Raw genomic sequence first — 128,976 nt, 5'->3', positions numbered from 1 at the left:
GCCTAAATTCAAAATTCAATATCGATTATTTTGAAAACGGATTATTTAACCGACTTTAAATTTTGTAGGCTTGTTCCACAAGTGAAATGCCTTAGAAAGCACCCTGTTTTATTTAAATCCATCTATAACTTTCTAGAAACGCGCAAAAATACGAAAACACCTTTCTGTGACAAAAACCAAATTTCGCGAAATAAATGTTTTTAACCCAAGACTGATCTCAAATTAGCTTCAGCTACATCAAAAAACATCAGTAACTCAAAGTTAGAGTAATTAATAATCATTAATTCATTGAAAACCTCAAAAATTCTAAATTCGGCCGCCTAAATTCAAAATTCAATATCGATTATTTTGAAAGCGGATTATTTAACCGACTTTAAATTTTGTAGGCTTGTTCCACAAGTGAAATGCCTTAGAAAGCACCCTGTTTTATCAAAATCTATCCATAACTTTCTAGAAACGCGCAAAAATACGAAAACACCCTTCTGTGACAAAAACCAAATTTCGCGAAATAAATTTTTTTAACCCAAGACTGATCTCAAATTAGCTTCAGCTACATCAAAAAACATCAGTAACTCAAAGTTAGAGTAATTAATAATCATTAATTCATTGAAAACCTCAAAAATTCAAAATTCGGCCGCCTAAATTCAAAATTCAATATCGATTATTTTGAAAACGGATTATTTAACCAACTTTAAATTTTGTAGGCTTGTTCCACAAGTGAAATGCCTTAGAAAGCACCCTATTTTATCAAAATCTATCCATAACTTTCTAGAAACGCGCAAAAATACGAAAACACCCTTCTGTGACAAAAACCAAATTTCGCGAAATAAATTTTTTAAACTCAATACTGATCACAAACAACCTTCGGCGAGACTAACAGAGGTCACCAATTTAATATTTGTATAAAAAATCCCGTGGTTATAATTTTTTTTCAGTCGAATGCGTAAAATGATGCTTTTGGCACCGCAATTTAGTTAGCGGCGTTTGAGCATATGAAACCTCTGGTACACGCGTTTAATCTGCAGTATCCTTTCGGACACATATCACAGCATATATATAACAAGCTTTAACCAGTACGTATTCACGAGAGTGTGAAAATGTTTTGCAATTTCGAAATTAGGCGTGGGTTTTGTTAAAAGCGGTCTGTATATGAACAACGCGTTATACCCAGCTCGCATTCATCTGCCGACTACTCACTAGTCTCTACCACAAAAGCCGGATTCAAACGTTTTATAACAGAGATATTAATAACTAAAAAAAAATATATATATATATATATTATTTTTATTTCAAACCCATGTTCACTATGTCTGAAAAAAATCACAATCTGAGCCTGAGTCTGTCTGTGAAAATATTTTAAACGATATCACGCTTTCCTTTCCCCTTTCTTCCTTCCAGATGAGCTTTCATGCTCGAATTAAAAACGCGCTTTAATATAAATATATAAATATTTATTTGTCGGCAAAATTTATTGACGTAAGCGGGAATTAAATGGGATTTAAATAACTTTAGCTTTAGATTTTTATTAAAAGGGATACGAGCCCAGGCAACTGGAACGTCAGAAAAGGGTTCAAGATTTTTCATCAGAACCCAAATGGTGGCGGGAAATTTGGGCTGGGTTTTGAATTTTTTATCAATATGAGAAAAGAGGGGGAGGCGAAGGAATTTTTTAAAAATTATTTTAAAGTGAGTATCGATTTTTGAAGAGCAAAAAAGCGAACTAAGTGTAGGTTCAGTGAAAAAAAAGGTCTGGCCGCAGCACCTCCCCTCGATTCGACGACACAATAACCCCAAACTACCAAGAAATTCACCCTGCAATCATATTATACCAAGTCAAACGTTCTCAAGAGCTGACAATGGGGAAGGCGTTTCTGAGGACAATAAAAAATATATATATTCAATTCAATTGCATTCCTGTTTTATCTCCTGCTAGCAGGCTCGATATAGAGCCTGAGAAGATTTTTGATCTTTACTACCTTTCAAATCGACAGAAATTGTTTTATAGATTTCCAAGATATTAAATTGGCCTAATTTATTTTTCTAGATTTTCAAAATTATTTTTAAAACTATAAATTTTTTGGAAATATGATTTTTGTCAGGTATAAAATTTCATTAGGACTTTTTTTGTGAAACTCAAGACTGGGGATTAGATTTTGATGGTCAGTTCAAGTCTAGTTATTGGATCGGAAAGGGAAAATTCGAAGGAAAATTGCGTTGGAAAAATTTCAGGTAAATTTTAACAAAAGACTTATTTGACAGATTTTAAAATTCTGTGGTTTGTTCAAACCATTTTTGACTACTTCGGAACCCTTTGTATGGCTTCCTTATGGATTCTTAATTCATATTTCGCGCGCTTTCTACTCAAGGCATCGAAATCTACTTCTGAAGCAATTTTCAGCCTCCTAGACTAATAATTAAATTTTGTAGGTCGATTTTTGTGGCCGAAATCAGGGTTCAAGTTTTTAAAAAAAAAAAAAAAGTGAAAATTTTCTGGACTGAAAATACAAAAGCGTGCGTTAGACTAAAGTTAAATGCGCCGACAGTATTTTATTTTGATTTCTGCGGCATTGTGTCAACCCAATGGCTATCAATAGCCACCGGTCGAGTCTTTAGTACCTGCCGTGCTATTGACTAAATTTAACAGATTCTTGAACAAATTACTCGATGAATGCTCTTATTTAGTGACCGGATGACCCCTGAAATGAAATTTAAGTAAACTAAAATAGGAAATATAGGACAAGGCAGGATTCCTCTTAATAAAGAACTGGCATTATGGTGTAAGAGGAATTATATTATTCATAGACTGCCAAAAAGTTAGTTGGGTCTTGGGGAGTGCATCAGCAGTTGATGTAGATGTTGTCGGAGATGGAGATAGAGATAGAGATGTTTAAGTGAGACAAGGGGATATGGCATATGCCCAAGAGGATGACACTTTTGGGGTGGATTATAATCGGAGATCTGTTATCTTTGTATTAAAGCACGCGGCGCACCGTGTCTCACACGTGTGTATCGCCCTTTCTCGCACTTGCTCCAGGTTACTGTCCCCTCCTACATCACAGTGTGATAATAGAGATGTCAGTGTGTCGTGAATTTGACGAGCCAACTTGCCAAGTCCGCAACTAATCCCCAGCTTCACTGTCTCTTATTTCTCATTTACTGATTTGCGGGTTTATTTTATAACAACATTTGTCATTTTATATTTTGTCATATAGTTATCAATGTCATTGTTATTTTAAACTGGTTGGAAAATAACTTTTTTAATATATATATTTTTAAATTGAATTTTATTTCACATTGATATTTATCATTAACTATCACAGATATGAAAAAAATGTACTGATAATTTTTTATTTGAAATTTTATCCTCTACAAATTCATTTATATACATTTTTATCGTATCTTCAATACTTTAGCCGCAATCAGCATTTAGAGTACTCTTATTGAAAAATAGACAAAAATAATTTTCCCGCCAAAATTTTTTATTTTGAATTCAAAATACCGCCCAAAATACTACAGATACGACAAAAATGTATCAATACTTTTTTGTTCAAAATTCAATTCTCTATAAATTTGCTTTGTACATTTTTGTCGTATCTTCAATACTTTAGCCGCAATTAGCATTTAAAGTATTCTTATTGAAAAATAGACACAAATAATTTTCCCGCCAAAATTTTTTATTTTGAATTCAAAATACCGCCCAAAATACTATACATACGACAAAAATGTATTAATACTTTTTTGTTCAAAATTCAATTCTCTATAAATTTGCTTAATACATTTTTGTCGTATCTTCAATACTTTAGCCACAATCTGCATTTGAAGTACTTGTAAGAAAAAAAAATTCCTCCCATGAAAATTTTTTATTTCAAATTCAAAATTCTGCCGCAACTATCACAGATACAAAAAAAATGTATCAATACAAAACTGTCAGAAATTTAATTTCCTACAAATTTACTGTCATACATTTTTATCATATCTTCAATACTTCAGCCACAATTTCAAGTTAAAGTACTCAAGATCCTAAATATACAAATTTGTACGAATGTACGAATGTACGGATTGTTCATAACTCGAAAACTAATTACCCGATTTTAAAATTTCTTCTTTCAGTGTCAAGTACTAATCAGCCCTAGTAGCCTATAAAATTTTCAAACCAATTTGCAAAGTAGTTTCGAAGTTATGCGCAAAAATAAATCCGTACAGAAAATTTAAAAAAAAATCTTAGCCATCGCGCTCGAAGTTATCGTCATTTATCGTATCAGTTTATTTACAGCACCCTATTATAACATATACATATACTAGAAATACAAGTACAACACACTTTAGTGATATCTGTACTCAGCTGTACGCTCCCATATCCACGATAACATTCACACCGTGATTATTATTCAGCATTAGTCAATGCAGGACGTACGGACGGACGATTTTCACCCACTCGCCCACGTTCCAAAGTCAATGGCATCCAACCCTACCCTACCTAGACTAAAAATTTATATTTCGACAAGGTCTTTCATACTTGGGAACATGATTATCAGATAATGACTACATTATGTATAATAGTCTCTAAAAAACCCATTTCGTAAAGACTCCGAACGAGGGCTTACTTTTAAAAGCACACGTCAAGATTCTTATCTATCTTAAATACTTTGGTCACGTGGCTTTGATTTTTATTTCGCAGGAAATTCGATGACGGATATTAGTTATATTTTATTATAGTTTTTATTTACTGGCATTTTAACTCGAAAATTAAAAAATTGTTACAAAATACAGAAATGATTGGATTTTATTTTTTAAAATTTTATAGGCTTGTGGGTACTCATTTCACGTGGAATCGTGTGTAGAATAATGATACACTAATGATTTTTTCGAAAAAAATTTTTTTATTTCAAAAATTAAAAATTTTTTAAAAATGAGTAGATAGATACATTTTTAGTTTTTTCAAAATTTTTTAGTCATGTGGGTACTCATTTTACCTGAAATCATGCCCAGAATGCCAATCTACCCTTCATTCACTAAAAAAAAATAATTTTTATTAAAAAAAGAAAAATTTTCAAAAAATGACATTTGAATTTTTTTGAAAATTTTATTGGCATGTGGGTACTCTTTCTACCCGAAATTCTGCCCAGAATGCCAATCTACCCTTCATTCACTAAAACAAAAAATTTTTATAAAAAAATAAAAATTTTCAAAAAATGACATTTGAATTTTTTTGAAAATTTTATTGGCATGTGGGTACTCTTTCTACCCGAAATTCTGTCCAGAATGTCAATCTACCCTTCATTCACTAAAAAAAACAATTTTTATAAAAAAATAAAAATTTTCAAAAAATGACATTTGAATTTTTTTGAAAATTTTATTGGCATGTGGGTACTCATTCAACGTGGAATCAAGCACAGAAACACAATCACCCAACCACCCCCCCGAAAAATTTCAATTTCAAAATCACAAATATAAAAATCCCTTAAATGAATTTAAAAAAATCAGGCAATAAAATAAAAAAAAACCTCAAAAAATAAATATCTCTCAATAAAAATTAAAGAAATAGTTAACACACTAAAAAGTAATTGCCCGTACTTACGAATCAATAATTTCTCCAGCAATAAGTTCCTTAACAAAAGATCTTGCCCCCAGGGGTCTGGTACTTAGTGGGGCGCCATAAGATGCTAGATACCGTGAGGAGTGTCACCAGGGGTCCCTCTTAATTATAAAGCTTATGAATAATAATTGTCGTGTAGTTGCACCAACATTGTGCCCGAATGTTTTGCTGTTACGCCCTAGTCTCTGTCGCACGCTCCAGGTTACCCTTTTCTCTCGTGTTTACAGCTCACAGTGTGACCCGCCATTACCAGTAGCATTTTATACTCTATCTTAAATATTTCCTTTATAAAATCACCGAAGCCCAGAATGAGAACGAGAACGAGAACAAGAACGAGAATCAGACTGAGACTTAATCGCAAATCACAAGTCGTTAAAAAATTGCTACACTTTTACGCTCGGTAAGGGCTAATGAGAATATTCCCACGTAAGGAGCAAACTGGAGGTCAAAAGGGTACGACATGTCACTGACATATTGACTAAATTTATTGGAAATTAATTTATAAATTAATTCGAGTCTGAATCCACATGACGCTTTTACTATTTACAGAAATTTGATATTTTTGAGGATTTGTATGAATCGAGGGTTTTATAGATTTCGGGAAATACTAGGGGTCAATTTTATTTAAATGTGATTTCTAAACGTCAATTAAACCACGGGGTTCTGAAGCAATTTTGGGGTAAAAGGGAACTTAGAAGTAAATATTTAAAGGAAAAAAAAAAAATAAATAAAAATTTTAATTTTGAGAATTTTGAATTTGGTTTTTTATACTCGGAGGTGGGGGGGGGGAATTTGAATGGAAATTTTTTGGGTGCTGACTAATAATTTTTAGGATAAAAAATGAGAAAAATGAATTTTTTAAAAAATTTTGAAAAAATATATTTTTGGTTTTTGAAAATTTACTTGGGTTGTGGGTACTCATTTTACGTGAAATCGCACACAGAACACTGATCTAGTATTCAGTAGCCAAAAAAAAAATTATTTTTTTTGAAAAATGAAAAAATTACCAGCATTGAATTTTTAATAAAATATTTGCAAGTTTAGATAAAAATTATGGGAATTCAAGCTGAGTGTAAATATTAAAAACATTTAAAAAAAAAAAGTCCGCAGAAAAAATAGTTTAAAAACAAGTATTTTGAGGGCGAGAGAATTTATTGGTAAACTTTGGTAGCTTGTTAGAGGGTTTACGTGCGCTGGGATAAGAAATATCCGCGATCTCGCGTTCTTTGTCTGCGTTACACACGATTGCGTGGCATACCTAGGTTACATACAATCTCTACCCAGCACATAGACCCCCACCCACCCACACTTTCCACAACACACACATATATCTAACGCTAACGTCTAGTTTTTTATTTCAAAAGCATTTTATACAATTTTTCTCATACAAATTCCTCTACAATATTATCGTCTGTGACTTTTTTTATTTTTTTGTTTAAAATGCTTTTTTATTTATTTTACGGAGGATGAGTTCTCACATGACTGGGAATATTTTTAGAGATAAATTCAATTTTTTTTTTTTTTAAATCAATCATGGTAATTTTTTGGTAATTTAAAAAATATAATTTTTATGAGGAAATGAAGTGTGGGTCAGTGTTTTGTGTTCGATTTCACGAAAAATGAGTACCCACAAGCCTGGAAAATTTTCAAAAAAAAAATTCAAATTTAAAATTTTTTTTTTTTGGAAGTTTAAATTTTTTCTGTTTTATCAATTTTTATCCGTCAAATTGATAGCCTAGTACTTGTCTTTGATAAATTTCTACTCAAACAAGTCCCTATTTAACTAAAAAAAGAAATAAAGAGTTTAAATTTGCTCTACTGGAAATTTCGAATTTTTTTTTCCAAAATATTTTTTTTTCATCTAATCAACTACTGGTTCTTGTTCTCCACTCGATTCCCTGTAAAAAGAGTACCCACAAGCCTAGTAAATTTTCAAAACCAAAATTTGAATTTTCTTAAATATTCAAAAATTTTAAAATTTTAATTTTTATTATAAAATCCAGGACTGCTCATATTTGTGTTTAAAATGAATAGTAAATTTTCGCGCTACGAAAAAAGTCTTGTAAGCAGGAACTTTTTTTTTATTTGAAAAAAAAAAAAAAAAAAAAAAAAAAAGTAGATATTAAATAATATAAAATATATCATAAGAATCATAAGAGAAAGTTTTAAATTTATCGTAATACTTTTATGAAATAATGTTAGTGCCGGATATTAAAGCGGACACTGTAGCTGGCGACGCGCCATCTACATTTCTCTAAACTTGAACACTTAATTCTTAGACTCGCACTCTTACACTTGTGTTATATTCTGACACTCCTTAACTTACTTACAACGAGAGTTTAACCGTAACTCAAACAATAATCTAACTCGGGACATATATATCTACATACGTAATCGTAACAAACTTATATTATCTTAACCAAATTTAAATCGCCATAAAAAAAATTCATTTTAATTTCATTCCCTCGGTAAGATTCTTTTTACTCATCACTCTTTCATACATTTATCCCATTACTTTTTTTAATTATACTAGTACTCATTCCATTGAGAATGAGTTATAAATCTCACAATTTAATTTTTTAAAAAAACTCAAAAATGGTAATTTGAATTTTTTTTTTTTCGAAATTTTATAGTCATGTGGGTACTCGTTTTACTGGAAATCAATAGCAGAACTTGAAACCATCAAAAAAATTAAAAAAAAAAAATTTTTTATAAAAATTTGGTTTTTACAAAATTTGAAATTTTTAGTTTTTAAGAATATAGTCATGCTGGTATTTATTTTACTCGAAACTACGAGTAGAACAAAAATATAAGGTTAGTTAAATCCAAAAAACTGAATTTTCGAAAATAAAAAAAAAGTCATTTAAAAATTTTGAAAAATTTTACCCGTCATGTGGGTACTCGTTTTACTGGAAATCAATAGCAGAATTTGAAACCATCAAAAAAATTAGAAAAAAAAATTTTTATAAAAATTTGGTTTTTATAAATTTTGAAATTTTTAGTTTTTAAAAATATAGTCATGCTGGTATTTATTTTACTCGAAACTACGAGTAGAACAAAAATATAAGGTTAGTTAAATCCAAAAAACTGAATTTTCGAAAATAAAAAAAAAGTCATTAAAAAATTTTGAAAAATTTTACCCGTCATGTGGGTACTCGTTTTACTGGAAATCAATAGCAGAATTTGAAACCATCAAAAAAATTAGAAAAAAAAATTTTTATAAAAATTTGGTTTTTATAAATTTTGAAATTTTTAGTTTTTAAAAATATAGTCATGCTGGTATTTATTTTACTCGAAACTACGAGCAGAACAAAAATATAAGGTTAGTTAAATCCAAAAAACTGAATTTTCGAAAATAAAAAAAAAAGTCATTAAAAAATTTTGAAAAATTTTACCCGTCATGTGGGTACTCATTCTACTGGAAATCACACCCAGAACATCATGACCCCATCAATACTCAAAAAAATTTGAAAATCAGTTGACCCTACCAGTGAAACCTCAAAACCCCTGCTTTCTAAATTATCTGTAGAATTTTTTTAGACGGCGATCATGACCAAAATTTTCGGCGTCCGTTGCATCTTTGGAACCTCCGAGGTATCATACGTCTTTAGAAAGAACACTAGCACTCAGATATAAAAGAAAAAAATTTTTTTTCGCAACACCGAGCCCTGAGTCTAAATTTCCCATAAATTTTCTATAGATTTTTTTACCCGGTTCAAAGATATCATGACAAAAAAAGTAAATCCACACACTGCCGGATGTCTTTTCAAAAATAGTCATAGTGTCTCAGGACCTCAAGACATGATTTTCGAAAATCGCACCGAAACCAATAACTTCTTTTTTCAAAAATTTAAAATTTCCATCATAAAAAAAAATTCACCATAAAAATCAGGTAGTCCCCAAAAATCTTAAAATAAATTTTCTTACCAACCATCGTCACATTCGTTTCGTCCCCATTACCACGCGCAGGTCCTAGATTTTCAAATTCCTACTTTGCCGCCTTTTGAAGATGGCGCCACATTCCGCGCGCCTTTCTCTTGATCCCATTGAATTTTAACAGTTATTATTATTTATCCCAAGCATTATTATTATTATTATTGTTGTTAAGTTACTCAGTCTCAGCCTCTGGACCAGAGATGCTGTAACGTCGCGCCTCTATTGTTAAAAATCGTCAGACGTAAACTAAACCGATCTTCTCCATATCGATCGTCTGTAAACCCAGATCTTAATTTGCATTTTAAAAAATAGTTTTTACATTTAAATTTAAAATGTTTACAATAATTAATAATATAAATTATCATAATTATTATTATTATTGTTATTATTCAAGTGCAGTGTGTGTCTAGATCGGTAAGTTACAAATTTTCATACAAAAATCCTCAAATAAATTTTTTTTTCCCATATCTCAAAATTACCGTAAGTGAAAAATTTAAAAAAAAATTTTTATAAAAAAAAAAAAAAATTTTTTTTGAGCTGTCGGGTCATCGACCTAGATTCGAAAAGCTGACAGGTTTTTAAAATTGAAACTTAAAAAAAAATCGGCAGAATGTAGTTTTGAAAATCAGCTGAAAAATTTGACAATTTTTTTGGGAATATTTTTGTTGTAAATAAATATAAAAAAAAAATTTATTTGTTTATCTGCCGAATTGTGAAGATGGAAATTGTATGAGGATGAATTTCCATGGTTAAGAATTGTAGAGAGGGTACGGTACGGAGTGAAAGTATTTTGTGTGTGTGTGGATTCTGGATGTATATATACAGTATAGAAAGATGGGATTTTGTTTGGGGGCCGTGGAATGCAGTGACCGCGGCTGTGTATACTTGAGTATCTTTAACTGTTAACTATACCTTAACTTACAATCAGGATTTATGCATACATATATATGTATATATATATATATATATTTAGTTATTTTATGTGGATAATTTTTTTAAACTATGGATTCTAAATGTCGCCGATAGGCAGCTGGTATTTAATAACAGACATTTTTTTTTAATTTTAGACATTTTTTTTTGAGTTCGCAGAGTGATTTTTACGCAAAATGAGCGATTGGGCCTGAAAATAGGCAATGGGTCTGAAAATGGGCCTGATAGTGTAGTAGGCAATATTTTTTGGAAGGTAGAAAATTTTTTAGAAAAAAAATTGTCTGGAAAATCGGATGTTGCTGATAAATAGGCAGTGGGCCTGAAAATAGGCAGTGGGTCTGAAAATGGGCCTGTTGGTGTAGTAGACAGTATTTTTTGGAAAATATACAATTTTTAACCTGGAAGAAAAAAAAAGTGTCTGGAAAATTGGGCATTGTAGTAAAAATGGGCCATTGGTACTTAAAAATAGGCATTGAGTCTGAAAATGGGCCTGTTAGTGTAGTAGACAGTATTTTTTTGAAAAATATACCATTTTTAACCTGGCAGAAAACAAATTGTCTGGAAAATTGGGCATTCTAGTAAAAATGGGCCATTGGTACTGAAAAATAGGCAGTGGGCATGAAAATAGGAATTGGGTCTGAAAATGGGCCTGTTAGTGTAGTAGGCAGTATTTGTTGGAAAATGTACAATTTTTAACCTGGTAGAAAAAAAAATATCTGGAAAATTGGGCATTTTAGTAAAAATAGGCAATTAGTACTGAAAAATAGACATTGGGCCAGAAAATAGGCTTGTTATTGTAATAGGCAGTATTTTTTAGGATGTATACAATTTTTAAGCTAAAGAAATAAAAATTTGTTTGAAAAATTGGGTATTCTAGTACAAAATAGGCAATTACTACTAAAAAATATGCATTGGGTCTTTAAATAGGCAGTTGATCCTGAAAAATAGGCAGTGGGTCTGATAGTGTAGTAAGCAGTATTTTGAAAAATAATAAAATTATGGGTTGACAGAAAAAACAACGACGTGCCTAAAAAATAGGCACTCAGCCTAAAAATAGGCAACTGGAACTAATCAATAAGCCCAGGCTGTCGAAATAGGAGTTCAGGTATAAAATATAGGCATTGAACTTAAAAATTGCACTAGATACCGCACAGTAGTCATTAAACTTAAAAATAGGCAAATGGGTCTGATACAGGCATTCTGCTCTATAATAGGCATCTGAAAATAGGCAACTGACATCAATAAATAGGCATTCAGGATAATAGCCTAGTCTTAAGATGGATAATACATACTTGTGATCAGATAGTGGAATTTTATTATACAAATAAGGCATCCGGCCGAAAAATAGGCATCAGGCCTGAAAAATAGGCACTAGGCTTTGAAAAATAGGGAATCAGGTTAAAAATAGGTTTTTTTAGGAAATAATAAATTTTCCCTTTTATAATTAATTTAACTTAAAAATAAGTAGTTATACCTGAAGCAAAATAGGCAATTTTTCTAAATTAGGCACTAGGCTTCAAAAAATAGGCATTTTGCCTAAAAATGCTTCATTATACTCAAAATACTCGTCAATTCTCAACAACAACGATTACGTCACCGAAATTTTAGTCGGAAAATAAAAAAATAGGAATCGCGCCTAAAATAGGCATAGAAATTCAGTAAAAAAAGCCTGTAACTTGAATTTTTTTTTCAAAAATTATCAAAAACACTTTTTAGGGCTCCTTTATGCTGATCTATAGAAAAACGTGAAATAATTGCATTTATAAAAAAAATTTCAACATATTTAGGAAAAAAGTCCAAACAAAAAATATTCAAATTTAATAATTAAAAGTTGCGAAAAATAAAATAAAGAATTTGCTGAAACAATTGATAGAAAGCATGAGTTTTTTTTTTCCTCACACTAATTACTCACGACAATTAATGTCATGTCTCGGTTGTTCGTTAATGACCTTCGAGAACGTGAAAGTGCAATAACTTTCCATATATATTGTTCATATATGTGAAATGTTAATCAAACTTTCATCATTAATTATTATTAATTGTTAAAATTTATTTATTTTTTTTTTTTTTACTTTGCAGGCAAGATGGAGCCGCATGGTTACACCGAGTTCATAAACTCACGTCTCTCGCCACAAAAAATTCAGGTGGCGTCTCCCGATCACTTGGCCGTTATCTCGGATTCGGGTCACGAGATCTTAAGACCTAAACCACGAAGGTATTTGTCACTTATTTTTGTGGTAGGTTATTATTAAATTCATTTCTTGTAACTCATCAAGGCTCAGATTTTATTTAAATTTTAAATCTTTCAAAAATTCAAAAAATAAAATTCCATAAATTTTTAAAGAAAAAAATTTTTTTTTATTCTGAATAATGCGGAATAGAATTTCAGCAGAGATAAAAAGTAAAAATAGTTTAGATAAAAACAGAAAGTCGTCCCTGACCTACTGCACGATTCATCCAAACCGGAAGTGTGCTTATAAAAGCCGCGAATGGATAATAAATTATAATTAATTAAACAAAAAAAAATGGCTGTTATTGTCCTTAGAAATATCTCATTGCATGAGCAAGCTAATTCTCGCTTTAAATAATCACTCTCATGCATAAAAATCTCACAATTATATTTTCTATTACTTTTCTCACAACTTTCTTATATTATTTTGTTTATAAATTTTTATTTCTCATAAATAAACTACGGAGCTGGGGTGTCACGAAAAATTTAAAAGAAAAATTGTCACGGTCTGTTGTAGGGGTTCTTTTAAAACTGCAATGAAATGTATTCAAGCCTCCTTATATATGTATTCATATATATTTTATATATATATATTTTTTTTTAAAAGCAAATTTACCATTTTCATCCGATTTTTGTTCGATATCTCGACTTGGGTCGGTTTTAGACACAAAGTTGTAAGGACCTTTTTTGTAAAGAATTTAATGAGCTACAAAAATGTTTCTTATCATTTTTGTCATATCTGTGATATTTTAGCCGTAATCTTCGTTTGAAATAAATTCACAATTTTTCCATGTGACGATTTCGATTTTTTATTTTTAAAAATTCATAACTCGTAAACTACTGGGTCTAGGTAAAAATTCATAAGGACCTTTTTTATAGGAAATTTTCTAAGCTACAAGATCGGTAATAAATACTTTTGCCATATCTTTGATAGTTTCCTAGATATTTGAATTTAAAGTAAAATATCTAAAATACTTCAGATTTATTTCCCATAATTTTAGTCTCCGCAATTTTAAAAATTTCCTGGAGCCTCAAATACTAGGTCTGGATAAAAATTTATAAGGGCCTTTCTTGTAGGAAATTTTCTAAGCTACAAGATCGGTAATAATTACTTTTGCCATATCTTTGATAGTTTCCTAGATATTTGAATTTAAAGTAAAATATCTAAAATACCTCAGATTTATTTCCCATAATTTTAGTCTCCGCAATTTTTAAAATTTCCTGGAGCCTTAAATACTAGGTCTGGATAAAAATTCATAAGGACCTTTCTTGTAGAAAATTTCCTAAGCTACAAGATCGGTAATGAACACTTTTGCCATATCTTTGATAGTTTTCTAGATATTTGAATTTAAAGTAAAATATCTAAAATACCTCAGATTTATTTCCCATAATTTTAGTCTCCGCAATTTTAAAAATTTACTGGAGCCTCAAATACTAGGTCTGGATAAAAATTCATAAGGACCTTTCTTGTAGGAAATTTTCTAAGCTACAAGATCGGTAATAGATACTTTTGCCGTATCTTTGATAGTTTCCTAGATATTTGACCAGAAACATAAAAAAGTATTTTCCCACGAATCGGCGGATAAAGGCGGAGTAATTTAATTTGATAAAACTGTTAGACTGATAATATGACAAAAGATAATGACTCTCATAAAGTAAAAAAATATAAAACAACAATCCACAATCCACTGGCAAGTATATGTATCAAAGAACCGAGGTAACCATTTCCTGCCCCCACCTTGAAAGGAAGTCGTTTCACCTGGTACAGCGGAAACCACCGACACGCCAGTTCAGTCACATGTTTACTCTTACAGTGAACGCATCATTGCTACTGTACCGATAAGATCAAATATTACTACCAATACTGATAACGATCTGACATGAAAAGTCGTAAAAAAAATGTTGGAACGTATTAACAAAAATTGTTTATCGGACTGCAAGTGCGGGCTCTGCAGAGAACTCAAGAGTTCGGATCTGCCGGAAATCTCGAAGGCCTTCAGACCAATGGACAGCACAAATTTTATTTTACGCCGGGCTCTGCCCTTTGTTAAACGGGTGCCTTCAAAGGAGTGGCAGGAAGCGACAAAGTTTGATGACTACGAGAGCATGTCGACTTTGGAGGACAAAACAAAACTACGCAGTCCCAGTTCCAGTCCTGGTACCGATCCAGGCAGAGGTTTGACATCTAGCTCGAGGTGTTGTTCGATGAACGAAATAAAAATGGACTTTAAAATAAAACCGACACGTCCAGCTCCACCTAGACCCGGCTCAGATGTGACTGATAATAAAGTTGTGATTTATTGTGGTGACGATGAGAGACAGATCAGCAGGAGTCAGTCCTGCTGGTCGTTGAGGGAAGATAGTAATTGTGGGGAAGAGACACGGGAAATTGTCGTTCGCGTTACTCCGAGCAGGGAAGATGTTCTGAAGATCGAAGAAGATGAAACGAAGATCGAAGACTACTGGTCACTGCCCGGTGACACTACGGGTTTCAAGGCTGACTGGAGTTTCGTTCAACAGTGGAGGTTGCGAGGGTAATTTTTGGTGTTTATGAGTAGAGTAGCACGAGCTGAGTTGTTTGAGTACCCACATGACAAGGTTTAGGTGGTTAGAATTTTTAGTGTGCCTGAGACACTTACAGGGGGTTCCAAGTTTTGAGTTGGGTTTTTTGGGATTTTCTTGAGGTTTTCTGAGTTGAGGGGAAGATTCTAAGGTGTTTGAGTACCCACATGACTAGGTTCTGAGTCAGAATTTTTCAAGTTTGAAGAGAGTAAATAGAATTTTCAAAATTTTTGAAAATTATTTTTTTTTGTAGTTTGTAGTGGTAGATTAGCACGAGCTGAGTTGTTTGAGTACCCACATGACCAGGCTTGGGCCGTTAGAATTTTGAGTGTGCATGAGACACTTGCAGGGGGATCCAACTTTAAAGCTGGGTTTTTTTGAGGTGTTTTGAGTTGAGGGTAAGATTCCAAGGTGTTTGAGTACCCACATGACTAGGTTTTAAGTGATTTGAATTTTTAAAGTCTGAGGAGAGTAAATAGAATTTTCAAAATTTTTGAAAATTATTTTTTTTGTAGTTTATTTTGATAGATTAGCACGAGCTGAGTTATTCGAGTACCCACATCACTAGGTTCTGATCACAAAAACCTAAAAAATGACCAAAACAACTAATAGGTATCCAACTTTTTAGACCCAGCGGCGCTAAAGATGTCTACTGTCCCCCCTATGGAAAAGACAGCCCAGAGTCACCACGAGCTGAGCTAGACGTTCACCCTCACCAGCATCATCATCTGAGCATAAATGAGCTCCAGGTATTTACCACTTTTCTAACTCTCCAACCAGGAACTGACCAATTATCTTTCAGAGAAGACCAGAGTGCGCGGGAAGCTCGTCTGACGAGAACCGGTCTTCAGGTCACGCAAGCATGTCCGACACCGGAGGGCACAGCAGCAGCTCTCCGCCCCACCGACACAGGAGCAACAGCCCCCAGCAGCTGAACTCGGTCCCAGAGGACGACAGATTTTCAGCTTCAGTGACCCAGAGGAATGGACGGAACCGTGGGCAGAGTCGTAACCGGCACCGAGCAACTCCCGCCAAAGTGAGTTCCCTCATCCGGGGGCAGTTGCAATAAATATTACATGTTACAATGATTACATTTGATTACAGTTACAAGTGCCCTGGTCTGGTTCCGGGCTAGAGGACATAAAACTAGCAATCCAACAGCTGACAATGCGTTCCCACACATCGACCTCCACTTACTCATCACTCAGCGGGTCTGAGAGCTCGGAACCCGCCGTCAGACGGTTGATGCGTCACTCGAGCCTGGAGACCATCAACACCAACGTCACCAGCGCCGACGAATTCGTCTGGGTGGACTCCCACAACCGGCTGGTGGAGCTTCAGCACCTGCCCTGGACACACCACGACGTTCTCAGGGTACTACAGAATGGGCGAACCCGTGAGCACATGGACCAGGTCTCCATGGAAACGATTCCGCGGCTGAGTTACCTGCTGCAACGAGCCCTGGTCCGGGTGGGCAGGGAAATTCAACGGCTATCACGGACCTTAGGCCTCTGCAGCAAACACGAGGTCTACAGCGCACTGAAGATCGTCTTCTGCCCAGCACTGGCTGACTCCTGCACCAAAGCCTGTTTAAGGGCAGCTGCCATGTGCGCGGTGTCTGGAGATCAGCTGAAGCAGTCCAAGTCCTCGAGGTCTGGACTGCAGCTGCCCGTGGGTCGGTTCCTGCGCTGGATGTCGGATGTCAAGCTGGGCAGAATGATCCATGAGTATGCAGCAATTTACCTGACGGCGGGGATGGAAAATCTTCTGGAAGAAATTCTGCTGCAGTGTCTGCCCACCGACGCGCATGTCACGCTCACGGCGACGATGCTCGAGCATGCGATCGCCAACAATGGTGACCTCTGGGGTCTGCTGCAGCCGTACGCGCACCTGAACGCGGGCAGAATAGCCTCGGGGGCATTGGCGATGCCCCGATGGGCCAGTGTCAGTTCCTTGAACTCCTCGAACTCCTCAAGAGGCAGTAAGGATGCGTTGGGAGCAAACTTGGAACCCTCGCTGCTCACTACCTGCGTAGGCTCGATGACGGAGTTACTGGACCTGGTTGCTAAGGTCGCGCACGCTGGGAAATGTCCAGTACCGCTGACCAACAAGGCCCTGAATGCTCTGTTCTACTACATGAGATGTTCACAGCTGGAACATGGGGAGCGAAGTTCAGGAATCCAGGAACTGGCCTACGAACGAGCATACGTGGTTCTGCCCCCGTTGATTGAGTGGCTGAGGGTCTCAACTGCCCATGCTGAGTATCGTCACGGCTACGTCGTGGACCATGACGACATCAGTCAAGCTGCGAGGCTGCTACTTCCAGGTGTCGACTGCCCAGTGAGACCCATTTGCTTCGAAGAAGTGACCTTGAGTCGGCGGGCAGACGACAACGAGTACGTGCGCCGATTAACTCTGGACATGGCCTTCAAGATGCTGACCAGTGGTCGCATTGAGTTGATCAGCCAGGCGCTGCCCCTTCTGCCCGCGGCGAAAATCAATACAGTAAACGACTGCGGGTTTACTGCCCTCATGCTCGCGTGCATTGTCAACAATGAGATCGCGGTGACTGCCCTCTTGGACGCTGGGGCAGACCCAAATGTCGAAAGTCCAGTCCCGGTCAATTCAGTCCCAATAAAAGGGGCCTGTCCATCCAGACGACTGTCCAGTCCCATGTCAGTTAAAAGTATGTCATATCTGCCCACGTCCAGTCCCAGTTCCCAGAACACGAGTGGGCAGTTGGTTAACCAGAGCTTCAATGCTGAGACCCAGCACTGGACTGCCCTCACATACACGGCCATCTTAGGACACTGCAACATCGCAAGGATTTTGTTGGAACGAGGGGCAGCCGTTGAAGGTGGTGCCAAAATTAGTGAGGACAAGTGCACAGTTACGCCCCTGCAAGCTGCGACTGCGACGGGCAGCCATGAAATGGTCGCACTGTTACTGGCCCATGGGGCCCAGCCTTTTCTGTCCACGATTATGAAGGACAGCTTCAGCTACTCTGGTGCTGCCCAACGTGGATGCTACAGTGCGATCTCTGTGGCGACTGCCCATGGACAGCGGGGGTGTCTGCACCAGTTGCTGTCCCACCCACTGAATTTTTCTGCTAAGCGAGATGAAAAAGAGGTTCTGTCGCTAGAGGAGATTCTGGCAGAAGGAAATCCGGGTGTGCCTGCCCAGATGGACAAGAGGGGGTTCAAGGACAAAGAGCCGGTTTTTAATAAGGCCCAGAACAAGGCGCTGCAGGAAGCGATGTACCATAGTGCGGAGAGCAACCATCTGGACATTACCATGGAGCTGAGGGGTTTGGGGGTCAGTTGGAGCCTCCATTGCTGGATGCACAGTCTGGCGACTGCCCATGAGATGAGAATCGAACCGGTCATTGACCAGCTGCTGCAAGATTTTCTCCAGGTCTGCCCAGATGATTATTCGAATCAGTTTGTCCAGGAGTGCTTGCCACTGCTGTTCAATATTTTTAGATACAACAAGGTACTTCCCATTGAATTACTTAGTGCTCCATGGGTTCTGATTGGTTATTGATGATTTTTCTTGCAGAAGGAGGGAACTACTTTACTGCTAGCGGATATTTTTTGCAACTGCTTCGGCTGGGAGCCGATAAAACCGATTAGAGACACCACGCTGCCCAGTGGGTCACGAATCGACCCCAAGTTTGTCAACAACCCTGAGCTGAGTGATGTACAATTTCGTGTAGAGGGCAGAGTTTTCTATGGACACAAAATTGTTCTCATCACATCCTCGCCGAGGTTCAGGAACATGCTCAGTTCTAAGTTGTGTGAGGGAAATCCGCCGATTGTCCAGATCAATGATATAAGATATCATATTTTTCAGGTAAATTTTGTTTTGGAAATATGGGCTTGTGGGTACTCATTTTACAGGAAATTTCATGCTCTATACCCTCCTGGAATCAAATTTTCATTATCTTAATTTTTTTTCGCAAAATTACTAAATTTCATTTCCAGCGTTTTTGACCAAAAATCTTTTTTTTTCAAACATATGGTTGTGGGTACTCATTTTGCGCAGAATTACCTCCTCTATACTCTCTCGCGACCCGATTCCAAGTATCTTTACTCCAAGACTCGAAATTTCAAAATTTAATATCCTACAGTTTTGACTAAAAATAATTGATCTCAAAATATATCGATGTGGGTACTCGTTTAACTCGGAATTAAATTTCCTATTCAGTAAAGCAATAAAATATTTGTTTAACCACAGATGGTAATGGAATTTCTGTACCACGGAGGTTGCGCAAGCCTCGAAGTAAATCAGAGCGATGTCTTAGAGTTGATGGCTGCCGCAAATTTCTTCCAATTAGACGGATTATTGCGCTACTGCGAAGCTCAATGTTCATCGATAATTGACCTCGACAACATCGTCTCCATGTATATTCACGCAAAAGTAAAAAAAAAAAAATCTCTTAGCCAATTTAGAAAATCTATTGCCCTCAAAAATAAATGTAATATTTTTTTTTTCAGGTTTACAACGCAAACCAACTGCTTGAATACTGCCAAGGATTCATATTACAAAATATGGTAGCACTGATGACTTATGACGACTCTGTAAAACGTTTACTATTCGCTAAAAAATTACCAAATCACGATGTACTTGCCGGTTTACTTACGACTTTACAATTGCGAATTAAATCACGTAAACAATATAAAAATTAATTAAAGACTTGAGACTTATAAATAACCAATTTATTTAATTAATTTTATTAATCTAATGTTTTATATAAATATATATATATATATATATATATATATATATATATATTAAATATTTATATTTTGTAAATAATTTATACATAAATAAATTTTTTATCCACAATAACAATTAAATTAGAATTTTTCCCGAGAAAAAATTCCTTCCTGGTCATATATACTCAGATAAGATTCATATGTAGTCAGATATTTCCATATATGCTCATGTATGTCGATATATGAGCATATATGCCGATCTATAAAAAAGTATGACAATAATTTAACTGATTCACAATACATATAAGGTCATATGTGGTCATGTTTATTTATATATTCTTATATGAAATCATATATGCTCAGATATGGTCATATATGATGATATATACCAATATATGAAAAAGTATGACATTCATTTAACTGATTTATGGTTTATATATGATCATGTATATTTATATATGATCATATATGGTCATGTATATTGATATGTGATCATATAGAGTTATATATGCTCAGATATGGTCATATATGGTGATATATACCAATATATGATAAAGTATGACATTCATTTAACGGATTCACGATTCATATAAGGTCATATATGGTCATATTTATTGGTATATGATTATATAAGATCATATATGTTTAGATAAATCCACATATGTTCAAATATGTCGATATATGAAAAAGTATGGCACTCATCTACTTAATTTACGGTTCATATAAGATCATATATGATCACATAGTCATATATACTCATATGACTCCATATATGGCGATATATGCTGATATATGAAACCGAATGACAGTTTACTGATTCACGATCAATATAAGATCATATATAGTCATATTTAATAATATATCATCATATAGTCGTATATGATCATATTTAGGCATATGTGATCATATAGAGACATAAATGTCCATATTTGCAGTATGACTTTTTTTAATAATTTACTATTTATGTAAGGTTATAAATATATCCTCATATACAGTCATATGTTACTCATATTAATATATCATATTTATGAGGAAAAAAAATATTTTTGAACTATATCGATGTGGGTACTCATTCAACGCAGAATTTGAACTTCTAGACTATCCTATAAATTAAATTATTATTAATCTCTTCGGTTGATCAAAAAAAGAAAAAATAGTTACCAGAGATCATAAAAAAAATTTTTATTATTAATGAATTTATTTTTAATAATATTAATAATAATAATAGTAATAATAATAATAATAATTACATGTGACTTTGGATACAATTCATTCAATAATAATAATATTAATAATAATAATAATTAGTTAATAAATATTTACATAAAAATTTCTAATAATTTTCGCAACATTTGGAATGACGAAGTAAATTAACATATTTTTAGTTTTGTACAGAAAAAAAAAAATCTAATTAAATTTATACAATTATTTTTACCAAGGTCCTTAAAATTACATATAATTATTATAGTCTTTAAAAAATTACGTAGTTAATAGTATATATTTTTTTAGTATAAGAGTTGTTGTTAATCATGATTTTTATAAATAATAATAGTGATGATATAAAAGTTAATAGTATTATTATAATAACTGATTAAAATTTGCTAACTATATTTTGTGACTAGAACGACAATTAAAATAATAACAACAACTAAAGCTAGTAAAAGTAAGAAAAATAATTTTTTACGATATTTATTTTGATAACCACTTGCTCGGGATAATTCTTGGGCACCCATTCCGACGTTTCCGTAAACATTTTCTATACTATTTTCTATTGTATCTAAAAAAAAAAAAAAAAAAAAATTTAATATATCGAATTTATAAGCCGATATATCGAAGTTAATAATTGATATATCGAAGTTAAAAATTGATATAAGATATTGATCTAGTAATTTTAAAAAATTTATAAATCAAAATTACAATTCGATATATCGATATTAAATTTTAATACAGTCGAGTCTCGTTATGAGTCCGCTCGTTATGAGTCCATGAACCAGGATTTCCACGGAAGACCTTTCCCCTCCACAACGTGAAAAAAAAATTAATTTCAGAGTCTCGATATGAGTCCGTATATTCATGAAAAGAAATTAAGAGTTTATTTTAAATATTAGTCCTATTTACATATAAGAAACATAACACTCAAGTCAAACGGACTCATAACGAGATACTGGAAACAATAACGTACACACTCACACGCTTAAAAAGTAGGGGAAGTTCAACTCACGACTGTCGCCTGCGCTGACAGAGTGGGGGTACACAAATTCTTAGAATTATATTCCCCTACACCCCTTTATGCGGGTTCATAACGAGACTCGACTGTATATCGAAGTTTAAGATCGAGATATCGAAGTAATTTATCGAATTATAAATATGATAAATCGATATATCGAATTAAATATCGATATATCGAAATTTAATATCAATATATCGTATTGAACATCGATATATCGCAATTTAATATCAACATATCGAATTGAACATCGATATAACGAAATTTAATATCAATATATCGAATTAGACATCGATATATCGAATTGAACATCGATATATCGAATTGAATATCGATATATAAAAATCTAAGTTCGATATATCGAACTAAAATCGATGTACCGAAGATATAAAAATATTTTTAAAAAATTACCAATTGAACCTCCTTGTTGATTAACTAAAGCACCTAATTCTCGCATTATTTGATTAACATCTAATATATCACCTTCTAATTTATGTAGCAAATCTTCACGTTCTAATAACATTCCCTCTTCAAATTCTAAAACACTATAATTACAAAAAATACGAAATTGATTAATTGATAATTAATAATTAATAATTAATTTAAAAATTAAAATTAAATATTTACCTTTGTTCCTGACGTTTTAATGAATCTTGCAGAGCCCATTCTTTTTGCTCCTCTATATCTTCATCACTTTCGAAATTATAATTATCAAAATCAATATAATTTATTACATGTCTTTTCATTAATTGTAGAACAGTCTAAAAATATAATAAAATAAAATGTCAAATAGTTGTTTATTTAATTTTTAATTTTAACTTCGATATATCGATTCTTAAATTTCGATATATCGAACTCGATTCCAATATTTCGATTGTAAAAATCGATATATCGATTGTAAATTTAATATATCGAACAAAACTTCACATATCGATCTGACAGTTCAATAGATCGATTCTACATTCGATATATCGAACTCGACTCCAATATTTCGATTGTAAAAAATCGATATATCGATTGTAAATTTATTATATCGAACATAACTTCACATATCGGTCTCACAGTTCAATACATCGATTCTACATTCGATATATCGACTATGATTTCGATATATCGGACCCGACTCCGATATTTCGATTGTCAAAGTCAATATATCGACTTTTCATTCAACATATCAATCATAAACTTTCCATATCGATCTCACAGATCGATATATCGACAACTAGTTCGATATATCGAAAAAAAAATCGATATATCGAAAAAAAATCGATTTTTTTTTTAATTTTTCCCAGAAAAATTTCTATATAAACAAAAAAATAACCTGTTGCATATCCGAATATCTCCTCAGGGCGTCTTTGAAGTCAGTCGTCAGTTTCTCAATCTGCAACTTCTGTTCCTTGTCACCTCTTTTCATCAGCACCGCGATCCTCGCAATGTCTCGACTCGTTTGGGTGACAATATTGTTCGTTGTTCTCTGTGTCGCTTGCCTACATGGATTTCCATACTCATAAATATCTCAAACAAAAATAAACAACAATAATAATAATAATAACTACAACACTCACACTTTATCACGTAATTCCAAGCTGTCTCTCTTGGTGCCAATGTGTTTAGCAGCTCGCTCCATGTCTCTCCAGCTTGCATTTATCGCATAAATATGACTCGTTATATTTTCGCTTAAATTGTACAATTCTGTAGGACTGAAACCGACGTCCGGGACCGTCCGCTGGTCCGTTGACCCATAGTTGTGTCCCATGTAAGCCATACTGATGAAATAAACTAAACAAACAAACAAATAAATAAATAAATATTAAAATTAACAAAAAATTATTTGTTACAAAAAATTCCACCCCATATTAATTCCTTCTCTCCTTGACAAAATTAACCCGCCTTGTTAAATTTATTCTAGAACTTTCTATCTTCATTAAATTCTGCATTCCCCGAGTACCCACAACCCCACGTTTATAATTTTTTTTTTCTTTTTTCAAAATTTTGAAAATATTTTTTTTTTTTTTTAGTAAAATAATTTAATTAAAATAATAAATAAATGTAATAAATTTACGTACGTTAATTTATACACATAAGATTAAAAAAATGTGGAAATTTATAATTCAAAAATTTTAATTAAAATTGAGTGTCTGACAGCCCGAGTAATTTTGAAAAATGAAAAATCTCAATGAAAACTAATAATTTGCCTAAAATCACGTCCGGAATCACCACCACCAAATTCAAATTATGTACAAATATTTTATAATAATTTAAAATTTTTTTAAATTCCCGCGAAATTTTAAAAAATCATCCGCAGGTTTATAAAAAAATTTTTGAATTTTTATAATTTAAAAAAGTGATAATTTATCTATAACTTTTACCAAATGTTAGTTTCTCAGTCACCCGAGTTTGGGCTGCCGGTTTCCGGAGTCAACTGAGCGTTTAAATTTCCCGCGTTAAATTTAAAATTTAAATAATCAAAAGAGCGATATATTTGGTTTTAAAAATTCGTAATTAATTTTTCAGGTGTTTTGAAATTTTTTGACAGTTAATTAACATAAATAATTATAAATTTATAATAATAATAATAATAATAATAATTAGTTTGTGTTGTGACTTTAGTAGGAACTAGTGCAGGAAGTCTCCGCGAGTGTCCGACAGATTGCGAAGGCCTTCACAAACAACAACCATCGACCGTAAGTAACATTAAGTGATAATAATTATTTTAAATCGTTAAATATTAAATAATTATTTTAAAATATAACTAATTAATATTTATTTTTATTATTTTAATAAAATAACGAGTGTTAGTGCGGGTGAATTTTTAAATTTTAGCCTTTTTATTTTTAATACAAACATTTTTTTTGTCAAGTGGAATTTTCTGGAGCCCGTGAGTTGTCGTGTACTCGTTTATTGTACTAACATGCGTCATGTCCCATCTTCCATCTTTTATTCTTCATTACCATTTTTTTTTTTTTTCGTTTTTTACTCTGAAATTTAATATTTTATTTAATTATTTAAAATAATTTATTTTTTAATTCAAATAATAATTTTAGAAAAACTTTTCTTTGTGATTTTTTGTATTTTAATTGTAATTATTTTTACCCTTGGAAATATTTTTTAACCCACGCGATTACATTTTGACGTTTGATCATTTTTATCTCATTTTAGTAAATCCTTTGTCATATATTTATTTATTTTGCTTTTATTTATTTTCTTATTGTTATTTTTATTTTTTTAATTTAACAAAAAAAAATTTTTCTATTTATTTTTATAATTTTTTTTTTATTTTTTTAAAATTAAAAATTTTTGACTATGAGTAATTTTTATAAATAATTATATAGTAATTTTTACGAATATTTATTTATGAGGAATTTTTAATAATTCGATTTGTGAGGAATTTATATTTTTTAGGAATTTATAATTTTAATTATGAGGAATTTTTAATAATTTATGAACTATGAGTATTTTTTTATGAATATTAACTTATGAGGAATTTTTATAAATTTTGTTGTGACTAATTTTGAAAAATATTTACTTATGAGGAATTTTAAAAAATGTTTTTAATGAGTAATTTTAATAAATATTTGCTTATGACGAATTTTTACAATTTTTTTTGTGAGTAATTTTAATAAATATTTACATGTGAGGAATTTTTATCAATTTCTTTGTGAGAAATTTGTAATTTTATGAAGTTTGTAATTTTAATTATGAGAAATTTTTAATAATTTTTAAATTATGAGTAATTTTTATAAATATTTACATATGAGGAATTTTTACGAGTAATTTTTCTAAATATTTACTTATGAGGAATTTTTAAAAATTCATTTTGTGAAGAATTTGAAATTTTTATTATGAGAAATTTGGAATAATTTATTAACTTATGAGGAATTTTTATGAGTAATTTTAATAAATATTTTTTTATGAGGAATTTTTATAAAATTTTTTGTGAGTAATTTTCATTTCTTAAGGATTAAAAATTTTAATTATGAGAAACTTTTAATAATTTTTTTAATTATGGGTAATTTTATTAAGTATAAAATTATGAGTAATTTTAAGAATTGTTTCATTCATGAGAAATTTTAATAAATTTTTATTTATGAATTATTTAATACGATTTTTTTTTTTATTTTTTAATTATAAATAAATTTCTGTACTTAATAATAAGTAATTTCATTAAACATTTTAATTATCGCAAATTTTTATATTTAACAATAATGAGTTATTTATATTTTTCATTATCTATGAGTCATTTAAAATATATCATTTCTCATATTTTTAATATTTATTTCCTTATAAAAAAATTATTAAAAGCATTAAAAAAATAAAAAAAAAAAACAAGGAATTTATTTTAAAAACCAGTTAAAAAATTCCACATAAATTTCAGTTTAAAAATTTAATTAAATTAATAAACAAAGTTTTGACGTTTATATACTTTAGTATAATCTCTTTGTCTGTCATTGATTTTTAATTAAAAACATATCAGTTTATTTGGGTACTAAATACTAATTAATTTGATATTTTTTTTTTCTTATGATAAAATATTTTATGAGGTTAGATAAAGATTTTAATTAGTTGCTAATTAATTATTGATATCAAGTAAATTTTTTATTTTAATCAATTAAAAAATTATGAAAATTTTTACTCCGAAACTGAAAAAAAAATTTTATTTATCATAAAATAAAATCATTAAAAATACTCAGATAATAATTTTTTTTTTTTTGTAAAATATCATTATGATAAATTTTGATTTAATTAATTATCAAGAATTTATATAAATTTTCTTATGGGGAATTTTAATAAATCTGTATTAACAAAAAATTTGAATTAAGAGTTTTATAAATAAAATATTTATGGGGAATTTTGATAAATTTTTATTCATCGAAAATTTCAATTATGAACATTTTTGTGGGAAATTTTAATAAATTTTCATTTTTGAAAAATTTGAATTATGATCATTTTTATGGGGAATTTTAATTAATTGTATTTTTGGAAAATTTGAATTATAAGTATTTTAATGGGGAATTTTAATGAATTTTTATTCGTGAAAAATTTGAATCATGAGAATTTTATGAGGAATTTTAATAAATTTTTATTTTTGAAAAATTCGAGTTATGAGAATTTTTATGGGGAATTTTAATGAATTTTTATTCGTGGAAAATTTTAATTATGAGAATTTTATAAGGAATTTTAATAAATTTTTATTTTTGAAAAATTCGAGTTATAAGAATTTTTATGGGGAATTTTAATGAATTTTTATTTGTGGAAAATTTAAATTATGAGAATTTTATAAGGAATTTTAATAAATTTTTATTTTTGAAAAATTCGAGTTATAAGAATTTTTATGGGGAATTTTAATGAATTTTTATTCGTGGAAAATTTAAATTATGATAATTTTATGGGGAATTTTAATAAATTATTATTCATGAAAAATTTGAATTATGGGAACTTTATGGGGAATTTTGATAAATTTTTATTTATAAGAAATTCAATAAAATTTTTTTAAATTTTACTCGTAAGAAACCTTGAAATACGTCCATCCACATATATATACATATATAATATATATATTTATATATTCAAGGATTGATGTCTGAAGAATGACGTGTAAAGTATTAGAGTTCAGGGCAAACCACAAAAAAAAATAAATAATAAATACCACATTCTCTTTATTCATCTCAATAAAAAAACATAAATAAAAAAATAATTTTCCAGAAAAAAAAAAAAAAAATAATAATAAAAAATGATAGGAGATAAAAATAATGCTGAGAAAAAAGTGAGTAAAGGAGTGAAATAACCGACTCGGTAGGTTGTGCGTCGTACGGTTAAGCAGGATACGAGTGTTGTCGGTTATCCGCGTGCATGTGAGCCAGACTCGCGGGCGCTTGAAGAGTGTGTGCTCCGTAAGTAGTCAGCATAAGCATCAGCAGCAGCCGCAGCCAAAGCATTGTCAGGGTGAACGCCGTCGCGAGTTCATTGACCGTCTGACCATGAGCCGCGCCCCGTGTAAACATTTAACCCTTTGTTATTATTTTTTATTTATTTAAATTTGCCGCGTACGCGGGTCATTGTACTGAGATTTAAATTTTTAAATTTTATTAATAAAAAATATATAAATAAATATAAATTTTTTTTTAGCTACCAACAAGAACTTTAAGTGTGCTGCGATTTATCATTGAAGGCGTTAACACCCACGCAACAACGGACAACCCCACAGGACCGGGGGGTGCTTCTCGTGTCTCGGGAGGAAGGTCAGGGCTCGTTCAAAAAAAATAAAAAAAATACCTTGACTTTAAGACATTTCAAAACTAACAAATAATATACATAAATTAAAAAAAAAAATAAAAAAAAAAAACAAAAATAGAGATATAAGATAAGAAAAAAAAAAATAAAATATTAAGAGATCGGCAGTAGAGTGTAAGAGTGAGACTAAAAAGTTCGATGCCTTCCAGGGACGATAATCGCTCCCTATCCACTGAGCGACGCTGGATCCCTCCTTCAACTGTTAGACGCGATGCTTTCACCCCAGAAAACAGAAATGATTTCATCTTCCGCAAGGTGCGGGGTATCCTTAACAAGCTCACACCTGAAAAATTCGGCAAGCTGAGCAGCGATCTGCTCAAAATCGAACTTAATTCTGATGTTATTCTCAAAGGTGTCATTATACTGGTGAGCAAACGCTTTATTTTATATTTTACCTGATATCGATATATATCGAATTTTTTAAAATCGATATATCGAATTTTTTAAAATCGATATATCGATTTTTTATTTCGATATTTCACTTCAACTTTGAATTTTTATTTTTGTTGTTTTGGTTCGATATATCGAACTGTTAAAATCCATTATCAATTAGATTCGATACATCGATTAGATTTGATAGATCGATTATTACTGTAATTTTTATATTAAACTCGTCTTTTAAATTTTTCAATTTTTTCGTTCGATATATCGAACTTTGAATATCGATTATCGATCAGACTCGATATATCGATTTTTTATTTCAATTTTTATATTAAACTCTCCATCACAATTTCTGATTCTTTAAATTTTTCCGTTCGATATATCGAACTTTAAATATCGATTATCGATTCTATTCGATATATCGATTGAGTAAACTAACTTTAAAATTAATTTTTTTTTGTTTACTAAAAATTTTAAAACTTTAAAAAATCGATATATCGAATTTGAAATATCGATATCTCGATTAACTTGAAAATATCGATTTTCAAAAAATCGATATTTAATCAAAATACATAATTTTTAAAAAAATAAAAACCAATTTTTTAGATCTTTGATAAAGCCCTCGATGAGCCGAAATACAGTTCTATGTATGCACAGCTGTGCAAGCGTTTATCCGACGAAGCGCCAAATTTCGAGTCACCAAAACCAACAGTCGACGGTCAGAAAGCTCAAAGTACCTTCCGTATTTTACTTCTCAACAAGTGCAAAGCCGAGTTCGAGAATCGGTCAAAAGCCAACGAGGCCTTCGAGAACCAAGATGACCTCATTCCCGAGGAGGAGGAGCGCCGGCAAATGGCCAAGCGTAAAATGCTCGGCAACATCAAATTTATCGGCGAGCTCGGCAAACTCGAGATCGTCTCCGAGTCAATCCTCCATCGTTGTATCCAGCAGCTTCTCGTCGAGAAACGTCGCCGTGGACCCCGGGGGGACGCTGCCGAGGACATCGAGTGTCTGTGCCAGATCATGCGCACTTGCGGTCGAATCCTTGATTCCGACAAAGGCCAGTGTCTCATGGAGCAGTACTTCAAACGTATGATGTCACTTGCTGAAAACAGTGACCTCCCACTGCGCATACGTTTTATGTTACGCGACGTAATCGAGTTACGTCGCGACGGTTGGGTCCCACGGAAGGCGACCTCAACCGAGGGCCCGATGCCCATCAACCAGATACGCAGCAACGACGACGATCTTCTGACCTCCCAACAGGCCTCCCTCCAGCGCAACCTACAGTCCCAGTACAACAACCACCATCACCATCGCAACAACCGCGACGACTCGCGAATCGGCAACGACTTTCTCAGAAAAATCGCCCGACCCGGAATGGTCGACATGGACATCGTCGGGTCCATACCTCTCACTCAGAGCTTCGGTATCTCAAACTCTTTCGCTGGGCCCAACGGGTTCTCGGGCGTCCCGCAACCTGGCGCTCCAGGTCAAGGTGGCGCCAACGTCGGATACGGCCGACGCCCACCCGGTAACTACTTTCCCAACCAACGACAGACTTATCCAAACAAACAGCAACACGCAGCCGCTAATTCCTTCAACAACAACGCGAACAAAGAGCAGTCTCTCAGATTCAACAAGAACAAGATGCTCATTGGCCATCCGGAAGAAGTATCACTGCGTCCTAGCACGACATCTATGCTCTTTAAGCAGACTACCATAAAACCTCTGCCAATAACCAACGATCTGTTTCCCGCACGTACAGAAGCGCCACTGTTGCGAGCCACTACTCTCAAAACTCCGCCATTGATGCACAAGGACGCGGCCCCGATTGTAATTAAGCAGGGCCCGTTGGACAAGAGGGAGAAGGCCAGGGACCGCAAGGACAAGGGTCCCACCAAAGAGGAAATTGTCAAGAAGGTCAATGCGATGATGGATGATTTGAAAAATGTTGATGATGTCAACTTGGGCGACGCCATGGCCCAGTTCAAGGACCTCAAGATTCCTGAGCGATTCATTCGCAACGCGATCGCGACCATCTACGGGAACACGCTGGAGAGGGGGGACTCGGAGAGAGAGTTTGCGGTTAAGTTTGTTGCTGAGCTGAGAAAAGAGGGCGTTGTTCAAGCGGGGCACACTATGGATGGCTGGAAGGAACTGGTGGCGGGAATTGCTGACAAGGAGAGCACGGTACCTTGTGTTGCGAGTCATGTTGCTAGTATCACGGGCAAGGCCATTGTCAATAATCTTATGATGCTCCATGACTTGGCTGTGGTAACGGAAAATGGCGCCCACCATCCGCTATTTTTGCTTACCTTGCAGCAGCTACACAAGACACAGGGAAAGGCAGTGCTGACACAGATATTTAACGACAGCAAGGTTAATTTGATGAGCCAGCTGCCGGAGGCGGAGAAGACCAAGGAAAGATTGGGAACTATTCTTGAGGACAGAGAACTCACTTTTCTGTATCCGTTGCTGAGGATCCAGGGAGATATGAGCAGGCAATTGGAGAGCGATCCTAGTCCAAATGCATTTTATAAATGGATTAAAGATAAATTACATCCGGCGCATCATGCTGATCCTGGTTTTATTAATGCTTTGATGACTGTTTTACTGCAATATATTACACGAGTAAGTAAAAAAAAAAAAAAAAAAAAAAAAAAAAACGATATATCGATTTTATAGTGATCGATATATCGAACTTGATTATCGATTTATTTTTAAAAAATTGATACATCGAATTTCCAATAATCGATATATCGAACTCGATTATCGATTTATTTTTAATAAATTGATATATCGAAATTCCAATAATCGATATATCGAAAAGTTGGTATGTCGATTTTTTTATTAATCGATTTATCGAACTTGATTATCGATTAATTCAAAAAAATTGATATATTGACTGTATAAATATCGATATATCGAATTTTTGTATAGATCGATATATCGAACTTGATTATCGATTAGTTTAAACAAATTCGATATATCGATCATTATATAATCAATATATTAATTTTTTTTTAATTAATCGATATTCAAGTTCGATATATCCATTTTTTATTCATCGATATATCGAACTCGATTATCGATTTATTTTTAAAAAATCGATATATCGAATTTCTAATAATCGATATATCGAAAAATTGGTACGTCGATTTTTTTATCAATCGATTTATCGAACTTGATTATCGATTAATTCAAAAAAATTGATATATTGACTGTATAAATATCGATATATCGAATTTTTGTATAGATCGATATATCGAACTTGATTATCGATTAGTTTAAACAAATTCGATATATCGATCATTATATAATCAATATATTAATTTTTTTTAATTATCGATATTCAAGTTCGATATATCCATTTTTTTATTCATCAATATATCGAACTCGATTATCGATTTATTTTTAAAAAATCGATATATCGAATTTCTAATAATCGATATATCGAAAAATTGGTACGTCGATTTTTTTATCAATCGATATATCGAACTTGATTATCGATTAATTTAAACAAATTCGATATATCGATCATTATATAATCGATATATTAATTTTTTTTAATTAATCGATATTCAAGTTCAATATATCCATTTTTTTATTCATCGATATATCGAACTCGATTATCGATTTATTTTTAAAAAATCGATATATCGAATTTCTAATAATCGATATATCGAAAAGTTGGTACGTCGATTTTTTTATTAATCAATTTATCGAACTTTCGATTATTGATATATATGAAAAAATCGATACCTCGATCACTGAAAAATGTGAAATCGATATATTTAAAAAAAAAATTTTTTTTTTGTTTAGGAAACAACATTAGCGCCTGGTATCGATACAACAGTCGTACCAGATAAAACTCTACAAGAAAAAGAACGTGGATTATTACAAAAATATACACGTGTACTCGAGTCATTTTTAGTAACAATCGATGCACAAGTAACAGCCGTACATTCACTTCAAGTATTTTGTCTTTCGCATAACTTCCCGAAGGGCATGTTGCTCAGATGGTTCGTTGCGCTTTACGAGCTGTCAATTATCGACGAAGAGGCTTTTATTAAGTGGAAAGAAGATGTCACTGACGCTTATCCTGGCAAAGGACGTGCATTATTCCAAGTAATTATTATTATTTTTATCTATCAGAGGAATAAATCAAATGGCTTCGAATTTTATTCAAATTATGCTCGAAGACCTTCATTAGTTAGTTAGTAGTAATTACAGTTGTAAATTCTCATTCTTTTTAAATATATCAAACTTGATATATCGAGTTCTTAATGATCGATTTTTTAAAAATCGATTTATTAAACTTTGATTTATCGAATTATTAGAAATCAATATTTTTTAAAAATCGATTAATATCGAATTTTCAATAATCGATATTTTTTAAGAATCGATATATCGAAATTTCGATAATCGATATTATAAAAAATCGATTAGTAAAAATTTCAATAATCGATAGTTGACAAAAATCGATATATCGAACTTTTAATAATCGATATATCGAAATTTAGATGATCGATATTAGAAAAAATCGATTATTAAAAATTTAAACAATCGATATATCGAACTTTTAATAATCGATATATCGAAACTTAGATGATCGATATTAGAAAAAATCGGTTATCAAAAATTTCGACAATCGATATTATCCAAAAATCGATATATCGAACTTGTAATAATCGATATTTGACGAAAATCGTTATATCGAACTTTTAATAATCGATATTTGAAAAAATCGATATTTTAAAACTTTTAATAATCGATGTATTAAACTTTCAATAATCGATATTTGAAAAAATTGATATATCGAAATTTCGATAATCGATATTAAAAAAATCGATTTACTAGGAAAAAAAATTGTCTATATTTAAAAAATAAACTAATAAAAATTTTAAATGAATTTTCAGGTAAATAGCTGGTTAACTTGGCTAGAACAAGCGACCTCTGAGGAAGAAGAAGATGAAGGTGACAATTAAGAAGCCTAACCATCAATTAAATAAATTAATTAAATTAACAACAACAACAACAATTACCGAAGTAATGAATGCTGGTACATTTAAATTTTTTCATACCAGAAATAATAAATGAAAGAAAAAAAAAAGAAAAAAAAACAAACAAGCAATCGTCGTTTTTTTTTTTTTTTATTGGAATCGAGGCAGTGTTTTTTTTTTTTTTTTAACGTGTCGGACATAAGAGTATCGATTGAATCAAATAATAAAAACGATAAACGGATTTAACACAAAAAATAAAAAAAAATAGAGAAAAGTGCATGCCAAAAGTCCAGCAATTTCTTTTTTTAGATCAATTAATTATCGTTTTCTTTCTCTTTCTCTTTCTTTATTTTTTTTTTTTTTTTTTTTTTTAAGTAGCGCAATTGAAGAAAAATTTGTTTGTAATTTTAATTTGTAAACAATTAGTTGTCTTTAATTAATTGATTAATTAATTAATTATTGATTATTATGATTATAATTATTTTTTGTGTCTAGTATTTTGTCTTTTTTTTTTGTACGTCAATTTATTTGTCAATTAATTGAAACAATTAATTAATTTATTAATTAATTGTTTTTGTTAATTTTAGTAACTGTTAATTCTGTGTATCTTTTACAAAAAAAATTATATATATAAAAAAAAAGTTAAAAAAAAATAGCAAAATATTCAATAAAAACAAAAAAAAATTAATAAACAAAAAAAATGAAGCGTAAAAAAAATAATTAAATAAAAAATCGAACAATCGTAAAATAAAAAAAATAGTCAAGTAATTCAATAAAAAGAATTTTAGTTTGATATATCGATTACTAAGTTCGATAAATCGATTTTATAAATAAATCGATTATTAAACTTTCGATATATCGATTGTTAAAAGTTTGATAAATCGAACTTGGTATCGATTTTTTAAAATCTATTATTTAATTTCGATATATCGAACTATGAGTTTCGATGTATCGATATTTTTTTTATAAATATCGATTATTTGATTTAAATTCCGTGATTTTTTAATAGATCGTTTATTAGGTACTTCATATCTCGAAACGTAAATAATCGATTCCTCGTTTTTCTTTATCGACTGTTTTTAAGTCGAAGTATCGATTAATAAAAAGTCAATGTATCGAAACTTCATAATTTCGATATATTGATATCTCGAATTTTAGAACTTCGATATATTGATATCTCGAATTTTAAAACTTCGATATATCAATATCTCGAAGTTTCAATTTTCAATATATCGATCTATAAAACTTTAGAGTTTCGACATCTCGAAATTTCAAAATTTCGATGCATCGAATTTTAAAACTTCGATATATCGATATCTCGAACTTTTAATTTTCAATATATCAATGTCTAAAACTTCAAAGTATCGATATCTCGAAGTTTCAAAATTTCGATTTAACGATATCTCGAATTTTACAACTTCGATATATCGATGTCTCGAATTTAAAACTTCGATATATTGATATCTCAAACTTACAATATATCGATTTAAAAATTTCAAAGTTTCGATATCTCGAAACTTTAAAATTTCTATATATCGATATCTCGAATTTAGAAACTTCGATGTATCGATATCTCGAACTTTAAATTTTCAATATATCGATCTATAAAACTTATAAGTTTCGATATCTCGAAACTTAACGATTTCGATATATCGATTCAAACTCGATTTTTTTTTTAATTTAAAAATTTTTTTTTCTCTTCACTAAAATAATTAAAATTAATAATTAACAATTAAATAATAACATTAATATTAATAATAATAAAACTGGTGTAATTTATTATAAAAAAAAAAAAAAAGCAAACAATTGTAATTTTAACTTTTAATTTATCTTAATTAGTATAATTATTAATATTAATCACCCAATCAATCAACTATAAAAAAAAATCAATAATAATTATTAATTAATAATAACAATAACAACAAAATCATATCCTTTTTCATTCTTCCCTTTGATTTGTATTCATCAGTCTCCCACTCATTAATCAACAAAAAAAAAATTTATTTGTCGGACTGTCAGCCCGGCGCTCAATTGTAAAAATAACAAATGATCATTAACTAGTGCAATAATTATTCATTTATTTCTCTATGACATTGATTATCATTAATTTAAATTTTTTAATCGACAGTTTAATTATGTATATAATTTATTTTTATTTAATTTAATTTTTTTTTTGTTAAATGCCGGGCTGGGGAGTTTAAAAAAAAAAAAAAAATAGTTTAATTTAATAAAAAAAATCGTATAGAAACTCAAAGACTTTGTATCCAAACAAAAAAAAATAAACATAAATAAAACGAAAACAAATTATTCTTTTTTTTAAAATTGTAGGAATTTATAAATGTTGTAGTTAAAAAAAAATAAAAAACAGTTTAGGTTTAGACCTGAATTAGGAGTAATTATTATTTAATATTTTAATTATAAGTTCTGCGATTTGTTTTATTTAAATTTACTTACGATTTATTTGTTTGAGAAAAATGATGTATGAATGTCAAGGTATTTTTTTTTTAATTGAATAAAAATAAATTTAAGTTACGAAATCGGTTTTTTTTTATTTTAATCCTTTCCTGGTGTTCAGTAGACAATTTGGAGTAGAATGAGTACCCACATCGATATGTTTGAAAAACAAATTTTTTTAGAGATTATACGAGGTGCGATGCCAGTCTTACTCACTATCGTAAGTATGTAATTGAAATTTGACTTCAGGGATGTGTAGAGCTTTGAATTCTGAGTTAAATGAGTACCCACAACCCATAGTTTAAAAATAGAAGTTTTTTTTCAAAAACGCATGAGGTGCAATGAAGGTCATATTCGCTACCGGAAGTGCGTAATCAAAATTTGACTTCAGGGTTGTATAGAGCTTTGAATTCTGAGTTAAATGAGTACCCACAACCCATAGTTTTAAAAATTAATTTTTTTCTCAAAAACACTGGAGATTAAAATTTGTCCTTACTGATGAAAAAATAAAAATAATTAAATTTTGACTTCAGGAAGTTGTAGACAATGAAATTTCCTCTCAAATAAGTACCCACAACCCTATGTTTCAAAAAACATTTTTTTAATCAAAAACGCTGGAGATTAAAATTTGTCCTTACTAATAAAAAAAGAAAAATAATCAAATTTTGACCTCAGGAAGTTGTAGACAATGAAATTTCCTCTCAAATAAGTACCCACAACCCTATGTTTCAAAAAACATTTTTTTTATCAAAAACGCTGGAAATTAAAATTTGTTCTTACTAATAAAAAAAATAAAAATAATTAAATTTTGACTTCAGGAAATTGTAGACAATGAAATTTCCTCTCAAATGAGTACCCACAACCCAGTAGTCAAAAAATAAATTTCCCATGTCCACCTTACCCCAAAACGAAATTTAAAAAAATTAACCTGCTGTCAAAAATACATAAAAAATGATCTTATCAGTGATGAAATAAATAATATTCATTTATTTATTCAATTTTTAATATCTGTAACATCGAGGACAATTATAACATAATTATTTATATATAATTAATAATAATAATAGTAATCATAATTATAATGATAATCATAAATTCATATATTTATATAATTAAATTTCTTTTTTTTTTTTTTTTTCATATTTATGACCGGATCCACTCAGCTCAATAAATCTACAGTAACACTGGAAGGTACATACAATTTAATTACTTGCATTACATGTTGTCGTTATCAATGATAAGTGATATATATTTATATATATATATAATATATATATGTATAGTTAGTAATCTCTCCCCTACGCCTATTTAGTGCAGCTCCAGAATCTAAAAGTCTAGTCTAAATTATAATCTAGCACGCGGTCACTCACTCGCGTGCTCGTCCTCAGTCGCGCGAAAAATTCAAACACTCGCGTTAAAAAAAAAAAAAAATTAATATTCTATATACTTAGATCGATTATATATGTGGTATTATACTAGTACGTGTACATTATATGGAGTACTGTTATTATTATGATTATTATTTTATGTACATTATAAACGCACTAGAGTAATCGATTAAATTTAAATTTAAATTTGAATTTAAAATGAAATAAATTTTGGAGAGGAACGAACGAGCTTTAGATAATTTAAGTCAATTCGTAAAGCTAGAGATCAAATTGTTTTTTATGCTGGTTTAGTTTTTATTTTGGAAGGAGAAAATGCCAGTTACGATTTAGAGCTAGTGAGCTGGAGTAATTACTGGTGATAAAGGTCGAGTATGACTTCGTTTTATTTTATTTTAAATAAATTTTTTTTAAAAATGTTCATTAGCAGCTCCAATGTAATAAACATTTTTAATTTTATTTATTTAATTTAAAAATTTTTGGTTCGATATATCGATTTTTTTAAAGTTCGATATATCGATTTTCTGAAGTTCGATATATCGATTTGTAAAGTTCGATAATTGATTTTTTGAGTCTGATAGTTTTTTTTTCATTTGATGTATCGAAACTTGACGTTCGATTAAACGATTATTGTAACTTCGATATATCGATTTTAATTGTTCGATATATCGATATTTAAAGTTCGATAATTTTTTTTATATACTGATAAAAGTTTTTTTTCAATTGAGATATCGAAACCTCGAGTTCGATTAATCGATTATTTTAACTTCGATATATCGATTTTAGTAGTTCGATATATCGATTTTTTAGAGTTCGATAATTGATTTTATTTACTGATAAAAGTTAATTTTTTAGGTGAGATATAGAAACTTCGAGTTCGATTAATCATTTATTTTAACTTCGATATATCGACTTTAGTAGTTCGATTGATCGATTATTTAACTTTCGATGTATTGATTTTTCAAACATAATTGTAAAAAATCTTCATTTAATGTCAGATATTAGTATTAATACTACGATATATCGACCTTATAACTTCGATATATCGATTTTAAAAGTCCGATATATCGATTTTAAAATTTCGATATATCGACTTTTTATTTTTTCTCAATTATCTTGATGATTATCATTAAAAAAAATCGATATGCAGTTCGATATATCGATCTCAAAACTTCGATATATCGATCTCGAAATTTCGATATATCGAATTTTTAATTTTTATTATCAATTATTTTCAATATTATCACTAAAAAATAATCGATTTTTAAATTTCGATATATCGATCTTCAAATTTCGATACCAATTTATTTGAATCTCGCTCTGTACTCAAAATTCAATGGAATGTACAATGCAAATTATCATATCTTTTTTTTTCAATCCGTCATTAATATTTATTTTAATCAATTTTATTAATTTACATTAACATGACATAATGAACTAATTAATCATGAAAAATTAATTACTGGCCTCCGTAATTAATTTTATCAATTAATTATTATTTAAAATAAATTATATTCATTTTAAAATAATAATAATAATAACAATAATCAAATTCATTATGTCAAGCCTCTCAAATTGACTTAATACTATCATACATTCATTAATTATTAATCATTAATTAAAATTAAAATTAAAAAAAAAAAAATTAATTTCTAATAATTTTTTTTTTCTTCACATTTAGAGAATTTATAAATTTCTATTAATTAAATTTACATGTAATACAATTATTATTTTATTTTAATTGTGCTAAACATATTAATTAATTAATTAATTAATTAATCAATCAATTAATTAATTAAAAAAAAAAAAAAAGAATTTTTTTACAGTGGCCTGATTTGTGACAAAATATTTTTTAATTTTAAAATTAAAAAAAAAAAAAAAAAAAAAATTAATAATAATGATAAATAAAATTAATGCCGCCTGTTTAAATAGTAATTAAAAAAATATCTACAGAGGAATTATAAATTTACAATCGGTAATTATTTTTAAATTATTAATTATTGTAATTCGATCACTGGAAATAATATCGGATATGAGCGACGGTATCAGCGTCGAAAACTTTTTTTTTTTACTTAATTATTATTGTTTTTTTTTTTTTTAATTTTTTTTTTTGAGATGTAGACCAGGCGGCAGTAAGCGGATGTGAATAATTACTGTGATCCTCCTTTTGTGAAGAGATAGATAGCGACGATGAGACCGTAGAGACCGAGTACCTCGGCGAAGATGAGGATAAGGATCATACCGACGAAGAGACGCGGCTGCTGGGCAGTTCCTCTTACTCCTGCGTCACCAACTATTCCGATAGCGAAACCGGCAGCTAGACCGGCAAATCCTACTGCTAGACCAGCACCCAAGTGAATGAAACCTCTGTGATAATTTGAAAAAAATTTTTTTTTTTAAAATGAGAATTTTTGTTTTTATTTTTATGTTTAATGAAAAATTTCAAATTTCATTTTTTATAAAAAATTCATAATCGATTCTGTGAAGTCGATTTAAAAAATCGATTCTGTGAAATCGATTTAAAAAATCGATTCTGTAAAATCGATTTTTATAAAAATTTTAAAAATCGATATTAAAAAATTTAATTTTAATAATCGATTTTTTTAAAATCGATTTTCTAGATAAATTTTAAAAATCGATTATTGTAATCGACTATAATCAAAAAATGTATCAATCGATTTTAATCGACTGTTTAAATCGATTATAATCGATATTTAAAATTTCTAATAATCGACTCTATAAATCGACTTTTTTTAAAAATCGATAAAATCGATCTTTAAATCGATTTCATTAATCGACTTTTAAAATCGATGTTGAGATAATTTATAATCGATACTGAAAAATTTACTTCGATTGATTTTTTATAATCGATTTTGAAAAATTGATTTTTTTAAATCGATTCTTTAAATCAATCTTAAAAATCGATTACTGTAATCGACTAAAAAAAAAGGTATCAAATGATTTTAATCGACTTTTTATATCGATTTTAATAGATAGTTAAAATCGATATTTTAAATTTGTAATAATCGATTCTATAAATCGATTTTTTGTAAGAATCAATAAAATCGATTTTCCAAATCGATATTGTTAATGTATAAACCCGATTATTAATCGATTTTTTAAATCGACTACTAATCGATTTCTCGAATCTAAAAAAAAAAAATTTTTAAATCGATTTTTAAATCGACTACTAATCGATTTCTTGAATCGTTAAAAAAAAATTTTTTAAATCGATTTTTAAATCGACTACTAATCGATTTCTCGAATCGTTAAAAAAAAATTTTTTAAATCGATTTTTAAATCGACTACTAATCGATTTCTCGAATCGTTAAAAAAAAATTTTTTAAATCGATTTTTAAATCGACTAATCAAATCGATTATTTAAATCAATTCTTCACTTAATTAAAAAAGAAAAAAAACCATAAATCGATTTATGTCACAGATCGATTTAAATAAATTTTTTACTTGAATTCCCATTTTAAAAATTACCCATAAATTTTTAAAAAAATTAATTCATTAAATTTTTTTTTTCTCAATGAATCGACAGTCGAACCTGACCTTCTCCAAATTAATCGATTTCTAATCAATTTATTTATTTTTTCTTATAAAAAGAACTACTTACTGATACAATGAGTAACCAGAAGGTTCCTTCAATTGACCAGCGATCAATACAGCGACGACCAAACCATAAATTGCAATAATACCAGCCATAACAACTGGAATTATCGATTTCATTATCAATTCTGGTCTCATCACAGACATCGCTGCGATTCCCGTTCCAGCCTTCGCGGTTCCATACGCCGCTCCCAGCGCTAAAATAATTAAAATAATTATTGGTATTAATTAATGGGGATAAGATTTTTGCTTCAATTTCGAATGTTTGATATTATGGCGAAAATATTGATCGTACAAAAAAAGTTTTCAAACAAAAGTTGTAAGAAATTTAGTTTTGAAGAAAAAATGTCTCTTATGATTTTTTTATAGGATCAATATTTTTACTGTAATTTGAAAATTAAGATTCATAATGAATGATTCAAATTTTTGGAAATTATGAAAATGTTAATTTTGAAATTATGGTGAAAATACTGGTCGTACAAAAAAAGTTTTCAAACAAAAGTTGTAAGAAATTTAGTTTTGAAGAAAAAATGTCTCTTATGATTTTTTTATAGGATCAATATTTTTACTGTAATTTGAAAATTAAGATTCATAATGAATGATTCAAATTTTTGGAAATTATGAAAATGTTAATTTTAAAATTATGGTAAAAATACTGGTCGTACAAAAAAAGTTTTCAAACAAAAGTTGTAGGAAATTTAGTTTTGAAGAAAAAATGTCTCTTATAATTTTTTGTAGGATCAATATTTTCACTGTAATTTAAAAATTAAGATTCATAATGAAAATTCAAATTTTTATTAATTATGAAAATCTTAATTTTGAAATTACGGTTCAAATATTGGTCATATAAAAAAATCATAAGAGACATTTTTCCTTCAAAATTTAATTTCCTACAACTTTTGCTTGAAAAATTTTTTCATACGACCAGTATTTTCCCTGTAATTTCAAAATTAACATTTTCATAATTTCCAAAAATTTGAATTATTAATTATGAATCTTAATTTTGAAATTACTGTGAAAATACTGGTCGTACAAAAAAATTTTTCAAACAAAAGTTGTAGGAAATATAATTTTCTACAATAAATGTTTCTTACGACTTTTTCCTACGACCAATATTTTCGCCTTGATTACAAAATTAACATTCATAATATATTCAAATTTTTAGCTACAAAAATCTTAATTTTGAAATTGCAGTAAAAATTAAAAATAAATAATTAATAATTAACAATAAATAAAAAAAAAAACTTAGTTTATAACCCAGCCCATAAGTCACATGAGTCTCACGTTGAAAGTCACATGATCATTCATGGGGGCGTGGCACACTTTTATTATTTAACCAAAAATATTTTCAAAATTTTCATATTTCCCATTTACATTTTTTCCATTCTTACTCATTAATTTTTTCACTTTCCAAAATTTTCATCCCTTATTTTTTCCTCCCACATAAAAAACAAAAAAATATAAATATATCTACATACATATATATTCTCCATTTTTTTTTCTTTCAAAATTCCTTTTTATTTTTCTTGCAAAAAAAAAATCTAAATTTTCCAATTCAAATTATTGATTAATTTTTCGTCACTTGCGCGCCGCGAATTACAAATTTACCCGTCAATCGATTTCCCAAATTCTCCCCCCATTTTTCTCCCCAAAAAAAAAATTACACAAAATTCCTCATCACCGTTTACTCAAAATCAAAACCAATTAAAAAAAAATTCAACTCGAAAAAATTAAAAATTCAAATTTTATCATGTCCAAAAAAAATCGACAACAAAATGGCGGCGGACGCCACTAAAAAAATCAATTATTTAAATCCCCAACAAAAAAATAAAATTTTCATAATAATAAATAAATAAATATATAAAAAATATATATAAAAATCTTACAGGAAAATATAATGGCGGATGCAGCGCCCATTACACCGAAAAATGGTCCGTAGATCGGATGGTCTTCTGGAAGTACTGAGGGTGTGCTCATTTTGAATATATTTTTAAAAAACCACAAATAAAACTAAAAAAAAATATATATTTATATATAATTAATGAATTATAAATATATGAAATTTATAATTATGAATATATATATGTATATAAATTTACAGGTTGTCGTAACACGTAACAATCACACCCACGATGTCGTCACTAAACTAGACAAGACAAGACAGACCTGGTCCTGATGTACGTTAACGTAGTGACGGTAAGTGTAATTGTGGATATTAATTTTTAAAAATTTAAACTGTACTGTCAGTAGTCGCTCTATCAATTCAAGTCTTGAGTGTACTAGATTTTTTATCTTTTTTTATTTAAACCCGACCCACTATCTCTTACTCTAGACCCAAGAGATATTCGACGTCATGTGATGAGTTACAGACACATATATATAGTATATATGTATGTATATATGTTTTATTATTATTCTATTGGTTTATTTTATCCCAAGGTAATTTTTCCACCAATGAGCGGCCTCCTTTTACGATTGGGATGACGTCAAGTTTTCAAGTTCAAAAGTTTGGCTGTAGGGCGCGCGCTTTTTGGGGAGCGCATGCGCAGAGACAGGGCGCGTGCGCAGTTGAATTAGGGTGGGTTTAAAAAGCGCGTGATCGTTATTTTTTGGAGTTTTTATGTTTTTGAATTGAGGATAAGAAATTTTGAATTTTTGAATTTTGAATTTTTTTTTATTTTTGAAAAACTATGGTTTTTTTGTTTTTGTTCTTTTAGTTTTGACTTTGGGAATTTTTTTTGTTTTCTTTGGAAATTAAGAGGTGGCGACATCGAGCGGGAGCGGGAAATAAAAAGTTTGAAAATTTTAGTTGTCGATGGAAACTTTAACACGTGAGATTATTTTGTATAGAGGAAAATATAATTGGAGTTGTTTTTTTAATTAAAAGGTTTTTTTAATTACAAGTGCATTGATAATTTGAATTTAGGGAAATTTATAATGAAGTTCGCGTATAAAGTAAGTAAAGTTTTTTTTTTATTTGTAAAGGAAAAATATATGAAATTTTATAACCTCAAAATTTATGTATTTTAATTATTATTTTTATTTATTTATTGATAATAATTAGTGCAGATAATTAATTAATTATTTTTAATATTTAGAAGGCGGGAAATTAAAATTTTTTAATTTTAGTAAAAAAATTTTTGATTTTAAGGGAATTTAATTTTATAGAAATGAGTAGTGGATTGCATTTGATGTTGATTAGATTAGTAATGAGTACTTGTAGTTGAAAAGTAATTAATTTAATAAATTTAATAATAATTAATTTTTTCAATTAAATTTTTGAAAGACTTGTAATTAAATTTAGAAAATATTTTATTTCAAATTAAAATTCTGAGGAAACTATTGAAGATATGACAAAGATGGTAAGAGATAAATTTGTAGAGCTTGAAATTCTCTACAAAAAAGTATCAAATTACTTTTTTTATAAACTCAATATTTTGCAAGTTATTGGATTTTAAAAGTTCGGAATTTTAAAATTACGATAGAAAATTGACTAAAAAAAATTTTTCAAACTTAAATTTAAAATTCTGGGTTATATATAAAAAATATGATGAAAGTCATAATAGATAAATTTGTAGAGCTTGAAATTCTCTACAAAAAAGTATCAAATGACTTTTTTTATAAACTCAACAGTTTGCAAGTTAGTGGATTTTAAAAGTTCGGAATTTTAAAATTACGATAGAAAATTGACTAAAAAAAATTTTTCAAACTTAAATTTAAAATTCTGGGTTATATATAAAAAATATGATGAAAGTCATAATAGATAAATTTGTAGAGCTTGAAATTCTCTACAAAAAAGTATCAAATGACTTTTTTTATAAACTCAACAGTTTGCAAGTTAGTGGATTTTAAAAGTTCGGAATTTTAAAATTACGATAGAAAAATTGACATCAAAAAATTTTTCAAACTTAATTTAAAATTCTGGGTTGAATATCAAAAATATGATAAAATTGATAAGAACGAAATTTGTAGGGAATTGAATTTTCTACAAAAAAGGTCCTCATGATATTTCACACAAACTCAATAGTTCAGTTGTAAATTCAATTTTTCGTTACTAGTAGTCGAGGCACTTACAGATTTGAATTTTTTTTATTATAATTTTAAATAAAACTAATTAATTAATTGATTAATTGTTGCAGTTTGGTAATTTACTGAGCACAGTTTATCACAAGGGCAATTTATTGTTCGCTAAAGATGGATCGACATTGATAAGTCCTGTGGGAAACCGGATCACAGTCTACGATTTAAAAAAGTAAGTATTTATTTTTAATTAATTAAATAATTAATAAATAAAAAAAAAATAAGATGGGTTATTAATTTTTTGTTCTTTTAATTACAGTAATAAATCATCAACTTTACCAGTGGAGAGCCGGTATAATTACAATGCTGTTGATCTATCGCCAAATGGAGCGATTTTGGTTGCAGTTAATGAAGGTAAAAATTTTTTGAAATTAGAATTAAAAAAATGATGTCAAAATAAATTACCTGAGATAAAACTTGATGTAATATAACTTGTTGATATAAATTTTGTTTTAATTTTACAGAGGGAGAGGCACATGTTATAAGTATGATGAGTAAAATAATAATTCATAAATATCGATTTAAAAAACCGATTAGCTGCATTAAATTTTCACCTGATGGTAAATATTTGGCTGTTTGTAAACAAAATAATGGTAAGTTCTTTTTTTTAATTAAAAATTTTTAAAATCAATTTTTCTGATCGATATATCGATTATTATACCGATATATCGACTATTGAATCAATGTATCGATTATTAAAGCGATATATCGACTGTCGAATCGATATATCGAATATTGAATCGATATATCGACTGTTGAATCGATATATCGAATATTGAATCGATATATCGACTGTTAAATCGATATATCGAATATTAAATCGATATATCGAATATTGAATCGATATATCGAATATTGAATCGATATATCGACTGTTAAATCGATATATCGAATATTAAATCGATATATCGAATATTGAATCGATATATCGAATATTGAATCGATATATCGAATATTAAATCGATATATCGAATATTAAATCGATATATCGAATATTGAATCGATATATCGACTGTTGAATCGATATATCGAATATTGAATCGATATATCGAATATTGAATCGATATATCGAATATTGAATCGATATATCGAATGTTGAATCGATAGATCGAGTATGAATTCCATATATCGTTTTTTTTTTTTTTAACAAAAAAATTTTTTTTCCAGTATTCATATTCAGTGCACCAGGTCTACAAACCGAGTCATATAATCCTTTCGAAATGAAACGCGTCTTCCACAGTGCCACCGACGAGACAACGACTCTCTGCTGGTCCTCAGACTCGCGTTTCCTCGCAGTCGGCTCCAAAGACACCTTCACCAAACTCTACACCCTCGACAAGTACTCAAACTTCCGTTACTGCAACATCGGCGGGCATTCTGATGAGATAATCTTCGTCCATTTCGATACCCCCGGTTCCTACGACCTCTTCACCATCGCCCGCAATGGCCACCTCTGTCTCTGGGAGGCTTCCCTCAATCCTGAGGATCTCAAGCTCTTTACCCCCGCCATTAAAGCTCCAAAACCTGCTGGTAGTGACTCCGAGGACGACGTGATCCTAGAGAAGGCCATCGAGCAAACCAAGTCGACGCGCAAGGCCTCCAAACAAAAATCCTCCGGCTCGACGGACCAAGACCCAGCTTCAGACCAAGAACTCGAGGACAAGCCACTCAAATTCTCTTACAAACTCACTTCCCGCCACTATCTCGCGGATGATTTAAAGAAAAACGAGACAGACGACAAAAAATCAAACTCTGCCGTCGCGAGCGCAGCTTCTTACCACCAGTCAACGCGAATCCTCGTCCTGGGGTTCAGCACCGGGTCATTCTTCCTCTACGAATTACCCGACGTTAACCTCATCCACTCCCTGAACGTCTCCAACCAGTCGCTGTCCTCCATTGCCTTCAACCCCACCGGAGACTGGGTCGCCCTGGGCTCGTCCCAACTCGGGCAACTCCTGGTCTGGGAATGGCAGAGCGAGACCTACGTCCTCAAGCAGCAGGGTCACTCTAACAACATGACTTCCTTGGCCTACAGTCCCGACGGCCTCTGGATCGTCACCGGTGGCGAGGATGGCAAAGTCAAACTCTGGAACACTATCACCGGGTTCTGCGTGACGACTTTTTCCGAGCACACGTCGTCAGTCACCAGCGCCATCTTTAGCCACAACCGGAAGTTCATCGTCTCAGCGTCTCTGGATGGCACAGTGCGCGCCCATGACCTCACCAGGTACCGGAACTTCAAGACGTTCACGTCCCCACGTCCGGTCCAGTTCTCTTGCGTCGCTTTGGACTCTTCTGACGAGTTCGTCGCCGCGGGAGGTCAGGACTACTTTGACATCTACCTCTGGAGTATCAAGTTGGGAAGTTTGCTGGAGGTTATGTCAGGTCACACTGGACCCGTGGCCGCATTGACCTTCACGCCAAGTCCAGGAAGTACTGCCATGGCCTCGGTGTCCTGGGACAAGACTTTGAAGCTCTGGAACGCGATCGAGAACAGCTCGACTCATGAGACTGTCCAGCTGACGGCAGATGGCGTCGCGGTGGTTTATCGACCTGATGGTAAAGAAGTTGCGGTTGCGACCCTAGATGGCGTTATCAGTTTCTTTGACGTCAAAACGACGACACAAAATGGATCGATCGAGGGACGGAATGATCTGGGAGCTGGAAGATCGGAGACTGATCTGATTACGGCGAAAAAAAATCTTGAGGGCAAGGCCTTCAGGGCGCTGTGCTATTCTGCGGATGGCAAGTGCATCCTGGCAGGAGGGTCATCGAAAAATGTTTGCATTTACGACTGTAAGGAGCAGCTGCTGATAAAGAAATTTGAGATCACGCAGAATCGTTCCTTCGATGCGGTCGATGACTTCATCAACCGGAGGAAGATGACGGAGTTTGGAAATCTGGCGCTGGTGGAGGAAAGGGAAGAGGGAGCGAAATTGAAGCTACCCGGAGTTAAGAGTGGGGACATGGCGGCGAGAAGCACGAAACCGGAGGTCAGGGTCTATGGGCTGCAGTTCTCGCCGACAGGACAGGCTTGGGCAGCGGCGACGACGGAGGGTTTGCTTATTTATAAAGTTGATGCGGGTGAGATGTTCGATCCGTTTATGCTAGAGATAGATATTACCCCGGATGCGGTGAGGGAGAAAGTCGGAGATGGGGATTTTGCTAAAGCATTGATGATGGCCTTGAAGTTGAATGAGAAAGATTTGATACGTCAAGTTGTTGAAGCGATTCCTGTTTCTGATGGTAATTAAAAATTTTTTTTTTATTATATCGATTAGTGGAAGTTCGATATATCGATTAGTAACAATTCGATATATCGATTCGTGAAAACTCGATATATCGATTGGCGAAAGTTCGATATATATCGATTAGTGGTCATTCTATGTATCGATTATTAGAAACACGATATATCGATTAGTAAAAGTTCGATATATCGATTAGTGGAAGTTCGATATATCGAGTAGTGGAAGTTCGATATATCGAATAGTAGTCATTTGATATATCGATTAGTGGTCATTCGATATATCGATTAGTGGAAGTTCGATATATCGATTATTAGAAACACAATATATCGATTAGTAAAAGTTCTATATATCGATTAGTGGAAGTTCGATATATCGATTATTAGAAACACGATATATCGATTAGTGAAAGTTCGATATATCGATTAGTGGAAGTTCGATATATCGATTATTAGAAACACAATATATCGATTAGTAAAAGTTCTATATATCGATTAGTGGAAGTTCGATATATCGATTATTAGAAACACGATATATCGATTAGTGAAAGTTCGATATATCGATTAGTAAAAGTTCGATATATCGATTAGTGGAAGTTCGATATATCGATTAGTGGAAGTTCGATATATCGATTAGTAAAATTTCGATATATCGATATTTCAATTAAATTTTTTCTAAAATTAATTTTTTTTTTCTTTTACAGCTGAATTAACAATAATATCATTGTCGCAAATATATATCGAACGATTATTGAAATTTATATCTGTCGAATTAGAAAAAACACGTCACATACATTTTTATTTAATATTTACGGAAATAATACTGAGTAAATGGGGACATAAAATAAATTCATCATTACAACTTACCTCATTGTTGACTCTTCAGAAAAATATGCAGCTAAAGTATGATGATCTCAGTAAAATGTAAGTCTCCATTATTAATTATTTAATATTTAATATTTTTTTTATTACTTTATTAATTAAAATATATCAACTCATTTTAGATGTGACTTCAATCAGTACACAATAGATTTTATTGTAAGGACAGGAGAATTGAAATCAAAATTATCTAAAGAGGAGAAGGAATCCGACAATGAGTCCGACACATCCGTAACACTTATGGATATTAATTAATACAATTATTATTATTATTATTAATATTATTGTTTATACATTGTAAAATATTTTGATAACAGAAAAAGTATTTTTTAAGCTAAATAATTTAATTATTTTATCCAATAAAAAATTAATATTCCTTCCAACTAATCTACTAGTGGGACAAAATTAACTGTAAAATTCAATTATGTTTTTTTAAAATTACAATGGGCCAGTAGAGAATCGTAAATAATAAAAAGAGTGAAGGGAAAATGACACGGCTGTAGTAGTCTATTTTTTTGGATAAAGTCCGCTTGGGTCGCAGTGGCTCAGGATCGAGCCAAGTCCGTTGTAATAAATCTTTACTGCCAGTACGTTTACGATTTGATTCTATGTCAAGAGAAGCTTCGTAGTCCCATATTGATACGCTACGTTCCACTGATGCCCTCTGTAAAAATTTATTTTATAATCAAATTAAAAAATCGATATATCGACTTCAATATCGATATATTAAAATAATACATTGATATATCGACTTCAATATCAAGATATCGAACTAATACATCGATATATCGACTTCAATATCAATATATCGAACTAATATAATGATATATCGACTTCGATATCGGTATATCGAACTGATACATCGATATATCGACTTCAATATCGATATATCGAACTAATATATTGATATATCGACTTCGATATCGGTATATCGAACTAATACATCGATATATCGACTTCAATATCGATATATCAAACTTATACATCGATATATCGACTTCAATATCGATATATTAAAATAATACATCGATATATCGACTTCAATATCAAGATATCGAACTAATACATCGATATATCGACTTCAATATCGATATATTAAAATAATACATCGATATATCGACTTCAATATTGATATATCAGACTAATACATCGATATATCGACTTCAATATCAAGATATCGAATGAATATATCGATATACAATTTTTAAAATTGATATATAAACGATTATCGATATATCGATCCAAAATATCGATTTATTGAAAAAATCTTTAGATATATCGATTTAAATATCGATATATCGAATTTATTACAGATATATTTTATTTTTAAACTTTATATTAACTTGAAAGTTTCATATTTTACTAAATAATGATAAGAATAAAAAAAAATTAATTACATAATTACGTAGATTATTTAATTGTAATTCTAATTGTTTTTGACGGCCGTCAATAACTTTAACAACAACGAATTCACTCAATGACGCAAACACAAATATCATACACCCTGCCATCCATAGATCAAGTGCCTGAAAAAAAAAAAAAAAAAAAATAATAATAATAATAATAATAGTAATAATAATAATAACAATAATTATAACTAAAAATAATGAATTTACAAACAAGTACTTTTACATAGGCTACAGGTGGTATGTCACTTTTTAGACCAGTAAACATCGTTACCAGTGTTAACATACTCGTAACAAGTAACGTCACTCGTCCCGGAATCGCGTCTAGACCCAGCCAGAAACTGAACCATGACAGCATGACCACAAGAATCGAGGGCGCGAATGTTTGAATTAAATGGTGGCCAATTTGCCGCTCAAATCGAAAAAATACAGTTAGTCGAGAGTAATTACCTAAAAAAAAATATTTTATAACTTTTTTGCAAAAAAAAATTTTTACTAACGGTTGCTATGGTTACGCTGCCCCCACCTCGTCTCCTTAGCAACCGTTGCTAAGCACACGCCCCTTCCTAGCAACCGTTGCTAAGCGCGCGTTCCCCCACTCCCTCATTACAGCCTCGGTCGCTATGGCAACGCTCCCCACTCTTTCCTAGCGTTGCCATGGCAACCGTAGCGTAGAAAAAATTCAAAAAAATGTAAAAATAAACATTACCAATTTTTTCAGTAATGTAATTATGAATTTCTTCTAATAATTGTGGCTCGCCAAAATTATACTGTAGTAATTTTAATTCAGGATTAACTGTAACACCATTGGCAGCCCATTTAAGCTGTAACTTTTGGCTATTATAGGAAACTAAAAAAAAAGATTTTAAAAATTATTACATGAAAGTTAAATTAATAACTTCACTTTCCATTTTACGGTTTTGACTATAAGTAAAAAAAAAAAAATAATAATAATAATAATAAATTAACGTCTTTATTTATTTATTTAAATGGTCTCGTTGGTTCTCAACTTTTTTGTAATTGAAGAATTTAAGAGATATTTAAATGGTTGATAATTACTTTCTTTTATGCATCTACATAATAATATTACTCACAACTTTCGATGTAAATAGGACAGATCTGTATATCCATTGGATAAAGTTGAAATTCCATTTGACAGGCGACAATTGCGTGCATTCGAGCTGAATATGTTACTGTTTTATTACGATACAAAGTTACTGATAAAAATTTATGAGTTAATGCTGCGATTTCTGATTTTGTAAAAAAAAAAAAAAAAAAAAAAAAAAAAAAAAAATTTATTATTTGAGGAAAATTTTTTTTTCAAAATCGATATATCGAATTTTGACCAAAAATCGATATTCGATATATCGATTATTGACCAAAAATCGATATTCGAGATATCGATTATTATCAATCGGTGGATTGAAATTCAAGATATCGACTCAACGATGAATCGATATATCGAAGTTCAAATCATCGATTAGTAGAAAAATCGATTTTTAGAGATTGAGACATAAATTAAAAAAAAATCGATTTATAAATTTTCGAGATATCGATTAGTAGAAAAATCGATTTAACACAGTTCGATATATTGATTATTGACCAAAAATCGATATTCGAGATATCGATTATTAAAAATCGGTAGATTGAAATTCGAGATATCGAGTCAACGATGAATCGATCTATTGAAGTTCAAATCATCAATTAGGAGAAAAATCGATTTTTAGAGATTGAGATATAAATTTAAAAAAAAATCGATTTATAAATTTTCGAGATATCGATTAGTAGAAAAATCTATTTACACAGTTCGATATATCGATTAGTTATACATTGATGTATGAAATATCGAAATATCTATTAGTAATAAATCGATATATCGAAGTTCGAGTTATCGATAAGTATTAAATCGATGTATTAAAGTTCGAGGTATCGAATAATATAAAACAACGATATATTAAATTACTCGCACAAGATTTGCAAAATAAATTTCAGGTATCGATATATCGAAGTTCAAAATATCGATAAGTGGTAAATCGATATATCGAAATCAACTTCTTGAACTCGAAAAATTCAAATATTTTCTAATTTTTAAAATTTAAAAAATTTTTAAATAAAATTTTTAAAAAACTAACCTGCGACTTTAGAATTTAAAAAATAAGGGTCTGGTTGCCATAATTTATCAAAAAATTCTGGTGGTAATGTTACGTAATCATCACCTTTTTCAAATATATCTTCTGGCATATGCAAACGTGTTTCTGTCCAGCTTAATCTTATGAACATATCCACGCTTTAAAAAGTATTTATTAATATAAAAAAAAAAAAAAAGTTACAATTTTTATTAAAATTTTTTTTTTTTTTTTTACAAACCGGAAATCCATATCTTCGACATTTATCGAATTAATATCAACGATAAAAATATTGAAATCGACTACCACTGGTCTCCCTTCTTCTAAAGACGGTCTTATTTCTTAAATAATTAATAAATTGATAATTAAAAAAAAAAAAAAAAAAAAATTAATAGGTATATACTTACCTTTAACATAATAGTGAGGTAAGACAACTTCCGGGCCGAGGGTTAAATTCTTATAGAGACTAAAAAAAATTACCGATGATAAAATTTATTTAAAAGATTAATTAACTACATAATTTACCTGGAGTTTATAAATTTAAAATTTGTATAAAAAAAATATATAAAGATTATCAACTTCATGTTTTTATAATGCAGAAGATACAAATCCTTTAAAGTCAACAATCAAAATGTAACTAAATGATAGACATGTTAATAAATAGACAACAATCAATTAATTAATTAATTAACGTCTAGAATTTAAAATACAATTAAATTCAATTAAAATCTGCAATTATTTGTTAAAAACGAATTATTTTGTCTTTATACAAAAGAAAAAATTGGACAATTTTTTTGAATGAATTTTTATAAATCGATAGATCGATTTTCATTCGTTCAGAGAGATCGATTATTCAAATCGATATATCGATTATTTAGATCTGTATATCAATTTTAAAAAATTTGACACTTTGATTTCTACGAATGTTGATAAATCGATCATTTAGATCGATATATCGATTTTTAAACTAGTCGATATATCGATTGTTAGGAACGTCGATCTATCGATTGTTCACAATTTCGATATATCGAGTAGTTAGATCGGTATATCGATTTTTAGACTATTCGTTATATCGATTTTTAGTAACTTCGATCTATCGATTATTTAGGTCAATATATCGATTATTTACATCGATATATAGATTTTTAGACAGGTCGATATATCGATTATCAGTAACGTCGATCTATCGATTATTTAGTACGATATATATCGATTATTTAGGTCAATATATCGATTATTTAGTTCGATATATCGATTATTTAGATTGATAGATCGATTGTTAGGAACTTCGATCTATCGATTATTTAGTACGATATATATCGAGTGTTTAGGTCAATATATCGATTATTTAGTACGATATATATCGATTATTTAGGTCAATATATCGATTATTTAATTCGATGTATCGATTATTTAGATTGATATATAGATTTTTAGACTGGTCGATATATCAATTATTTATTTCGATATATATCGATTATTTAGATCTATATATCGATTGTTAAGAATGCCGATATATCGATTATCTAGATCGATTTTTTAAAATGTCGATATATCGATTATTTAAATTAATAGACTAATTGATATGACTTTCGATACATCGATAATTATGTTAGTTTCGATATATCGATTCTTTCTTAATCAATGTTGAATAAAAAAATTTCATATTCATTTTACTTAGTCAATTTTTAGTACATTGTGTTATAATTTCGATATCTCGATCACTAACTTCGATATATCGATTAAAAAACTTCGATATATCGATCGAAATTTCGATATATCGATTTTTTTACTACTTTTATCCTATTATTTAGTATACATTGATAAAAATTTTTATAAAACGATGGTGGAAAAATAAAAAAAAATTGATTTTTTTTTTTTTTTTTTTTTATGAATTGCAAGTAGTAAAATATTTAAACAATGATGACACTTTATTTGCAGTACAATGTAAACGTAATTACCAAGAATGACTTAAGAGTTAAGTGCGTCAAAAAAACGTGAGAAAAGGAATACGATGTTTATTAATTATATATATATAGATGGGTATATGTAGTGGAAGATCAATCATGAGACGAGTTCTTGTAAAGAAAGTTTCCATTCTAGCGGTAATCAATGACGGTAAAATTCATGACCTTGATACGGGACACGAGAAAAAAAGGAAGAGTTTCAGCTAAAAGAGATAAAAGAAAATAAAGATATATACATATATATTAATATATATGTATAGAGAGAGAGAGGAAAAAATAATCCCTGAGGTTAAAAGAAATTTAATATCTTTGTCTTTTTTTATTTCTTATACACTTGTCGGTTATTTAAATTTATGAAATATTTTCTGGTCCTCTGTTTTCTCACTCTTTGAATCTCTCACTCTCAGTAATCGAATGGGAGAGTTTCGTGAGTCGAGAGAAGATAAAAAGATGAGGACGCTGACACTCTTCTTTAAAGAAACGGTACCAGCTTTTTAGTATCTCCGATACCGGTACGGTCTTATGGTAATAATGATAATAATAATAATAATAATAATCACAGTGTCCTCAATTATTTAAAAGATATTTCGTTGGTTTTAACAAACTCGAAATTTATATATTTACTTTTATTTTATATAAATTTATTTGTTATTTTTAACAGGAAAATGAAAAGAAAAGTTATATGATAATTTGAAATTTAAAAAAAAAAAAAGAAAAAATCGAGATATCGAATTTTAAATTCGAGATATCGATTTAGTCAGTTTCGATATATCGATTTGATTAGTGAAAAATTGATATAAGGAAAAATTTTAAGAAAACCAAAAATATTTCGATGTATCGATTTTTACAGTTTCGATATATCGAATGATACAATTTCGATGTATCGAATAGATATATCGATATAATGTTTAATAGCTTAAATCGAAACTTGACCTACTTTCAAAATATCGATTTATATGATTTTCGAGATTTCGATTGTTGTAATATCGAGATATCGAAATATAAAACTTCGATATATCGAAGTATACTTAAGTATTTTACATAAAAAATTTATGCTCATTTTAATGTACTGTTATGTGCAGTTTCGAGATATCTATGGATATCATTTCGAGATATCGATTGACATGGTTTCTATTTATCGAATCAAATCTCGATATATCGATATAAAATTTCATAAGCCCAAAAAACTTCATACTAATTTCGAGATTTCAATTTGAATAGTTTCGAGAATTCGATTAAATTCGATGTATCGATACATATAATCGATATATCGAATCGAATCTCGTCATATCGATATATACTCGAAAATTTTGAATAAAAATTCATATTATTTTTTAAAAATGTCTCTATACAATTTCAATACATCGATTTATACAACTACGAGATATCGAGAGTCCTGCTTCGACCTATCGAATCAAACTTCGATATATCGAAAAAAAAATTTCGATATATCGAAAAAAATTTTTTTTTTCCAAATTTCTTAAAAAAAAAAACCTTACATATTTCTTTTTATCCAAAAAAAAAAAAAAAAAAAATTAAAATCGAGAGCGAGGGCTTGAACGCCCTGACAATGTCTGCCCGTATTGATTTAAGTTTCCCAGTCAGTTATGGCTGCCAACCGGTCTCGCAAGCTCTATTCACTAAAATAACAGACAATGATCATCAAATAAAATCATCCAATCATCATCATCATTATCATCATCATCATCATCATCATCATCCAAAATAATAATAAAAAATAGACAATTACCCACTCATCAATTATTTAAATGGAATTTTTCGCCACCAGGTAAACCATTAAATTTTTTTTTATTTTTTTTTGTTTGATTTCTTTGAGCAATTAATGGTCGTAATTAATAAATAATTAATAAAAATTTCAATGCAATAAAATAATAAAGTGAAAATGAAAAGCGGACTTCCTAGTTTTATGCCGTGTCTGGTTACCATTCACTCTCTCTTTGCAATTTATATATATATAGATTTATTTATCTATATATATCTATATATATATGTATATATTTCTTATATATAAACATCTCATTACACTTGAGAAATTTTACTTTCGCTGTTTCATCTATACGCATAGCTATCCTATATATATATAATTAAAAAAAAAATATATATATATATTTGTATATATATATTTATATTAATATTTGATAAATAATCTAAAATAAAAAATGAGTTTTGTTGACGGTAAGTGCAACTTGTTGCCACGATGTCGTATTTAAATAATGTTATTAATGTATGAAAAAAATAATTGGTGACTTTGAATTGAGAATTGATGATTCGGGTCATTAGGGTGATTTTATATAATGAAGGATATGCTGAGTAAATTAAAATATATTCAATTGCAATAACCTTGCGACGTCATTACTGTTAATCATTCTATTCAAATTTCAAATATTTTTTATGTTTTTTTTTTTTTTTTTTTTTTTAGACCAAAATTGGGACAAATTCTGCTGATAATATGTTTTTTTAATGATAAGAAATTCAATCGATATATCGAATTTTTAGGATCGAGAATTTGGTAAAATTGATTTATGGAATCAATATTCCATATATCGATTTCGTATTCGATATATCGATTTAGTATTCGATATATCGATTTAATGTTCGATATATCGTTTTAATATTCGATATCTCGATTCAGTATTCGATATATCGATTTAATATTTAATATATCGATTAAATAATCGATATATTGATTGAGTATTCGATATATAGATTCATTAATTTATATATTGAATGAGTACGCGATATATCGATTTAGTAATCAATATATCGATTCAATAATCGATATATTGATTTAGAATCCGATATATCGATTTCAAAATTGATATATTGAGTCCACAATTTATATATCGAATTAATAATCAATATATCAATTCAAAAATCGATATATTGTTTGAATATTCGATATATCGATTAAATAATCGATATATTAATTGAATATTCGATATATCAATTAAATAATCGATATATTGAGTCAATAATTGATTATCGATTTAATAATCAATAAATTAATCGAAATTTGGAATTGACGTCTTGCAAAAAAAAAAAAAATTGACTCTTTTGTCCAGTTATGGAAAATAATAAAACGATATTTAAAATCGATACTTTATATCATTATTTTTAGAAAATTTATGTTATTATTATTACAAGGCGCTAGTTTTCATACCAACATATCAATGCCCAAGTATATAATTTGAAAAGTATGAGCTGTAAATAATAATATGAAAACACAAAAAATTATATATATATATATAATGTATACAGAAGATATATCGAGAGATACAAGTGGGTGCACTTTCTTCCTGTTTTTAAATAATTGTAAGATACGAACGAGTAAGCGAGCGAGCGTGGCAACCACTTCAACTCACTTTCGAGGTCAATGTCTATAATATACAAAACTAACACACATCACCACTATACATTTTAGATTGTAAATTGTTCCACCAGCAAGTCAAAGACTTATTAACTTTTTTTTTTTTTTTTTTTTTTTTAACTCAATATGTTTATTATTTATTAATGTACAGCTCATAGAATATTCGTTGTAAATTATATTATCATTTCTATTTTTCATGTTTTTATTCACCTAATTTCACTTTTTTTTTTTTTAAATTTTAAATACTAATACTTAGTGTCATTGTTTTAAAATTTTTTATGATTGATAATAAACGAATTTTTTCAAATTTATAATAGCAGTCAATTTAAATTTTCTCTTTTTTTTTTTTTTTTATTATTCTTAATCGTTACCAATTATCCAGCACGTGCGTAATTTTTCCTGCATTTTTATTTAAATTTTTTCACGTACGGAATTTGAAAATATGTTTTTTTTTTTTACAAGATAAATTAAAAAATAAAAATCAATACATCGATTTATCAATTCGATATATCGATTTTTTAATTCGATATATCGATTTCTTAATTCGATATATCGATTTTTTAATTCGATATATCGATTATTCAATTCGATATATCGATTATTCGAATCGATAATCGATTTCGTAATTTGATATATCGATTTCTTAATTTGATAATCGATTTCTAAATTCGATATATCGACTTCTAGATTCGATTTATCGATTTCTTAATTCGATAATCGATTAATTAAATCGATATATCGATTTTTTAATTCGATATATCGATTTCTTAATTCGATATATCGATTTTTTAATTCGATATATCGATTATTCAATTCGATATATCGATTATTCGAATCAATAATCGATTTCGTAATTTGATATATCGATTTCTTAATTCGATATATCGATTTCTTAATTTGATAATCGATTTCTAAATTCGATATATCGACTTCTAGATTCGATTTATCGATTTCTTAATTCGATAATCGATTAATTAAATCGAGATATCGATTTTTCAATTCAATACATCGATTTCTCAATTTGATACATCGATTTCTCAATTCGATATATCGATTATTTAAATTAATATATCGATTATTTAAATCGATATATCGATTTCTCAACTCGATATAACGATTATTGAAATCAATACATCAATTTCTTAATTTAATATATCGATTATTGTAATCGATAGATCGATAGATCGAAACCACATTCAATATATCAATTTAAAAAACTTTTTTTTTTTACAATATTAATAAATTTTAATAATTTAAAATTAATTAAATTTTGAGTAATTAATTAGCCGATATTTTAATTAATATAAACATCAAATTATGAATTACAACAACGAATAATAACGAAATATCAATAAATTAGGTTTATAAAACGGAAATTATCTGACCTCATGAATAATACTATTCTATTATTAAAAATTTATATAAATATATATACTTCCATATATATAACCCATATTATGTAATTATTTTTTTCAACTATTTATTTAATTTGTAGGAAACTCTCATGAGTTTAGTCACCCAGACACACATTACGCAAATCTTAACATTCAAAAATAAATAAAACCATTAAATATTTGTCGTTCCCAGCAATAATTATTTTTTTTTTTCCATTTGCATAAAAAATAACATTTAATTTAAATATCAAATATTTATTATTTTAAAGTCTGGGGTATTTTTCTATCACTGGGTAATTCCAATTAGTCACTGGTCCATTTTTTTCCACGGTCAAAATTTTTATAAACATTAATTTAATAATTAATACATCGATTTAAAAATCACAAAATTTATTAGATAATCAATTTATCGATTTTATAATCGATTTATTGATTCCTCAATCTATAGATTTAAAAATCGACAAATTTATTCGATAATCGATCGTTCGATTTAGTGTTGATTCATCGATTTAATAGTAGGGCTATTGATTAATAATTCGATAGATCGATTTAAAAAATAAATTTATCGATTATAAAATCAATCAATCGATTTAAGAATACAACAAACTAAAAATCAATATGTAAACTCGATTATTGATTTATCGATTTAATAATGATTTTATCGACTTATTAATCGATATATCGATTTAATAATCGATATATCGATTATTAAATCGATTTATTGATCGATATATCGATTTATTGATCAATGTATCGATTTATTGATCGATATATCGATTTATTAATCGATGTATCGATTTAATAATCGATGAATCGATTCAATCATTTTCTAGTTAATAACAAATAAAAAATGAAAAAATTACAATAATCGATATCTGAAATCGATAATAATCGATTAAAAATTGATATTTTATAAATTTATAAAATTTGAAAAATATTAAATAATTTTCCGTCAATCTCGTCTCCCTAACGGTCCATTTAACTCAAATTTTTTACTCCATCAACTTTCTCCAGGTTTTTTTTTTCAAATTCAGGACAATTCCGCGTAAGAATTTTTTATTATTTATTTAAACACCATAGGCCCCATAAAATTCCGATAAAAATTTCTCAGGTAAAATATTAAATTTACAATAATTAGATACAAAATAATAATAATAATAAAAAAAAAAAACAGGTGTCCCCACCTGTCCATATTTCCCCATTCTTAATCACTACCATTTCCATTGGTATTTCCCTTCCCTCTCTTACCACATAATACCCAATACCAAACAAACTCGCGGCCACGAGTGTGACCACCACGACCCCCATTTCGTCTTCAGGTAAAGTTATAAAGCTCATCCAGTCCTACAGCTCAGATATCTCGGTTCTCTCGTGATAAGACGACCGTGGTCGTTTCGTAAAAATTTTTTTTTCCTTAAAAAAGAAAAAAAAAAAAAAAAAAAAAAAAAAAATTATTTTCATTTTTTTTTTTTTAACGGATAAAAAAAAAATTTTTTATTTTCTTTTTTTTTTTAAACCGTGATGTGCTAGTGTGTTGGTAAGTGAAAGTGAAATTTCTTAAAAAAAAAAAAAAAATTTTTTTTTTTTTTTTTTTTTTTTTAAGTGAAAGTTTGTGTAACGAGTTTTATAAACTTGATCTGTGGATTTAAATGATTAATGACCCATAAGTAATTTTAAGACATAAATAAATTTAACAAAAAATAAGTTAATAAATTCGACTTAAACGTTTTTTTTTTTTTTAAACTGTTATATTTGAATTTGTAAATACTATCGTTGAAAATAAATTATTTCAAGGTAGTGATAAGCAATCATTATCAGAATTGTCTTGTCATGCGATCATTTAGCACACGTGCATTTTCCATATATTGTTTATAAAACTTATGACTATTAATTGGCTATATATATATTTTTTTCAATATATTTTTTATATAAATATATATATATTTAATTACAGGTAATGGCGAGTTTAATAAATTCAACTACTACACTAATTGGTGATGCGTATGATTTTTATTTGTGGGCTCTTTCAATCTCAGGTAATTTTTTTTTTTTTTTTTACTACTTTTTTTGGTTGCTATGGCTACGAGACGGTTGCTAAGGAGTTTAAAAAGGGGGTAAATTGTGAAAATTTGAAAAAAATGAATGAAAGCTTTTTTGTAGAGAATTTAATGAGCTACAAAAAAGGTCTGATATATTTTTTTGATAAAATTGATATTTAAGGCTCTAGAGTTAATTTACCAAAATTTTTTTTTAAAATACTATTCCGGTACTTTTTATGGTTGCTATGGCTACGAGACGGTTGCTAAGGAGTTTAAAAAGGGGGTAAATTGTGAAAATTTGAAAAAAATGAATGAAAGCTTTTTTGTAGAGAATTTAATGAGCTACAAAAAAGGTCTGATATATTTTTTTGATAAAATTGATATTTAAGGCTCTAGAGTTAATTTACCAAAATTTTTTTTTAAAATTCCATTCCGGTACTTTTTATGGTTGCTATGGCTACGAGACCGTTGCTAAGGAGCTTAAAAAGGGGGTAAATTGTGAAAATTTAAAAAAAATGAATGAAAGCTTTTTTGTAGAGAATTTAATGAGCTACAAAAAAGGTCTGATATATTTTTTTGATAAAATTGATATTTAAGGCTCTAGAGTTAATTTACCAAAATTTTTTTTTTAAATTCTATTCCGGTACTTTTTATGGTTGCTATGGCTACGAGACAGTTGCTAAGGAGCTTAAAAAGGGGGTAAATTGTGAAAATTTGAAAAAAATGAATGAAAGTTTTTTTGTAGAGAATTTAATGAGCTACAAAAAAGGTCTGATATATTTTTTTGATAAAATTGATATTTATGGCTCTAGAGTTAGTTTTCTAAGTATTTATCAATTACTATTTTTTTTTTTTTTTTCAAATCAATAGATGAGAGAACGAAAGGATGGCTGCTGGTGGACTCACCAGTGCCGACGTTATTTTTTACGGTGATATATTTAATGATCGTGTGGTGGGGGCCCAAGTTGATGAGAAAACGGAAACCGTTTAAATTAACATGGATATTAGTACCATACAATTTTGCAATGGCAGCTTTGAATGCGTACATTGCTATTCAAGTATGTTGTAATTAGTAACTCGATTGTTACCGTAATTAATTATTTATAAATGAGTTATTAATTCGAGGAATATTAATTTTATTTTTAGCTCTTCGTAGCTTCATTCAAATTAAGCTATAGTTATATTTGTCAGCCAATTAGAAATGTGTGGAAAGCTGAAGAATTGCAAGTAAGTTATTCTACTTTTCTTTTTTTCAGATATATCGAATTTTTAAAACCGATTTTAAAATAAATATATCGATAATTGATTCGATATATCGACCCACGAAATCGATATATCGATTGTCGAGATCGATATATCGATTATCAACATCGATACATCGTTTATCGATTTCGATATATCGATTTCCTAATTCTATATATCGATTGTCGAGTTCGATATATCGTTTATCGATTTCGATATATCGATTGCCCAATTCTATATATCGATTGTGAAAGTCGATACATCGTTTATCGATTTCAATATATCGATTGTCGAGTTCAATATATCGATTGTGAAAGTCGATATATCGATGGTCGAGTTCGACATATCGATTGTGAAAGTCGATACGTCGTTTATCGATTTCGATATATCGATTACCCAATTCTATATATCGATGATTGACTTCGATATATCGATTGTTGAATTTGATATATCGATTATAACATCGATATATCGTTATTTAGTAAAATAAATCGATTTTGAAATTCGATATATCGATTTTAATATAAAAAAATTGATTACTAATGAAAAAAAAAAAAATTTGTTTATATTATAGATTGCAAATGCTATATGGTGGTATTACTTTAGTAAATTATTAGAATTTTGCGATACAATTTTCTTTATCTTACGTAAAAAAGACAATCAATTAAGTTTCTTGCATGTTTATCATCATTCAACAATGTTCTCATTGTGGTGGATTGGTATCAAATGGGTTCCAAGTGGTTCTAGTAAGTGATTATAAAACAATTATAATTATTAATAATTATATCTAATTAAAAAACAAATATATTCCGTGACATCCAATATTTATCGTTTTTATAATTATTTTATTTTCTATTTTGTTATCAAAACGTGCAATTATTACAGTAATATAAATTAATATTTATGATAAATTAAAATTAATTTTTTTTTTAGCATTTTTACCGTCGATGGTTAATAGCTTTATCCACGTGTTGATGTACTCTTACTACGGATTAGCGGCATTTGGACCGGAAGTTGCTAAATATTTATGGTGGAAAAAGTACTTAACGATATTGCAACTTATACAATTCACAAGTGCATTGATTCTGGGCATTAATGGTATTAGATCGGGATGCGAATTTCCATTATGGATGCAGTATGCACTTATTGTATATATGATCTCATTTATTGTATTATTTGGTAATTTCTATGCTAAAGCATATATAAATAAGGTAATTTTATTTTTATTTACTTCAATTTCTCAAAGCGAAAAAAAAATTATCCATTTCTTTATAAATCAATCAATCGATTATTAAATTTATTTATAAACTATTGAATCGATAAATAGATTAATCGATATATCGACTGAATAATCGATACATCGATTTAATAATCAATATATCAATTTAATAATCAATATATCGATTTAATAATTGATATATCGATTTAATAATCAATATATAGACTGAATAATCGATATATCGACTGTATAATCGATATATCGATTTAATACTCAGTATCTCAATTTAATAATCGATATATCGATTTAATAATCAATATATAGACTGAATAATCGATATATCGACTGTATAATCGATATATCGATGTAATACTCAGTATCTCAATTTAATAATCGATATATCGACTCTATAATCGATATATCGACGGTATAATCGATATATTGACTGAATATTCGATATATCGATTTAATAATCGATATATCGACTTAATAATCGATGTGTCGACTCAATAATCGATATATCGATTTAATAATCGATATAATGAATAATCGATTATTAAAGTTATAAGCTGATTATTTAATCAATGAATCGATAATTATTTTGATGAATTGATAAATCGATGATTTGATTAAAAATCAATAAAATTTTTTTTTCTTTTAGGGCAAAAAGGCATACGCTGATCAGAAAAACGTAACAAATGGCCGACAAAATGGCTTTAATGGAGTCAAAAAAATTCAATAAGAAAAATAAAATAAAAAGTAATTAATAAGAAGATTAATATATAGGTAAAAAAATAAAATAAATGATTGGTAATTTGTTAGTTTTTCAATGAGGTCAAAAAATCACCGACTACGATTACACTAATAGTGTAATAAATAATAAAAATAAAAATTCAATATAATTATAATAATGGTGACATATGACGAACGGATGCGTGTCGCAAGTCATACTGACGTTTCTATTTTATTCTTAAGAATTATGAATGGGTAAATAGAAAATGTGTCTACTATATACTAATAATTCAGTCATATAAATCTTAATCACATTTATCACGTTTAGTTTTTTGTCACGCATAATTTTACGTGATTTCACGTGACAATTTTAAAGAAAAAAATTATTATTCTTTTTTTTTTAGAATAAATAAATTTTTGTACTTAATTTTTTTTTTTTTTTTTTTAAAGAATACTAAATATTATTATTAGTGATAGAAGATGACGAATTGGAATGATAGTTGTACATAATTGAAAAAAATGAAAATGAAAACAAAAAAAAAATACTAAGTTATGCTTTTGAATTTTCTTACTGTTTATTAGTATACATACATATATTAGGTATACTATACATATATACATATTTTTGAATTCATGGTTCGATAGCAAATTCGATGCCCTTTCAAACGAGTACCCACAAGCCATACTTATTTGTTATTTCAAAGAATGTATATAAATATATATAAGATATATATATGTAAATCTTTGAGAATACGAGAAATAAGTATGGCTTGTTGGTACTCATTTTAAAGGGCATGAAATTCTCTATCAGTAAATGAATTCAAAACATGTATATAAATATATATATATAATTATCAACAGCATTTGTTTATGATTATAATTATTTAATGATATATAAAAAATGTTATGTTTTAAATAGTTTTTACATCAATGAAAAAATTAATTTAGAGGTAATTATAAAATATTGAAAAAAAAGTATAATAACAAATATATTATTTATTGTTTTAGTCTATTGTTTTTTACTTGCTTAGGAAAAAATTTATTATTATTATTATTATTATTTTTTTTTTTTTTTTTAAATAAAATTACTATGAGGGAAATATAAAACTGCCATTATAAATTTATACCCATGTCAATTATAACAAAATGTGTTATTTTGAGAAAAGATGAGAAAAAAGAAAATTAGGTTTTGGAAAGTAAATATTTATGAAACAAACAATAGAAAAAAAATTAGATTTTTTTTTTTTTGTAATAAGAAATTTGTATTGTATTTTTTCAAAAAAATTTTTAAGCAATAAAAAAATTTGTTATGTTTACATTTAATCATTTATTTATTTTTTTTTTATTTCTCCATTCGATATATCGATTCTAAACTCAATGTATCGATTCTCAGTTCGATATATCGAGTATGAAATCGATATATCGAACATCAATATCGATATATCGAAAATCAATATCGATATATCGAACATCAATATCGATATATCGAAAATTAATATCGATATATCGAACATCAATATCGATATATCGAAAATTAATATCAATATATCGAACATTAATATCGATATATCGAACATCAATATCGATATATCGAAAATTAATATCGATATATCGAAAATTAATATCAATATATCGGAAATTAATATCGATATATCGAACATCAATTTCGATATATCGAACATCAATATCGATATATCGAAAATCAATATCGATATATCAAGTATCGAATTTATATATCGATTAAAAAATCTATGGATCGATATTATAATCGAGATCGATTATTCAATCGAGAGATCGATTTAATTGTCGATTAATCGTTTAAATAATAGAATAAGCTGATTAATGATCGATTGATCGATTGTGAAATCGATGTGTCGATTAATCATTGATTATTTTTTTTTTTTTCATTTATATGTACAATTGCAATAAAAAATTTATTCACGATTACGTAATACAGCAACAACTAACCACAATGAACAAATTTTACCAATATATCGTTGTAAATTACAAACAATTGAAAATTCAACGGGACCAGTAACTTCTTGAAGTTTAGTTGACAAAAAAAAGTTCAACAATTCTTCTTTATTGTCATAACGTAAATTAATAACACATCCGGATATAAGATAAACGCGATAAAGTTGTTCCAAATAACTCGAGTCTTTTTGTTGGTCTTTGAAAGATAAGCTGAGCAAATAAGGCCGAAGAACTGAAGACGCATGGCGATTAAAAATCGTGATGAAACCCATTCTACTGCGCATCTGGGACAAGTGCTCTTTTAAGTAGCTTTCGATCTCATCACAAATTGCTTCGTCCTCTTCCGTGGGCTCGAGATCGAGGCTAAGAGTCTGAGGCTCACGTGGAGTCGCCGATGCCGCTGAGTTTATCACCTGCCAGTCTTTTGTATTGTTTAGGTTGAAACGGAGGTTAGAAAGAATGTTTGTCGTCTGAAGATTTTTCCAAATCTAAAATTTCATTTTTTTTTATTTTTTCAAAATTTTGCCTTTATAATAAAAACTAAACATAAGCATGTGGGTACTCGTTCGAAAGGGCATTAGAAAATCTACAAAATTGAAAAAAAAAAATTTTTTTGAATTTTCGAAAAATTTAATTTTGAAAATTTGATTTTTTTTTTGGATTCCAAACATAGGCATGTTGGTACTCATTCGAGAGGGGACAAAAAACTCGACCCAAATCCCAAAATTACAATTTTCAAATTTTCAAAATTCGAAATTTCAAAATTTTGAGTATTTTTTCAAATTCAAAATATAGGCTTGTTGGTACTCATTCTTCAGCAAATTACCCCCTCGACACAGTATCCACATCAAAAATCAAAAATTCCAACCCTACTTACCCCAGAATGATTAACCATCCTCGTGATCCTGACCAATGAGCACCCAGTATCAGAAACTTTCCACTTCTCCCCATTCTCTGGGTCCCAGATCTCAACTTCTTTACCAACAGTGACCACAAACGCCGCGGCCTGCCTTACCTGCGACACTCCCATCGCCACGAATGCTTCTTTCCCCACCCCCGATAACAAACTCACCAGCAGTCCCGCGCGGCCATAGTAATCTACCTTACCGATCTTCAGCGCCTGCCTCGGCATTATCGGCCCAACTTTTACCGGCAGAGCTCTCAGCAGCATCACAATCTTCATCACTTCCTCTTCCCCTTCTTTACCCTCACCCTCATCTTCCCCCACCCCCTCAAGCCTATACGGTACCACGCACCTCTGCACAGTCTTGGCCAGCACATCAACCCTGACCTTTTCTTCCTTCCGGAAGTTCTTCTTTACCTTCAGACAAATGTAAATTCTCGTCTGCCCGGTTTCCTTGTACCCGAACCTCTCCACAGGACACGTCAACCTGGACAACGTGACCCAGCGTTCAATTTCATAGTAATTTTCATTAAACTCCATCGGTAAAACAGATTCCCCCAGCCACTGGAGTCCCCACCTTGGGTGTTGGTCATACAGAATCAATTTGATTCCCATTTCATCCTCAAAATCACTTGGCAAAGACAAATTGAAGGTTTGCTGCCATATTGGGTTACAATTGTCCGCCATTTTGGTGACCTCTATCGTCTGCCCCCACTGGACAACCAATACGGGAGTAACACTCGAGTTTTCTTCTCGAATTGGAACTTGAACGGCTCGAAGGACCGTCAGCGCGACCACTTCATTTTTCTCGATCATTATCTGACCCTCGGACTTGGCCGCCATTTTGAGTGGCCTCAGAGGTCTCGCGGCTTCGAACCATCCGTTAAATGTTATGTCTCTCAGAGAAAATGTCGCTGGTTCATTAATGACATTAACTATCTGCTCGACAGCGAGTTTCTGTCTTGACCTGATGGTAGATGGCGCAGGAATCTGCAGCGCTGGGTCTATGAGACAAAATGGCGGCTGCTTCGCGGGCTTTGATGATTTTTTTGAATAATTATGAGGGTCGTTGGGGTCCATAGTGAATTTTAGACTTCCTGAAGATTTTTGAGGTTCGGGGAAATTTTTTTTCAGGCTTACGAGAACCAGACACTGACCGGAAGTGAGAGGAGAGGGGAGCGCAAAGTCGATTGTTATGATATGATTTTTTACGCAACGATTTGGAAGTGGGAGAGGTAAAATTGAGCTCGAAGTAGCGGATGTCAATTTTAAGGTTAAGTTGAAGTCTCTTTTTATTAAAAGCTTGCAAAGTTTATTTGCAAATGGCGGCGAAATTTTGCAGACTGTCGTCGAATGATACAACAGAGAGACTGAGGTTATGAGACTGGGGTCAGATATTTTTAGCTCCTGTATCGAGAACTCGAGGACCCGGGACTGAGACTCCGGGGAATTTGAGGTTATGATTTTTCGGTGGCTGTCAAGTTGGTAGGGTTTCACTATTTTCGTGGTCAGAGGACCGGAAACTGAGACATAGAGTCCGTCTTCAGAGAGTTTTGACTCATTGGAGGTTACTTTTGGGTGAGAGGTCACTTGGATCACTGATTCCGTAGGTGGCGCTACTAGTCGCGCGCGGGAGTAACGGAAACTGAGTCGACGGTCGTCAGATCGATTTATCGGCGAGCCGAGAATGAAGTCGATGTGTTTTGACATTTTTACGTCCAATTACAACACTCAAAAAATTGGTTTACACTTTTGGCGCGAAATTTGAATTTTTCAATTTTCAAATATGAATCCTCGTAATTAATTAATTGTTTTAACAAAAGAATTAAGGTTTTTTAGTAGAAAAATGATTAATTATCGGGTTGACACTCGAAAAAAATTATAAAATGGCGGTAAAATATTTTTTTCATTTTTGGCGCGAAATTCAAATTTTTAAATTTAATTAAATAAATAAACAAAACAATTTAAGTTTTTCTTAACAAAAATAAGTGAGCTCGTGCACTAAAACTTAAAACGTGTCAATAAAAATTGTGTGTCAGTGTTGTGACTCAGTTGCCATGGCGACGCGTGGCGTCACACATGAGCGCGTAGAAAAATAATTTAAAAAAAACGAAAAAAAAATTTTATTTTACATATTTATTTAATAAAACAGATCATTTGTTTGATATTTAATAATTATATATAAATTTGTTTAATTATATTTAATTAATAATTAATATTAATGAGATTATTATGCAATTATTGTAATTAATAATTATGTGCGAGCAAGTATTCTTTAAATATTTAAAAATGCATTAAAAAAAATTTTTTAATTTTATTTTGTTAAAAAATTCATTATTATTATTAATTAATCAATTTTTAAACATTGATTAGTCAGATCATTTGGTATTTCAGCCTTGCTCTCCTTGTACCAGATAAATGCATTTTTATTATTTATTATTATTGATTATATACATTAATATATATTCATTAAATATGTATATTATTTAGATATTTATCTACTCTCACAGAGAATAAATATTTTTTAATAATTATGTATTTTTAATATACTTTTATACGGTACCATGGCACCATCACATTTTATTAATTATGCCTAATTAATTTTATTAAAATTCATATTTTTTAAAATTTTGTGATCTATCTTGTAGAGCATGCGATGACGAGTAAAACGAGTACCCACATCAATATATTTCGAATTACTTAAAAACATATATTTTTATTATGCATGTAATTAATTATTAATTGCCAAATTAATGAGTCTACGGAGCTTAGGGTTGTTGGTACTCATTTTACTCGGAATCAGGTCTACTATTCAACTGCACTATTCATTTTTCGATAAATTTTTTTTTGTATTAATAAAAATTAAAAAATTTTTTTTCTTTAAAATCAATAATTTTTTTACATAGAGCATGCGATGACGAGTAAAATGAATACCCACATCATAATATTCTGAGCTAGTTAAAAATTTCAATTGTCATTAACAATATAATTAATTGTTTAATTACCAAATTATTGATATTTCAAAAAGTAGGCTTGTGGGTACTCATTCTACTCGGAATATTGTCTACTGTCCCACTACAGTATTCATTTTTCCATATAATTTTTTATTTGATTAATCAAAAATTAAAAAAATTTTTTTCTTCAAAATTAATAATATCCTAACTTAAAGCATGCGACGGCAAGTAAAATGAGTACCCACACCACTATATTTAACTACACCACAAAATATTAATTATCAATTAATCAAATTAACCATTAAAAGACCAATTAATCACTACTTCCAATTAAAGCCTTGTGGGTACTCATTTTTCTCGCAATTTGATTGTCTTTCCACTCATCAAACTCATTAATAAAAAAAAATAAAAAATAAAAGTAAAAAATGACGATTTAATTAAAAGTGATCTAATTTAACATAAATATATTCACCACACGCCTCTGGTATTTTAATATCCGACCAACTGTTGTCCAAATCTTCATTATTTGCCGTTTTTAATATCAATTTATGCTGCGGAGTTCCATTATGGGGAATACGTAATTCTATTGGTTTATTAAATTTAATCCCACGTGGTCCACATTCAATTAATGGACTCATTAATGACTCACCTAAAACATAAATATTTATTAATATTAAGTATTAATAAATTACCTATTAATTAAATATGTAAATCATGCATTAATAGCATTAATCAATGAATTTTTTTTCCCACCACCGATTAATTAAAAATAATTCTCACCCTTATTAACCGGCGGTGAAATAGATCCACGTTGTTTTATATTTATGTCAATGTCAGTGTCAATATTATCGTAATCATAATAAATATCATTGTTATTAACATTATTATTATTATTAGTATTAATAGTATTAATAGGCGGTACAACGGCAAAATAAATTTCTTGATGATTACTAGATGAAAGCGCACCAGGAGGTATTGTCATTACAACATCTCCTGGTCCACGTAAAATACCTCCCTCGTTATTAAATAATCCCTTTGTAATTCCAGATGTCCTATTAATCACCACCACCGTTAATATATCGGTTAATTCATTTATTAATTTATTTATTAATTAGAGATCGCTAATTAGTGACTTTAAAATTTTAACCTCATTTTTTTACTCAGTATTTTAGGGAGAGACAAAAAAATTCTATTAATTTTCACGGAAATTTTATTTAATTTTTTTTTTCAATTTTAATTACGTGGTAATTAACGGCGGGAAATTAACTTCATTATAGGTTATTTTAACGGAAATTTAATGACAAATATGATAAAAAATATTTGGTTTTTTAATATTGATAAGGAAGGAAGTTATGAATGTTTTAAAAGGATTACTTTTGGCGGGAATCCATTTTTTTGGTTAATTAGGATTCTTTTGATGAATTCTATGGGATGGATGGTAATTGTTGTATGGTGGGGGTGTTTATTTGAAAGCTGGTTCTATTACGAGAATTTTAAGCCCTTGGAGAAGGTGATAGGACAATTAGATCAGAAATTACAGCGCATTAATCATCGGATTAATGAAAGGCGGGAATTATTCTCGGGTTGATTAACGCTGAAGGATCTCGGGAACTAATGAAGCTAGAGACTTCCGGTTGGGCTCAAAAAATTCGTTATTGAGCTGTCTAGAGCCTTAGACTAGTGATTTATGTAAAAAAAAATTCAGAAGATTTTTTTTGGAGGATCGAAGTTGAAAAAGGCATGGATCAAAATTAGCGATCTCGAAAATTTAAAAAAAAATGATTAATGTTAATTTACCTGACGTTATGATGAATCGGAGGCTTACGGTAGAGTTCAAAAGCGCTACCTCGTTGCTCCCGACTGCCCGCGAGGTCTAAACCGCTGGGCTCACGGTTATGCCCGCCGCCATTGTGGGCCGAGTGGTTGCCATGACCGTTGACATTAGCGGCGTTATTGTTGTTGTTAATGTTAGATCTACTGTGACCGTGATTGAGAGTCAGCTGGCCCGCGCTGTTACTGTGCGCGTGGCTGGCAACCGGTGGATTCGAATGCGAGTGAGAGTGACTCAAACTGTGAGAGTGATTGTGATTGTTGGTGTTTATTAAAAAATTACCATCTTGCCCGCGATTGGGAGGGGGTATGTTGTAATAGTACTGACCACTATTACGGTGATTTGTGTTTTCGATCTGAAAATTTTTTTTTGTTAAATAAATCACATTATTGTAATCTTGATACGGAGATGCGTAAAATGAGTACCCACATGCCAATAATTGAAAAAAAAAATTATTTGAAAATTTTAATCAACAATTATTATTACAAAAATGATGTTTTTGGATTTTTGGTGACGAAAAAATTATTTTTTGATAAAATGACTATAGTAGCTGTAAAATGCGTGCAATACCGCGTAAAATGAGTACCAACAAGCCTACATTTGGTTGAGTCGATAATTAATTAATTTAATTGTTAATTACAACAATTAAAAATTGCCCAATTTTTAATAAAAAAAAAAATATTGATGTGGGTACTCATTTTACTCAGAACGAAGTCCCTGTTAACGTGCACCCATTCATTAAATAAAAATATTAATTATGTAATTACAATTACGCTAATTACCGGCAATTATTTTTGAATTTTAAATGTATTGATGTGGGTACTCAAACTACGGGAAATTGGATCAGGAATTCAGAGATCATATTGTTTTTTTTTATTAAAAATTTTTGGAACTCAATACACAAAAAATTGTTAGTAGAAAATAAAAAAAAAATTTAAAAAAGCTTACTTACGCCATTATGAACATGCGAGGGTGTCAGTGAATAATTTTTAGCATGTTGATATAAATTAGCAGGATTATTATCATCTTGAACAGAATTTTGAACTGGAGGCCGATAATTTTTGGGTTTTGGCGGCGGTACCGGTTTATATGTTCCAGTGTTATTGTTATTACCAGATTTCGATGGTGTAGTTGGTATCACTTTATGTTCTGGTCGACTGTAAAAAAAATTTTTTAATTACAAATTAATTTTTTTTTCCTACCGAATCACTTTTGTCAAAAATTTTTATTTTTACTCAAATTAATTACTAATTATTGCTTAAATAGCCTCCAATTATAGGTCATTTTAAAGCTCTTTCAACACAGAATCTGAAAAAAAATTTTTCAATCCTTAATCTCTGTATCCCTGGGCCCTAATAATTTTTAAAGCGGCCCCAAATTAATGAAAAATGAATTCCTATCAAAAGTAGTCGGTTTGAAAAATTCATAACTCCCTCCCTAATCAATATTAAGGAACGCGATATTTTTTTTTAAATTCCTCATTTAATTCCCTTGAAAATGACCTATAATAAACCCTAGTTTACTCAACGCGTTAATTAATTGTCGTGAGAAGAATCTTGGCCTCAAGTGAAATTTGAAAAAAAAAGAGAAGTTTTAATTAATTAAAATTAATTAAATTACCTGTACTTAGCGTAATCACCGCGATTCTCTTGATTAGCTGGTATTGGTTGAGCAGTCGAGCGAGTAAATCGATAAGGATCATGTGCTCTTTGCGGAATGTTACCGGTTTTTAAATCGTCCGGGACATTGGGACCTAGTCGACCAGTTGATGTGTTCAAATTACCCCCTACATTATAAACTTGGTTACCGTTGGTATTGTATGAGTCATATGATGACATACTGTCATAACTACCCTGTAAGAAAAAAAATTTTTTTTTTATTATTTTTTTTTTATTTATTTATTATTTTTATTATTATTTTTTTTTTTTTTATTTTTTTTTTTTTTTTTTTACTTACGGCAACTGGTTTGGGCTGAGAACGTTCTAGAGAAGAAGTTGTATTGGCACGATGTGGAGTAGCGTTAATATAATTACGCATGTCGAGTACTGAGTCAGTTTTGGTGGCAAGACGGTCGACTGCTGTGCGACCAAGAGTTCCGCGGCCGACAGGTTTTACATTTCTGTCGACTCGTGGCGGCAAATCTGGCGGTCCCTGATGAGGTGAACGTGCTGAGGGTACTCCTGGTGTATAAGATGGCAAGCTTGGCTGATCAGTTGAAGTAGAGAATCCGTACTTGGTGTCGGGAACGGTACGTTTGTGTTGTTCGAATGCCTGAGAAGATTTAAAGGCAAATTAGTCATGGCATTGAATTCCGGAGGCGATTTCCGTTAGTTTGAGTACCCACATCAATAGGTTTGGGTTAAAAAAAAAAACTGGGGTAATTTGGTTTATTTTTATTTTGGATGCGAATAACTTGATTTTTTTTCTAAAATTAACTGGTGGGTTTTACAGGAAATTTGGTGACGAGTAAAATGAGTACCTACATCGATATTTTTTGAGTTAGTTCATTAATTAGCAATATTATTAATTAAATTAATTAATTAACGACTTTAATTAAACCCAGTCATGTTGGTATTTGTTTTACTCGTCATCGTGCCTACTTTACAGAAATTATATTAATTTTGTCAAAAAAAAAATTTTAGCCAAAAAAAAAAATTCCAAAATTTTGATCTTCGAAACCAAAATTAATTTTTTTGAAAAATAAGTTGTGAATCATTGTAGAGAATGCGATTTCCATTAAAATGAGTACCCACATCAATAAACTTAAATAAATACCAAAATACTAAAATTAATTACCCTCTAATTAATTAATTAACCACCTCACCAAAACATAGTCATGTGGGTACTCATTTGACGCGTCATCACCTCAACATCTCTCTCCTCGAGATCTTTTTGTCCCAAAAAAATGTCTTTCTCTAAAAAAATAAAAAAACATACCTGGTAACTGCTAGTATACGGCGGAGGCGCAGCGGTGTCGTCTTGAGTAGCAATACTTGGATCAGAACTACTCTTAAGACGTGTCGGAGGACCAAGTGGACCAGACAACATCGGAACATTCGTATTTAATTCCAAATCACTTTCCGGAGAGGAAGCGTAGGAGAGGCGAGATGTCATCGGGAATAGGAAATCGTCTGAGAGTGCTTCTTCCGGCTACAATTGACGTCAAATTTATTGTAATCATTGCTATCACTATCAATATTAATACTAATTCTAATTAATTAATTAATAAAAAAACAAAACTTTTTTTTTTCTAAAACAAAAATGAATTTTTAGATGAAAATAATTATTAATTTATTAATCATGCGACCATGCAGTGAAAATGAGATGAGTGATTAATAGATAGATAAATATAAATATATATATAAATTATTATTATTAAATGTAGCCGAAAAATTGTTCAATCACACTCTGGTTGGGTTGCGCAGAAAATAATTGAGGAGTTGGCGGTCGCGGAGGTCCCAAAAAATTAATATTTATGTTGTTATTATTATTATCATAATTAATATTATTTAAATAAGTATCATTAATGTTAATAAAGTTGTTATTATTAGGATAACAAGGGTCGTATGGATTGAAAAAGGAATGATAAGGAGGCAGATAGAGATCCGACACCATTTCTACCGGCTACAACAATTAAATCCCATCAGTTATTTATTTTTTTAATGTTCATTATCAAATGAACTAAAGGTTATTATAGGTCATTTTAAAGGGAATTTAATGAGGAATTTAAAAAAAATTTATGAGAGCTTAATATTAATTAGGAAGTGAGTTATCAATTTTTGAAGGTAAGTTTTTCAATAGGAGATGGATAAGAAAATTTTTAGGGGTGACTTTAAAAATTTATTGAGGTCAGGAATTAATAGATGGAGGAATAAAAATTTCTTGAGGAGATTCTGTGATAAAAGAGCTTCAAAATGACCTATAATTTAAGGTCTATCGGTCTATAATTACTGAGTGTAAATTTATTGAAAGAAACGTTGCAAGAAAATTAAAAGATTGCAGAAGAATTTTCTTTACAGAACTAAAAAAAAAAAAAAAAAAAAAAAAAAATGCAAATAGTAATTATGCAATTATGTAATTAGACATACCTTGGTTTGACTCATCCATAGAGGACCTTGTTGTTGGCGGTCAATCAACTCCCGTAATTTTCTATACCAGGCTTCTGGAGTAGTCAGCGTTATAACGGCGCTAAAAATGTGTCCCCAAATTTTGTCCAATTTCTGGCACTGCTCTAATAATTTTTTTGAACTTTTATGCGCAGATCTAAAAAAAAAAAAAAGTTTTTATTAATTATCTAAAATTTGAAAAAAAAAAACGATATATCGATTTTTTTCATAAATCGATACATCGAATTTTTTATGAATCGATATCTCGATTTTTTACTAAATCGATATCTCGATTTTTTCATAAATCGATGTCTCGATTTATTACTAAATCGATATATCGAATTTTTCATAAATCAATGTCTCGATTTTTTACTAAATCGATATCTCGATTTTTGACTAAATCGATATATCGAATTTTTCATAAATCGATGTCTCGATTTTTTACTAAATTGATATATCGAATTTTTCATAAATCGATATCTCGATTTTTTACTAAATCGATATATCGAATTTTTCAATAAATCGATTTGATGAAAATTCGATATAATGGAAATTTCTATTAATCGATTAGTAAAAATTTAATATGTCAATTTCTGTTAGTAGGCAATTTTTTTAATTCGATAGATCGATAGTTTTATTAATCGATTCTTAAAAATTGATATGTTACTGTTTGATACATCGAATTAGTAACTAATCGATCTTTTTAAATTCGATATATTGACTCTGTCAACTAATCGATCTTAAAAAATTCGATATATCGACTCTGTCAACTAATCGATATTAAAAAATTCGATATATCGATTCTGTCCATTTCTAAATTTTTCAAAATTCAACATATCGATTTTTTTATGCACAACCATTAAAATGCGATATATCGATATATAAACTAATCGATTTTCAAAAATTCGATACCTCGATTTTTATTTTACTAATCATTTTAAAAAAATAAAAATGATCGGTTTAAAATTATTAGTATCGATCTATCGATTTTGTAAAAATTCGATATATCGATAAAAAAATACATACTTGGGAATCCCAGCTCTCATTTCCTTGATAACTTGTTTGTTTTCCGCCTTCAAAAAAATAACAATCGGATAAAATTGAGCGTAATTCAATCTGTCAACTGCATTGGGCGTGATGTCAAGCAGCGCATGCTTCCCTCGCTCCATGACTTCTCTGATCGCACTTAATCTGATGATCCCATTAGTTTTCCCTCCCTTTCCACTGGTCGAGTCGTCCAGCTGACTCTCCATCTGCGGGGACGTGAACTTGTCCGGAAAATCCTTTAGTAATTTTTCCCTCGCGAGGTCCGCGACCGGTCCAAAAAGTACCACCGGCCTTATGAACCCCGGGTGTCTCAAAACGACTCGCTCATACGCGGGAAATTTGCTAATGCTGTCTGCGAAGACGACGTCGTCCCAGTGATCGCGACCCAGAGACTTGGATCTTCTATGGCTGCCGCGTCTTCGCCTGAAGAAGCTTCCGCGGCTCTCGCTGCTGGTGCTGAGCTCTTTTTTGGTCGCGTTGAATTGCGCAGTCGCGAGTTCCTCGGCCCGGACTTTGTTGGGAATAATTCCTTTCTGTACTTCCTGGTTATTGCGCCCGATCCTGAAAACTTGCCAGGAACCGACTTCTCCATTATAGAGAGTATCGATCACGTGGAAAACATCCCCGCTGCGGAAACTCATCTCGCCTCTGTCAGGTTGCTCATAATGAAAATGCGTCTTGATGTGAAACGAATCCCCGCGACCTGACGCGACTATTTGGTCGTACTCCTGGCGACGATGTTGGACGATCAGGTCGATCTGCTCCTGGAGACTCAGCAAAAACAGAACTGCTTCCTCTCGGGTGACACCTTTCATGTCCATGTCGTTGACTTTGAGTATTTTGTCACCTGGCTGAAGACCTTGCCGAAAAGCTGGTGATCCAGGTTGAACTGCGGTCACAAAGACCCCGGTTTCGTTGCCTCCGGTTAGACGCACGCCCACGGATCCTTCTTTTTGGAAAGTTATAAAACGTGGGTCGGGTACTGGCTGCTTAGAACGTGTTTCTTCTTCGTAGAGTTGACGCCGCGATGAATAATAGTCTAAAAAAAAATAATCTTGTGGTAATTTCTTGTGATTTTAGACACAGGGATTTTTTTAAAAATATATGAGTATTATTTTTGAAAAGCTGAGAAAATTTCCTGAAAAATGAGTACCAACAACCCTAAGTTCCGACAATTAGTTTATATCCCCATTTTACTGGGGGTAAATCCGTCACCCTGGACTCTGGAGGTACTCGGACCAAACTTAGCGATGTGGGTACTCAAATTAGCGGAAATTTACCGTAGAATTGAATCCCATGGTCAGTTTTTCTTTATCTCTGGCCCACAAAAATATATCCCTTACCTTCAGGTCGTGGGGGTGGCGGCCGAGGCGGATCTACTGTAGGAGTAGCCGGTAAGTCTAATTGACTCAACGAAACATCCATCAGAGGACCTCTGGACCTCCCACCGGCTCCTCTAGGCGCTAGATTACTTTTGTCATCCGTTTGACGAGTCGGTGGCGGAACGTAAAGATTCTGACTGCTGTAACTTGCCCCCGATAAATATTCACCAGCTTCTTTGGCAGTTGAGTAGTTTGAAGCAGCAGCAGAGGTCGAAGCACCGGGTTCACGGGTTACGACAATTGACAGCCGATCTTTGCACGAGTCCATTATTTTTTTAGCCTCCTTCAGACTCATGTTGTCTGCAGGAATCCCGCCAATTCTGGTCACCAGGTCGCCAGGTTTAGCTCCAGTTTCTCTAGTGACTTCTTTGACGTAAAGTCTGCAGCCCAAAACCAGACCAAAGTCATCTTTTTTGTTGTTACGAGTCAAAGTCAGCCTGTGAGTCTGAGGCTGCGCTGGCTGAACCTGCGGTATTACAGATCGTCGCTTGACCACCAGCAGAACTGTCGATCCTGAGTCACGAAGAACTCGAACAGCTGCTCCATAGTCTGCGCCTTCTAGTGACACACCATTGGCTGAAATTATCCGGTCGTTAACTTGCAATTTTCCCTCTGCTGGGCCAGCTTTCAAAACATCCGAAATCGCGATCGCGGGGTCGCCATTAGTAAAATGCGGGTTGTCTCTCCCTCCGGAGACTGCGATCCCAAACCCATATCCTGGCACTCGGGTCACTGTTACGTGATGCACTTCCCATCCTCTGTCACCGACCTTGAACAAAAAATTTTTATATATTTTTATATATAGATATGTAATGTCACCAAACAGGTTCAGAGGTGACGCATGCCTGAAGAATTCCTTTATGCTATTTTTTAATCAAGGATACCATTGAATCACATTCCTAATCCCTGACACATTTTTTTTCGACTTTATCTTCTAATTTATAAATCTGCGTCTTATAACTTTTTACTGTAAGTCCTTAGAAATTTTTTTTAAAAATATAAGAACAGTGGGGCTGAAAAGCTGACGCGATTCCGCGTAAAATGAGTACCAACAACGATATATTTGGAGCAGGTACTCAGTACTTGGTCTGCTCATCATATATATTAATAAAAATGGTAATTACGGTAATTTTTTGGTTTGAATATTTTTTTTAAGTATAGAAAACATGAGATTAGTAAAGAGGGCACGATTCCACGTGAAATGAGTACCCACATGCCTATGTTCGGAAAGATGATTAATTAAATAGTTAATTAATTAATAATTAACGTAATTTTTTACTTTAATCAAATATAGTCATGTGGGTACTCAAACTAGAGGAAATGACGTCACGAAGTCAACCATACCCTCAATTTTGATAAAAAAAAATTTTTCAAAATTTTTCTTAAAAAAAAATTCAAAAAAAATTTTTTTTTTACAATTTTCAAAAACTGCTGCGAATTCCGCGTCAAATGAGTACCGATAACCCTATACCAAAATAAACTCATTACCCATTTTGAAAGTTAGTCAAATAATTAACAAAAAAATAAATTTAGCACTTCCGGTACACATTACCCAAACCCAGTGATGTGGGTACTCATTTTACTCGTCATCACGTTACCTCTCCACCCCCACCGTCAATTACTCCAAAAACCAACTCACATTCCTACTACACTAATCACCCATCAGAATTATCAGATACCAATATCTAATATCTGCATTTAAAAACCTAAAAAATATTACTGTCTATCACAGTCCCACACTAATCTCAAAGTCCTTGAGTGACTCATTGCCATAAAATTTCTCAATTTTCCTTTTTCCAATTCCAAGTTTCTCCAACTCTCTATCCGTCACAAGAATTTGTCCCCTCCCTAATGAAAGTCACATTGCCTACTTTTATAATATTTACTATTACATATATTTATCTCCCGATTTTTTTACATACTGACATTTATCCCCCACCCTTAATTTAAAATTTAATAATTACTTAATTAAAAAAATACCTCATTAGGCTGCGGTTGAAGGCCATTGGAACCGTTCCCATTATTATTATTAATAATATTGTTATTATTAATATTACTACTACTATTATTATTATTATTATTATTAATAATATTATTATTATTAATATTATTACTGCTATTATTATTATTACCACCTATCCCACTAGTATTATTATTATCATTTCTTTCCATTACAGCACTTGGACATCACCGAAAATTAAAAAACTTCCTCATTTAGTTTAAATTTAAAATTTAAATGAATTTTTATTTTTTACCCCATTTACTAAAAAAATACTATACTATGTAATGACAAACTAATGTCCGTATGTACGTGTACTGAGACACGAGATAACTGAAAAAATATTTTCAACCTTCTCTACCTGTTGCACATTCCAATTCCCCCACTACTTTTAAACAAAACTTTTACTCTTTATTTTTTTTTTATTTTTTATTTACGAGAGTTTAGTTGATTTCCAATTTACGCTTTATTTTTTAATAATTATTTCCAACAATTTTTTCAATAAATATTTTTTAATGAGTTGTAATTTTTTTTATTTTTTTTTTCTAAGGTTTTTTTAATTAGAGGTGAGTTTAAAAGGTTCTAAAGTTGACTGATCGGGTTTTGTAGGAACGAGTTTATACTAGGGTACTTAGTATACTTTTATTTACTATAGTTATACTATATATATATATATATATATATATATATATATATATATATATATATATATATATATATATATATATATATATATATATATATATATATATGTATATATATATGTATATATATGTATATGGATATAAATGTATAAGGAGTTGGCGAGTATGAAGGTAGAGGGCGTATTTTTTTACCTGACACACCTTTAATTTGTAAAAAAAAAAAAAAAAAAAAAAAAAAAAATTAAAAAATTCAATTTTGAAAAAAAAATGATTTTGAAATAAAATTAAAAATTTTTGAATTTTTATTTTTACTCAAAAAAAATTCAGTTAGTCCTCAAATTTGAATTTCAAAAAAAATTTCATAAAAAACTTTATTTTATGAAAATTCTGAGTCAAAAATTTCAAAATTATTTTGGAAAATTTCTTTTTTATTTTGAATTTTTCTAGTAAAATTTTTTAAGATTTTTTTAAAATGAAAATTTGAATTTGAAAATTCTGATGAATTTTTTTTAGTGTAAAATGAAAAGGAGAATTTTTTGAAATTGTTGAGTTTGAATTTTGAAAAATAAAATTTTCATAAAAATTTTTTTTGAAATTTAAAATTAAATGCTGTTAATTTTTTGGAGTTAAAATAAAATGAAATTTTTTTAAAATATTTTGATAAAAATATTTTTGAAATTAGATTTTTTATTTTTGAATTTAGTGAGTGGGAGGGAATGGGTGGGGTTAAGAGTGAGGAGGGAGAAAGAGGGAATGCAATAGGACATTCACTTGGGAGCGCGATTTCAATGACCAGCTGTCGGAAACACAATATTAGCATTACATAGTTGGCATAGTTTTTAATCTCTGGTAATTGCTAGTAATTTTATTGCTGGTTATTATTTATATTCATATTCATATTTATATTTATTAATTATTGTTGTTAGATTGGTTTGTTTTCGTTCACTCAAATGGAAATGAATTTTTTAATTAACGAATTGTTATTTTCTTTCCATTATGTTTTTATTTTCTAGCCAACGTGAGTTTTTAATTTTTAATTCAATTTAAAAAAAAAAAAGCTCGAAAAAAATTTTCATTTTTGAAATCCACATTTATTTAGTTGTGCAAAATTTCACATACTTTTATATAAAAATATATACTGTATATATATAATGCTAATAAAATAATGAAAAAAAAAAAAAAAAAAAAAAAAAAAAAAAATTTGCTATGGTTATTTCCTTTTCTCACCGGAAATCCTTAGGGTTTTTCCTTCTCATAAACTGATTAATTCAAAGAAGTACTCGTTAGGTTTAAAGGTCATGTACTCTACTCAAGGTCTTATTTTAATTACGCGGATTTTTAAAATAATAAATTTTTTTTAGCAGATCGAAAATTTATGTATGGGCGGTTTCTTATCAAGTGGGCGGTTAAATCTTATCAAAATTAAATTACCAAAATCATTAAAAAAAAAAAAAAATACGAAACTACAAAAATTACTATTATTTATAAACAAGTACTAAAATTATTGGTATTAAAAACTAGTAAAATCATTAAATATATAAGGATATAAAATTAGTATTCTTAAAATACTAAAAATACCATTGTTGAGAAATTTTTAATATTAGTACTTTCCATGGATAAGGAAACAGGAATTTTCCAATACTAAAAGTAGTGTTTTTATTTTCAAAAATACTAAATTAGTACTTGGCAAAAAGTACTAAAAATACTATTACTAACAAATACTAAAATGAATGTTTTTATGAAACTACTGGAATTAGTATTTTTTAATATGAAAATTAGTAGTAGGAAATACCAAAATTTGTATTTCGAAACGACTACCAAAATTACTATTTTCAAAAAAGCCCAACAAAATTAGTTCCGTCAAAAACTATTATAATTAGTGTTTTCCCGAGATTACTAAAATTACTATTAATAAAAAAACTACTACGAAAATTAGTATTGTCACAAAACTACATCAAGTAGTATTTGTAAAAAATATCGATATTAGTATTTTTTAAAAACCTCACAAAATTAGTACTTTTTTTAAATTACCAGAATTAGTATTCTTGAAAAATTACTAAAGTTACTATTATTTAAAAAATATCAAAATCCGAATTTTTAAAGATCCATCCGTGTTCGTACTTTGCTGAGCTACTAAAGTACTATTCCCAAAAAATTAGTATTCGTAAAAAATACAGTTACTATTTTTTAAAAACTACTATTAAAATTAGTATTTTCACAGAACTACTCCAAGTAGTATTTCCTAAAAATTAGCATTAGTAAAAAATATCTAAATTAGTATTTAAAAAAAACCTCACAAAATTAGTACTCTCAAATACCATCAAAATTAGTATTTTTAAAACTACTCACAAATTTAAAAAAAACTACCAAAATTATAATTCTACAAAATTCATCAAAGTTTGTACCCTGCTGAGTTACGAAAATACTATTTCCAAAAATTAGTATTCGTAAAAATACCAAAATCACTTTCTTTCAAAAACTACTAAAATTACAAAAACTAAAAAAAATTAAACTTCAATTAAAAAAAAATTTACAAAAATTAGTACTTTTCCAAAACTACCAAAAATACTATCAAAAAAAATTTACCCTCCGTTTTCGTCGATGTCTTCTAGTACTCGTACTACAATTATCACCAAACATAAATTCATCCTTAGGTACAACAGTCCCATTACTATGTTTCTTATATTTAGTTTTCGTTATATTTTTACTTTTTGTCCGAACACTATTTTTTTTACCGAACAATTTGCTTAAAATTTTCATTATTTATAAATTTAAATTAAAATTTCCAATAAATTAATTAATGAATTTGATAAATAATTTAATTTTCCATAGGAAATTTAAAAAAAAAAGTGCGTCCACTTGGTATGATGCTCATAAAGACACTAAAGTTACAACCGTGTAACGATTAAATGTGTAGTAACAACAATATAAATGTATTGTGGTGTACGAATAAAGTGTAAAGAAGTAGATACATATATCAGTAACACAAAACATGTGGATGTACTGGGAATTATAATGTTGCACGCTATAGCTCAAGTAGTAAATTGAAAAGAGAGCATCCTATTACGCACACACATATTCATGTTCATGAATAAAAGACTACCAAGACATTTACACCGTCAGCACGCCCCTATTTTATTTAAATATCGTGTGAATTTACTTAATTTTTAAATCATGACACTTAATTATTTATAAATTAACTACTAATGTTAATGGAGTTTTGATATTAATGTTAACAATGTCTGCGAAATCGAGTGTAGATGTTAGGTGTATTGAAGAAGACTAGTATGAACGAGAAACGGATTTGGAAACCTCATAACGTCGGATTAAAAACTAAACATTTTTTTTTCTAAGTGTTATTACGTTGGTTTTTTTTTTTTTTATTAATTTATGGGATTATCGGTTGTTTTATGTAATTATTTATTTTTAGATGATCAATAGTTTGAATGTTTTTTTTTTTTTTTTTAAAGAAATGAGAGAACGAAATTTTGAGTTGAAGAAATTTGTAAATTTTTTAATTTTGTAAAAATTTCTGTATTTTTTAAATTTTTGGGGAAAAATTTCATATGTGGTCATATATGATCATATAGAAACATATGTGATCATATACAAATATATGTGAAAATATATGATTATATCTAATAGTATGTGTGATCATATATAATCATATATGATCATAAGTGATCGTATACGAACATATGTGAATATATATGATCATATCTAATAGTCTGTTCATATATGATATCTGATATTATATGTGGTCATAAGTCATATAAATATAAATATGAACATACTTATTAATATAATTGATCACATATGATCATATATAAGCATATGTGATCATATATGATCATATCTGATAGAGTATATAATCAGAAATTAACCTAAATTTAGTCATGTATGAACACGTATGATCATATATGATCATATATCAATATGTGATCATATGTGACCATATCAGATACATTACATGATCATATCTGATATCACACATGATTAAAAATTAATCTATACTTGGCCATACATGAACAAACGTAATCACATGATCATATATAAACAAATGTGATCATATATGATTATATCTGATAGTATGCGCAATCATATATGATTATATCTAATAGGGTGTATGATCAAAAATTAATATAAATTTGGTCGTATCTAAATGAATATGATCATATATCAATATGTGATCATATCAGATACAATATATGATCATATATGATTATATCAGATACAATATATGATCATATAATGGTCATACATGAAAAAACGTGATCACATATGATCATATATGATTATATCATACAATATATGATCATATAATGGTCATACATAAAAAAACGTGATCATATATGATCATATACAACAATATATGATCATATACACAATATATGATCATATAAAAATTTAAACATGACCATAAATTCTCATATAAACTGAAATTTTCCTTCCCTGTAATTTATCCATCTCCCAATTTAAAAAATAACTCACCGGCTCATCAACAGGTTCATCAAGGACCTCCTCCTGAAACCCACTCCACCTCTCAGGTTCTCCGATCCCCTCGCTAATAAAAACAAAAAAATAAATAAATATGTTATTAAAAAAAGTAAACTATTTTAAAATAAAAAAATAATTAATAACATTAACACCCGTAATCTCTGATATGTCATGATAAGATTAGACATCCTGACATTTTCCATTTAATCCAATTGCACCTACGGCATTTATTCACTTCAAGGTAAAAATTAATACAATAAATAAATTTATATATTTTTATAAATTTATATATTTTTTAGGTTTTTTAATCTTAATTTCGAAATGTGGACAAGGAAGTGGAGGCGTACTAAATATGTAGATTATCTACTAAGTGATACAGTACACACATCTACATATATATATATATGTATAACAAAATCTTTTAGTTGTGATTGGAGGACTAATCACGGGGTTTGCGTTATGAAATGTAACGAAGGAGAGGAAGATTATCTGGCGGGCTATTGTCATTTATTCAACAGTTGTATCAAGACAATTCAACTTAAAAGATCACTCAACTCATATTATTAATATATAAATATATACATATATTTATATTCAAAATAATAATTAATTTTATCAGAAATGGAATCAAATAAAATAAAATTTTCTATCCTAGAATTATAATTTTGGAAAAAAAATTCATTGTAAATATATATATGAATGTATGCTTATATATGTATATATAAAGATATAATAGTTAATTAATGGTATATAAATCTTCAGAGATAACAAAACGAGACAAGATTGTGAGTGTAATAAATGTACATTCAGTTCGAGACTTTTAATTGTCGCGGTTGTTAATTTTGACATTTTTTTTTTTTTTGTCAATTTTTTTTTATTTTTTTTTTTTTTTTTTTTGGTATTTGTTTATTTGGGTTCGGTGGATTATTGTTGCTGTGATAAGTTAATATTTTTATGGAGTGATAGTGGGACTGGATCATGGAAATGGAAATGATGGAGGATAAGGATAAGGGAAGTGTCGTCGAGCCGATGCTAATTAAGACCACAAAGACCTTAATTGAGGGAAAAAAATTTTTTCAATATACATCGACGCTCATTGGTGAGTTTTCGGGAGTGGTTTTTTTTTTTTTTTTATTTATTTTGTTAAGATTTTTTGATAATGATAATGATAATGGGTTTTATATTTCTTATCAGACTAAATATAGAACGTAGATTTGTTGAGATTGCAATTAAATCATTGTCACAGGGATTTTTTATTGAAAATTTTATCTTTTTTTTTTAAGGAAAGATTTTATTGAAAAAAAAAATTTTTTTTTTATTTTGTTTTTTTGGAAATTTTGACTTTTTTTAAATTTATTTTATTGGCATGAAAATTGGAAAATTTTTCAAAAATTATATTTTGGAATAATTTTTATGTAAAATGAAATTTTTGAAAAAATTTCAAAAATTAAATTTTGGAAAAAATTTTTATGTAAAAGTAAATTTTTGAATTTAGAAATTTTTTTGGTATCGAAAATTAATTCAATTTTTCAAAAAAATTTTTTATAAAATTTTTGAAAATATCAAATTTTTTAAAAAATGGTTTTCAAAAAATTTTTAAATTTTGCTAAAAATCTTAAATTTAATCAAAATTTGAAAATATTGATTTAAATAAAAATTAACTTTTGGCGGCAAATTTAAAAAAAAAAATTTAATTCCCACCGACGGGATTAAAAAAAAAAATTCAAATTTTCGTTTACTAGAATTGAAAATAAAAAAAAAAATAAATCGCAAATAAAAAAAAAATTAACAGATTAATCGGTCATAAAACTCATTCGATAATAGATAAACAAAATCAATATACTTATAAATATACAAACAATATCTTAACCTTCTTTTGTTCATCACCATGACCCGAATAAAAAAAAAAAAAAAAAAAAAACTAATATCGCAAATAATTTTTTACAGCGGGACTGATGTCAATGCAAGCAGGAATGAATTTAAGCTGGACCTCCCCAGTGGGTCCGTACTTGACATCAGAGACCTCATTTCTGATCGACATGACGGACAACAAAATGTCCTGGGTCTGCGCACTGATGGCCCTGGGCGCCATAGTGGGGGCGGTCCCCGCAGGGAAGGTCGCGGACAAAATCGGCCGGAAGTCAACGATAATAATAACCGCGGTTCCTTTTTTGATATCCTGGCTGATGATAATCCTGACCCGTGACCTGATCAGTCTCTACGTCGCCCGATTCATCGGCGGGATCGGGGCCGGATCCGCTTGCGTCTTAGTCCCAGTTTACATCGGCGAGATCTCGGAGCCTTCGATCCGCGGGGCCTTGGGGTCCTTCTTCCCCCTCCTTTTCTCCACCGGCGTGGTCTTTGTCTACATAGTCGGGGCCTACGCCGACTACATGGCCTTCAATATTGCCTGCTGCCTCACCCTAGTCCCCTTTATCTTGATCTATTTCTTGCCCGAGTCTCCACTGTGGTTGGTTCAAAATGGCCGCATAGCAACAGCAGAACGCTCGCTTCGAACTTTGCGCGGGAAAGACTACGAGTTTAAAAAAGAAATAACAATTCTGCAGGAAGAATCAGACAGGGTCGAGAGCAGAAAGGGTGGAATTAGAGATTTGATTGGCACAAGAGCGGGCAGAAAGGCTCTGGGGACTTGCGTGGGCCTGATGTGGTTCCAGCAAATGTGCGGCATCGACGCGGTTCTGTTCTATACCGTGAAAATATTCAAAGACGCGGGCAGTACAGTGAATCCCTTTGTCGCCACGATAATTATCGGGATCATCGAGGTTATAATGGCGGTCGTGGTCGCCTCGGTGATCGACAAATTTGGGCGCAAGCCTCTGCTGGTCATCTCGGGAACTGCGATGACCATTTGCTTGGCAGTCCTGGGCTACTACTTCAAGTTACAGGCAGAAAAAGTAAACCTCGAATCCGTGGGGTGGCTTCCGTTGACCTGCTTGGCCCTTTTCAATGTCGTCTTCAGTGTCGGCTATGGGTCGGTACCTTTTGCGGTTATTTCTGAACTTTTCCCGCCGGAAACTAAGGGCGTCGCTAGTAGTCTCAGTATTATGGTAAACTGGAGTCTGGTTTTTGTAGTGACGAAATTTTTTCCAAGTATGGTTGACGCTACGGGACCGGATGTTACCTTCTGGACATTCGCGAGTATGGCGGCCATGTCAGCGGTCTTTGCGTTTTTCTTTGTGCCCGAAACAAAGGGGAAAACTTTGCAAGAGATTCAGACAAAGTTGTCGATACATAAAATTAAACAAGTTATATGAATGTAGTAATTTTTTGTAATTTGTGTTAATAGATGTTTTATTATTTAATGTGTATATATTGTGTTAAATTATTTATATATCGATATATCGAAATTCGTAATCGATATATCGAATGAAAGTTGATTTATCGATAGTTAAGTTTGATATTTTTTGTAAAAATTTTGTCGATTAAAAATCAAAATTTGAATATAAATCGATATATCGAAATTTGTAATCGATATATCGAATGAAAGTTGATTTATCGATAGTTAAGTTTGATATTTTTTGTAAAAATTTTGTCGATTAAAAATCAAAATTTGAATATAAATCGATATATCGAAATTTGTAATCGATATATCGAATGAAAGTTGATTTATCGATAGTTAAGTTTTATATTTTTTGTAAAAATTTTGTCGATTAAAAATCGAAATTTGAATATAAATCGATAAATCGAATAGTAGGCGATTTTAGACAATAATCGATATCTCGAATATGTTCGATACATAGAATCTAGTAATCGATTCATGGATGTCGAAAAAAAATTTTTAAAAAATGATATTTTTTTAACGAATATCGATGTATCGAAAGGACGATAGATCGATTATACAATACAAATTCGATTAATTGAATCGATTATTTATGAGAAGTACAAGCGTATCGATATTAAATATCGATTTATCGAACTTATGAAAATTCGATGTATGGAAATAAATTTTTGAGGAATTGATATATCGAATGAAAATGAAACGATAAATCGATATTTTGTAGTAAATATCGATAAATCGATTATATAATTGATGTATCGAATCAGTAAACTTTCAGTGTATGAGAATCGAATGTTAAAAAATCGATCTATCGAATACAAAAAATTCGATAGATCGATCCAAAAATCGATATATCGAATCAATAAAAAATCAGTATATGGAAATCGAATGTTTAAAAATCGATCTATCGAATATAAAATAATCGATAGATCGATCCAAAAATCGATATATCGAACCAATAAGATTTTTAGTGTATGGAAATCGAATGTTAAAAAATCGATCTATCGAATATAAAATAATCGATAGATCGATCCAAAAATCGATATATCGAACCAATAAAATTTTTAGTGTATGGAAATCGAATGTTAAAAAATCGATCTATCGAATATAAAATAATCGATAGATCGATCCAAAAATCGATATATCGAACCAATAAAATTTTTAGTGTATGGAAATCGAATGTTAAAAAATCGATCTATCGAATATAAAATAATCGATAGATCGATTCAAAAATCGATTTATCGAACCAATAAAATTTTTACTGTATAAAAATTAAATATAAAAAAATCGATATCTCGAATTAGATATCGATATATCGAAAAAAATCAATTTATGGAATCCAACTCGAAAAAATCGGATGCCAATAAAAAAAATTCTACATATCAATAAAAATTTAAAAAATGAACCAAAATCTAAAAAAAGCGCATAAATTATTATTATTATCATTATTATTTGAATGTTTTTTTAAACTGCCACTTGCCAAAACGAGTCGTACAATCCAGTTGTGTTTGTTATGTCGTACACATCATTTAGCGTTAAAAAATAGTCCAATTGATTGTCTATGTAATTTCGGTAACCAGTGTACATTTTATGTATTACTTTGTATTATTATTATTATTATTATTATTATTATTATTATTATTATTATTGTATTATTAGCATACACTCGTTGTATTTACAATAAAACACTTTTTATTATTACCCACATTATTATTTTTATAAATATACGCTCGTTTGTAACTTATATATAAAATTGTGTTAATAGAAACAGTAAATACTGGAGTGGAGCAAAGTATGGAACAACTTTTGGGATGACGATGATGCAGATCTAGAAATAATCTGTAAATAGCAATGAACTCTCCCTTCTCCCTTTTTTCCTGCTCTACTTTTTTTTTTTTTTACTTTTTTAAGAGGTTTATTTTTACCTTCATATTTTGACTCATACATACATACATACATATATATATATGTATATCTATATATTTATACAAGGAGAATGGGGTAAAATGAGACAGAATTTTTTTGAAGAAAAAAAACTTTTGAATTTTTTAGGGATCAGTTTATAAATTTATGAGATCTAGGGATTTAAAGAAGAGGAATAGAAAAAATTCATGGGGATTCTGTATTAAAAGAGCTGTAAAATGACCCATTATTTAGGGTAATTATAGCATTTATTACTGAGTAATTTTAATTAATTACCAGATTTTTAAATTTAAAAATCAAAAATTGAAATTTTATTTTTTTAATTAAATTTAAATCACAGTAATATATATGTATATATATTTTGACAGGAAAAAAAAATTAACTATATTGTCTTTTATCGTCTGTCCTTATAATTTATTTATATTGTATAATATATATAAATATATAAACTGTAAGAGATGATAGAGAGATAATAACGAATTAAAGTGATTGTAATAATCCCAGTGATCATTGACCTAGTGGTTGTTATATACCGAGTATGTACCATCGCTATCATCTTTACCATCGTGGTAATTCGCAGAACGTCGGGTACGTGTAATGAGAGAGATAATTAACAAGACAAAAGCTTATTTATTTATATAATAATATTATATTTCCTGTTCTCAGCAAATTAAACTCCCACATTTTTTTTTATTTTAATATAATTAACCGCAACTCCTGAGTTATCAGGTTTAGGTAATAAAGTCTAAGAATCTTTTTTCTAGCCCTTTTTATCCTCTACAAAAAAGCTTCCTTAACTTTTTCCTCTAAACTCAATCTTTTTATCGTAATTTCAATTTTTCGTGACTTTAAAAAATCACAAAATTTCGTTTTTCAAATTTTTATTCCTTAAAATTGCGATAACTCCCTAAGTATCAACTTTTGAAAAAAAAACCAAAGATACCTTTTTTGTAGCCCTTTAAATTTCCTACAAAAAACTTCCTTACCTTTTTTCCCGAATTCCATTTCCTAGCCCAATAAAAATTTAAATTTCGCGCCAAATGTTTTTGAAAAAGTTTTCTAAGAGTTTTCTATCTTAAAACTCAATTTCTGGCTTTTCTATCAAAGATAACGGAAATATAATAAGAAATACTTTTATAAATAATTAAATTTCCTACAAAAATGGTATCTTTGACTTTTTACTCAAAGTCGATAGTTAAAGAGTTATAGAAATTTAAATAAAGTTTCTATTTTGAAAATAAAAAAAAAAGTAAAATCGCTCTACTTTTTTTAAACTTTCATGCAAGAGCGACCTCTTTTAAACGAGTTTTGCAATAAAAAGATAAAAATAACTCATGTAACTACTAGTTTCCGCGATTTCCGGTTTTTCCAGTATAAGAGGCTTTTATTTTTAAAGCCATCCAATGTCAATAGCCATAAAAAAATATATATATCTATACATATATATAAGGAAATGTCGATATAAACTCACCAGTCTTTAGTATTTGACTCGTCATTGTAAATAATATCAACATTTTTGGTATCCTCTTGCTCATCCTCGTCCTCGATTGTAATCACCAAAGAATTTTCTCTATTTTCCTTTACATCCTCATCATTTTTTTGCTCCTCTGACTCCTTTGGTTCCTCTTTGTTTTCATTTGTTTGATAATTACCTGAAATTAATAAATAATTTAATTACCTGCCTCAACTGTAAAGAAAATTATTTTTAAATTTAAAATAACTCGCAAACCGTCGGCTCTAGGAAAAAATTCATAGAAACCTTTTTTGTCGGAAATTTAATTTCCTACAATAAAAGTCCTTACGGTCTAAGACCTAACCCCATTACTTTAGGCGTAATTACAAAAATAAAGTCATACTCCAAAATTCACGTTAATTTGAACTCAAAAATTTCTAAATTTTTAAAAAATTTAATTACTCCTTAATTATTAGAGATATGATAAAAATGATAGGAATCAAATTTGTAGCTCTTTAAATTTCCTACAAAAAAGGTTCTTATAACCTTTAACCTAAACCCAATATTTTACCCACAATTACAAAAATAAAAAGTCACTCCAAAACTCCTGTTAATTTAAATACAAAAATTTATCACTCACTTAAAATTGAATTACCCGCTTACTTATCAGAGATATGATAAAAATGATAAGGACTAAATTTGTAGCTCTTTAAATTTACTACAAAAAAGGTTTGATAGTTTTTTTCTCTAAAATGCATTCCCGAGGCACAATTACAATTTAAACATAGAAACTCCAAATTACTCCCATGGAAATTAAAAAATTTTTTATAAATCGATAAAAAAATCGATGAATCGATATATTGATTGTAAAAAATATGAAAAAAATAATTTACCAGTGACGCTGTGTTGGTCAACTAATAGATCAGTCAAAACATTAGGGCACTCAGCTTCCAAAGCAAAACAAAATTCTCTAAAAGCATCGAAACCTTTTGCTCCGATAATATCAATAAATAAATCGATATCTGCGTTAATTGATTGCTCAGGATTACCAGCGACTGCATCCTTGTCAACGTCGTTAATAACTCCTCGTTTAACTAGTACACTTAGTAAATCCGTTGTATTTAATTCCCGTAATAAAGAGGCTTTATGTCTCGATAGTAAAAATTTTATTTCTAACGATCCCGCCATTATTTATTTTAATTTTAATTTAACTATTATTAATTATTCATTAACTTTATTACTAAAATTTGTTACTGGGCAGTTTAATTGATAGTTTAATAAATATTTAAAATATTTAAATATATATAAAAGGCAACAGGTGTCATGCGTGATGTGAAAATGCATCTACGCTTGCTCCCTTTTGTTGAAAAAATTTTTCTATCCCTACTTTTTGTCGTCTTGGTGAATGAATTTACTCATGCCCTCCCCTATTTCAAAGACCCCCACCCTTTCTTTCTTTCTTTCTATTTTCATTCGTTATTATTGGGCATTAGGCCCTGTCGCCATCTTGTTGTGGACGCTAGGACTTAGAATCAAAATGGAAGCCACTGTAAGGATATTTGAATTTGGCGGGAAATTTTAAAAAATTTAAAAAAGAAAGTATATTTTTTTTTTGTGATAATTTAATTTAAGAAGGTTTTAATTTTTGGGAATTAATAAAATATTTTTATTTTAAATTTTAAATTAAATCAAAATTTTTGAAATTTGAGACTAAAATAAAATTTTTTAATTTCAGAAAAATGTGAGTAAAATTTCAAAAGTTAATTTTTTTTTTACTTTAAGTAAAGAATTCGAATTTTTCAAATTTTAAATTGTATTTAAAATTAAAATTTTAAATTTAATTATTTTTAAAATTAAAAAAAAAATATCTCCTAAAATTTTGAATTTCTAACAAAATATCAAATTTTACTTCGACTTCTTATGAATTATTTAATTTTCAATAAAATTATCAATATATCAATTATTTAAAAATTTCAAAAAAATTTACTTTCCCGCCTTTTCATAGAAACGCCGCCATTTGCTTTTCATTCCACAGGGAAAGTAAAAATAAATAATTTCCTATCCTTTGACATCACAATAATTAAAAAATTGTCTTAATCACCCAATTAATTACTCGTTTAATTAATCAACAACAATTAAAACAAATATACTCACCAAATCAAATTAAATGTTCCCCAGAATTCAGACCCGACATCTCACACTAACCAGTAAATAAATAAATCTACAAACACTGGAAAATTCACAACTTTAGATACTAATTACTTATTAATCATCATCATTAATCATTAATTGAACTTTTTCAATAAATAATTAATTTAAATAACCACAAAATTCTAAAGTGTCAAAAAAAATCACCCACTCGCTATTGTCTCTTAACTCTGACTGACCGCGCGTATAAAAAATTCAAACTCCAATTATAACTCATACGCACGCGCGCGCGTCTGCGCAATTTAAAAATTTAAATTAATGTCTAATTCTGATTCTAACCAAAAAATATTGATAAAAATAAATAATTACAAGTGATTACAAGTAACTAGAGATTGTTTTTGAAAATTTAATTATTTAAATGAGAGCAGTAATTATTAATAATTAAAAATAATAAGTAAGTAAAAAAAGAATGCGAATGTAGCAGACATGAAAAAAATTTTAAATTTTAAATAAATAGAATAAATAACTTAAAAAATACTATTTATGTTTATGTTTATATTTATTGATAATATTAAATTTTTCTGACATCTAATATATTTATTGTTCATAGTAAAAATAATTAAATTAATTTTACTGTAAAATTTTTCAAAATTTTTTAGTTCTGACCAAAATAACCTTAAATAATTATGATACTGTTATTAGCCACCATCTGATAAGTTTGAATTTTTTTTTTGACAATAAATCAAAAAAAAAAAAATATTTGAAAAAATTGCACCTGTAGTTTTTAAAATTTTCCACAAGTGCATTTTTTTACTTTTTTTTTTTTTGTTTTTTCAATTAAATTCTCAAAAATAGAATTCAAAAATTTTGAATTGTCTGCCAACTTCAGTCCCATATTCACACAATTAATTACAAATAAATAGAGTAAATAATTAAAAAAAAAAATATTTAAAAAAATGCACTTATCAATTTCAAAATTTTCTAAATGCCGATTTTTTTAAAATTTAATTTTATTAATTATTTACTCTACTAATTAATAATAAAAAATTTATCGGATGTCTGCTACATTTCCAGTCATAAATAATTTTTAATAATTGACAGAAAAAAAAATGTCGAGTCCAAGATCTCAGGGTTCACCCGCAAGATCATACTCCAGTAGATCCAGCGGCTCAAAATCCCGGAGTCCGAGTCCTAGATCAGGATCTCCAGGTTCAGTTGCCTCCAACGCATCCCATAATTCCCCTGGATCCGAGCGCAGTCATCAGAGCAACCGCAGCAGATCTAGCAAAGCAGCATCTCCAGCAAGCCGTAGATCATCACCAGGTTCACCTAAAAGCCATCGTTCAAATTCCCGATCTAGATCACGATCGAGATCCAGATCAGCGTCAGCAGAGAGCAATAATTCGAACCATAGCTCCCGTAGCAGATCACAAACTCCAACAAGTCAGCGAAATAAATCCAGATCTCCAACAGGTACCGCAAGAACCGCCGGTTCTAGATCGCGATCTCATTCTGGATCTCCTGCTAGTGTAAAGGGAGCAAGATCCAGATCTAGATCACATTCTGGATCACCAACAAGTCCAAGGAATGATAAATCTAGATCAGTTACACCTGCCAGCACTAAAGGAGCAAGATCTAGATCAAGATCACGATCTGGATCACGAGCTACATCAAGACACGCTGGATCTAGATCAAGATCAAGATCTAGATCACGTGGAACTTCAAGAAATGCTGGGTCTAGATCAAGATCTAGATCTAGATCACGAGCTACATCAAGAAATGCTGGATCTAGATCAAGATCTAGGTCTAAATCTGCTGGAACATCAAGAAACGCTGGATCTAGATCAAGATCTAGATCAAAATCACCTGGAACTTCAAGAAATGCTGGATCTAGATCAAGATCTAGATCAAAATCACCTGGAACATCAAAAGTAGATCAGGAATCACGACCAGCATCACCTGGTAGCACAAAAACAGCAAGATCTAGATCTAGATCTCCATCTCCCAAAGCTGTCAGTTCACCAAATCACCAGGAAGCAAAATCCGGTGACGACAGCGACATAGAAGTGACGAAACGTAAACGGACTACCCGCGAAGGAAGCGGATCTGCGTCAGAATCTGAGAAAAACGTGAAACGTCACCGCGCTCTTATTGACACTGACTCCGAGGACGAGCCGCCAGCCTCAGACAAACCGACCGCCGACGCCCTCTTCGGGGACGCTTCGGACATCAGCTCGGATGACGACAAAGAAAAATCACCAGAAAAATCAAAGTCCAAATCACGATCTAGATCCAGGTCTAAATCCAGATCAAGATCTCGCTCTAGATCCCGAGAACGGTCCTCTCGATCCAGGAGTCTGAGTCGCGAACGCGGGGATCTAGAGCAGCGAGAAGATCCTGAGGAGAAAGAGAAGGAAGAGGAACCGGAACCTCCCCCAGAGACGAGGATCGACGTCGAAATTCCGAAGATCTCAACTGATCTTGGTCGGGAGATCCATTTTGTCAAGCTGCCAAATTTCTTGTCCGTCGAGACCCGGCCGTTTGACCACGAGACCTACGAGGATGAGATCGACGAGGAAGAGACTCTAGATGAGGAGGGCAGAGCCAGACTTAAACTTAAAGTAGAAAATACTATTAGGTGGAAAGACGTCTTTGGAGAAGATGGCAAGCCGGCCAAAGAGAGCAACGCGAGGTTCGTGAGGTGGTCGGATGGCAGCATGAGCCTTCACCTGGGCTCCGAGATATTCGATGTCTATAAACAGCCGCTCCAGGGTGACCACAACCATCTTTATATAAGACAAGGTACTGGTCTGCAGGGCCAAGCGGTCTTCCGGACCAAACTTACCTTCAGGCCTCACTCTACTGAGTCGTTTACTCACCGGAAGATGACGATGTCGCTGGCTGACAGGTCCCAGAAGGCCTCGGGTATTAAAGTACTGAGTCATGTCGGCGCTAATCCTGATCAGAATCGGTATGAGATGATCAAGAAGGAGGAAGAGAAGCTGAGGATGGCCATGAAAAATCAGAGCAAGGTCAAGAAAATTGGAAGTGGGAGGGGCGCGGGAAGAAGTGCTGGTTATGCTGCTGATAATTATAATGACGATGGGTCTGATGACGAGGGAGCCATTTCACTGGCAGCTATCAAGAGCAAGTTTAAGAAAGGGACTAAAGGTGAGTGACCGGACGTTTTTTGGAGAAACTATGGAGTTTAGAGAAAAAGTGTAAGAGAGGAAAGTTGTAGGGAATTGAATTTCCGGTGGAAAGAGTACCAACAAGCCATACTTTTAGTGATTAGAAAATTAATTGTAGTAATTAATTACTTTTTTAGTACTTTGAGTAATTATTTCGGAAACTATTGAGTTTAGGGAAAAATTATAAGAGAGAAAAGTTGTAGAGAATTAAATTTCCGGTGGAAAGAGTACCAACAAGCCATACTTTCAGTGATTAGAAAATTAATTGTAGTAATTAATTACTTTTTTAGTACTTGGAGTAATTATTTCGGAAACTATTGAGTTTAGGGAAAAATTATAAGAGAGAAAAGTTGTAGAGAATTAAATTTCCTCTGGAAAGAGTACCAACAACCCATACTTAATTTAAATATTTACTTTATAATAAATCATTTTCAATTTTATATATTTTACTAACAAAATACTTCAACTTTATTACAGTCGCTGCTTCAAATATATATTCATCTGACGAAGAAGGATCCGATTTCGAGACAACAAGACCCAGAAAGAGTGTAAAAGGCAAAGTGCTAAAAGATTCCGACGAAGAGTCCAACGCGACTTCAAACAGCGGATCCGAGAGCGCTGGAGATAACGATAACGCCGACGCTAATAGTGATTAATTTACTCTACAATTAATATCTCTCTCGAATTTATAAAACAAAAATAAATTTTTTATATTAATGTTCACTCGAATTTAAACTTTGTCAATAATTTTAATTTCCTACAAACCTCCCATGTCCATTTTCCCCACGTCAACCCTTAAAAAAAAAAATGAAAACACTCCAACTCTAAAAAAAATTTATATTCATAATTTAAAGTTTTAATTACTTATTAAAAAAAATTACATTAATTAATTAATATAAATTTACTAATTACCAATAAAAATTACATGACAATAATATTTAAAAAAAAAAAAATTATAAATTATTTTGATCGCCTATTGCACTATTTTTAATGCTCACAATAATAATAATTATCACTAATTAATTAAATAATTAATAATCTTAAGTAATTAAAATTAATTTAAAATCTATACAATAAATAATTATGTAGAAAAAAAAATTCAATTTTTTTTTTTTTTTTTAATTAGCTTGTGCTTAAATGGCAGTTTGTATTAATTACTCATTAGTAAAGTAATTAGTAAACTAGAATAATTAATTTTTTATAAAATTTTCAATTAAAAAAAAATTTATTCAAAAAATTAAAAAAAAAATTAAAAGCTTCTTGGCAGTAATTAAAATTAATAATTACTAATTACTAATTATTCTGATGAGTAATTGTACTTGAATATATTTCATATATTTTTTATATTTTTTTTGTAAAAATTCTAAATCGCGGAAAATATTTTTTTTTCTGGTCAATAAATTTGTTTTTTTTTTTTTTTTTTTTTTTTAGTGAGCAGTAATTACTGTGTTCTAATTAAGGAAGGCACAAGCAATTATTATTTATAAAAATTTGGCGGTAATTTTTAAAAATTTAAGTTGAGCGAAATTACGGACGTTTTTGTTTTTTTTTTTGTAATTTAATAAATTATAATAATTATCGGAATTAATTATGCATGTTATCAGTTAAATATTTAACTTTGAGGTACTGAGATGCTGTTATTATTTTAATTATGATAATTAATATTAATGACGATGGAAAAACAGTCTCGACTTACGTAAGTTTTTAAAAGTTTGTTAATTTTTTTTTTATTTACACAATTGTGTAGATTTTTTTTTTGAGATTAGAGTTTGAATACTGCAGGTCTCAGCATGCCTGTAAAAAAAAAAAATTAGTCTGTATAATTAGTAATTAGTACTGGGTAATTATTAGATTGGCGGGAAAATTTTTTTTTTCGAAAATTTAGGATTTTTAATTTTTTGAGCCTGGGTAATAATAGATAAGAAAATAAAAAATTTCTTATTAAATTCTGTATTAAATTACCAGTAAAATGACCTAATTATATAGGTAATTAGTGCAGTAATTATTAAGAGTTAATTTGATTATAAAGAAAAATTTTTAAATTGAGCGGGAATTTTATTTTTTAAATTTTAAACACTCAGTAATTTGGGGAGTAATTGAAGTTTACCGGGGGTCATTTTGTATGGAATTTTATACAGAATTTTAAAAAAAATATTTTAAAGTCTCAGCTCTAGTCCCGTGAGCCCCATAAATTTTTAAATGGACTGTTGACCAAATTCTGAAATTTAAATACCGAAAGTAGTGACTTTTAAAAATTGATTACTTTGTCCCTAATCAAAAATAAGAAACCATTTAAATTTTATAAAATTCGTCATAAAATTCCCTTTAAAATGACCTATAATAAAGTCCATTTACCCCATAAATTACTGAGAAATTTAAATTTATATAAAAAATAAAATTTCAAATCTCGATTTTTAAATTTAAAAACCTGGTAATTAATTTAAATTACTCAGTAATTACTACTATAATTACCATAAATAATGGGTCATTTTATAGCCCTTTTAATACAGAATCCCCATGAATTTTTTTCTGTTCCCCATCTCTAATATCCTAGGCCCCATAAATTTTCAAACTGACTCCAATAAAAATTCAAAATTACTCCCGCCAAAAGTAACAACTTTCAAAAATTAATTACTCCCTCTCAAATCAAAATTCTAAATCCATTCAAATTTTATAAAAATTCCTCATAAAATTCCCTTCAAAACAACCCATACAAAATTCCAATTTCCCCATAAATTACTGAGTACTTTAAATTAATTCAAAAAATTTAATTTAAAATTCCGAATTTTTAAATTTAAACATCCGGTAATTAATTTAAAATTACTCAGTAATCCCTGCTCTAATGACCCCAATTAATGGGTAATTTTACAGCTCTTTTAATACAGAATCCCCATAAATTTTTTCCATTTCCCATTTTCAAATTCCTCGACCCCATAAATTTAAAAACTGAACCCCAAAAAAAAATTCAAATAAATATTTTTAAAAATTCCCCATAAAATTTATTTAAAAATCTCTTGATATTTAAATAAATTACCTTGACACCAAAAGATGCTTCATATCCACCCTTGCCTTGCATCTGATGCTGTATCACCGACAAATGCGCGCTCTCCATGTCTAGATCACCACTTCCTATATGACCCGTGTGTTGAAAATTCATCGGAGCTCCAATCATACTCCTGTCAATCCTCAATCTCTGTCTTTGTCTTCCCTTGGCTCCATTCTGACTCTGACTCTGGTTCTGATTTCTCGATCCAGTTCCTCTCTGAGTCAGACAACAAGTGAACCATTGAACCCAGACCTCACTATTATTCGCCATTATTTATTATATATAAATATATATTTATATATTTAAACAATATATCACTCAGTACCTAATAAATAATAAAAAAAAATAAATAATCACTTAACCTCAATCAGGAATAAATAAAAAAAAATAAATTACCTTGAGCAGTCGGTCAGGAAATTTACAAATTAGTCATCAGACTTTTTGTCAGTCATCATTTAATTTATAAAATTAATTGTCATTACACTTAAATTATTGTGAGGTAATTAACAAGTAATAAAGACTGTGTATCACTGAGTAATGTATGATGTGAGTTTATATTTTTAGTGGTTGGGAGACTGAAGATTTTCCTTCGGAGATGGAGATGGACAATTGGGATCAAGTAATACAACCTGTGTTTGAGCTAAAGGTTATATATTTATATATATTTGTATATATATGTTGTTTTTACCTTGGCTTTTAACTTTTGGTTAACGTATGAAAATTCTGTTATTCTTTTTCTGGTCTAGTATTTGAATTCAGGGACAGGTGGCGCGTAATTTGAATTTTGAAATGCGCGGGAAAATTTTTAATTTTTATTTAAACTGGGAAGAGGAAAGTTCAGGTAATTAATGAGGAATTTTAGTATATATTTATATATATGTATATTTTATTTATGAGATAAATTAATTTCTCCCGTTTTTTAAAAATAATTAATTATTAATTACTAATTACTTTAATTAATTTTTTATTAAATCTACAACCTCATCCCTCAACATTTATAAAAAAATTATATAACAATTGTATAAAACTTTATTATATTAATTAATTAATTATTTTAAATTTTACCGCCAAATTCAAATATTTAAATTTTCACGGCAAAAAAATAAAAATTACCTAGTATATTAAAGCTCAACTTTTACCCTCACCCTACTTAGTTCTTGACCTTGACCTTGACCTCGACCTCGAGCACCAGAAAAAAAAAAATTTAGAGTTTAGCTTTGAGCAGTTCAATTTTTTTTGCCGCGCGTTTTTGAAGGTCGGGTAATTTCATAGCTAGGCCCATGTTGCCCTTGATTTTAATTTTTCCCTGGAAGAAAGCCTGCTGTGGGTTGAGTTTCCCGGAAATGAAGTCGACGATGTCGGTGTCGCTGATGGTGAAAATAACGTCAGGTTTTTCTTTGCCGTCAAACTCAACTTTGCCCTTTCCGGTCTTCGCGTTAATAATCCAGTAGCCTTCAGCGCCACCTGGACCGTTTATTATTTTGAACCCGTAGACGCCGCGGTACTTTTCGATGAGTCCGTCCTCGTCGTCCTGCATGGCGACCTCGAATACTTTGAAGACTTTGTTGGCCTGGAATGCGTCGGGAGAGACCTTGGCGCTGACCAAATTCATCATGGGGGCCGAGGGGTACCCGAGCTTGTAAAGAGCGACGACTACGGCGCCACCTAGGCCGATGTTATGCTGGAGAGCGAGTTTAGCACCAGGTACTTGTCGAGGACCAGCTTCACCACGGAGTTGCCAGGCGAGTTCTGCGCACTGAGCAAGACCGGTGGCACCGAGGGGATGACCTTTGGAGATGAGACCCCCGCTGGGGTTGACGACGTACTTGCCGCCGTAGGTCGTGTTCCCGGAGTCGATTAGTCGACCGGCTTGACCTGGTGGGCAGAGTCCGAGGGCTTCGTAGGTTATGAGCTCGTTCGCGGAGAAGCAGTCGTGGAGCTCGATCACGTCGACGTCGGTTGGAGTGTAGGGAACGCTGGCAAATACTTTTTCTGCGGCGAGTTTCGTCATGTCGTAGCTGAAATTACAAATTTTTGGTAAAAAAAAAATTTTTTTTTATTTTGAAGGGGAGTTCGAGATATCGATTGAGAAAAATCGATATATCGATTTGTTGATATCGATATAGTAGATTATGAAGGTATAAGTTTGTTGAGATCGATAAAATGCCGCGTATTGATTAACGATATATCGAAATTTTGAGTTCGATATATCGAAATAAAAGATCGATATATCGATTTTTTATTTGAGATTTTTATTATAAAGATGAATAAAAAAAATTTAATGAACATAATCGATATGATTTTATCGATCTTATAATTCGATATATCGAAAATAAAATCGATCTATTAATAGAAAAAAAATTCGATATATCGATGGTTAGTTGAAGTTTGTCATTCAACAAATGATCAATAATTTTTTAGCATAATCAGTATCGATATTTTCGATATATCGATCTAATAGTTCAATATATCGAAAATATCAGTAAAAAATTCGATATATCGATTTATAAATTTAGATCGTCATTTAAAAAGTTACTAAAAATTTTTTCCAAATAATCAATATTATTATCGATAGATCGATCTTATAATTCGATATATCGATCTATCGAACTAAAAAATTCGATATATCGATTTTTATTTCAAAATTTTTGTTCATGGAATAAAAAATAAATTTTCATGTGAAACTGATATTTTTTATCGATATATCGATCTCGCGATTCGATATATCGAAAAATCGATTATCGATTTAAAATTTTCTAAAAAAATTCCCAGAACCTACCCAACAAGTTTGATGCAACTTTTCTCAGCAAAAGTAGATGGCGTATCAGTAGTCATCTCCATCGCCAAGATCTCCACCGCCTGTTTCTGCAAGTTGTGTTTTCTCACAAACTGTTCATTTGCCAGGATTACCGCAGCGCTGCCATCAGAAGTGGGACAGCACTGCAACTTGGTCAGCGGCCCAAAGACCTTCGGGGCTTTCATAATTTCCTCTAGACTGTACTTGGTCCTGAACTGCGAGTTCGGATTATTCACCGAGTGCAGATGATTCTTGTACGCGATTTTCGCAAAGTGCTCGGGCTTGGTCCCGTACTTCTGCATGTGCTCGATAGCAGCATTGCCAAACATCTGGGCAGTGATTGGCCCATCCGAGATACCGGCTATCTCCGACATGAGACCCACGTGCTTGTCCATGGGGTTCGTCCGGTCCATGAACTTAGAGGTCAACGACCCGCGCTCCATTTTTTCAAAACCCACCGCCAGGGTACAGTCGGCGCGACCTGTCTCGATCATCTGCTTGGCGATCATCAGCGCTGATGACCCAGTGGAGCAATTGTTGTTGACGTTGAAGATGGGACAACCGGTCAGTCCCACTTCGTAGAGGGCGCGCTGACCACAAGTCGAGTCCCCGTAGACGTAACCCACTGCGGCTCCTTTTATTGAGTCGTAGGACACTCTAGCGTCCTTGAGTGCCTTCGTCACCGCCTCCTTGACCATCTCCGGGTAGTCGAAGTCATCCCGGGACCCGGGTTTCTCGAACTTGGTCATTCCTACCCCCACTACATACACTGCTTCTCTGCGCACCATTTTTACTGCAATTATTTTTAATTAATTATTCACTAATTACGAACCAAAGTTGACGTTATCATATGTCATTTTAAAGGGAATTTAATGGGGAATTTAAAAAAAAATATTGCGTTCCTTAATATTAATTAGAGACAGAATTATGAATTTTTAAATGAATTAATTTCGGAGCGAGCTGCCTAGGAAATTTTTAGGACAGACTTTAAAAATTTCTTGAGCTTCTGGATTTTGAGTTTAGGTTTCAAAATATTTTTTTTTGAGTTCTGTATAAAATTCCCTACAAAATGACACCCAATAACATGTAATTAATCCTTAATTCAAATTTACTTTCCCCCATTTTCTTAATTTTAAAATTTTTCCTCAATAAAATTTCAAACCACAATTAATTACTCCCTAATTACTGGTCTAATTACCAACTAATTATGGGTCATTTTAAAGCTCTTTGAACACAGAATCTAAAAAAATTTTTTTCCCTCCCCCATCTCTCAATCCCGTGGCCCAAAAAATTAAAAAAATTTTTCCTTCCGCTGAAAAATTTAAATTTCTTAAAAAAAATTATAATTACCGATAATTATTCAAAGTGATTAAATTTCTGGGCGAATATCTACTAGATAAATTATTTAAATTACCTGTAAATATTTTAAATAATTTACCCAGCATCGGAATTTTTAAAAATTTAATTTTAATGACAGATAAAAATAAGAAATTAAACTTTCTCTCGTAATTACCTGGAATGTCTGAAGTATTTGCGGCTGATTGTTTTAAATTAAATAAATACAGTTACCAGTGATTGCAATTATAATATTTGAATATCAAACAACAAAGTAACTAATGCCTTGAAGACTTTAATTACAAAATTTAATTTATTTTATCGTGCAAAGTGTTAAGTAAGCAGCGAACTTTGACCGGTTTTACAAGTTCACAAAAAATGTATGGAATTGTGGCCTTTAGTTTATTAATTTACCAATAAATGGCGTATTCACTTATACTTTGCTAAATAATATCTGAGTAATAACATAAATATACTGTAGTAATTTATTTTTATCTATCTATAGTCTCAGTACCGCAGGTTTAGCAGCAGAAGACGTCAGCGCCAATTTAAAAAAAAATGGCGGGAAATTAAAAAATTGGCGCGAATTTAAATTTTAAAAAATGGTGTTTTTATTTAAAACAAATATGAGATCATTTCATATATATATTTTATAAATTTCATATATTTTCATATATATATATATATATATATATTTCATATATTTTACTATGATCTACAAGATCGCAGCCATTTTATTTTTACTAGCGCATTTTTTTTGTATAAAAAAAAAGTGTGGAAATTTCTATGTGACTCAACGAACAGCGCCACTGTCGGTTAGAATTTGCATGAATTTTTTCACCCGTCGAGGTCGTAGGTAAGAATTTTCATATATTTGTAACCTGATAAATTTTTTTTTTTTGACAGATGAATTTTTAAAAATTTTTGAAATTTAAATTTAATGTAAATTACTTTTGAAATTTTGAGCTGGACGTTCCTGGGTCGACTGGAGAAACAAAAGATACTTGGGTCTGCATTTAGCTGATTGGCGGCTAACCTAGAAAATTTAAAAAACCAGAAGAACGTAAGCCCCAGAAAAAAATGCCTTATACTTTGATCCAGACGTTAAAAACAAAAAGTATTGTCAGGGCAGTCCGTTTTAACGTCGACGGCGAGTACTGCGTTGTCTGTGCCAGTGATCGACGTCTTTATTTATACAACCCGCACCGTAACGCGCTTCTAAAAACGTACAGCGGCCATGGGGAAGAGGTAGTAGATGGACATTCTTCATGTGACAGCAGCCAAATAGTATCTGGGGGCCTGGACAAGTCAGTCATCCTCTGGGATGTCTCGACCGCGAGTCCTCTGAGAAGATTCCGGGGTCACGCGAGTGGAGTTACCTCAGTAAAGTTCAGCGAGGAGTCGACTCTAGTGGTCTCAGGATCACGAGACAATGCAGTGAAACTCTGGGACATCAGGTCCAGGTCCCAGGATCCTGTCCAGACTTTGTCTGATGCCAAGGACGCGATTTCTGCGGTAAGAATTTCAGACCATGAAATTCTGACCTCGTCCTTTGATGCTAGAATACGGAGGTACGACGTCCGCGTGGGTCAGCTGACTACTGATTGCCTTGGAGATGCTGTCACTTGTGCATCTTTTACCCGTGATGGCCAGTGCACGCTCACTAGCTGCGCTGATGGGGTCCTGAGGCTGCTGGACAAAGACACTGGGGAGCTGCTCAACGAGTTTCGTGGACATGTAGCTGGTGATTTGTGTCTGGAATCTTCTGTAGACTTCCAGGACACCAGAGTACTCTCGGGATCAGGGGACGGGTATCTTTGGATTTGGGACTTGGCTTCCGGGCAAGTTGTTGATAAACTACGTGGGGAATTTAAATATCCTGTGGTATCGATCAGCGTTCATCCAACAGATAATTTTATTTTAGCTAGTAATGGCAGTAATGTTTTTATGTGGAAGTATGAAGAATAATTTTATTTATATTAATAAAAAATTTTTAATTTATTGCATTATTTATATTGTTCCTGTATCAATAACCCAATTCTTCACTTATTTGTATTCAATTTCTTTCAAAATGGAAGTTTTAGAGGGCAAAATAGGATATTAGCAAGTAGTCGCACGCAGTAGGTCTTAAATTTGATCGCGATGCAGCTACTTTTTCCTATTTTTGTAATTTTTATATTTTTAAAAAATATCTACAGCTGGGAATGGCCTGAATATGGTTATTTTTAATTACATTAAAGCTCTAAAGTGTGAAATAGGATAGAGTAGGTGTGTAGCTACCCGCAGTGGATCCTAAACTTGATGGTAGTGCATCTACTCCCTATTTCTGAATTCTATCATTTAAAAAGACACTTTTACCTCGAGTTGACCCGAAATCGACTATTTTTCTTGAAATGAAGCTTCCAAAGGTCGACACATGATAGAGTAGGCGAGTAGCTACACACAATAGGACCTAAACTTGATGGTAGTGCATCTACTCCCTATTTCTGAATTCTATCATTTAAAAAGACACTTTTACCTCGAGTTGACCCGAAATCGACTATTTTTCTTGAAATGAAGCTTCCAAAGGTCGACACATGATAGAGTAGGCGAGTAGCTACACGCAATAGGACCTAAACTTGATGGTAGTGCATCTACTCCCTATTTCTGTAATTATATCATTTAAAAAGACACTTTTACCTTGAATTGACCCGAAATCGGTCATTTTTCTTGAAATGAAGCTTCTAAAGGTCGACAAACGATAGAGTAGGCGTGTAGCTACACGCAATAGGTCCTAAAATTGATGGTAGAGCATCTACTTTATTCTATTTCTGCAATTTTATCATTTTGAAAGATTTCTAGACCTCGGATTAACCGGAAATCAGTCATTTTTTTAAAAATTAAGGTTCCAAATAGCGAAACAGGATAAGTAGGCGAGTAGCTACACGCAATAGGTCCTAAAATTGATGGTAGTGCATTTAATTTATTCTATTTCTGCAATTTTATCATTTAAAAAGATATCTAGAGCTCAGATTAACCCGAAGTCGGTCAGTTTTTTTTAAATGAAGGCTCCAAAGAGTGAAACATGACAAAGTAGGCGAGCAGCTACACGCAGTGGGCCCAAAAACTGATGATAGTCCAGCTACTTAATTTTATTTCTGCGATTTTATATTTTTAAAAATACCTAGAGCTTGAAATCGTCGATTGCAAGGATTGAAAAATTATTTATTTGATTTTTATGACATTAAATCCTCTAGTTAATTTTAATAAAATTCAATAAAGACTTTTATTGTCAATAAGTCTTTTTATGGTTAAAATTATTACTATTCAATTATACCGTAGTTTTATTAACTATAAACGGAGAGAGGTTTAGAAATAATCATTTTGATAAAAGCTACCGATAAATAATCATGTATTTTTATTTAATATTTTTTTTGTTGACTAAAAATATACTCTGCGATCGAATATCGCAGCAAAGTAATTTTTTTTACTTAAATTAAATAAAATATTCATTTAATTATAATATTCTTAAGTTAATTTATTTAATTGCAGAATGTCAGGAGTACGCGAAATTAGTTTACGCAGTTGAAGATGTTCCGGTTTTACGTATCGACGCCGGTACAAATACGGTCTCGAAATGTGGGATAGTTGAAACTCCATTGATTGTCGGTGGGACCAAAGCAAAACCTATGGAGTTTCCCCATATGGTGAATTTTTCAAATTTTCAAACAATAATTTCACTCTTTTTTACTTTAACTCCCATTTCTGGCTAAAATATCAAATTTATCAAAAAATTTATAGAGACCTCTTTTGTAGCTTTTTAAATTCTCTACAAAAAACTTTCTTATCAATTTTCTGATAACTTCAATATTTTAGTCGCAATAACAATTTTAAATACTTGACCTCCGAATTACTCCAAAATTCATTTCCCAAAAATTTCTTAACTTTCAAATCGAAATTCCCGCCAAAGTATCAAAGATATCAAAAAATTTATAGAGACCTTTTTTGTAGCTTTTTAAATTCTCTACAAAAAAGGTCCTGACGAAATTTCCCAAAAACCCATAGTTTAGGTCCTATGATATTTTAAAACAAAAATTGCAGGCACTGATTGGCTACGGACAGAAAGAAATATTTTGGCAATGCGGAGGTACATTAATTTCAGACAAGTTTGTACTTACTGCCGCTCATTGCATCGATTCACGTGATAAGTGAGTAATTACTATTACTATCATCTAAGACCTTAATAACTAATTAATTAATTAATTAAAATAGAGGACCAGCAACAAAAGTAAGAGTCGGCCTGATAAATTCAAAAGATCCCGGGCCTTCAATGCAAGAGCGTAATGTCATTGAGAGAATAACTCACCCTGATTACAAATTACCACTACGTTATAATGATATTGCTCTAATTAAATTAGAGAATCCGGTAGATTTAAATGCAGAAGTTCGGCCCGCGTGTTTGGAAACAGAAGAAATTTTAAAAGACAAAAAATTTATTGCCAGTGGATTTGGAAAAACTGCTTATGGTATTTATTAATTATTAGTAATTAAATAAAATTGATGGGTTAATTAATTCATTTTTTTGAATTAATTACAGAGGCGGAGACAGGAAGTGACGATTTGATGAAAGTAACTCTGGATAAAATAGAAACTGATGAATGTAAAGAAAAATTTAAGAGTGAAGTAGGAAGCAAACAGATGCCAGATGGCTTGAAAGACACTATGATTTGTGCTGGGGTTATGGAAGGGGGTAAAGATACTTGTCAGGTAAGTTCTGGAGACCAGTGATCTTTTTTAGCGAAATGGATGTCGGGGCGGTGAAGTGCGGGGCGAGACGAGTTGAATAAGTACCCACAAGCCTAGGTTCTGATAATTAATTTTTTTGTTAATTAATTAGTGGGTTAATTTGTTAAGTAATTAATCAAAGTCGAGGTAAATAAAATGCAGGCTTGTGGGTACTCATTGGGTCAGGAATTTCATGGAGATCAATAATTTCTTATTTATTTAGTGAAGAGAAAATTTTGGCGCGAAAATTTTTTTGAAATTTTCTATTTTGGAAATTAAAAATTTTTTTTTTTAAATGAATAGGAAATTTGTGATCAAGATAAAATTTCTAGTCAAATGAGTACCCACAACCCTAATTTTAAATTCATAACTTTTTTGATTAATTAACAATCCAATTAATTACTATTTTATTTTAATTTTTAAATCTAGGCTTGTGGGTACTCATTCGACTAGAAATTTTACCTAGATAACAAATTTCTTATTCATTTATAAAAAAAATTTTTTTTTCAAATTTCATTTTCCAAAATTTTTTTTTGACCTAAAAATCATCATATTTACCATCTCTATAAAATTTCCATTAAAACGAGTACCCACAACCTCACTTTTAAATTCCTAACTTCTCTGATTAATTAACAATCCAATTAATTACCAAATTAACGACCAATATTTCATTTTCCAAACCTAGGGTTGTGGGTACTCATTCTACTCGTCTCTTCCCCCTCTTTCTCAGCCTCCGGTCCATTTTTCCCCTAAAAAATTCCTAAACCCAAAACGATCATTTTCCAGGGTGATAGCGGCGGTCCACTGCAACGTGTCCTCCATACTCCTTACTGCACTTACAGCGTCCTGGGTATCACAAGTTTTGGTAAATTCTGCGCGTTTAAAAACTCACCAGCAATTTACACAAGAGTCTACTCATATTTAGATTGGATTGAAAAAATAGTCTGGTCTTAAAATCAAAAGACGATAATTATTTAGTAAAAATTATTATTTTATTTACAATTTATTTATAATTAATATTTAAAAATTATTAAACAATTAACATAACAATTATAAGTATACATAGATATATATATATATTTTTTTTTCATATTAATAACCAGTAAATATATAAGATCAGTCTTCTACTCTCAGTAATTAATCTCTTGAGTAGTTATTTTAATTATTACTTATTTTTTTTTTTATTTTTGTTTTTTAAATTCAGTCTTATTGAATATATACATATATATTTAATTATATATATTTACCAGTCTGTAAAAAAAAAATATAAATGTGGAGTAATAAATTTATTGGAGTAAAAATAAAATTTTTATCAGAGCAGAAGGTGCGGCGATAAAAAATAAACAAGGATGTCTGGGTCTGGACACGTGGGAGAACAAGATTGTTCAAGATTTATAGTCGTGAGTTATTATAATTTTTATTTTAAGTAGAGCAAGTAATTTTTTTTTTTTTTTTTTTTTTTGAATTTTTTTTTTTTAGAAAATTTACGTCTGTAAATTTGTCATGCTGGGATTTTTTTACTTTATTTCGACAACTATTGAGTTTATGTAAAAATGTATATAACACTTTTTTGTAGATAATTTAATGAGCTACAAATTTGGTCCTTATCATTTTTATCATAACTCTAATAGTTTAGCCAGAATATTAATTTTAAAAATAAAAAATTTCCAGAACGAAAATTTCATATTTTTAAATTTCGCGGGATTTTAAAATTGATATCACGACTTAAATATTGAAGCTACGTAAAAAATGATAAGGACCTTTTTTGTAGAGAATTTAATTTTCTACAAACTAATTCCTTATCAATTTTATCATAACTCTAATAGTTTAGCCAGAATATTAATTTTAAAAATAAAAAATTTCCAGAACGCAAATTTCATATTTTTAAATTTCGCGCGCTTTAAAATTGATATCACGACTCAAATATTGAAGCTACGTAAAAAATGATAAGGAGCTTTTTTTAAGGAAATTAAATTCTCTACAACTTTGTTCCTATACATTTTTATCATAAATTCAATAGTTTAGTCATAATTTAATTTTAAAGATTTTTAGTCTTAAAAATTTGTTCTCTTATCCAAACCGGCCCATCTCAGAACACTTTTAATAATAATAGTAATAATAGTATATAAAAACTTACCATATAAATATCAAAATGATATGAATCCTTAATAAAATAAAATATTAATAAATAACAAAAATAATTTTGAAACAAAGTCCAGATTTTAAAATTCACTTAATTATTTTAGAATTTTAGTGCGCATATCATTTAATGAATTTGTTGACGCACACACATTCACAGTATCGATATTGTGGAGTTATTAATCACCAATAAGGCGCTTCGTTGTTTAAATGCTGCCAGGATGCGAACTCGCTCCAAGTAAAAATATTTGCTCTGACGGCCTCGTCGGCTTTCATTAGTCCATTATTATTGTGATTATAAGTATTGTTATTTGCGTCGATACTACTGTAAATATTTTTATTGTTCACTGGGGTCTTTAAGTCCATTTGTGATGACGAAGAGTAACGGCGACACTGAAAAAAAATTTATCATTTTATTAATTTCTTTATTTTTTATTACAGAGGCTTAAGGAGGGGAGATATTCAAAAATTCATTAGGACCTTTTTTGTAGAAAATTTAATGAGCTACAATTTTGGTCCTTATCATTTTTATCATATCTTTGATAGTTTAGTCAGAAATGGCTAAAATAGATAAAAAGTCTACTGGAGATTAGTATCAGATTCAAATTTAAATTTTATTATTTTAAAATGCGAATTATGAGAAAACTATTAAGTTTGTCAGAAATTTTAATGAGGGCTTTTTTGTAGAGAATTTAAAGAGCTACAAATTTAGTGCTTATCATTTTTATTGTATCTCTGATAGTTTAGTCAGAAACAGCATAAATAGATAAAATTCCTCAGAGAATGAGTTTTCGATTAAAATCAATAGATTTAATTACTTTAAATTACTGTAACTCATAAACTATCGATTGTAAAAAAAATTTCATTGATACCTTTTTTATCATAAATTTAATTCTCTACAAATTTATTCCTTATCATTTTTACGATATCCTCAATAGTTTAGTCACAAATGCGTTTTATTAATAGACTCTTTATCTCCAGATAAGCAAGTGGTCAAAAAGTTTGTAAAAAAAAAAAAAAAAAAAAAAAAAAAAAAAAAAAAAAATTATTACCTCTGGACGTTTTTTAATGACGTAATTTTTTTCATCATTATTATCCCAATACTCTTGTCCGTCAACTCGATAACATACACAAAACTCAATCTTATCAGAGGTAACAGGCAAAGTGACACGGAATTTAAATGTATCGTACAAGATAAGCTTGGGTTGAATCGCATTGGTGCCATGCTGTGGAACATAAGTGCAATAAACGTCTTCGTGAGTCTGCCAGTTGTCACAGCTTGTTCTTACAACAACTTCTTTATCGTAAGCCAGATTTTTAACTTTTATCGTTCCGTCGATACACTGCTCGGATTCGCGGATTATGACATTCTCTAGACTGACCGAGTTTTGATCCAATTTATGTCTGAAAGCCAAATAATCACTCGCTGGCTGTTGGAAATGTGAAATCCACGGATTTGTTGTTGCCTCAGCTTGCATGTCACGTGTTACTTTTGATAAATATGCATTTGGCCATAATGCCGGGGGCATATTGCTTGGCTCTGACATCACACGGACCTAGATAATATAAAAAAATTATTTTCTGTCTCTGCGCTCGATTTCACGTTAAATGAGTACCCACAAGCCTAGGTTTGGTTTTCATAATTTTTTAATTAATTAATCAATTAATTAATTAATTAATTAAAATTTTTAATTTTTAAATTACAGCTTGTGGGTACTCATTCCAAAGGAAATTTTATTTCCAAACCAAATATCCTAATTTTGTAAAAAAAAAAAAATTTGTTGAAAAAAATATTTTGAAAATTTATCAAAATTTTGTTATTTCCAAAAAATAGTTTAATATTCTTAAAGCTGACTAAATTTCCAGTAAAATGAGTACCCACAACCCACTGTTACAATAAAAAAATTATTGAATCAATTAATTAATAAATTAATTAACACATTAAATCATTAAAAAAATTTTTTTCAAAACCTAGGCATGTGGGTACTCATTTTACTCGTCGTCGCACATACTTTCAAACCACATCATCATTTCTAATAAAATATGAATATATATCAGAAAAATTCTCAATAATAATTTCAAAAATAAAAAAAAAAATTAAAATAAATTACTCACTTGTGTTAAAGGTCTCCCGCGGTCATCAGCAAACACAACTCGTTTCTTTTGTTTACATTCGACCCCACCCCCATTAGTACTGTTATTAATAACACTGTTATTATTAGAATTATTATTATTATTATTATTATTATTATTATTATTAATATTATTACTATTATTGCTATTATTATTTAAATTGCTGCTATTATTTTTATTAAAATTAATAGTTATCCCACTTGACAACCCATCAATTGTCGTAGTTATACACGGTCTTATTTTAGTTCCGCGGGTCGCGGGGGTCGACGCCGCGGTAACCATTAATGGGTTGTATAAAAAATGATGGTGCCCATAGACTGGTGGACTGTGACCCATCAACTCCGAAGGCATTGCTATTGAGCACATTTAATAGATCTGTAAAAAAAAAATTAATTTAAAAAAAAAAAAATTAATTTAAAAAAAAATAAATAATTAATTAAATAGAAAAAAAAAACAAATAAATTAAGATTACTCGTAAACTATCGATTTAAATAAAAATTTCAATGAAACCTTTTTTGTAGAGAATTTAAAGAGCTACAACTTTGGTCCTTATCATTTTTATCGTATCTCTATTAGATTAGTCACAATTAGCTTATATACACAAATTTTTTATTGTAAATTAGTCTCGGATTCAAATTAATTGATTTTATTACTTTAAACTGTAATTCCTCGTAAACTATTGAATTTAATTAAAATGTTAATGAGACCTTTTTTGTAGAAAATTTAATTCCCTACAAGTTTGGTCCTTATGATTTTTATCATATATTTGATAGTTTTGCTGAAATTCCTTTATATATAAATTTGTATGAAAAAATTTTCTTAAAATTTTGGAGTTGAATTCTTTTGATTGCAATAACTAGTAAACTATTGAACTTATGTCAAATTTTGTAAGGACCTTTTTTGTAGAAAATTTTACGAGCTACAATTTTGGTCCTTATCATTTTTGTCATATCTTCAATAGTTTAGTCGAAATTTTTATTTATAAATAAAAATTATGCCAAAAATTAATATCAGATTAAAATTTCCGACTTTAAATACTGATAACTCATAAACTATAAATTTTATCAAAAATTTTAATGAGACCTTTTTTGTAAAGAATTTAATTTCCTACAAATTTGTTCCTTATCATTTTCGTCATATCTTCAATCCTTTCGTCAGAATTCTCCACTATAAATAAAAATTATCCTGCTTTTAAAATTTGCTCCAAATAAAAATATAAATAATAAGTTTAAAAATTAATCTAAGTATTAAATTAATTAATCAATAAATTACCAATAATCTTATCATTAATTGATAAGTCGTAAAAAATTTTTCTTCAAACAAAATATTACTTTATAAATAAATCTTCTATTATTAAATAATTATTGCAGTCTCATGCCCTTGGACAGGCTCCAAACCGCGTTATTAATAGAATTAATTTTTTCAAACCGTTAAATTATTCAATAAAAAATTATTTTGCATTAAAAGTTGAGATTTTTTTATTTAAATGGAATATTACTGGACAAAATCCGCGTTTTATTGTTATCTCAATTTATTATGAATGAGTATGATATATATATAAATAAATATATACATACATATATGTTTTAAAATCCCCTAACAATATCTCGGCACATGTTTATGTTGATAAAAGTTATTTTAATGTCGGATTTAAATAAATTTTTAAATCTAAAACCAGCCTCCAACTTAAGACCAGATGATTGATGGGAAAAATAGTAAGGAATGCAAGTAAAAGGTCCGGAAAAAATTTAAGGGGCGTTGATTTGTTGGTTTAGAAGGGCCATGGATGTATTACAGCTCGAAAAGTCTTGAGTGAAATAAATTATAGTAGAAAGTATTTTAAATTTTAAATTTTAACTTGGGCTCGAAGGGAATTATGTAAAGAGAAAGTAGTTCTTTAAGGCTGGAGATTAGAAAATGTGGTGGTGGAGGTATGTGAATGTTGTTTGAGTTTTCCTTTTGGAGGTAATAGTTTTTCGAATGATTTTTAATGGGGAATTTAATGAGAATTTAATTACTAGCAGATTGATTTTGGAGTTTAATTTAAAAAAATTTTAATTGCGGGTGAAATATTGAGTTTAGGAGAAATTTTTATAAGGACTTTTTTGTAGAGAATTTAAAGAGCTACAGATTTGGTCCTTATCATTTTTGGTGTATCTTTGATAGTTTAGTGAGAATAAGCTTTCAAAGATGGAAAGTCTATTGTAGACGTAAAAAATTTTAATTTTGAATTTTATTACTTTGAAATGCGAATTACTAGTAAACTATTGAGTTTATCAGAAATTTTATTTAGGGCTTTTTTGTAGAGAATTTAAAGAGCTACAAATTTTGTCTTTATCATTTTTTTGTAACTTTGATAGTTTAGTTAAAAAGAGCTAAAATAGATAGAAAGTCTTTTGGAGACAGGTATCAGATTCAAATTTTAAATTTCATTACTTTAAAATTCGAATTATGAGGAAATTATTGAATTTAATGAAAATTTTAATGAGACCTTTTTTGTACAGAATTTTATGAGCTACAAATTTGGTCCTTATTATTTTTGCTGTATCTTTGATAGTTTAGTGAGAATAAGCTTTTAAAGATAGAAAGTCTATTGCAGACATATCAGATTCAAATTTAAAATTTCATTACTTTAAAATTCGAATTACGAGGAAACTATCAAGTTTATCAGAAATTTCAATCAGGGCTTTTTTGTAGAGAATTTAAATAGCTACAAATTTGGTCCTAATCATTTTAGCCCTATCTCCCATAGTTTACCCAAAAATTTAATTTCTTTACTTACAACTCCAAATACAAAAATTGTATCAAAATTTCCCATGAAATATCACCCTATAAAAACCACATAAATTTTTTAAAAAAACAAAATCATGTCAATCAAAGCTCTTTAGCCTCCTCTTCACCTCTCCTACCTCATTTTTTTTTTTTTTTTGTAAAATAAAACCTCAAATCTCGAGACTTTTTATAAAAACTAAAAATAGCCGTAAAATAGTTGCACCCAACCGTTGCATCTATTATAATGTTAATAAAAAAAATCTTGTCAAACCGGTCTTTAAATCTTAACTTAAATAGCCCACTAGATACCTACCTTGAGTGTGTATTTAAAAAAAAAAATCTAAACAAATTAATGTTTAAAAAAAATTTTTTTATTTTTCACTATCACAGTCACAGGCTCAAAAACTAAAAACACAAAGATATATTTATATTTATATATATATATATATACATGTATATTTATAAAAAAGTGAATTTAAAATTAATAACAATGCCGCCGACAGTTCGACAGCCAGAAGACAACTGGTTCAAGCGACAAAAAGTCTCTTAAGATTACTCACCCCACCACCCACTTATTTTATAATTTTTATTCTTCCTCTTCTTCTTCGTCTTCTACTGTGTTCTTGTTTGCTGGTAGGACGACACAGTTGCATGTCAAACACGTGATTCTTGTAAATTAACCAATAGAATGAAGATTAAGTTCACGTGGAGGTAAAAAAAATATTTTTAAACTTTTAATCACGTGCTACTTTAGTATAAATAAAAAAAAAAAATTTTTTTTTTTTTTTTTTTGAAAAATTTTTATTTTGAATTTTGAAATCCAGTTTGTATTAATTAAGTATGTCCTGTTATGTCTGGATTTATTTTTAAAATTGCGAGGGTCATAAGTGCAAAGACAGATAATTATCAATTTGGAAATTGTTTAAAAACAATAATTATTGTTTTTTTGTATTTATGTAATATAATTTTCCGCTGACAGCTGATTTTTATTTTTATTATATTTAAAAAAAAATTTTTTTAAAAAGCGCGGGAAAAAAATTATTTGAATTTTTTTAAATTTTAAAGGCGGGAAAATTTGAGATTTAACGAAGAGAAAAATGGAGATTTTTATTTGAAATTTTTTTTCGGGTTAATTTTTGAAGGAAATTTTGAAATTTGAATATTTAAATTTTTCGCGGGAAAAGTAAAAATTTTTTAAATTAATTTAAAAAAAAAATTATGAGGTAATTTGTGGAGGAATGGAATTTTATGATAGAGCATTCTGAGGGTAATTTGGTGCGGAATTTGAAAAAAAAAATCCGTAACTAAATTTTGAAAATGACGCAAAAATTTAAAACTTCCGCTAAAAGTAGTTACGTTTAAAAATTTATAATTTTGTTCGTAATTAAAACTAAGAAACCATTTAAATTTTTTAAAATTCCTCATAAAATAAATAAAATTTAAAAAAAAAAAAAATGAAATTAATTAATAAACTATTTATATAACATATAAATATAAAAAAGGTCAATAATCCGTTTATATATTTATTTAAATATCGATTTCGTATTTTTTTATCTTAACAACAATTTTTTTTTTTTTATTAAAAAAACAAATTCAAAAAAAAAAACCGCGTGATTTAAAATGTAAATAAATTTTTTTGTGAATGTATGTTATGTTAAGATAAAAAAAAAAAAATTATTTATATGTTTACGATTAATATTTTTAGTAGAAAATCGTATGATTTTTTTTTATCATTTTGTAATTAATGATATTGATTATTTGTTTATTGTAATTATAAAAAAAAAAAAAGAAAAATTTTTATTTTATATATTTTTTTTTTATTTTAATTTTATTTAAGATTTTGAAATAAAAACTGTAGATTTAAATTAGATTGCAGGAAAAAAAGTGGGTGGCCATGAGAGCTGGTTTTGGTAAATGATATGTGAGATGATCTTGTTTTAATGTAAATAAATAACCGGGTAAGATGGGTCGCGAGGTCAAGTGGGAGGAAAATTTAAAGAGATTAGATGGGGCGGTTGGATGAAGCGAAAGGAGCTGAAGGCTTGGGTTGAGGAGAAAGTTGTCAGGAGCTTTTTTGTAGAGAATTTAATGAGCTACAAATTTGGTTCTTATCATTTTTGACTTATTTTTGATAGTTTGGCCAGAAATAGCTTAAATAGATAGAATTTTTATCGTAGATTAGTATCAGATTCAAATTTACAGATTTAATTACTTTAAGTTGTAAGTACTTGTAAAATATCAATTTTCCGAAAAATTTTAATCAGACCTTTTTTGTAGAGAATTTAATTTCCTACAACTTTGGTCCTTATCATTTTTTTGATATCTTCAATAGTTTAGTCAGAATCGCTTATTATAAAACAAAATTATTCTTAGAATTTATTTTAGATTCAAATCAATAGATTTAATTACTTTAAATTATAATTACTCATAAACTATCAATTTTACAAAAAAGTTCAATCAGACCTTTTTTGTAGAGAATTTAATTCCCTAAAACTTTGCTCTCTTTACTTTTTCTCCTATCTCCAATATTTAGCCCCAAAAATTCAAATTACTATCCCTCCAAATTTAAAATTCAAATTTTTCCCTTTTCCCGCGCAATTTAAAAAGGGATTCCCCCAGCTTCCAACCAAAACTAACCTCGCTCTACTTAATAAATTTCATCCTTCTCTCTTCATACTCAAAATCTCATACAGAATATCATGAACCCAAACGTGAAGAAAAATAAAAATATATACATATTATTAAAATTTTGGGCACTTGGCACGCGGCCGATTAATGTCATCCGACGTACTCGGCGCCACTCTCGGGTTATCGAGGTGTACTGTCTACATATTTATTTATATTACATTCGCTTTTAATATCTCAGTATTAGTCAATCTAATTTATACATACAAATGTCACAGAAATTTCCACATCCATATCAATATATATATAAATATAAATATCTACATATATATATATAAATAATAATTATAATCTAAGATTGTTTTGCGCTAATTATATTTTTAATCTCATCCCGGATCCCGACATCAAACCAAAAATTTTCCATAATATTTTTTTCACCGATTAGCGATATTGCAATCGCATTAGCGACAATAATAAATAACAATTAATAATTAAATTAAAAGGAAAATAAATTGATTCAAGATTAAATTAATTGAATGATATTATTTTTATTCATATTTTTTTTTATATATTTATTATACAAAGTGACATAATAATAGTGTGATATAACAATAAATTAAAATGAATTAATTAATAAAATGTGAAAAAAAAAATTAATTAATTAATTAATTAATTAATGTGTATAAAATAAAAATATCACACGTAGTCATTTATAACCGCCACCTAAAATTACATATTTTACATAAATTACACTAATTATTTTATACTTTAATTATGAAGCGTAATTAGATTAATTAATAATTAAGTTAGGTTAGCTTGGGTCGATTAATGAGAGACGATCTTGAGGTTTGAAGTGGAAGGCGACGGTTGGCAGCAGCAGAGACGACGTAGTCTGAAGGCAGGGCCAACTTTACCCCCACTCTGGTCATCTCACCTACTGGGGTCCGGTTCTGTTTCGGGTGCACCGGTGGCGCCACTTGCGTCTTGAGGCCTCACTATTTGATAAGTTATCAGATATTCGGGGTAGGCCTGCTCGCCGCGGTAGACAACGTACTCGGGGAAGGCCAGTCCGCCTTGAGAGGGTTTGCCCATTACGCTGTGGTGACCTGGTGGTGCGTGGGCCATTTTCATGGCCGAAAACTGGAGGAATGATTTTCCTAGGGTCACTCGACAGAGTAACAAGTGCCTGGAATAGTATTTGTCATGAGTTTTTATGGTGGACCTGGAATTACTGGGTAAGTTATGGGTGTAGGTAAAAAATGCTAAGGACCTTTTTTGTAGAGAATTTAAAGGGCTACAAGATTGTATAGGACCATTTTTATCGTATCTGTGATATTTGGCCCAGAATTATCATTTAAAGTTTTCATAAAGAATAGCACCAAATTTTGATTTGCAAAAAATAGGGTTCAGTTTGAAAAAATTATAGCGCCTTAAATAATGGGTTTAGGTGAAAAGGACTAAGGTCCGTTTTTGTAGAGAATTTAAAGGGCTACAAGATTGTATAGGACCATTTTTAGTGTATCTGTGATAGCTGGCCCAGAATTATCATTCAAAGTTTTCATAAAGAATAGCACCGAATTTTGATTTGCAAAAAATAGGGTTCAGTTTGAAAAAATTATAGCGCCTTAAATAATGGGTTTAGGTGAAAAGGGCTAAGGACCTTTTTTGTACAGAATTTAAAGGGCTACAAGATTGTATAGGACCATTTTTAGCGTACCTGTGATAGCTGACCCAGAATTATCATTCAAAGTTAACGGGACTAAAAAAGGAACATATGGGAGAAACTAAATTAATAAAAAAGTAAAATTACCTGTGACAAATGTAGCAAGAGCGATCCTTGTGTGCCGGACAACCAGTTCCCCCACAAATTCCATAGACATATTGATTACTTTTGCTGCTATGCTCAGCAAAATAAATTCCAGCGCCAAACATTCCGCCAATGTAAGCGTGTCGTTCATCAAATCCTTTCTGCACAATAGCATTAATAAACGACGAGCCATGAAACAGCATTCGTTCATTAGCTTGAGGTATCGTCGTCGCCGGAGTAGGTGTCGCCCTAGTCCCATTCCCATTCCCAGTTCCTGTTCCAGTTCCATTAGCTCCAGCACCAGAACCTGAAGTAGGCGACGAAGTGATGCAAGGCCCAGCTGCAATCACTTCCTCAGCGACTTCCTGTCTTCTATGAGCGTATCGTTCCCACAGTTTCCGGTTCTGTACCTTCTGGATCCTTACAATGTTGTACCTCAAGAAAATCCCACCAGAATGACCATTGTCCCGATGCTCGCGTATCGTGCTCTGCATTTCCTCTTCCACTGCCAGGAACTCCTTGTCATCAACCAGCAAATCCACCAGCAAAGTTCCCGGAGACGAGCTCAAAGATGGCTGCCAAAGCGCAGTACTGGTCGCAGAATTCAGAAGTTTGTCCATTCCCTTGATGAGTTTGTGCCTGTAACCGTAAGCAGTTACCCCAACCTGCTTCAAATCCTCATGACCCATCTCTGCAAGTATGTCCAGAGTTATCTGCTCGCGATCAAAGAGTTCTAGCAAGTGCTCTAACCCCAAACTCTTCAAAAAACTTGCGATGTTCGTCACCGCGCTGCGATCTTCCTTGTGGTCAAGCGACCAAGTCTCCAAAATAGGCGGGATCGGATTAAGAGCTTCTGTGTTGATGTTCCTAGATGTCGCCAGAGGAACGCAGAGTGTCATGGCCGCACCGGAGGGCATTATGACTGTCTCATGGATTAGGGTCGAGGCCGAAGGGGTCGGAGATGAAGCAGGCGAAGATGTCGTCGTGTTAATCAACCCCGTGATGGTCGTGGACACCTGGATGTTCGAGGACTGACGTCTTAGGAGCGTAGAGTTTATGGCGACATTCCCCAGGTTCACGAGACTGGACGCGGGGACCATTTGCTGCGAGGCCATGGCGTCTTGCAGCAGACAGCGAACGTCATCGGCACTTGACAGGTCAATTGGACTCTGGCCCTCCTGGTTCTTGAGAAACGGATCCGCACCATGAGCAAGCAGAAGTGCGCACAGCTGTGTGCGACCTTTCTGTGCTGCTTCATGCAGCGGAGTGAAGCCCCATTTGTCAGTGGCGTTCACTACTGTGTTGTATTTTATCAGCAGGGCCGCGATGTCAAGATGGCCGTAACTGGACGCGTTGTGGAGGGGAATGAGACCGCCTTTGTCTTGGGCATTCACGTCAGCGCCACGTTCTAGCAGATATTCAGCTACTTCGAGGTTGTTGTAACCCGCCGCTAGATGTAGCGGAGTGCTGTTTCTTCCTTGGGCGTCGCGACAGTTGATGTTGTCGGGAGACAGGAGCTTTTGAACCCTGGACAAGTTGCCTTTTTTAGCAGCGTCCAAAAGCGCGCTGTTGCCACGCAGAAGGTCAGCGACATCTTGGTCTCCATCGCGGACAAGGTCAAGCGGGGTCGCGTTGTCGCGGTTCTTTTTAGTAGCATCCGCGCCGTGGCGAAGTAGCAGCCGGACTATTTCGTACTTTCCTTTGGCGGCGGCTTCGTGGAGAGGAGTAAATTTCCAGAGATCGGCGACGTTGACCGAGGCCCCGTGTTTCACCAGGAGCTCGGTGACCTCGTAGTGGCCGTAGGAACAGGCGTTGTGCAGGGGAACGAGACCCCCTTTGTCTTTAGCATGGACGTCGGCTCCATGGGACAGAAGGTACTCGACGACGGGAACGCGGTTGTAACCTGCGGCGAAGTGCAGTGGGGTCGAGTGTCGGCCGTCGAGGTCACGGCAATTTACTGCTAGGGGATTAGAGGTTAGGATTCGCTCGACGGCGCCCAGGTCACCGGCTTTGGAAGCTTCTAGAAGCTGGATGTCTACCAGGCAGCTGGTGCTGTTGTTGTTGGTGGTCGTCGGGGAACTCGGGGGGTTCTCTAGCAACTGGGCGACACTCTCGTTGGCCAATTGGGCGGCCGTGTACCCGTGCAAGGAAACGATCGAGGGGTCGACGTTGTAAGCCAGTAGGATTTTTACTGCCTGCGCGTTATTGTCTCGGGCGCAACGATGCAGCGCAGTTTGACCCAGGTTGTCTAGGGCATTGACCCTCGCGTTGTTGCGCAGAAGGATTTCCATGGCTTCGTAGTAGGAACGGTCAGCAGCGACGTGCAGCGGGGTCAGGAAGTCTTTGTTCTTTTCGTTTAAGGCTGCGTTTTTGCGGATCAGGGTCTCGATCACTTGCTTGCGCTTAGGGTGGTACGGGGTCGGGGACGAGGACGCTGAGCAGGAAGTCGAGCTAACTGCGGAGATGGCGACGTGCAGTGGAGTGTCTCCAGTGAAGGGGTGTTTGAAGTTGACCATTTCGGGGGACAAATATTTTTTGAGTTTTGTGGAATCCGCTTGCCGACAGGCGTCCAGGAGGCAGTGGCCTTTGAATTCGTAAGCGAGTCGCTCTTGGAGCTCGAGAGATGGCGCCACGTCGATGGCGCTCTTGCCGTGGCAGTTTAGTTGCGTGGGGTCGGCGCCCTCGCTTAGCAACAGCGAACACACTTCGGCTCGTGATTTGCTGGCTGCTTCGTGCAGAGGCGTGAAGGCCCAGAGGTCGCTCGCGTTCACTGCTGCCCCGTGTTTGAGCAACGCCTCGGTCACTTCGAAGTGCCCGTAGGAACAGGCGTTGTGCAGGGGAACGAGACCCCCTTTGTCTTTCGCGTGAACGTCCGCGCCATTTTGTAATAAAATTTGAACTACGCGCGCACGATTGTACCCCGCGGCGAGGTGCAATGGGGTGGAGCGACGACCGTCACTTGCGTGGCAGTTTACGTTTAGGGGGTTGAGCAGCTGAAGAAGCTTTTCTTCGTTACCTGAACGCGCTGCTTCGAGCAATTCGTCTTTACGGTATTCCCCGGTAAGGACAGGCTTTGTTGTGGACGGATCGGCTAATTCGACGGCTGTTTTACCCTCGGTGTTGCGAATATTTGGATCCGCACCGTGTTGGAGTAATGCGATACATACGTCTATTTTACCCTGTAATTGTTTTTAGTTTTCAAAAATCGGTGGCATTTTTTTTTTTTAAGAATTTTAATAAATATTAAAAAAATGAAATTGAAATTTTAAAGCGGGAATTCGAATTTTTGAGCGGGTTTTTTTCAAATTTGAAAATGAATTATCGATTAATCGATTGTTTGATAGATCGATATTGATTTTTGATTCAAAAAATTAGATTAATTGAATATGTGTGTAAGCAAAAAAAGTTGTGATTTTAATCGATTTAAAATTTGAAACGATATATCGATTACTTAATCGATATATCGAATTTTAAATTTATTGAAATTTTGAAATCGAATATCGATTTTTTTTCTAATTAAAATTAAAACTCTATGTATCGAAATAATAATCGATATATCGAACTATGAATCGATATATCGAATTATGAATCGATATATCGAATTATCGTGACATAAAAGCAAAAATCAATATCTTGAATTTTTAATCAATACATCGAATTAATAATCGATATCTCGAATTATTGATCGATATACTGAACGATATATCGAATCAAATATCGATATATCGCATTTTTTTTCTAACTAAAGTGAGAATTGTATATATCGATATAATACTCGATATATCGAATTTTGAATCGATACATCGAATTAGGAATCGATATATCGAATTAGGAATCGTTACATAAAAGTAAAAATGGACATTCTGAGATTCTAATCGATTCATGGAATTAATATTCGATATCTCGAATAGTTAATCGATATCTCGAATTGTTAATCGATATATCGAATGAAAAATCGATTAATTATATTAACAATCAATTAACCAAACTGACAATAAATAATTAATAAGAATCGATGTATCGATTCAACAATCGATATATCGAATTTTTCAAATTTTTTTTTTTTTTTTAAATTTCATTTCTTATGAAAAATTTTTTAATAAATGTCTAAAAATTACTAATTTTATTTCTTTTACCAAAAAATAAAAAAAAAATTACTTTGATAGCAGCCTCATGGAGCGGAGTATAATTCCAATTATCTCTAGTGTTAGGATTAGCACCAGCCTCCAGCAGCAGTCTCACCACATCGCAGTGTCCAAATGAACAGGCATTGTGCAGCGGATGTAACCCACCGTCATCTCTAGCCTGGATCGAGGCACCAGCTGATAACAAAAACTCGACTATTTCTCTCCTCCCGTAACCTGGCAAAACCAATCACCAATTAGTCATCAATCACCAATCACCATAATAATAATAATAATAATAATAATAAACTTACCAGCAGCAAAATGAAGAGGTGTCGACTTTCTACCAGAAGTATCTCTAGCATTGACTGTTTTTTGTGTTACCAATTTTTTAATTCGAGGTAAATCTCCATTCTTGCAGGCTTCAAATAATTCTTGCAATGGATCCACTGTATTATTATTACTATTATTATTATTATTACCACCACTAATACTATTATTATTATTATTAATATTATTGATATTATTATTATTATTAATATTATTATTAGAAGCAGTACCAATACTATTGCTACTATTATTTGAATGCTGGTTCCCTAAAGATCCTGATAGGGATTCAACAGTAGCGAGAACAGATCGTCGTCCTGCCATTTCACATCACCGCCATTTTTATACTCTAATGTCAAAAACCCAACCGACCATAAATAATAATTATTATTATTATTATAACAACAATAATATTTACATTTTTATTACCGTTTGTAGATGGCGCGGCAGCCATCTTTCCTTTTTTTGTAATCAAGATGACAACGCCAGCGCGCACTTTTCCCGCGCACATTTAAATTTTAATTTAAATTATTTTGTTTAAATTTAAAATTTGAACTTTTGGTTTATTGGGTTAAAGAAAATAATTTAAGGCCAAAAATTAAAAATGGGCCTTATTGTTTTTTTTTATTGTTAATAATTAATTAATTTTTTTTTTTTAATTTATTTTGGCTTTTGATATTTTGAAAAAAAAAAATTTATAATTTCTTGGGCCCAGTTGGGCCCTAGTTAATTACTAGGTAATTTAAATTAAAATTATAAATTTTAGTAATTTAAATAATTAATACGAAATTTTTATTTTTTAAATTTCGCGCCATTGTGAAACTTTTCCCGCGTAAATTTAAATTTAAATTTGAATAATTTTTTTTAAATTAAAAGTTTTGCAAATTTCCGTGAGATTAAAGGGCAATAATTTAGTGAGACCCAAAATTAAAAATGGGCCTTATAAAGTTTTTTTTTTAATTTTAATAAAAAAATTAATGACTTCTAAATATCTTTAGTTTTAAATTTAAAAAAAAAAATAATTTATAATTTCTCAGGCCCAATAATTGGGCTTTAGTTAATTACTGGGTGATTTGAATTCAAATAAAATATAAATTTTGATAGTTATGATAATTAATGCAAGTTTTAAAATTTTTTACTTTTTAAATTTCGCGCCATTGCCGGGAATGAAACTCTGCGCACTAAAAGCTGCGCAGTTAAAATTTTTCAGGCCACTGAGCTATGGAATTGATATTTTTTTCTGAACTTGGACCTAGAGAACTTGGAGGTTAAAAAAATTAATTAACTGTAAGTAAAAAATAAAAAAAAATTTTTAATTAATAAATGAATTTTTTTAATTTTCAGAAAATTAAAAAATGGATAAATTAGAAAAACGTGATCCAGATCGAATTAAAAAAAGTAGAAAAAGAAAAGTATCAAGTTCGAGTTCTAGTTCCAGTTCCAGTTCCAGTTCAAGTTTTGACTCAAGTTCGGATTCGGACTCGAGCGAAAAAAAAAAACTAAAGAGAAAAAAAAAATACAAGAAGGATAAAAAAAAATAAAGAAGAAGATGAAAAAGTTGAAGAAAAAATTGGAAAAAAAAGAAAAAGAAGTTTTGAAAAATGCTAGGAATCAGCTGGAAGTTATTGAGGATAAAAAAACTAAGACTGAGGTAACTGATGATGACAGAGGTGGACGATCGATGGCTCCGATGACCAAAGAGGAATGGGAAAAAAGGCAGAGTGTCATCAAAAGAGTTTTCGATGAAACTACGGGTAGACACAGGTAATTTTTTTAAAAATTTAATTAATAAAATGCGCGGGAAATTAAAATTTTTAAAATCTAAAATTTCAAATTTTCTTGTTAATGCAGATTAATTAAAGGAGACGGCGAAGTTATAGAAGAAATTGTGTCTAGGGATCGGCACAAGCAAATAAATAAACAGGCGACGAAAGGAGACGGAAATTATTTTGAAAGTCATTTAAAAAAAATGAAAAAATAAGTAAATTATTTGTATGATTTTTAATAATAAATTTTTTATATTTTATTTAAATTTATTTTTAACTGACACCTATGGTTATTTTATGGGAATTTTATTTCCCATAAAAAAAGATGGTTGGTTTGTTAAAAATCCTCATAATTTTAGTATTTATATTAAGAGATTCTGGCTAAACTATCAGAGATACACGAAAAGTGATGAGAACCAAATTTGTAGAAAATTAAATTTCCTACAAAAATGATATCTGCAAATTATTTCGTAAGGTCGATAATCAAGTAGTAATTGTAATTTAAAGACATCTACTCCAAAATTTACAGAAAATTTCTATTAAAAATTCCATTGTAGGCTTGGTATCTATAAAAGGTAATTCTGACTAAACTATCAAAGATATCGAAAAAATGATAAGAATGAAATTTGTAGAAAATTAAATTCTCTGTAAAAAAGGTCTCATTAAAATTTCTCCTAAAATTGATAGTTTACGAGTAATTATAATTTAAAGTAATTAAATCTATTCATTTAAATCCAATATTAATTTTTAGAGTAATTTTATCTATTTAAGGTCATTCTGACTAAACTATCAAAGATATCAAAAAAATTATAGAGACCAAATTTGTAGCTTATTAAATTCTCTACAAAAAAGGTCCTTACAAAAATCACCGTAAAATGATTTATTCAAAAGTTATTTAAACTTTAAACTTGAATTCCAAAAAATCATCAAAAATCTTAATTTT

The 128,976-nt window shown here is 30.5% G+C and overlaps 18 protein-coding genes across 27 annotated transcripts; 9 read left to right on the top strand and 9 right to left on the bottom strand.

The window, feature by feature from the left end:
* The first annotated feature begins 14,518 nt into the window (after positions 1–14,518).
* Positions 14,519–19,956, top strand: LOC103571352 (ankyrin repeat and BTB/POZ domain-containing protein 3). Its single transcript, XM_008549482.2, has 7 exons — positions 14,519–15,226; positions 15,883–16,003; positions 16,057–16,290; positions 16,359–18,746; positions 18,813–19,106; positions 19,491–19,673; positions 19,751–19,956. The coding sequence occupies exons 1-7, from the start codon at positions 14,592–14,594 to the stop codon at positions 19,940–19,942; spliced, it is 4,047 nt and encodes a 1,348-aa protein (XP_008547704.2). The 5' UTR covers positions 14,519–14,591; the 3' UTR covers positions 19,943–19,956.
* Positions 19,957–21,545: 1,589 nt separating this feature from the next.
* LOC103571343 (syntaxin-7) lies at positions 21,546–24,366 on the bottom strand. Its single transcript, XM_053738223.1, has 6 exons — positions 24,266–24,366; positions 23,765–23,978; positions 23,521–23,686; positions 22,827–22,960; positions 22,611–22,744; positions 21,546–21,749 (listed from the first exon to the last, which is right to left on the bottom strand). The coding sequence occupies exons 2-6, from the start codon at positions 23,962–23,964 to the stop codon at positions 21,574–21,576; spliced, it is 810 nt and encodes a 269-aa protein (XP_053594198.1). The 5' UTR covers positions 23,965–23,978; positions 24,266–24,366; the 3' UTR covers positions 21,546–21,573.
* A 448-nt stretch (positions 24,367–24,814) lies between these two features.
* Positions 24,815–34,004, top strand: LOC103571321 (eukaryotic translation initiation factor 4 gamma 2). Of its 3 annotated transcripts, none has more exons than XM_014439584.2 (6): positions 24,815–24,883; positions 28,326–28,438; positions 28,640–28,856; positions 29,478–31,505; positions 32,697–33,002; positions 33,794–34,004. In XM_014439584.2, exons 4-6 carry the CDS (start codon positions 29,517–29,519, stop codon positions 33,860–33,862), a joined length of 2,364 nt encoding a protein of 787 aa, XP_014295070.1. In that variant the 5' UTR covers positions 24,815–24,883; positions 28,326–28,438; positions 28,640–28,856; positions 29,478–29,516; the 3' UTR covers positions 33,863–34,004. The 3 variants fall into 3 exon arrangements, with proteins under 3 accessions (XP_014295070.1, XP_014295069.1, XP_053594268.1); XM_014439583.2 differs by lacking the exon at positions 24,815–24,883 and adding an exon at positions 24,981–25,077; XM_053738293.1 differs by lacking the exon at positions 24,815–24,883 and having other exon boundaries at positions 28,345–28,856.
* A 3,294-nt stretch (positions 34,005–37,298) lies between these two features.
* On the bottom strand, positions 37,299–43,703 carry LOC103571311 (V-type proton ATPase 16 kDa proteolipid subunit c). Its single transcript, XM_008549438.3, has 4 exons — positions 43,431–43,703; positions 43,218–43,341; positions 41,339–41,528; positions 37,299–40,083 (listed from the first exon to the last, which is right to left on the bottom strand). Exons 2-4 carry the CDS (start codon positions 43,306–43,308, stop codon positions 39,867–39,869), a joined length of 498 nt encoding a protein of 165 aa, XP_008547660.1. The 5' UTR covers positions 43,309–43,341; positions 43,431–43,703; the 3' UTR covers positions 37,299–39,866.
* Positions 43,704–44,092: 389 nt separating this feature from the next.
* LOC103571301 (periodic tryptophan protein 2 homolog) lies at positions 44,093–49,921 on the top strand. The gene is made up of 7 exons (XM_014439562.2): positions 44,093–44,286; positions 45,471–45,583; positions 45,671–45,765; positions 45,876–46,004; positions 46,579–48,657; positions 49,360–49,579; positions 49,660–49,921. Exons 1-7 carry the CDS (start codon positions 44,269–44,271, stop codon positions 49,787–49,789), a joined length of 2,784 nt encoding a protein of 927 aa, XP_014295048.1. The 5' UTR covers positions 44,093–44,268; the 3' UTR covers positions 49,790–49,921.
* Positions 49,922–49,933: 12 nt separating this feature from the next.
* On the bottom strand, positions 49,934–53,650 carry LOC103571741 (glycine receptor subunit alpha-2). Its single transcript, XM_014439464.2, has 9 exons — positions 53,646–53,650; positions 53,474–53,532; positions 53,308–53,407; positions 53,073–53,227; positions 52,035–52,190; positions 51,650–51,790; positions 51,161–51,390; positions 50,932–51,060; positions 49,934–50,198 (listed from the first exon to the last, which is right to left on the bottom strand). The coding sequence occupies exons 1-9, from the start codon at positions 53,648–53,650 to the stop codon at positions 49,953–49,955; spliced, it is 1,221 nt and encodes a 406-aa protein (XP_014294950.1). The 3' UTR covers positions 49,934–49,952.
* A 3,007-nt stretch (positions 53,651–56,657) lies between these two features.
* LOC103571286 (elongation of very long chain fatty acids protein 4) lies at positions 56,658–66,041 on the top strand. 2 transcript variants are annotated; one of them, XM_053738084.1, is made up of 7 exons: positions 56,658–56,822; positions 61,770–61,851; positions 62,725–62,912; positions 63,001–63,081; positions 63,671–63,842; positions 64,030–64,307; positions 64,977–66,041. In XM_053738084.1, the coding sequence occupies exons 2-7, from the start codon at positions 61,773–61,775 to the stop codon at positions 65,055–65,057; spliced, it is 879 nt and encodes a 292-aa protein (XP_053594059.1). In that variant the 5' UTR covers positions 56,658–56,822; positions 61,770–61,772; the 3' UTR covers positions 65,058–66,041. The 2 variants fall into 2 exon arrangements, with proteins under 2 accessions (XP_053594059.1, XP_053594058.1); XM_053738083.1 differs by lacking the exon at positions 56,658–56,822 and adding an exon at positions 61,257–61,352 and having other exon boundaries at positions 64,977–66,040.
* Positions 66,042–66,981: 940 nt separating this feature from the next.
* On the bottom strand, positions 66,982–69,635 carry LOC103571732 (Coiled-coil and C2 domain-containing protein 2A). The gene is made up of 2 exons (XM_008550005.1): positions 67,899–69,635; positions 66,982–67,509 (listed from the first exon to the last, which is right to left on the bottom strand). The coding sequence occupies exons 1-2, from the start codon at positions 69,633–69,635 to the stop codon at positions 66,982–66,984; spliced, it is 2,265 nt and encodes a 754-aa protein (XP_008548227.1).
* Positions 69,636–70,118: 483 nt separating this feature from the next.
* On the bottom strand, positions 70,119–94,413 carry LOC103571262 (tight junction protein ZO-1). 4 transcript variants are annotated; one of them, XM_053738125.1, is made up of 13 exons: positions 93,953–94,413; positions 93,078–93,258; positions 86,380–86,452; positions 79,207–80,014; positions 77,843–78,902; positions 76,799–76,973; positions 75,648–75,860; positions 74,667–74,981; positions 74,331–74,563; positions 73,663–73,867; positions 72,677–73,065; positions 71,660–71,931; positions 70,119–71,528 (listed from the first exon to the last, which is right to left on the bottom strand). In XM_053738125.1, exons 1-13 carry the CDS (start codon positions 94,245–94,247, stop codon positions 71,317–71,319), a joined length of 4,431 nt encoding a protein of 1,476 aa, XP_053594100.1. In that variant the 5' UTR covers positions 94,248–94,413; the 3' UTR covers positions 70,119–71,316. The 4 variants fall into 4 exon arrangements, with proteins under 4 accessions (XP_053594100.1, XP_053594102.1, XP_053594101.1 ...); XM_008549390.2 differs by lacking the exon at positions 71,660–71,931 and having other exon boundaries at positions 71,439–71,528; XM_053738127.1 differs by lacking the exons at positions 86,380–86,452; positions 93,078–93,258; positions 93,953–94,413 and adding an exon at positions 84,475–84,702 and having other exon boundaries at positions 70,120–71,528.
* On the top strand, positions 86,890–89,689 carry LOC103571256 (facilitated trehalose transporter Tret1). The gene is made up of 2 exons (XM_008549359.2): positions 86,890–87,484; positions 88,333–89,689. Exons 1-2 carry the CDS (start codon positions 87,364–87,366, stop codon positions 89,658–89,660), a joined length of 1,449 nt encoding a protein of 482 aa, XP_008547581.1. The 5' UTR covers positions 86,890–87,363; the 3' UTR covers positions 89,661–89,689.
* Positions 94,414–95,545: 1,132 nt separating the features above from the next.
* LOC103571243 (another transcription unit protein) lies at positions 95,546–99,127 on the top strand. Its single transcript, XM_008549347.3, has 3 exons — positions 95,546–95,661; positions 96,309–98,378; positions 98,876–99,127. The coding sequence occupies exons 2-3, from the start codon at positions 96,317–96,319 to the stop codon at positions 99,052–99,054; spliced, it is 2,241 nt and encodes a 746-aa protein (XP_008547569.1). The 5' UTR covers positions 95,546–95,661; positions 96,309–96,316; the 3' UTR covers positions 99,055–99,127.
* A 716-nt stretch (positions 99,128–99,843) lies between these two features.
* On the bottom strand, positions 99,844–102,183 carry LOC103571229 (CDC42 small effector protein homolog). 2 transcript variants are annotated; one of them, XM_008549326.3, is made up of 4 exons: positions 102,133–102,183; positions 101,841–102,073; positions 101,433–101,769; positions 99,844–100,192 (listed from the first exon to the last, which is right to left on the bottom strand). In XM_008549326.3, the coding sequence occupies exons 3-4, from the start codon at positions 101,712–101,714 to the stop codon at positions 100,184–100,186; spliced, it is 291 nt and encodes a 96-aa protein (XP_008547548.1). In that variant the 5' UTR covers positions 101,715–101,769; positions 101,841–102,073; positions 102,133–102,183; the 3' UTR covers positions 99,844–100,183. The 2 variants fall into 2 exon arrangements, with proteins under 2 accessions (XP_008547548.1, XP_008547540.1); XM_008549318.3 differs by having other exon boundaries at positions 101,841–102,178.
* A 62-nt stretch (positions 102,184–102,245) lies between these two features.
* LOC103571723 (serine protease snake) lies at positions 102,246–111,294 on the top strand (the record flags this gene model as incomplete). Its single annotated transcript, XM_008549992.1, has 6 exons — positions 102,246–102,285; positions 109,108–109,262; positions 109,657–109,763; positions 109,828–110,081; positions 110,153–110,322; positions 111,127–111,294. Coding segments are annotated over 6 exons (894 nt in total), but the record flags the coding sequence as incomplete, so codon positions are not given.
* Positions 102,375–106,036, bottom strand: LOC103571215 (sterol carrier protein 2). Its single transcript, XM_014439522.2, has 3 exons — positions 105,755–106,036; positions 104,224–105,034; positions 102,375–103,462 (listed from the first exon to the last, which is right to left on the bottom strand). The coding sequence occupies exons 2-3, from the start codon at positions 105,027–105,029 to the stop codon at positions 102,649–102,651; spliced, it is 1,620 nt and encodes a 539-aa protein (XP_014295008.1). The 5' UTR covers positions 105,030–105,034; positions 105,755–106,036; the 3' UTR covers positions 102,375–102,648.
* Positions 106,381–107,585, top strand: LOC103571220 (WD repeat domain-containing protein 83). Its single transcript, XM_008549305.3, has 2 exons — positions 106,381–106,432; positions 106,543–107,585. Exon 2 carries the CDS (start codon positions 106,657–106,659, stop codon positions 107,542–107,544), a length of 888 nt encoding a protein of 295 aa, XP_008547527.1. The 5' UTR covers positions 106,381–106,432; positions 106,543–106,656; the 3' UTR covers positions 107,545–107,585.
* A 169-nt stretch (positions 111,295–111,463) lies between the features above and the next one.
* On the bottom strand, positions 111,464–117,884 carry LOC103571191 (protein phosphatase 1 regulatory subunit 3B). 2 transcript variants are annotated; one of them, XM_008549268.3, is made up of 5 exons: positions 117,698–117,884; positions 115,696–115,779; positions 114,595–114,987; positions 113,532–114,035; positions 111,464–112,872 (listed from the first exon to the last, which is right to left on the bottom strand). In XM_008549268.3, exons 3-5 carry the CDS (start codon positions 114,976–114,978, stop codon positions 112,663–112,665), a joined length of 1,098 nt encoding a protein of 365 aa, XP_008547490.1. In that variant the 5' UTR covers positions 114,979–114,987; positions 115,696–115,779; positions 117,698–117,884; the 3' UTR covers positions 111,464–112,662. The 2 variants fall into 2 exon arrangements, with proteins under 2 accessions (XP_008547490.1, XP_008547481.1); XM_008549259.3 differs by lacking the exon at positions 115,696–115,779.
* Positions 117,885–120,598: 2,714 nt separating this feature from the next.
* Positions 120,599–126,599, bottom strand: LOC103571208 (poly [ADP-ribose] polymerase tankyrase). 2 transcript variants are annotated; one of them, XM_014439521.2, is made up of 5 exons: positions 126,501–126,599; positions 126,255–126,389; positions 125,975–126,177; positions 121,820–124,995; positions 120,599–121,195 (listed from the first exon to the last, which is right to left on the bottom strand). In XM_014439521.2, the coding sequence occupies exons 1-5, from the start codon at positions 126,589–126,591 to the stop codon at positions 120,940–120,942; spliced, it is 3,861 nt and encodes a 1,286-aa protein (XP_014295007.1). In that variant the 5' UTR covers positions 126,592–126,599; the 3' UTR covers positions 120,599–120,939. The 2 variants fall into 2 exon arrangements, with proteins under 2 accessions (XP_014295007.1, XP_053594865.1); XM_053738890.1 differs by having other exon boundaries at positions 120,600–121,195; positions 126,255–126,599.
* An 872-nt stretch (positions 126,600–127,471) lies between these two features.
* On the top strand, positions 127,472–128,691 carry LOC103571716 (ADP-ribosylation factor-like protein 6-interacting protein 4). The gene is given in 4 exon segments (XM_014439466.2): positions 127,472–127,534; positions 127,612–127,803; positions 127,806–128,031; positions 128,119–128,691. Coding segments are annotated over 3 exon segments (537 nt in total). The 5' UTR covers positions 127,472–127,534; positions 127,612–127,622; the 3' UTR covers positions 128,249–128,691.
* The last annotated feature ends 285 nt before the right edge of the window (positions 128,692–128,976 follow it).

Source organism: Microplitis demolitor, chromosome 4 (genome assembly GCF_026212275.2).
Source record: "Microplitis demolitor isolate Queensland-Clemson2020A chromosome 4, iyMicDemo2.1a, whole genome shotgun sequence".
NCBI classification, from domain to species: domain Eukaryota; kingdom Metazoa; phylum Arthropoda; class Insecta; order Hymenoptera; family Braconidae; genus Microplitis; species Microplitis demolitor.
The sequence above is the reverse complement of the archived record's forward strand: the minus strand, read 5'-3'. Positions and strand labels throughout refer to the sequence as shown.

Bases quoted from the DNA above. Each gene is read 5' to 3' on its own strand.
- LOC103571301 (XM_014439562.2), top strand. The intron at 45,766-45,875 runs GTAAAAATTTTT...TTAATTTTACAG, and splicing joins TTTGGTTGCAGTTAATGAAG to AGGGAGAGGCACATGTTATA. The intron at 49,580-49,659 runs GTAAGTCTCCAT...AACTCATTTTAG, and splicing joins TATGATGATCTCAGTAAAAT to ATGTGACTTCAATCAGTACA.
- LOC103571256 (XM_008549359.2), top strand. From the start codon at position 87,364: ATGGAAATGGAAATGATGGAGGATAAGGATAAGGGAAGTGTCGTCGAG. The intron at 87,485-88,332 runs GTGAGTTTTCGG...AATTTTTTACAG, and splicing joins ATATACATCGACGCTCATTG to CGGGACTGATGTCAATGCAA.
- LOC103571215 (XM_014439522.2), bottom strand. From the start codon at position 105,029: ATGGTGCGCAGAGAAGCAGTGTATGTAGTGGGGGTAGGAATGACCAAG. The intron at 103,463-104,223 runs GTAGGTTCTGGG...TTGTAATTTCAG, and splicing joins AGTTGCATCAAACTTGTTGG to CTACGACATGACGAAACTCG.
- LOC103571741 (XM_014439464.2), bottom strand. The intron at 51,061-51,160 runs GTACTTGTTTGT...TTTTTTTTTCAG, and splicing joins CACCTGTAGCCTATGTAAAA to GCACTTGATCTATGGATGGC. The intron at 50,199-50,931 runs GTAATTAATTTT...AAATTTTTACAG, and splicing joins TAAATAATCTACGTAATTAT to AGGGCATCAGTGGAACGTAG.
- LOC103571191 (XM_008549268.3), bottom strand. From the start codon at position 114,978: ATGTGCTCAATAGCAATGCCTTCGGAGTTGATGGGTCACAGTCCACCA. The intron at 114,036-114,594 runs GTGAGTAATTTA...TATATTATCTAG, and splicing joins GCGGGAGACCTTTAACACAA to GTCCGTGTGATGTCAGAGCC. The intron at 112,873-113,531 runs GTAATAATTTTT...ATTTTTTTTCAG, and splicing joins TCATTAAAAAACGTCCAGAG to TGTCGCCGTTACTCTTCGTC.
- LOC103571311 (XM_008549438.3), bottom strand. From the start codon at position 43,308: ATGAGCACACCCTCAGTACTTCCAGAAGACCATCCGATCTACGGACCA. The intron at 41,529-43,217 runs GTAAGATTTTTA...TAATTATTTTAG, and splicing joins ATCCGCCATTATATTTTCCT to CGCTGGGAGCGGCGTATGGA. The intron at 40,084-41,338 runs GTAAGTAGTTCT...AAATTATCACAG, and splicing joins TCTGGTTACTCATTGTATCA to AGGTTTCATTCACTTGGGTG.
- LOC103571220 (XM_008549305.3), top strand. From the start codon at position 106,657: ATGCCTTATACTTTGATCCAGACGTTAAAAACAAAAAGTATTGTCAGG.
- LOC103571732 (XM_008550005.1), bottom strand. From the start codon at position 69,635: ATGTCAAAACACATCGACTTCATTCTCGGCTCGCCGATAAATCGATCT. The intron at 67,510-67,898 runs GTAAGTAGGGTT...ATGAAATTTTAG, and splicing joins GGATGGTTAATCATTCTGGG to ATTTGGAAAAATCTTCAGAC.
- LOC103571343 (XM_053738223.1), bottom strand. From the start codon at position 23,964: ATGGCTTACATGGGACACAACTATGGGTCAACGGACCAGCGGACGGTC. The intron at 23,687-23,764 runs GTGAGTGTTGTA...AAATCCATGTAG, and splicing joins TTGGAATTACGTGATAAAGT to GCAAGCGACACAGAGAACAA. The intron at 21,750-22,610 runs GTAATTTTTTAA...TTTTTTTTTTAG, and splicing joins TCAACAAGGAGGTTCAATTG to ATACAATAGAAAATAGTATA.
- LOC103571286 (XM_053738084.1), top strand. From the start codon at position 61,773: ATGGCGAGTTTAATAAATTCAACTACTACACTAATTGGTGATGCGTAT. The intron at 63,082-63,670 runs GTAAGTTATTCT...TTTATATTATAG, and splicing joins GGAAAGCTGAAGAATTGCAA to ATTGCAAATGCTATATGGTG. The intron at 63,843-64,029 runs GTAAGTGATTAT...TTTTTTTTTTAG, and splicing joins ATGGGTTCCAAGTGGTTCTA to CATTTTTACCGTCGATGGTT.
- LOC103571321 (XM_053738293.1), top strand. From the start codon at position 28,629: ATGCCTTCCAGGGACGATAATCGCTCCCTATCCACTGAGCGACGCTGG. The intron at 28,857-29,477 runs GTGAGCAAACGC...CCAATTTTTTAG, and splicing joins TCAAAGGTGTCATTATACTG to ATCTTTGATAAAGCCCTCGA. The intron at 31,506-32,696 runs GTAAGTAAAAAA...TTTTTTGTTTAG, and splicing joins TACTGCAATATATTACACGA to GAAACAACATTAGCGCCTGG.
- LOC103571352 (XM_008549482.2), top strand. From the start codon at position 14,592: ATGTTGGAACGTATTAACAAAAATTGTTTATCGGACTGCAAGTGCGGG. The intron at 15,227-15,882 runs GTAATTTTTGGT...CCAACTTTTTAG, and splicing joins CAACAGTGGAGGTTGCGAGG to ACCCAGCGGCGCTAAAGATG. The intron at 16,004-16,056 runs GTATTTACCACT...ATTATCTTTCAG, and splicing joins TGAGCATAAATGAGCTCCAG to AGAAGACCAGAGTGCGCGGG.
- LOC103571229 (XM_008549326.3), bottom strand. From the start codon at position 101,714: ATGGCGAATAATAGTGAGGTCTGGGTTCAATGGTTCACTTGTTGTCTG.
- LOC103571243 (XM_008549347.3), top strand. From the start codon at position 96,317: ATGTCGAGTCCAAGATCTCAGGGTTCACCCGCAAGATCATACTCCAGT. The intron at 98,379-98,875 runs GTGAGTGACCGG...ACTTTATTACAG, and splicing joins GTTTAAGAAAGGGACTAAAG to TCGCTGCTTCAAATATATAT.
- LOC103571208 (XM_053738890.1), bottom strand. From the start codon at position 126,591: ATGGCAGGACGACGATCTGTTCTCGCTACTGTTGAATCCCTATCAGGA. The intron at 126,178-126,254 runs GTAAGTTTATTA...TGGTTTTGCCAG, and splicing joins ACCTCTTCATTTTGCTGCTG to GTTACGGGAGGAGAGAAATA. The intron at 121,196-121,819 runs GTAATTTTACTT...ATACTATTCCAG, and splicing joins TCTTGCTACATTTGTCACAG to GCACTTGTTACTCTGTCGAG.
- LOC103571262 (XM_053738125.1), bottom strand. From the start codon at position 94,247: ATGGCGGGATCGTTAGAAATAAAATTTTTACTATCGAGACATAAAGCC. The intron at 86,453-93,077 runs GTGAGTTTATAT...TGTTTTTATTAG, and splicing joins GAGTCAAATACTAAAGACTG to CGAGGGGATCGGAGAACCTG. The intron at 73,066-73,662 runs GTAAGTAAGCTT...AAAAATTTTCAG, and splicing joins CCTCGCATGTTCATAATGGC to ATCGAAAACACAAATCACCG.